The following is a 144,179-nucleotide window of genomic DNA, read 5'->3' as shown; positions in this document are numbered from 1 at the left end:
GTCAAGCTGATTTTTGGAGCTAAAAAATGGGTTCGAGCCGAGTTCGAGCTGGCCCCAGCTCGACGCTAGCTCGAACTTGGCTCGGATCGAACCCAACTTGAATCAAACTCGGATCGAACCAATTCGATGACTCGATTACTTTGATATTGATGTTGCTCACCAAGTGTTTGATGAAATGACTCAAAGAAGTGTGGCCGGTGGCAAGGAATGTATGTATATGAAACCAACACCCCTTTTTTTCTTGATTTTTATGTTGCTTAGAAGGTGTTTGATAAAAATACCTGTAAAACAATTGCTGCTATCTCAAATATAGTGAGATTTGGAAGGTGCAGTCCAGGTGTTTGTGAAAATGCCTCAATGGCGAACTTGGCTCGATCTAGGCTCGAACTCGGCCCAAGCTGGCTTGAGCTGCTGACCGAACCGAGCCGAGCTGGCTAGTCAAGCTCGAGGACCGAGCTGAGCTGAGGTCAACTAGTGGTCGAGCCGAGTCAAGCTGAGGCCAGCTCGATTCGGTTCGACTCGATGTACACCCCTAATCACAAGTAATGGTGTGCTCTCATTTCAATCATCATACGCAATAGAGAATTCTAACCTTTCATCCAAACCATTTAAAGGTCGAGATCATCCCAAATTATCCTTTAGCAAGTTAGAAATCAAAGTTGAAGAAGTCTCATATGGTCATTCTTACTCATATTGTCAATCTGATTGTTCAACATAGACCAAGGATCATACCGGATCAAGTCATGTGTTATATGAATATTTCAGTGATGATCTCACCTTAAAACAACTAATTAAATCATTGGAAGGTCAAGATCAACTTTGAGCGAGCAGTTCAATTCGTTGTTGAGATCCACAAATTATTTTTTTTAACAACCCTTGTATGTATTAGCATTGAAAGACTTATAAAAACATTTTCAGTCAAAAATTATTTGAAAGAACCAATCACATCCGTTGAATTACACCACCTGTCAGCAACCATTGCACCTAGGCAAAATCACACAAACTTCCTCTCTTACATAAATTTAGTGATTTTGAACTCATTGGAAAGCTAATTCAATAAGCTTTTATATGGTACCGAATTATTTTATTTGAACATCAATTGATATTAAGCTTCCTCCTTGCATGACTATAAAATTCTTGGGAACACCTTATATTTACACGTGAACTATATGTGGAATTGCAAAGGACCGTGCTATGCATTGAATATTGCATATTATGATGGGAGAAGCCATAGTCATAGGAGAAGCATTATGATGGGATGAAAAGCTTCAATCGTAAGTAGGCTTGGTTTTGAGACTTAAATATTGCATATTATCTCCCATTTATTACTTGGTTTTATGAACATGATAATGTTTAATATTATATTTTAATCATGTTTGTGTTGTAAGTTCTATTTTAATCATATTTGTGTTGCAAGGTGAATTGAAGAGCTTGGATTGAAAAGGATGTTAAAAGCATGAATTTAATACTCAAGAATCACCAAAGCTAAGGATGGATCTTATGAGACCAAGAATGAAGAATTCACATGCCAAAGATCCAAGAAAACCAAGTGAGGAATGGAGAGCATTGAAGACTTGAAATAAAGAAAAGAAACTCTAAAAATCTACATCCTTCGACTAGTCTAAGCCCATCTTCGACCAGTTGAAGGATCTTGCTCGACTAGTCGAAGATTCCTCGACTCAAACTCCAGCGACAACACATGAACTGTGTAAATTTGAGGCGATTTTCAGATTTTTCCAACTCGATGCGAAAGTTGGAGTTGCAAAACTATAAATGGGGGTCCCTAAGATGTTCTTAGGCATCTTCTAGGGTTTGAGGAGTGGAGCAAAAGGGTGGAGCCGCCGATTGGGAGTTTTTCTTCTTCTTCCTTAGTTGATGTTTTGTTTAAGAGTTTTTAATTCAATAATGTCTATGGTTGGCTAAAACTCTTAGCTAGGGCTAAGAGGTGAAGCTTATAGAATGATTGGGATGTTTGCTTTGTTTTGATTCATGTTTTTATGGAACCTTATAGATTCTAGTTATTTATTAAGGAATATTTTTAGTTTTTAATGGTTTGTTGTGACAAATTACAATAGATCTGTGATAGCTTGAAATATCTTCTTTTCCTGCATTGAGATTGTGAAATTAGGAAATCTTGTTGTTCACCATCGCCCCTTGGGCATGGTAAGATGATGGAATCCTTCCTAACCTTCACAATTCTCTTATGATTGGTTGTGAGATTGGAAAATCCTATTGTTTTCCTTGTCTCCTGGGCATGGTTAGGTGATGGAATCACTTCCAAAACCTCACAACTCTCATCCATTGGTAATTAGAGTCATGAGAAGTTCAGATATCTGACAAATCTCTTCTTACTAATTGGATAAGATAGGACTCTGATTCCAGTTGTGTCCTTGAATCAAGCAAGGTAACCTCCCAATTGCTATAAGTGGATCCTTGGCACCCTAGTTACCACCTTATTCAAAATCACTCTCTCAACTATTTCAGATTTAGGTTTACATCTTCTTCTAGTTCTAGTTCTAGTTACTTTCAAAAGACACACAAGTTCAGTCCCTGTGGATTTGACCTCGGTCTCACCGAGATTATTATTGCATCGTGACCCTACACTTGGGGTTGTGAGCACTTGGGGACCTATCCCTTCATAATAGAGTTGTACACGAACCGAGTTAGCCCAGTCAACTCGCTCGATTCAACTCAGTTCGAAATTGAGTTCGAGCCGAGTCGAGCTAATTTTTTTAGCTCAAAAAAATTTCGAGCTAAGTTCGAGCTTGACAAAGCTCGACTCGACTCGAATCGAACCCCAACTCGAATCAAACTCAGATCGAACCAGTTCGGTGACTCGGTTATTTTGATATTGATGTTGCTCAGCAAGTGTTTGATGAAATGACTTAACGAAGTGTCGGCTGGTAGCGAGGAAGGTATGGATATGAAACAAATACCCTTATATCTTGATTTTTTTATATCGCCTACTTAGTGTTTAATGAAATACCTGTAAACCGATGCTACTGCTTTAGATTTCGTGAGAAATTGAAGGCGCGCTTCATGTGTTTGAGAAAATATCGCAGAGGCTCAATCTTGGCTTGAACTGGCTCCAGTTGCTGACCGAATCAAGCCGAGTGGGCCAGTCAAGCTCAAGGACCGAGCCAAGCCGAGTTCTAGCTGGGGTCAGCTAGTGGTCGAGCCGAGTCAAGTTGTGTCAAGCTTAATTTGTTCCACCAGTGTACACTTCTACTTTGGAATCCATCGAAACTCCTCCCCTTAAGGCTTTACACGAATTTAAGTACCCCCATGCAATATGCATGCCCAATTAAGATAAGCACATTTTACAAGGACGTGTATAATAATTAGCCTTTTTTTTATTTTTATTTTTCTGGGAGATGCTAGCTTGATTAGTGGGAGCATACAAGGGCACGCCCGCCACTTTTATGTGCGAACTGTTTCATTTGCATGAGATCTGCACTGTCCATCAGGTGTGCCTCCTAGTGTTTGACCTTGACCCAAAACATCACACCAATCAAAAACTCAAGTGGGCCTCACCGTAGGGAAGAATGTAAAACCGTGACTAAAATTTCTAAATTCACGTGGCATGGCCTACTTAGATTTTTATTACGACTTGATGTTTAGAACTTCCATTCATAGTGATTTGTCGTTAGATTAACAGATTGGATGGCATATATAAACTACCACGAGCCCAATATTCAATCATTGGTGGGGAGTCCCATCTCAACTCTTCCCCAAGGTGTGGCCTACTTAAGTTTTGGACGGACCTAATTTTTCAATTCCAGAGTAACCATGAGGCAACACAACTGATGAACGGAGTGGATCACATGCATGTTGTCTCCCACATGCCACTTTGTGAGTAAATGCAGTTGGCGCCGGAAACATGTTTTGGTGGTATTTGGTCTATCCCTAAAAAATGGCTACGTAAAAAATAACAATGATTCACAATCAACAAAAAATTACCAATGTTTGATGAATAAAAGGACTGACATTAGAATAAAAAGTGTGCCTACACATCAGGTGTCATACATTGCCAGAGTATCAAATTACACACCTTTCTCACCTTTCCAAGTATTTTTTTCTGTTATGAAAAACACCAAAACACATGCGGTAATAAATGTATGTGCGAAGGAAATTGGCATCGTGATACATGACGCAAGATCTGAATCGTCCATCATGCAGGTCCTATTGCTAGCTTCTAATATTGTCATGTGTAAGCCCATGGTTCCTTTGGCAAAGAATATATAAATTGTGGGCCACCTGATGTGTGGATTAGTCACCTCTCAGATGTGACTTTCTTACGTGTGTGGTTCAATAGACATGCAAACACATTGAGGGAAAGTGCACTCAATAAGCCATCAATGATAGTTTTCATTACCCCGTGCCGCATGTACATTTGAGGTGGATACGTTGGGACGGACACCGATCTCCATGGCACGAAAGCGCTGACTGGAGGACGGACGCCGATCTCCATGGCATGAAAACGTTGACTGGAGGACGGACGCCGATCTCCATTTGAGAGAGAGAAACGCGAGAAAGAAGAAAGGGGGGAGCAAAGAGCCCTAGTAACGTGGAAGAATGATTTATTCCTACACCTAAAAACGATTTAGAACCGTGTACAATCGGGAACAGCTCAAAATTGTTTCCGAACCAAAGCACTAGCCGTTCCTAATAAAGGATTTTGGTGTAGTGTGTGTTGCAAAGAGATGGCTATCCTGGCTATATGCTACCATCCCTTTTCTTTTTCTTTTTCTTTTTCTTCATTTTTTTTTTTTACACATGCACCTGCCACACACCCACACACGCCACAGTGGGATATGCTACTGTCCTACCTTTTGGTATAAACCATAAACTCTATTTGGGGCCACGACTATCAACATGATCAAACTGTGGTCAGATTTGGATGGTTGGAAAAGCTCGAAAGGATTACTTGGTTAAAAAAGTTTTGATGGTTTGGATCTATGTTGTGAGGAACTAGTGATATGGATTTAGCATATTGGTGTTGGAATATTTGGTTGAATTAAATAGACTATTAGAAAATCAAGAACAAAAAATAAAATAAAATTTAAGAATGAAGACTTGTTGAATTGAGTTGAGGCATGACGTGTGTCTCTCGGCTTGAAATCGCATGTGCTCCCCTTAGCGTCCCAAGTGCAACAGGTTTTCAGATCAATCGACCTCCAAGATACAATGACTATGACCCAGTCCCAATGGTGTACTTACTGTAAGCGGGCTCAAACCACTTCCAGTTTAACCCGAAAGTGCTAAGTTAACTTAGCGACAAACTCAGCAACAACATAACTTATAAACCATAATGGAGAGAGTTTTATAAGAGGAGAAAGGAATTTCCGCATTTGTGAAACTGAAAACGGAAGTCCTTATACAGACTCCGAAGTGGTGCATTAAGCACCCTTTTGAAAGGGTTTGGTCTATTGGGTTTAAACCTAACATGTGTGTTGAGACTCAAATAATGCATAATTTCTCCCATTTATATCTTGGTTTTATGAACATGGATCATCTTAATATTCTATTTTACTCATATATGTGTTGCAAAGTGATTTTAAGAGCTTGGATTGAAAAAGGGCGCTAAAAGCATGGATTTGATGCTCAAGAATCATCAACGTAAGGGATGAATCTTAGGAAACCAAGATTAAAGAATTTATATGTCAAAGATCCAAGAAAACCAAGTAAGGAATGAAGAGAATCGAAGATTTGAAGTAAAGAATCCTTAAATCGTCCTGAAAAAGTGTATTTTGAAACTCTAAAGTCTATTTTAGGACACTGCACAGCGTGAAGTCTATTTTAACAAACTGCTCAGCGTAAAGTCTATTCTAAAAAACTGCGTAAATATGAAGCGGTTTCTAGAGTTTTTCAACTTTATACGAAAGTTGGAGTTCCCCACTTATAAATAGGGCTTCCTAGGGCATTTCTAGGCAACATTCAAAGCATTCAAGAGTCAGATTTAGAATTTTTAGAGGGTTTTCAAGTTTATTTAAGTTTTATAAATTATTTTTTTTCTTTTAGATCTTATCTATTTACATTTATTTCTTTCTTGTTGCTCTCCTTTTCTATTCTAATTATGTTTTTATAAGTTCCCTCCAGCCCAAGCTAGAAGGGAAGCACATTGGTTTGATGTTTTCATGGTTACAATGATTGATTATTTTAATGATGAGAAGAATGGTGTATGCATGTTATCTATTGTTCAAGTTTAGTTTTGATCCTATTGTGAGATCCATATGTTTCCATTATATCAGATCCACATTGATGGATAGGCTTACCCTGGATCAATCAAATTTCCTAGATAGGAGAGGTTCTCAACCTGCTACATTTCTTTGATTCATTATCTCATTGATATTAAATTCTTAAAATCACTAACGCTTAAGAATATATATCAATGGTGCAAATTCATGATTTTCTAATCCTTTATATCATTTATTAAAATATTTAAACTATTTTATTTTTCGATTAGGCTGACCATAATGCTCAGATCCTAATTGTGTTATCCAAGTCATCATGATTTTGGAACATTAACCTGTGTGTAGAACTTTGAAGCTTGGGTGTTGTTTTAATTCAGTTGAATTACATCCATTCAAAACTCCTAAAATCAAATCATCAGTTTAGTTTTTTTTATTACTTAGTTTGTTTTACATTTGATTTTCTCATTCTCACAATTCATCTCCCTGTGGGATCGACCCTTTATTCACAGGATATTACTTACGAACCTATGCACTTGGAGGCAAGCAATCAAGTTTTTGGCACCGTTGCCGGGGAAAGACTGAGATAGATTAGATCTATGCAAGATAGGTAATGTAAGTTCTTTTTTAAGGTAAGTTCTCTTCTAAACCCTCCAAAATTTATATAGATTTTCTGTTTTTCTTCAAAAGTAAATTCAGTTAGGTCGTTCAAGCACTAATTATGGCATAAGGTTGCCCTGCTTGGGATTTTATCACACAAATGCTATGGTTGTCCTACAGTTACTATTTGATCATAAAGATCATCCGCTGAATCTATTTTTCAGATTAACATAATTTAATTTGTGCATCAATTTTACTTTTGTTGATTTATTTTTTATTTTTTCTTTGTGGTTTGAACCCTCATGGTCGGCCCTGTCGCCTGGGTTGTTAATTTATTTTTGCTTTATAGATTGAACCCTCATGGTCGGCCCTGCCGCCTGGGTTGTTGATTTATTTTTGCTTTATGGATTGAACCCTCATGGTCGGCCCTGCCGCCTGGGTTGTTGATTTATTTTGCTTTGTGGATTGAACCCTTATGGGCGGCCCTGCCGCTGGGTTGTTGGTTAAGTTTTTATTTTTATTTTAAGTATCATACTTGCTATTTGAATTAGTGGTATTTGTTGTATGGTCTGAATAGTTTGTCCCATTGGAGTAGGGATCAAAATAATCAACTCTCCTCTGAAGGCGGACTAGTTTCAGGCCTTGATCATTCACTTAGAAGAGGCATTCAACTAGTTGATAATCCAAATCCAAATCCGCCAGATCCAATTATAAATCAAAACAGAGAAAATCAACCTAATCCTCCTCTTAAGGATGAAAATGAAGTTCATAAGAATGTGTTAAACCAACCATGAACTTTACGTGAACGTCTATACCCTGAGAGATCAACCTTACCATCTTGCATAGTGTTCCCTGCTCACACAGGGAACATTGATTTTAAACCAGGTATGATTCAATTGATTCCTAAATTTCATGGCTTGGATTTTGAAAGCCCCTACTTGCACCTCAAGGACTTTGAGGAAGTAATTAGAACATTACAAGTAAACAATGGCAATAGGGATGCACTTAAGCTTAAGTTATTCTCATTTTCTCTAAAGGATTAGGCCAAAGCATGGCTCAACTCTCTAAGATCTAATACCATCACTACATGGCAAGCCTTAAGTAGAGAGTTTTTGAAAAAATTCTTTCCCGGGCACAAAACAAATGCATTTAAACAGGAAATCATGTCGTTCTCCCAAAAAGGGAATGAATTATTTTTTCAAGCTTAGGAGCGCTTCAAAGACCTTCTACTTACTTGTCCACATCATGGCTATAAACCATGGCACGTGATTGATGTGTTTCGAAAGGAGCTCACCATGGATACCCGTCGGTTCATAGAGATGATTTGTGGTGGAACCTTTCCTGACAAGGATCACAATGAGGGTTGGGATTTTTTAAACATGTTAGTAGAGAATATGTAGACATGGGATGTATCTGCTAAACCAAACTAAACTAGACTCATTCCTAGAGAGAAAGCGGGGATGTATCTCCTAAGAGAGGAAGACGACCTTAATGCAAAATTCGTTGTATTGGCTAAAAATGTCGAAGCCTTGGAAATTAGGAAGGTTGATATGGTTAAGGTAAACACTTCCTTAGGTAATTTTTGTAGCATTTGTGGTGGCGCAAACCATGACACAAAGGATTGTCCAATAATCCCAGTTGTATAAAACATCACGCATGAGCATGAGCAAGTAAATGCTAGAAATAATTATCAAATGTCAGTTATGCAACCAATGGGAAACACATATAATCCAAATTGGCGTAACCATCCTAATCTTAGTTGGAGGAATAGACCACAAATTAATGCGCCCAATGCACTTCAAATGCCTCCACAAAACAACTTCTTTGGGGCACCTAACAATGCACCATATGTGCCCCCACCAAAGTGATTTGTGGAGGATGCATTAACTGCATTCATGAACTCTTAAGCTCAAATGAATCGGTCTCTAATCCAATCAAATCAGGAATTAAAGACAGTCATGGCTAGGATTGAGACTCAACTAAATGTTAGGGAAAAAGGCACCCTTCCTTCTCAACATGTGTCAAATCCTAAAAACACATATTTCATTGAAGACTCAAATGTAAGTAAGCTACATTATGAACAAGTTAAGGCCATCATTACCTTGAGAAGTGGAAAAGAGGTCGATAACAAGATAATGCAACCGGTAGAAATACCGGAGGATGAGCCACTGTCTCAAGAGAATGATGAATCAGCTATGGTTCAAGAACTACAACAATAAAAGAATAAAGAGACTAAGTCATATGAGCCTCCAGTTCCGTTCCCATCTAGTCTTCGAAATTCGATTGTCCCCATGAAATATCAAGAGGTGTTGGATGTACTCCAAAAGGTTACTGTCAATATTCCTTTGCTTGATACCATTAGACAAATTCCATCATATGCTAAATATCTCAAGGACTTGTACACTGTAAAGAGGAAATTAAATGTGCACAAAAGGCCTTCCTTACTGAGAAAGTGAGGGCTATTATTCAACAAAGGGCCGTACCCAAATACAAAGACCCGAGAAGTCTCACTATTCCTTGTATTATTGAAAATTTCCAAATTAAGCAATCATTGCTAGATTTGGGTGCAAGTGTCAATTTAGTACCTTATTCAGTTTACAAACAAATGGGGTTAGGCGAGCTTAAACCAACCACGATTACACTCCAACTCACTGACTGTTCCATTAAGGTACCAAGAGGAATTTTAGAGAACGTGCTAGTCCAAGTGGAGAAACTCTACTTCTCCATGGATTTTATTGTACTAGATACTGAACCTTGTGTAAACGTTAGTGCTCAAATTCCCATCATTTTAGGCTGCCCATTCCTAGCAACTTCAAATGCAATCATAAATTACATGAATGGAATGATGAACTTGTCTTTTGGTAACATGACTCTAGAACTAAATATTTTCAATCTATATAAGCAACCCATTGACAATAATGAGATCCATGAGTTGAATTTCGTGGACTACTTGATAGAAGAAAAGGAATTGGAACCCAGTCTGACTAAAGAATTGATTCAAGTCTTTTGGGGACTTGAAAAATTCTGATTTAGAAAAATTGTTTATTGAAATTTGTGATGATAATGAGAGCACTACCACCCATGACATTGGTATGTACCAATAGAGACCGCGCACGCACTCAAATCCTATCTATCGAGGACTCGAGACCTCTGCCACCACCAACTAATGTTCAAAAGCTTGATTTAAAATCACTACCAAATGAGCTTAAGTATGTATACTTAGGTGAAAATAAAACTTATCCTATGCTGATCTCTTCATTTTTAGACAGGGATCAAGAGATTAAATTGTTGAATGTTCTAAGGGACCACCAAAAAGCCTTGGGCTGGACCATTTCTGACATTAACGGTATAAGCCTTTCCATATGCTCTCATCGGATCCACCTCGATGAGGACACCAAACCAATTAGACAACCTCAAAGGCGTCTCAATCCAAACATGATAGAAGTTGCAAAAATTGAGGTAATCAAATTGTTGGATGTGGGAATCATCTACCCAATATCCGATAGTGTTTGAGTGAGTCCAACTCAAGTAGTCCCAAAGAAATCTAAAATAACTATCGTGCAAAATTCTAATAATGAACTCATACCAACACGTGTCACCATAGGTTAGCATGTTTACATTGACTATAGAAAATTGAACCAGGTCACAAAGAAGGACCATTTCCCTTTACCATTTATTGATCAAGTTTTAGAGAAGATAGCAGGTCACTCCTTCTATAGTTTTCTTAATGGATATTCCGGATATAACCAAATAGAGATATGTTGAGGGTCAAATATTGCATATTATCTCCCATTTATTACTTAGTTTTATGAACATGATAATGCTTAATGTTCTATTTTACTCATGTTTGTATTGCAAGGTGAATTTAAGAGCTTGGATTGAAAAGGGTGCTAAAAGCATGGATTTGATGCTCAAGAATCACTAAGGCAAGGAATGGATCTTAGAAGGCCAAGATTGAAGAATTCACATGCTAAAGATCTAAGAAAATCAAGTGAGGAATGAAGAGAATCAAATATTTGAAGTGAAGAAAATGAATCCTGAAAACAAACATATTCTTGAAAGTGTCCTAAAGAAGCATATTCTGAAACTCTGGGTCATTCTGTGAAATTGCGCAGAGTGAAGCCTATTTTGAAAAACTGCATAAATTTGAGGCGATTTTTAGAGTTTTCCAACTAGGTGTGAAAGTTGAAGTTTCACAACTATAAATAGGACTCCATAGGATGTTCTTAGGCATTATCTAGGGTTTGAGGAGTGGAGCAAAAGCGTGGAAAAGTCGTCGCCAAGAGTTTTTCTTCTCTTTCCTTAGTTGTTTTTATATTTTTCTTAAGAGATTGTTTTTATGCTTTTCTGAAGAGATTGTTTTTATGCTTTTCTTAAGAGATTCTGGTTCAATCATATCTATGGTTGGCTAAACCTCTTAGCTAAGGCTAAGAGGTGAAGCTTGTAGCGTGATGGGATGTTTTCTATTGCTTTGATTTATGTTTAAGTTAAACTATCTTTGATTCTAGTTTGATTATAAGAAATACTTTTAGTTTTTTATGGTTTGTTGTGACTCAAATTACAATAGATCTGCAATAGCTTTGAATATGTTTTTTTCCATGTATTGAGATTGTGAAATTAGATAATTCCATTATACACCATCGTCCCATGGGCATGGTTGGGTGATGGAATCCTACCTAATCTTCTTAATTCTCTTCTGATTGGCTGTGGGATTGGTAAATCATGTTGTTTGCCTTATCTCATGGGCATGGTTTTGTGATGGAATCACTTCCAATTCTCACACCTCTCATCCATTGAGAATTAGGTCAAATGAAGTTCAGATTTGGTTTTACTGAGATAACTTCCAATTGGATAAGATGGGACTTTGATTCCAGTTGCGTCATTGAATCAAGCATAAATCTCCTTGATCTTTACAAGTGGATCCGTGGAAACCTTAGTTCCCACCTTTGAATTCTTGAGTTGTAATTACTTTAATTACAATTACTTTTTCGATTACTTCAGAATTATATTCACATATGCTTCTAGTTCTAGTTCTAGTTACTTTCAGAAGACACACAAGTCAATCCCTGTGGATTCGATCTCGGTCTCACTGAGATTATTACTACATCGCGACCCTACACTTGGGGTTGTGAACAAGATAGCCCTGGAGATCAAGAGAAAACCACGTTCACTTGTCCATTTGGCACGTTTGCTTTCAATGCCCGAGCAACTTTTCAACGGTGTATGTTAAGTATTTTTTTCAAATATGGTTGAGAAGTTTTTTGAGGTTTTCATGGACGACTTTTCTGTATTTGGGAATAGTTCTAAGGAATGCCTCAACAATTTATCTCTTGTCTTATCTGGGTGTGAAGAGAAGCACCTTGTCTTAAACTAGGAGAAATGTCATATCATGATTCAAAAGGAAATTGTTTTGGGTCATGTTATCTCCAAAAATGGAATCAAGGTAGATCGTTCAAAACTGGACATTATAGCTAATCTTCATATCCCTCGAACTAGTAGAGATATTAGATCACTTCTAGGGCACGTTGGTTTATTTAGAAGATTCATCAAGGACTTTAGTGTCATTACTAGACCCTTGACTAATCTTCTTCAAAAAGATATCTCATTTAAGTGGACAAATGAGTGTGCAAGTGTCTTTAATAAAATTAAATCATCCCTTACCACTGCACCTATCATGCGTCCACCAGATTGGACACTTCGTTTTGAACTAATGTGCGATGTAAGTGATTATACTATAGGGCCTGTTTTGGGTCAAAGGAAAGATAAACGGCCTTACATTATTCACTATGTGAGTAAAACTCTAAACTCGGCTCAAGTGAATTACTCAAGAACTGAAAAGGAGTTACTTGCAGTAGTTTTTACTTCGGATAAGTTTAAGTTGTACTTGCTGGGATCCAAAGTGGTCATTTTCACGGACCACTCAGCTTTGAAATACTTGCTATCTAAGAAGGATGCAAAGCTAAGATATTTGAGATGGATCCTCCTACTCAAGAATTTGACGTAGAGATAAAAGATAAGAAAGGAGTAGAAAACGTAGTGGTCGATCACCTTTCCAGATTGGTATTAGATGATTTCACTGAGGAGATACATATCCAGGACACTTTCCCTGATGAACAATTATTTGCAATCTCTAAATTGCCTTGGTATGCGGATATAGTGAACTATCTTGTAACGAAAAAAATGTTATATCATTGGAAGTCACAAGATAGGAAGCGTTTTGAAACCGAGGTTAGAAACTTCTTCTGGGATGAGCCATATTTATGTAAATATGAGACTGATCAGATTTTTAGACTGATTTTAGGACTGATTAGATTTTTAGACGTTGTGTCCTAGAGGATGTGGTGGCCATTTTTCTGCTAAGAAAACCACTGTAAAAATCCCGCAGTGTGGTTTTTACTGGCCCACTGTGTTTAAAGACACTCATGCTTTCTGTGTTGCTTGTGATAGATGTCAAAGATTGGGAAGAGTATCCCGGTGCAAAATGATGCCTTTATCCCCAATTTTACCATTAAAGATATTTGATTGTTGGGGTATTGATTTTATAAGCCCATTTCCATCTTCTTTTGGATTTCTTTATATATTGGTTGGTGTGGAATATGTTCCAAAGTAGATTGAGGCAGTTCCAAGTATGACCAATGACAACAAAGTGGTCATACGATTTTTCAAGGAAAATATTTTTTCTAGATTTGGAACTCCAAAGGCCATCATTAGTGATGGTGGGTCTCACTTTTGCAAGAGGACATTTGAGGCTTTGATGAAAAAATATGACATCAAGCATAAAGTGAGCACCCCATACCACTCACAAACGAGTGGGCAAGCTGAGATTTTTAATCGAAAAATCAAACACATTTTAAAGAAAACTATAAGGCCAGATAGAAAGGATTGGTCCTTTAGACTATCCGATGCTTTATGGGCTTATAGGACTGCTTATAAGACCCCAATTGGAATGTCCCCATACAGATTGGTGTATAGGAAGGCTTGCCACTTGCATGTAGAATTAAAACATAAAGCCTTCTAGGCAATAAAGATATTAAACTTTGACATGGACCAAGCAACTGGACAAAGAAAATTAGAGTTGAATGAATTAGAGGAACTAAAGAGAGACTCCTATGAAAATTTTAAAATTTATAAAGAGAAGACCAAAGTTTTTCATGACAAAAACATCCCAAGAAAAAATTTTAAACCTTAGTAAAAGGTCCTATTGTATAATTCCCGTCTCCAGTTCTTTCCGGGAAAGTTAAGATCAAGATGGACAGGCCCCTTCATTGTGAAGAATGTTTATACTCGTGGGGCTGTTGAAATTGAGAATCCACGTAATGGCAATGTGTACAAGGTTAATGGTCAGATATTGAAGCTTTATGTGGAAAATTTTCATTTGGGAGAAGAATTTATCCCTCTTCATGAAGAAGAATATTTATATTGATGCTCCTAGTTTGACAGAGCATTTGTGTAGGATTTGTATCATATTCAAATTTTTTTATGTCACCTAGCGGGTGAATTCTTCATGGTAGGTATTATCCACTCTTTCTTTTATTTTTATTGTTCTCTGAATTAAATTATCATTACATTGGGAACAATGTAGATTTTAGGTTAGGGGATGTGGTAGTCATCTATGTGAGTTTTTTTATTATTTAGGTTTCAGTTTATTTTTTAGGTTTAAGTTTATTTTTTTAGGTTTATGAAAAAAAATTTCAACATTTTCAACATAATATGTTTATATACAAGAATGTGAACATGATATTATGCGAATTCCAAAGTAAAGTTAATACTTAGTCTAGGTTGATAGTAATTAGAATTTTGATGACCGAAAATTATAGACATGAGTTCAATTATCTAATCACTAGTTTAAAGTGAGTTGTAATTTGATGTACTGAATTCATAATACACCCTAGCTAACTAAGTGAGGAATATGATACGTGAACTAGAATACCAAATTTTGATTTAAACAAGGTTGAATGAACTAGTACCATTAATATATGCTTAAAAGAGAGAATATTGAAGAAAAAAAAGTGATGGAAAAAAAAATTTATTATAGAGCATGAATGCAATGACCATAATAATCGTGTTAGTAATCTGGAGTAAGGATATCTAAGTATCCATTACTGTTACTATTACAAGTACGATACATTAGGTTATGAAGCAAACTCAGTGGAAATCTTCATCTAAGGTTGGTCTATAATAATGAAGATATGATTATAAAAGAAGAAATGTCATGAAAGAAATGAGATAACTAGAGATTTCATATTCTTGGAATGATTGAAAAGAGTTAGGATAGGAAACATGCATATTTCTCAAAGTTAGACTGGTGTCACGGAGTACTTAAGTATATTGGATTATAACTATTCTAAATTTTGATTAGGTCTTTAAACTCAAAGATGTAATGGATTAGAAAATTAAGATTCTAATTAACTTCAGACTTAGGGTAAGTATTGTTTTGTTTTGGAATTCATATAATGAATGGGGGCATAATTGTATAAATTTTCGAGTGTTAAACTATTTTTCATATTTTCAATGTTTGTGGGTAATATTTCTGGAAACCCTCACGAGATTATAACTTGTCCACTAGGGGAAACCAAGGGATTTAAAGGCTTGTTGCATATGCTAAATGTAATCGAGATTACCTACGAAAGTGGTGTAGTTAAATTTTTTCATTTTAATTTTATTTCTAAAATTAATTTTTATTCTTATTTTTATTTTTCTTTGCTTATTTTGCTCGGGACTAGCAAAATACTGGTTGGGGGTGTGTTGAGACTCAAATAATGCATAATTTTCTCCATTTATATCTTGATTTTATGAACATGAATCAGCTTAATGTTCTATTTTTCTCATGTATGTGTTACAAGGCGAATTCAAGAGCTTGGATTGAAAAAGAGTGCTAAAAGTATGGATTTTATGCTCAAGAATCACCAAGGCTGGGGATGGATCTTAAGAGACCAAGATTGAAGAATTCACATGCCAAAGATCCAAGAAAACCAAGTGAGGAATGAAGAGATCGAAGATTTGAAGTGAAGAATCCTGAAATCGTCCTGAAAAAGTGTATTCTGAAACTCTAAAGTCTATTTTGTGACACTGCGCAGTGTGAAGTCTATTTTAACAAACTACAAGTGTAAAGTCTATTTTAGAAAATTGCGTAAATTTGAGGCAATTTTTAGAGTTTTTCAACTTTGTACGAAAGTTGGAGTTCCCCACTTATAAATAGAGCTTCCCAAGACATTCCTAAGCATCATTCAAAGCATTCAAGAGCAAGATTTAGAGTTTTTAAAGGGTTTTCAATTTTATTTAATTTTATAAATTTTTTTCTTTTAGATCTTTTCTATTTGCATTTATTTCTTTCTTCTTACTTTCTTTCTCTATTCTAATTATGTTTTTCTAAGTTCCCTCTAGCCCAAGTTAGAAGGGAAGCACATTGGTTTAATGTTTTCATAGTTATGATGATTGATTATTTTAATGATGAGAAGAATGGTATATGCATGTTATCTATTGTTCAAATTTAGTTTTTTGATCCTAATGTGAGATCCATATGTTTCCATCATATGAGATCCATATTGATGGATAGGCTTAACCTGGATCAATTAGATTTCCTACATAGAAAAGGTTCTTAACCTGCTACATTTCTTTGATTCATTATCTCATTGATATTGAATTCTTAAAATCACTGGTGCTTGAGAATATATATTAATGGTGCAAATCCATGATTTTATAATCTTTTATATCATTTATTAAATTACTTAAACTATTTTATTTTTTGATTAGGCTGATCATAATGCTCATATCTTAATTGTGTTTTCAAGTCATCATGATTTTGGAACATTAACCTATGCACGGAACTTTGAAGCTTGGGTGTTGTTTTAATTCAGTTGAATTACATCCATTCAAAACTCCTAAAATCAAATCATTAATTTAGTTTTTTTTATTACTTAGTTTGTTTTGCATTTGATTTTCTCATTCTCACAATTCATCTCTCTGTGGGATCGACCTTGTATTCACAGGATATTACTTACGAACCTCTACACTTGGAGGTAATTAATCAATGTGCGACCAACCAAATAGTCATCTCTCTATTTAAAACGAAAAGGTGAAAGCGCGAGTACACTCTCACATATAAAGTCTCGCGAGTACTCACACACACACACCCCATGCGAGTATACCCACACCCGTGCCCATGCCCAACCCGTCCCGCACGCGCATTGTTGTTGAATGCAATCGTATATGCGCATATGAGCATACTCTGGATCGAATCGCATATGCCACCTAACGAGTATGCCATGGCATACTTTTATATGTGACCAATATGCGATTGCATATGGGAGTATGTGATTGCATACTGCATATGCGATCGCATATTTACTAATAGCCATAGTGGAAGCAATTTTTTATTTTTTCAATTTGGAGAACTTTTGCCTATAAATAGGCACTCATATCCCCTCCATTTTCACTATTCCTTACCCCAAAGCTCTAAATCTTTTACTGTAATCTTTCTACAATTATTTCAAGTATGTTTATTTTTTTGTATTTTATAAGTTGTGCTTGCTTTTTGTAAATTAAGTTGTAAGTTATAACTTGTAAGTTGTTTCAAGTTATCCATTTATCAGTAAAATTTCTTTGTTCGAAGTTTATAATAATTAGTTCTCTTTTAATGTAGCTTGATTGTTTTTTAAAAATTTATATAATATAATATAAGTAATTAAATATATAACTTAATGAAACACTCAAACTATAATTAAATAAGTAAAATAACCCAATCCAATCATGTGTACTAATTAGGCAACTTTTCCTTCTTTTTTTTTAATTCCTTTTTTAAAAAAATATTATTTTATTAAAACAATATGTCATGGCATATGCGATTGTGTAATCGCATATGCGATTAGCATACAATCGCATATGTGATTTAACAACATTGCGCATGCGGACTTGAGCTCGGGCTTGACTCGACTCGGCTCGGCACAGCTCGGTTTGACTCGACGCACACGTGCTTTGTTAATAACATAGATTAGAGCTATTGGCATGCCTACATAACTCTTCATCTGCAAGTGATTCTGCAATTCAGTGTTTTTCGACCATACACCATTACCTGAATTTCATGAGTGCTCTAGAGAGATTCGCCTAAATTATCATAGGAAGCGGCCTCCACCTCCACACCCATATAAATGAATTCCATCATGTGTATGCAACAATATGGCGATGAATCCATTAAGAGTTCTAAAAAATTCATTCTTCTACGTTGCTGCTCGCACTGTTACACCATAGAAGGGGCTCATGTATGTCATTATAATCGTCTACCTCGTGTCTTGTTGTTTACACATTGAACCTATCTCATCAAATCTCTACTTGTATAGGTTAGGTTGTTGACACTGACAACTCATATATTAGGCTTAGTCACATTCCCTTTGATGTATCATGACTAAACCTTTAGATAATCCTTTAGTCAGAGGATCTGTCAAATTCTTTTCTTACCTCATAAAGTCAATAAATATGACTCTATCACGCAACATGTGTTTAACTATACTGAGTCTGAGTCTAATATGTCTACTCTTTCCATTATATATTTTACTCTTTCTTTTTATTATAGTTGCTTGACAATCATAATGAATAGACACGATCGATACAGGCTTTGGCCACAATGGTACATCAGCTAAGAGATTTCTAAGCCACTCGACTTCTGATCCAGCCTTTTCTAAGGCAATAAACTCATATTCTATAGTTGATCGAGAGATACATGTCTGCTTGGTACACTTCTAAGAAACTGATCCTCCACCCAAAGTGAAAACATATCCGCTAATGGATTTTGTTTCATCTGAATCAGTAATCCAGTCAGCATCACTGTATCCTTCTAATACAGGAAGATAATCATTATAATGTAAACCTTAAGCCATACTGCCTTTTAGATATCTCAAAATCATAGATAAGGCATTCCAATGTTCTTTTCCGAGGTTATGTGTATATCTACTTAACATTCCTATTAAAAAAGCTATGTCTGGTCTAGTGCAGTTCATTATATACATAAGGTTACCAATTATTCTGTAATACTCTAATTGAGACATATTATTACATGTATTCTTCATGAGAGTTACACTGAAATCATAAGGTGTACTGACAGGTAAACAGTCAAAATGGTTAAACTTTCTCAGTAACTTCTCAATGTGCAAAGATTGTGATAATACAATAATACCATTTTTTCCGGTTACTTCGATACCCAAGATTACACTAGCCTCTCCTAAGTTTTTCATGTCAAATTTAGATGACAAGAATTTCTTAGTTACAATAACTAATTTAATATTAGTTCCAAAAATAAGCATGTCATCAGCATAAATGCATATAGTAATATAATCATTTCCATGAATTTTATTATATACAGATCTATCGACATCATTTATATGATAATTATTTGATTTCAAAACACCATCAAATATTTCATGTCATTGTTTAGGAGCTTGTTTTAGACCATGTAATGATTTAATTAGTCTACATATTTTATTTTATTTACTTGATATCTTATAACATTGAGATTGCTCCATATATATTTCTTCTTCTAAATCTCAATTTAGGAAAGTCATCTTAACGTCCATCTGGTGTATCACCAATTTATATATAGATGTTATCACTATTAAAACCCTGATAGTTGTAATCCTAGTTACAAGAGAATATGTATCAAAATAATCTATTCATTCCTTTTGTTTAAAGCCTTTTGTTACCAACCTAGCCTTAAACTTATCGATAGTTTCATTTGTTTTAGTTTCTTTCTAAACACTCATCTATAACCTATTGGTTTGTTTCTAAGTGATAAATATACAAGTTCCCAAGTGTTATTTGATATAACAGTTTTCAACTTATCATTTATTGATTCCTTCCAGAATGTTACATCTGGAGAGTTAATCACTTCTGTATAGGTGTAGGATCATCTTTTACTAAGAAGGTAAAAATTAAAAAAAAACAATCTTCTAGGTTAATTTCTCTTCTAACTCTAGTACTTTTTCTTGGATGTATCTCTTCTACAACTTTCTCGTAAGTACTTTTACTAGTAGACATGATATCTAATTCATTAACTTTCTCTATTCTTATAGACTTAGATTTCATAGGGAATACATTCTCAAATAACACTACATTCTTAGCTTCTATAATTGTATTAGCATATAGAATATTATCCATAGTCTTTAAAACTAGAAATTTTTATACTGCACTATGTTGTGCGTACCCTATAAAGACACAGTTGGCTGTTTTAGGGTTTAACATTCTTTTCTTAGTTTCAGACAATCCTACTTAAGCAAGACACCCCCATACTTTAATATATTTATGATTAAGAACATGATTCTTTCAAAGTTCGTAAGGTGGTTGTTTACAAGACTTATAAGGAATCCGATTTAGGATATAACAAGCAGTTAGAATTGCTTCTCTCCACATATTTGAGGGTAATCCTGAACTGTTTAATATAGCATTAATCATTTCTTTTAGAGTTCTATTCTTACGTTCTATTGTTTCATTATGTTTTGGTGTAAAAGGAGTTGTAGTTTCGTGAACTATTTCATTTTTTCCACATAATTCTCTAAATTGAGAAATTTCATACTCACTTCCTCTATCCGTTCTAAGTCTTTTAATTTTTATATTTAACTGATTTTCAACTTCAATTTTATACTTAGAAAAAACATTTATAGCTTTATCTTTATTCTTTAACAAATAGTCTTTAGTGAACTTAGAGTAGTCAACTTAGAGTAGTCATCTACAAAAGTTATGTAAGATCTTTTTCCACATCTAGACATGTGATTTCTAAAATCACTTAAGTCACCATATATTAACTTTAATAGAACAGAGGATCGTTCTATTCATTTAAAGGGTTTTCTAATGAATTTTGATTTTACACACATTTCACATTTATCGAATTCTCCTTTAGATATATTTAGAGCTGTACACGAGCAGAGTAAGCTCGGTTACTCGCTCGACTCGACTCGGAATTACTTGACTCGACTCATCATGAGTTTGAGCCGAGCACGAGCGGTTTTTTAATACTCGTTTTGATTTCGAGTAAAGTACGAGCTGGGTGGTACGTGACTCGATACTCGACTTGTGTACTCGACTCGTACTCGAAGGTATATATAACCCGCCTAAAAAAAATAAACCCTACTTGCTCCAGTCGTTTTCAACAGCCCATCAAAACCCAAATCCCCTTTCCTTCCCTCCCAGCGCCCGTTCAAAAAACTCTCTCTCTCTCTCTCTCTCTCTCTTTATTCCCCTGTCCGGTGCTGTCCGCCGTCCGGCCCGTCCCTCTTCTTCCCTCTCTCTCTCTCTCACTCCCCTATCCGGCGGTGCTAAGACCCTGCTGCTCATCCCTGCGACCTGCACGATGCCCCTGTCTGGTGCCGCAACTCGTCCCTGCCACTTGTCCAGTGTCGTAGCTCGTCCCTGCCAACCACTCGTCCGTCATCCCTACCCTGCACGCACGATGCCGATCGTTCCTGCCGCAGCTCGCCCGGTAATGTGTGGTGTTGATTTATTTTTATTTTTTTATAAATTGTTAATATATGTCAGAAATTGATTTATTATTTTTTTGAAATATTATGTGGTGTTGATTTATTATTATTATTATTTTGTATATATTGTTAATATATGTCAGAAATTGATATCAATATCATATATTAATATTGTTAATATATGTCAGAAATTGTTAATATAGCTAATGTATCAATATCCGAATTATACTCGAAAACTTGGACTTGACTCGACTCAATTTCTGCTCGTACTCGGCTAGTACTCTGACGAGTAGAGCACGAGCAGTGAATCCATACTCGATGCCCGAGCAGAGCCAAGTACAAGTAAGACTCGGGCAGTGCAAGCCGAGCATGAGCTGGGCAATACTCAGCTCGACTCGACTCGACTCATGTACAACTCTAGATATATTAGATAACAAACCTAATCATTTAATTTTCTTCAAAGATACTACATTCACATAACCTAATCTACTATGCCATAGGTAAAAGGGTTCAACGATATAAATAGGACTGGATGTCTTCTTCTTACTATCATTGGATATATTTATAATGAATAAATCATCACTACAGTATCCCTTACCAACAAAAATTTCATTCTTAGTCATTACAAGTTTATCTGAATCAAATACTAACTTGACACCAGCCTTATTGAAGAGCAAACCAGAAACCAAATTTCTTCTAATGTCAGGCACATGTAGGACATCATTCGATAGCAAAGTCTTTTCAGAAATGAGTTTCAAAAGTACTTTCTCTTTCCTTACAATTGGAGATGTTTTAGTATTACCCATGAATACATGTTTATCATTTCCTGATACTTGGTAAGAAGTAAACATGCCTAGTTGCACCAATGTCTAACACTCACTCGAAGTTGTTTGTAAGAAAGACTTTTGACACCACAGCTACTACCATGTCAGACTCATTGCCTATTTTTATAAGATTAGCCTGCGGTTTATCTTTATTTTTCTTAAGCATACAGGTTTTAATATGATACCCAGGCTTTTCATGGTTGTAACAATTTTTCTTTTTCTTGAATTGTTTGTTTATATTTTTCTTTTTAAGCGAGCATTCATTAGCATAATGTCTAGGTTTGCCACAGTTAAGACATTTCTCCTTTTTTCTTCTTATTGTTTTTCTAACTTGATTCCACAAGATTCGCCTTTAAATCTATCTCATTTATATTTTATTTTTGGTATTTGTTTCTATTAGCATTCTCTATTCATATGTGTACAATTGTAGCTTTCAATGAAACATCGCTATTTTTATATTTCATTTTATTCTTATACTCTTTCCAGGAGAGTAGTATCTTTTTTATCAATGCTCCTAATAGAAACACTCCATCCAACTTAATTCCTTCCAATGATAGTTCATAAACTAAATTTTGAAAATCATGAATCTGATTTGTGACAAGTTTATCATTTGCCATTTCATAGTGAAGGAAATTAGCTATTGCATGTTTCTTAGTGCCTGCATCCAAAATGTACTTCTTTTCCAAAGCAGTCTATATACCTTTAGCAGACTCATAAGAAGCATACACATTATATAATTCGTTGGACAAAGAGTTCAGAATATAATTTTTACAATTATTTTCATTTGCTACTTCAGTTTGATTTGTTGGATATATAGTAAATGATTCAGATAATATGTATGAAACTTTAAGGGTGATCAATGCAAATATAAGTTTCTGTTTCCAACATTTAAAGCATTGTCCAGCGAACAGTTAAATTTTGGCTACCTCGATAAAAGCATTTATTGTTATGGCAGTCATAGTGTATTTAATTTAATAATTCAATTTCAAGATTGTTAGAATATTTGGTTGAATTAAATAGACTATTAAAAAATCGATAACTAAAAAAAAAAATTTGAGAAAAAAGACTTATTGAATTGAGTTGATGCGTGACGTGAGTTGCTCGCCTTGGAATCGAATTTGCTCCCCTTGTACAGTGTCTCAAGTGCAACAGATTTCCAGAGCAATTGACCTCCTGGACATAACGACTATGACCCGGTCCCAATGGTGCACTCATTGTACGTGGGCTTGAACCACTTCCAGTTTAAACCGAAAGTGTTGAGTTAACTTAGCGACGAACTCAGCAACAACAAAACTTATAAATCAAAACAGAGAGTTTTATAAAAGGAGAAAGGAATTTTCGTATTTTTGAAACTGGAACGGAAGTCATTATATAGACTCTAAAGTGGTGCATTAAGCACCCTTTTGAAAGGGTTTGGTCGTTGAGTTTAAACCCAATAGGCGCGACCAACCAAACAGTTGCATTTCTCTGGTTTAAAACGAAAAGGCGCAAGTGCGAGTACATTCTCGTAAATAAAGTCCCGTGAGTCTCCATACGCACATACACACACACACACACATCCACTCGAGTACACCCGCACCCGTACTCAAACCGTTCCATCACGTTTCGTCGCGCACGTGCACACACACACGGACTCGGGCTCAGCGCGCGCACATGTGTGGTTAATGGCATAGATTATAGCTATTGGCATAGCCCCCCTACAGGACCAAATTCACATACCATCTGAATGGGGTTTAAGCCCCAAGGCAAAAGGCCTATCTTATATATAAGAAGATTTTCTTTAGTAAATCTAATGTGGGACAAAACCCACAACTTAAAATATTAGAAATTTCAAATGTAGAAGGAAACCAAAATATTTGAAATTCCAATTTTAATATAAATTTTAAAATAAGATACAACATATTGGCAAGAAATTGAATCATTAATGCCTTCGTGACACAACGGGAATTTATATTTGGTATATGTCGGAAATTCATCTATGAAGTCAAGATGAAGTTGCTAGGTAATAGGTGGAATAGAATTGTCACTTGAGACTTATATTCAAAATTGGCCATTTATGGCACGTATATAAGAAGCTTCCATATCTATCTATTAAGTAAAGACACCGGGAAGGACCAAGAGTAATGTATTAAAGCAAGCATAATTCTATAATAGCTTGTATAATTGTAGAGTTGTTACTGAAATAAATCAGCTCTATATCACACCACAATGATGTAAACTTGAGCAAAAAAAAACTCATATCAAACCTTGGATGTTATAAATTTGGATATAAAAACCACCACTAATCCATGTGCTTTGCAGAAGTACGATAAAAAAAAATGAAACAATGTAATAAAGCAAAATAACCAAACCAAAATCAAACAACCACGAACACAATGATATTTTACGTGAAAAATCTTTGCGGGAAAAAACCACGGCACAAAACAACAAAGATCCACTATAATCAAAACCTTAGAATTTAAAGACTCACATTCTTCTATTGAAAATGTACATGATTTTTCCTTGCGATGTGCGCCTCTTAAAAACCCTAAATCCCTTAAGAAAATCATTTTTAAAGCCCTTACAAGTGTAGAAACCCTCTCTCCCTTAGCAAAACTCTTACCCCTTGAGAGAAAATACTCATAGTGAAAAAATCATAATATAAATCAAAGTTAAATAGCCTAATTTATGCAAAACCGTACAATCCGATAGTCACACCTTCAGTTAACAACGTTTCAACAAAGAGTCACGGTTGATAGCTCTCAGTCGACCATGAACATCGCAGTGAGTTCCAGTCGACCACAGAATTCCATGGTCAACCAAATTTCCCTGTAGCAGAATGCAAGGCATCCTGCACAAAAGTTATATAAATATTTTTAGAATGTATTAAGGTTTATATATATATATATATCTATATATATATATATATATATCTATATATATATATATATATATATATATGTATGTATGTATGTATGTATATATGTATGTATTATGGAAAATGGTACTATGAGGTTGAGCTGTGTGGGCCCCACCATGATGTGTGTCAAACATCAACACCGTGCATTTGACGGGTCCCATTTAGGTTGTGGGATATCCAAAAATCAGCCATATACGAAACTCAAGTGAGCCCATATCATCTAAAATCATGTGAAGACATGCCCAAAACATATAAAAGTACTTGGTTACACACACATGAGTTTTGGATGTAGCTGAAACTTGGTCTGACCCTTCATTTTAGTGGGATAGACAATGGATGTGCTGGATTTGTGAACCACATCTCGGTAGGCCCAATAAATGATTATGAATGTTTTAATGGGAGGATAACCCTTCTCAACTGTTGTACGTGGTGTGGCCTACCCGAGTCATGGATTGACTTCATTTTTTAGCTCGTGGCCCACTGTAGAATGATGCATCTGACTGACAGGGTAGATGTTCGACACACATAGTGGTGGGGCCCACACAACTCGACCTCATATATATATATATATATATATAACGAGAAAGTGTAGAAATTTTCAGATTTGTTTTTGGCCATTGGATGAATGCCTTGTGGCATAATCCAAGTCAATATTGTAAGATGTCTAGAAAGTTCCTTATGTCTATACATAGAGGAGTTTTCCTCATCTGGAACTTAACTTGTAAAATAATTTTTGGATCCACCAATAATTGGCTGATTTATTTTTTTTAAACAACCATTAACTCTTTTTTAACGAGGTTTGGTTAAGAAACAAAAACTGAAAAGTTTTTTTTTTATAATTAATATGTTAACCAACAAAGTATTTAATTATATTTAGAGTTTTTTTTAAAAAAAATTCTTTTAACCACTTTCCCATGTTTCTCTCCTTAAACAACACGGAAGGTGGTAATGGGTCTACCCAATGTGACGCGGCACATAAGGCCCTACCCCATGCTCAACCCAGGATGGACCTAACAAAACAGTTCCAAGCAAAAGCGGGGAAAATAATAATAATAATATATATATATATATATAGTTGGATCTAGGCCCAACAGGCCTGGCCCAAATTTAATAAAATCCCTACTTCCCATTTAAATTTTCCTAAGGTATCTGCTAATTAAGTGAGCCACACATGCATGAAAAAAAAAAAAAACTTTATAGGAATGTAATCAACAGTCTACATTCAAGATGCATAGGTTGCCTAATCGAGGATTAGAATGGCACATTTGTAGGATATTAGATGTATATATGATCATGAAGTTGAGCCAGCTCAGGGCGAGGTCGAGCTAAAATGACTAATGCTCAAGCTTAGCTCGGAAATTGATTAAGTCATGCATGTAAGGCCTAAGCATAACACGCGCTAAGTTAATAAGTCCAAGCTTGGTCCAAAGCTACGTTAGGCTTATTGGATGGCCTGCAGAAATTCTGACAACCTCCTTAGACCACTTACAAGACCTGCAAAAGAAAACAACAATAGAGACCCTGGCTTATAGCAGGGACCCTTCGATGCCAAAGTGAGTGCCACCCCCTTGGGTCTATTCAAACACAGGGTTTATGAAGTGTATTTTTAGCACACCTTTTTCCTTAGGTGGACTTTCTATTTATAGCTAATGGGTGTAGTGTCCTGTATGGAATCCTCCCCACTTGGTAGGAGCGTATTACGGAGGGAATATTATCCCGAATGTGTTGGAATAACTTCTCGAGATCTTTGCCCGAAGATCTCGGAAAGTTCCTGTTCTGACAAGCTCTCCAAATAGTCGGGATCCGAGGGAATGGCCAAGGGCGGCCTCCAGGTCAGCTGGGGCGAGGTATGGCAAACCGAGTTGATCTGTAATCTTGGTAGGGATCGTGCAGACCAAGTTCGTCCAGCCTGTTTTCAACGCTGGTGGGGTCGGCACTTATGGTCGTTGGTCGCAATAGCAAGACGCGGTTATTACCCATAACAGTTGAGATCACATAACAAAACAGTGGGCCACTCGTACAATATAAAAACACGATCATACGAAGCTCTTGGAGTAAGATGGCCACTTCTTTGAGGACGGATGGCCTTCCTAGCATCTGAATGATTGAACGGTTCAAAATATCTAAAACTGAGATTTTATCGGTTGTCCCTCATCCATGGTGGGACCCATTGCATTGACAGGCTGGGTCATTGAAAAGGAACCAGATATAGTGGATCAATTGCCGACGTATCAAGTCACAATCGGCCCGAATCTAGCAAACCTGCTGGCACCTGAAAGCCTCACACGTGTACGTGGGGAGTCAAAATAGTCAAAGTAATATAATTTGCAAGATCCAAACCGTCCATCATGTAGGTCACGCTGCAAACATTGATGTTGAAAAATAAAAGAAAATAAAATACCGCTCATTAGATGTCTACGGATTGTGAGAGGAATAGACGGACAAGAACAACTTGCTTAAATTATCAAAATGTGGGCCACCTGATGTGTGGCTTAATCCGTGCCCAGATGTAGCTTTCTTGTACTTAAGTGGCTCAAGAGGCAAGCAAACACATGGACCGAGAGTACACTCATATAGGACACGGAGAATTTCACCTAAAGGTGAAACCTGCGCCTTTTATTACTAACTAGTGGAAGCGGGTTGCGTAGTGAGTAAACTGTCTGAGGTCCGACGTGATTTATATACTTTATCCGCTCCGTCCATCTATTTTTAATAGATAATTTTATGGGTTGATCCCAAAAAATGAGGTATATAAAATCTTCAAATGGACCACACCACAAGAAAAAGTTGAATTGAACGTCTACCACCGTTGAATAATTCTTGAGGGCCACAGAAGTTTTGGATCAAGATTATATATTTTTTTTCCCTACGTCCATGTCTTTATGATCTCATGAGAAGGTTGGATGACAAATAAATATCACTGCAGGGCCTAGAAAGGTTTCAACAGTGGAAATCATTATCCCCACTGTTTCCAGTGGTATGATCCACTTGATCTTTGGATATGCTTCAATTGTGGACTCAACCCCTTAAATTGATGGAAAAAAGGATGGACGGTGTGGATAGACCACATACATTCAAGGTGGGCACAACTGAGTTTACTCAGTACAATAAGAGCGTACTGACTTACTAAGTGCACGATCCGATTTCCTAATTGGTGCGGTGTCAATGGGCCGGGCTCGGGCCTACAAAACCAGGATTTTAAATTGTATGGATGGTGTAGCTGGAAATAGTTCAAAATCTGGGCCAAGACTAGCCCTAGGCCCGGTATGTTGACAGCCGTACTAATTAGTATGGTGAATTGGTACACTTATTTTGTATTGACTTAGACCTGAAACGGTTTACAGGAATCTCTGGTGGCCCTAAACTCTGTAGGTGTCATTGTGATGTTTGCGTTTGTAGAATGTGCATAGATGTTGTTAGAATATTGTATGATCTTATTACCATACTTTGTGTGATCTTGTTATATTAGATTGTATATCTCCAGCTATGTAATATTCTTTCTAGCTATGTAATATCCTATATTTAGCACCTAAGATCTTACAACTATACATATTTACTATCAATAGGTTGTAATCATACTATAAAGAGGGTGTTCTTCCTCCAACACAATACACATTGAAATACAGAATTTCTACGACAATCTTTCTCTTTCTCTTTATTTCTTCATGGTATCAAAGCCACACTCTTGTGGCCTATAATTTTTTTTTGTTTTATATAACGGTTATTTGGAGTTCTTTTTCGCCATCTTCAATATGTCTCTATTTGCCTCAAGTCTTGATTTAATTGTCCGTCCTATTGATCTTATATTGGATGGATCCAATTATAGTTTGTGGGCTCAGAATATGGAAGTCTTTTTAAAAGGACGTCGGCTATGGCGTTATGTGATTGGAGCAGTCCCTCAACCTACGCCAGGAGACGGTGAGAAAGACGATGCCTTTGCATCTTGTCTGGAAGAGTGGGACAGTATTCACTATAAAATTCTGTCTTGGTTCATCAACACTTCTGTTCCATCCATCAATAGTCTTCTTCCACGACTTGAGAATGCTAAAGTTGCTTGAGACTTTCTAGCAAAAAGATACAACTACACCTATGATGCTTCATTGGAGTTTCAACTGGAAGCTAAACTCTATCAGATACGTCAAGACCTAGGTCAGTCTATTACTGATTTTTATTCTCAAACGAATCATCTTTGGGAACAATTATCTGCCACAGACCCTAAGTTGGAATGTTCTAAAGACATTCAAACGTTTGCCACTTGGCTTGATCGACGGAAGTTTATGCACTTTATGATGGCTCTTCAAGATGATTTTGAATCTACTCGAGCTTCTCTTTTTCACCGTCAACCACTTCCAACATTGGATGCTGCAATTGCTAAACTCATCTCTGAAGAAACTCGACGTTCCACTATGCAGATGCAATCTTCTGACATGGTTATGGCCACCGCTTCTCATGGTGCTTCTCAGTCTTCTGCTGGACGTTCTTCCTCTCAATCCACCTCCAAGCCTAGTTTTTACAAGTGGTGTAAATGAATTGGTCATACCATCGATGAATGCCACAAGTTCCAGTATTCTAAGTAGAAAAGAGCTTCTCAACAAACAACTGCGATTGCTTCATCTGATCCTCCTGTACTTGAGACTCCACCTCAGTCCACTTTTCTTACTGCAGCTGACATGAAGGACTTAATTCACCAGGTTTTGTCCCAATCCTCAACTGTCATATCCGTCACCCCAGGTAAATCCCAATGGTTTATAGACTCTGCTTGTTATAATCACATGACATCTGATTCCACCATCTTCTCCCATAAAACAATTATCTCTCCCAATCCTATCATATATACTGCCAATGGTTCTCATATGTATATTAGTCATATAGGGTCTATTTCTACCTCTAATTTATCTGTTAATGATACTTACCTTGTTCCTAAGTTATCTTTAAACCTTCTTTCCATTGGACAACTATGTGAGTTAGGTCTTGAACTGAAATTCTCTAACAAGGGTGTTGATGTATAGGATTCACAGACGGGTCAACTACTTGGGACAGGCCATAAAGTTTGACGTCTTTTTGAGCTCTCATATCTGCAGCTTTCTTCTTCAACAACCACCTCTATGGCTGTTGTCACTGTCACTTCCAGTTTATGGCATGCCCGATTGGGTCATGCGTCACTTCCACGTGTCCAGTTCTTGGCCTCTTAGGGTCATCTAGGATCAGTTAATTTTTAGTCATTTGATTGTATTTCATGTCATCTTGGAAAACAAACACATTTGTCCTTTAATAAAAGTGAATCTTTTTCTTCTGCACCTTTTGACTTAGTCCATTCTGATATTTGGGGTCCCGCCCCGATTCCGACTGAGGGGGGATCTTGGTATTTTGTTATCTTTGTAGATGATTACAGTCGTTATACTTGGATTTATCTTTTACGACATCAGTCTGAACTCACAAATGTTTACCATAATTTTCACAAAATGGTATATACTCAATTTTCTTGTACCATAAAAATTTTTCGTTCAGATAATACTATGGAATACAAATATAAATCTTTTCTTACCCTTTTACAACAAAATGGAACAGTCTCTCATCATTCTTGTTCATACACTTCTCAACAGAATGGTCGAGCAGAACATAAACATCATCATATTTTAGATACGGTTAGAGCACTTCTCATCTCTGCTTCTCTTCCAGAACGCTTTTGGGGTGAAGCTACTCTCACTGTTGTCTACACTATCAATCATGTTCCCTCACCTACCATCCACAATAAAACTCCTTTTGAGCTTCTCCATGGTATAGTCCCTAACTATTCCTTACTTCGAGTTTTTGGTTGTGTCTGTTTTGTCACTCTTCCTACACATGAACGCACAAAACTAGAACCACGATCCAGACTCTGTTGCCTTCTTGGTTATGGTCTCACTCAGAAAGGTTATCGTTGCTATGATCCCATAGCCAAACATCTTCATATTTCTCGTCATGTGGAGTTTTGGGAGCATAAGATGTTTACGAGTCTTTCTCCTTTTCCACAGTCCTCTTCCAGTTATGCTCCTATTTTTACTGATTCATCTATTGTTTTAGTACCTCACCCCTCTGCAGAGATGCTAAGCTCCTCAGACATTCATTCTATGGCTGCTCCTGATCCAACTGACACGTCTGTTGATCCTCTTACTACATCAACTGCCTCTGAATCTGTCCAGGTACCTGCACTTCGTCACTCCACTAAAGTAAGAGCCCCTCCTCCTCATCTTTAAGACTACCATTATTTTTATACCCTTGCCACTCTTCATGAACCACATACTTATCGTGAGGCTAGTACTGATCCTCTTTAGCAAAAAACTATGTCTGATGAACTAGATGCTCTTACCAAAACTCATACTTATGACCTGGTGGATTTGCCTTTCGGAAAGTCTGTAGTTGGTTGTAAGTGGGTTTACAAAATCAAGACTCAGGCAGATTGATCAGTGGAAACATACAAAGCTCGCCTTGTTGCGAAGGGTTTCTCTCAGGAGTATGGTATTGACTATGAGGAGACTTTTGCTCCTATTGCTCGACTTACCTCTGTTAGATCTTTGCTTGCAATAGCTGTTGTGCGTCATTGGGAACTTTTTTAGATGGATGTCAAAAATGCCTTCTTGAATGGCGATCTTGTTGAGGAAGTCTATATACATCCTCCAACTGGCTATGATCATCCTCCTCACAAAGTCTGCCATCTTCATCGTGCTCTTTATGGTCTCAAACAGGCCCCTCGAGCCTGGTTTGCCAAATTTAGTTTTGTTGTTGCTCAACAGGGCTTTGTCCCTAGTGCATATGACTCTGCACTATTTCTGCGGACTACTGGTGCTGGTACTATTCTTATCCTTCTTTATGTTAATGACATGATCATTACAGGGAATGATCTCTCTGGTATTCGAGATCTTCAACACTTTCTAAGTCAGAATTTTGAGATAAAGGACTTAGGATAGCTTAACTACTTCCTTGGTCTTGAGGTGACTTCTGGTTCAGATAGTTGTTATTTATCTCAGGCTAAGTATGCTTCTGACTTGCTTTTCAAAGCAGGCTTAACTGGCAGCAAAACGTGCACTTCTCCTCTTGAATATAATGTTAAGCTTCTCGTTACTGACGGTGAATCTCTTCCAGATGCTATTCTGTATAGGCAATTGGTCAATAGTCTTATCTACCTTACAGTTACTCGCCCAGACATTTCCTACGTTGTTCACTTGGTTAGCCAGTTTATGAGTGCATCATGCTCTACTCACTATGCTGTCGCTCTTCATATCTTGCGTTATGTCAAGGGGACTTTGTTTCACTATCTTCACTTTTCATCGCACTCATCTCTCATCTCTAGAGCTCCGCTCTTATTCTGATGCTGACTGGGCCGGTGATCCTACCGATCGTCGCTCCACTACAGGTTATTATTTCTTACTTGGTACTTTTCTCATTTCTTGACGCAGCAAGAAACAGACCGTTGTTGCCCGATCAGTATTGAGGCTGAGTACTGTGCACTTGCTGATACTACAATTGAACTTTTGTAGTTACGATGACTTTTGACAGACATGAGTGTTTCTCAGTCGACTAGTTCCCCTCTTTATTGTGATAATCAGAGCGCCATTCAGATTGCTCACAATGATGTTATTCATGAGCGGACCAAGTATATCGAGATTGACTGTCACTTCATTCGGCACTCCCTCCAGCAGGGTACACTGCATCTTCGACCCATCTCCTCCGAGGATCAACTTGCTGATATTTTCATGAAGTCTCATCCTCCTGGTTGACTTCGTGATCTTGTTTCCAAACTCAAGTTGACTTCATCATCTCAAGTTTGAGGGGAGATGTTAGAATATTGTGTGATCTTGTTACCATACTTTGTGTGATCTTGTTATATTAGATTGTAAATCTCCAGCTATGTAATATTCTCTCTAGTTATGTAATATCCTATATTTAGCACCTAGGATCTTACAACTATGCATATTTACTATCAATAGGTTGTAATCATACTATAAAGAGGGTGTTCTTCCTCCAATACAATACACATTGAAATACAGAATTTCTACGACAATCTCTCTCTCTCTTTATTTCTTTAGATGCGAGTGACTGTTGGAATATTGTGTGGTTGAACCGTGGATGATATGGTTTGATTCAGAGTTGCCACTAATCCGAATTTTGAAATTTATAGTCACATTATAGGCCATAATAGGTTAGAGAATTAAAAAACTCTCCAACTCGACTAATTCTTGTGATTGGTTTGCAATTGTTGATTTATAATAAGGGCTCCAGTGATAGAAAATGGAATGGAAGGGCTAGGCACTCTTCTTCACATGTACTTAAATATTGTCTCCATTTTATAGGATTCAAAATTTTCTTTTGGAAGATTTATGAGATCTTACTATTTCACTAGACCTCGGTCATATTGATGGAGACCGAGTGCTCGATATTGATTATGACCATAGAGATGATTATTGAAAAGAAAGGGAAAGAAAATGAAAATATGGTAAGAGGGTGTATAATAAAGGAGAAGTAATTGAAAGATGGAATAAAGTCCCCTTTCATGAATATCTCATTGAAATATTGAGTTGGGGCGGAGGCCTTTAGTGAGTAACACCACCCATGGAGGAGATTAAGGCGGAGGCTTTGGTTGGAGCATAGGTGTTGCCATGTGGCGGAAGATGTGATAGGAAAATGAGAGACCCAATACTCTTGATGAAAGAGATGATCAAAAATCTCAGGTCTAACCCTACTTTGCTTGATCTAAACCTTTGGGAAAGCTTGGATTAATGTGGTCTTGGGCTAGGTAGCTTTAATTGTTAGAGGGCTAAGGTTAGATGGCTTAGACCTCCCTTTCTCTCTTCTCTCTCTCCTCTTTTTTTTCTTGGTGTTTCACTCATTCTCTCTCTCTAGCCACTTTCAAAAGGGTAGGAGCTCTTTTTAAGAGGAGTATGACACATGCTTGGGTGCTGGAAGGTTGGAAGGAGAGTGTTATAATCTTTGATTGGAGGCCCCGATGATTGGTGGTAACAATAACTCATGTCTTAATGTAGCGAAGTTCCTTGTCTTTTAAGTAGCGACTTGGGCGAATGGTGCAAATTAAGACGTACTGCCCTTCTGTCTCCAACATGAACCCGGTGAAATTGAATTCTCCATGGAGATGTGGAGTATCAATGGCTAAACAGTAAGACCCCATGCATCTTGACTATAGCTTCATGATGACAACAGTTGATCAACTTCGTAGGATAGGCCGGAATTGGATTTTCGCCAACTGTTGAGTTAGCTCACCTCGAAAGCTCCCCTTTGACAAGAACATAAGAATTAAGGCTGGACATATACTGATAGAAATAGGATTCCCGCTACCATACCAAGCTCGAATCTTGAGGCATTTTCAATATCCTGTATCACAAGGTTGCGTCGCAACTCCTAATTGGCCAATGGGTACCAACAAAAATCCAATTTTCGTCGACTTCCTTTTCTATTTTTAGCCATTTTATTGGGGTAGGTGTAGGAGAGCTTACGGGGTTAATAGGATAGTACCTCCGAAGTCAGTTTCATGTGTTAGTTCAAATCAAGCGAAATAGGTTTTCATGTCTCGTATGAGGTGTCTATAGATGTCTCTCTTTAGCAGAGGTTGCACACAACTAAATGCTAAGGGCATGTTTAGGCGGTGGGATTAGAAGGGATTAGGTGGGATGGAATTCAAAAAACATAATTATTACTCATAGCAGGGATTGTCCCCCGTTGCCACGAGATAAGATTAATTCCATGCTTTGTTAGTAATACGATGGTACATTGAATGGATATACCCACCACCATTTGAAATTACTGAGAATAACACACGTGTTATATCTAAATTGTTCATTTGTTTTGTAACCTTATTATATGGCATGGGCCTAAAAATGAGGTAGATCCAAAACTTATGTGGCCCTAAAGAAGTTTTCAATGGTAAGTATTCAATCCTTGTTGCTTTCTATGGTGGGGTCCACTTGAACTTTAGATTTACGTGATTTCTTAGCCCATGCTCTAAAATAATCTCGAAAAATGGGTGGACGGTGTGGATGTAGCCCACACATCAAGGTGGGACCTACACAACTTGCTAAAATTGAGTGAAATTGGCATGGGACCCAATGCAATTCCATCTCTTCTAATTCCAAGCGTTTCCATTCTTCCCAAACATGGAGTGGAATTGGCACAGGACTAGATGAATCCCATCCCACCTAATCCCTTCTAATCCCACTGCCCAAACACGCCCTAAAAGGATAGAAACCCCACCATTCTCACAAGGCACGGGCCTAGTCGAGCCTATTTCCACCAAAGTGTCAATGTCAATAAATTGTCTGGCAAAAGAGGAACTTAGGTGCACTCAAGGGTGACAAGAATTTGGTGATCGACATTACGCTTCACAACCTTATAGAGATCTAATCACAATCTTCAAATCATAATCGATAGTAAATTTGAATTTTTAGTGAGGTAGTCGCCCATGTACTTTGTGACTCTACGGGGATCCGACTACTGCACTTGAATTGAGAAAATTAATTTCCCTTAAAACACGGTCGCCCTAAGATCACCTACAAGTCCGGTTGTTGAAATGGATAGTTGTCATGTGCTTTACGACTTTACAGGGATCTGCCTACTGTACTACAATCCTTAGGCTTTATAGGTATCCCTAATTAGGTATACCTAGGTTACCCTCTGCAATATGAACTTCCGAGTTTTTATGTTTAGCCTGTAATAGATCTTTTTACTGATATGAAAATGGTTGCCTAACCAGATTACAGTGTGAATACAATCCAAACATTCCTGCAATCAGAATGACACTGGAAGTTCATGCTAAACATACTAATATTGCATATGACTTTTTGTCAAACTAAGTGATCAAAAGAACCAAAAAGCAAGTTTGTTGTTGCTCAGTAACCATCCGAAAGACAGTGCTCTCTAGTTTTTTAATTTGATTTATTACAAAAGAAGATCCATTGGAGATGTTGTTAATGAAAGAATTTTAGAAAACTATTTTATTTGAAAATTTATTTTTACTAAATATTTTATTCGAGGTTACCCTGCCAGATTTGGCGATTTGCCAATCTTCTTGAGAGTTCCTCTATGCGGTAATCGAAATCTTGCTAGCACGTGTGACCCTGCAACACGACCTCGGCTAGCCGCTATCTGATTAATGTGATAGTGGAATGACAGTTTGACATCAACAGGAATCCAATTCCCACCAATGCTCATTTTTTTTCTCCTTATTTTCCCCTCATTTTTCCCCCTTTCATCTTCAATCCTTTTCCCATCTTCATTCTCCTTTTGTTGTTCTTCCATCATAATCTTTTGTCCTCCATTTTTCTTTCTTCTCACCATCTCTCCATTTTCTTCTCTAATCTTGTTGTAATCTCCATCTTTTCCTATTTATCCACGCCTAATCTTTCTTACCCCAAGGTATGCAAGCATTTTTTTTTTTTTACTCTTTTCTCCTTTTTATTTTCTACCAAAATGCAATACTGCAGTCCATTTTGAAAACAAGCCCTACTTATGGGGATCGTGACCTCGTTAGACAATTTGTTCCATTAAAACTATCGGGGGCTTTCTCATGCTTAGAAATCCGAGTATTCAAGTAGGCTGCTCGAAACTCGAATCCCATGCCCATGAACTAAAGTATTCAGATAAAAACATAATAAAAAACAATTATCTCAAATCCAAATATGAATGAGAATAAAATAAAGGGAACTTTTAATGAATTAAATGCAAATTGAAATAATGTTCATTAATGAAGTCTTCACGACTTTTTTCACAACAGTCTATCATAAAGTACTGAAAGAATAAATACAACTTTTTATTTATTTATTTATTACATTGATAACTTGGATTCAAACCAGCCTGATGTACATGAATGTACTCATGGTAAGGATTTGCATACTCGAAACACACCAACTCGGCACTTTAAAAGATATTTAGAATATGGTGAGCACAATAGCTCAATAATATCATATCCCTCCAATCCTTGTAATTTCCGAGTTAGTAGATTAATAATATAAATACATATAAACTTAAAATCAACATATACATCATAGTGCTCAACATTTAAATTTAAAAAAATAAAAAAAATGCGTATTATGGCTTTTAGGGAATCCAAGACAGAGCACCGTGTTCATTTCAGATCTTCCAGGGAAAAGCACCCGTGTGTATATTTTTAAAAAGTCTAGAGTAGAGCACCATGATCATTTTTGTCCTAGGGCAGTGCAATCCATGCTTTCTTTTTCTTGTGTTATAAATGCATCAAATTCAACTCAAATAAACTATCTTTCTTTTCGGCATAATGTAGTCACATAACCAATTCATCGTTATATCCATACTAAAACTTAAAAAACATTAACCACAAACACTTGGATCAATTTAAAGTCGCACACCAGGTTCGCATAAGATATCCATTACTATTGCATAACGCATAAACAATGCATATTAACATTGTATATAATTGAAGAAAAATTCAACATAATAATGTAAACAAAAAATAATAAATATCAGGAGGATCACCCATTTGAATAGGTGTAAGATGGTACGGAGTATTGCTGAAAATTGCATGCACACGATCAGGGTTCGATTCAACTCAAACTCAGTCCGACTTAGTTAGACTCAGTGCGACTTGGTGACTTTTCGACATGAATCGTGTAGATCTACACATTAAATCACACTTGATGGTCACACATATATTATAATAGGGTTCTCGATCCCCTGGGCCAAAATCCAACTAATTAACACAGTGACTCACTGAGTGAGTTAGTGAGTCGCCTAGTTTAAGCTACCGAGACTAATCTATTTTGAATCAAAAGGTTAGAAGAGAGGCTTACCAGATGAATGGAGCATACAAAACTTGATTCAACCCTGAAATAGGCTCACACGCGGAAACTTAGTAGGTCAATTCATCGAGTCGACTCAGTCGACATTTTCTTCTTGTTTATTCTCTCTCTTCTTCCTTCCTTTCCTTTTCTTCTTATTTTCTTCTTTTTTTCTCTTCTGCTTTATTCCTTATAGATCACGTCTAGTAACCGGACTCGAACTGACCTGGCTCAACTCAGCAGCGAGTCGAGTTGACTTTCTCTCTCCCTCTCGATTAAAGCTCTCTCTTTCTTTCTTCTTTTTCTTTTCTTCCCTCTCTCGTTATGATCTCTCCTTCTTCCTATCCTTCCGTTTCTCTTCTCCCATATTGTCCAACAACTGGACGTTAGGAATCGGTGACCTGGCGAGTCAGTGATTCATTGACTCTTTTCTTCCTCTCGAATACACTCTCTTCTCGATCTCTCTCATTTCCTCTATTCTCTATCTATTTATGTCAAAAGGGTTTTATAAAAACTTTCTTACTCTTTACAGTTCCTAAACCAGGTCGAAAGAGGATTCCAATGACAATCGGTCTATTGTTGGAACCTAGTTGGGGTCCATCAATATGTTTGAGAGAGATCCAACCCATCCAATTGGTTTACTACGTCAAGATAAGCTATGGGCCAGAAGATGAGACAGATTCAAAACTCAAGTGGGTTGCAAGTTAGGGAAATGGAAAGAATGTTGGTGTTGAAGATGTCCCATGGGACCCATGATTGATGAATGAATTGCATCGAGTTGGTGGGTCCATAGGTGATGGATGGTAAGAGAGGTAGGGAGAAAGGAGAGGAGCTTGAAAGAGAGGAGGTTGGGTTTCTGGTCCACAACGCACATAACGTGCATTGCATTCCAGATTTCTTGTTATAAAAGGAGATTTGTGGGTCCCACTTGAGGTGTATGGGGAGGATCCACATCTATTAGGTTTGACAGGTCACAATAGTATACAAGTCCGAAAACGAGGCAGATGTGAGGTTCAAGGATCGTGTGGTTCATATCATTAGAGCATCATGGAAGGCTAAACAGTGGGTCCAATGAATGAACAATTAAGATTGGATGGCTATGAGGTTGAATTGGATTGTTTGGACGATGGAATTTTGGGTGGATGAACGATTTGGATCCAAAGATGATTGGGTTGATTTTTACATGCAAAGGAGTGATGGTTGGCTAAGCAATGGTGTTGATAGGTGGCATTGATGTTTATGTGAAATCCACCTTGACCATGCTTCGGCCCAATTTTATGCCCACGAACCAAACTTAGCCTCATTCATCATTCAACTAGACTACTACACGTATGATTGAAAAGTGTATAGGCAAATTTCACCGTTCAAATTGTTTCCCTTAGTATGGCCCACATGAGTCATGGATGTGCCTGATTTTGCGCTCTAAGCTTAAATTTTGGTGTGAAATCTAATGGTTGGAATGGATCTCACACATCACGGTGGAGCCCGTGAAAAATCAAGAGTGGGTGTATAATAAAATTTCCTTTTCTTTTAATATGAATTTCTATATTTTTTTTATATGTGGGAGAGGGATGCCTGCCCTTTGATTTTTGGGGGGCCTACCATGATGTGTACCTAAATTCTACTCCAAATAGTAAATGCGTTATCCTACATTAGGTCGACTACTAAAAATTCAGGTTGAACTAATGATTCAATGAATCTGATGTGCCAGTTTGAGAGAGAGACATCCACCCTTAATTTTTATAGGACCCATTGTGATGATTTTAATAAATCTACTCCAATCATTAGATGCCATGAAAATTTTTTAGACATAGGGTGAAAAAATAAGTAAATCCATGATTGAAGTGGATAACACCAGGGGAAACAGTTAAGGGTGAAGGTTGCCCTCTCCGTTGTTTTCAATTGTTTGGTCCATCTTAATCTGTTGGGGCTGATTTTTCGGTCCTGGCATAACATGGGGTGAAACATCCGGTGTTCAAGTGGATTTCATATCAACATCATGGTGGGGCTACGTAAGCTGCTAACCCATTCTTTCGTGTGGCTTCATTGTGAACTCAGTATTTATTTTTTTCTAACTCCTTTTTTATAATCTAGGACTGTAGGAAATTCATATTCCACTTGAGGCTACTGGATTCCCCCTGATCCAACCTGATCATATTTTGACTCATCGTTTGAAATATGTGCTTATCGCTAGATGCCTAGATGCACATCCGCATCATCCAATGTGCTTCTCTGGAGGCTGTTAGGCTGGTTACCCTAACACCAAGCAATGAGCTGGGGTCAAAGCTCTATGAGCCCTACTATGATGTATGTGTTTTATCCACACTAATCATTCATTTTCAAGCTTATTTTAGGGCATTATCCAAAAAATGAGATCGAGATCATAGGTGAACCACACCACAAGAAACAGTGGTGATTGAACTCCCACCATTAAAAACTTCGCTGGGCTCCCTGTAATGTTCATTTGGGATCCAAGAAGTTGAAACCCTAGGGATACCCATTTCTTGCTAAAGGCTTTACCAGGAAGTTCCTTCGCTGGAAACATTGGTGGGCCACCATGATGTTTGTGAAAAATTCACTCATTCTGTGTGTTTTGTGAGCTCATTTTAAGATATAAATTAATTAGGATCCAAGGCTCAAGTCGCTGCAATAAATGAGCTCATTGATGTTTACACGCCATCCACACCGTTGAAACCTTCCTAGGGTCGACGTTGATGTTTACACGCCATCCACACCGTTCATAGCGTCATTCCTACTAAGATGAACTGAAAAAACAAATATTAGACTGATTCAAAACTTAGGTGGCCCCACAAATATTTCAACCGCGGATGTTCAAACCTGATGATTTCATCCCACTAGAGTACTCTGGATGGGGTTCATTTTTGTCCTCATGTCCTAAGATGATCTAAAAAAGAGTTAGACAGGTGGATTTCTCACAAACATCATGGTCGGCCCACCTAAGTTTACAGCAGGAACTTTCTGCAGGAGGCTTTAGCACTGTAATACCTAGTGTCTATCATGGTATGGTCTACTTAAAGCTTTGAATCAGCCTCATTTTTTGCATGAACTGGCAAATGGACAAACCACATGAATAAAATACATACATCATGGTGGGCTCACGGACGCCAGTTAGCTGGCTGTGCTGTGGTCACCGGCCAAACCGCGTCCCCATAGATGGACCCGGCTGAAAAGTAAATGGATTCAACTACTGTTGGCTTGTTGTGGATGGAAATCCAAATAAGACTTCGGTGTCTCATCTAATCAGGTCTGGTTTTAAGCATCTAGAAGAGTTTGAATCTAGAATCGAGTCTGGTTTGTTTAGTTCCATGTTTAATAATCCGTGACATTTTTTCTACATTACAAATATAATTCCACAAATAATAAAATTAAGAAATTCATATATTCGGGTACCAGCCGGGTATTGTTGCCAACTGCCGACCTTACAATCGGATTTAGACCCGATGGATGCAGAGTCGATTCAACAGGCCTAATACATCGAATATCACCAGGATCCGGCAACTTAATAACCCTAATTTTTTGACTATGATGTTACCCAAGTAAAAGATCCTGACCGTCCAATCATTTTCCTTTGTCTATGGATGGGAACCATCACTGCACGGCTGCTAACCATATATTAGCAGTCTACTAATTAAATTCTTAACAATCGCACCATCCTGGAGAAGTTTTGACGAAACACTGAAGTGGGGCCCACTAGGTCAACGGTCTAGATGAGCAGCTTGCATTTCCCAACCGACCCGTCTCAGCGCCTGAGGAGTATACGCATGTCAACCAGTGGGAAACGCTTATAAAAGTCATCTCCTCCCCAACCGAGGGGCCTCTCTCGCATGTGCTAATTGGGGGCTCTTTCTTTCCTATCCACCCTATCTCTCCTTCCCTCTTTCTATGTAACCCGAAAACCCCACCCGTTTTCGGTCGTTCTTCACGTGGTTTTGATCTAATAAAACCGGCCAAAAACCAGTCGTACGGAAACCCTAGAGTTTCCTGTTTCTCTTTTCATGGAAGAAGAAGAGGAGATTTCGGATGTTTTCATTTCTCAACAATACGAGCATTCCACCGAGGCAGAGGACCGGCCGCCTCAGGACGAGTTGGAGCCGTCTGGTGCCCAGGATGTCACCGCTCTTCTTTCCGAAACCCTAATACTTCCTGAAGTTGTAGACGACTCACAGCTCCTCGGCTCTCCTCCTGCTGTTGCAGCCCCTGCCGAGGAGCCGGCTCCGGTGGAGGCGACGGCTTCGGTAGAGGCGACGGCTCCAGTAGAGGCGACGGCTCCGGTGGAGGGGACGGCTGCGGTGGATGCGATGGCTGCGGTGGATGTGATGGCTACGGTGGATGCGACGGCTATGGTGGATGCGACGGCTACGGTGGATGTGACGGTTATGGTGGATTCGATGGCTACTGTGGATGCCACGGCTCTGATGGGGGCGACAGGAGGGATGGAGGAGGAGGTGAAGGAAGCGGGGGAGGCTGCTGTTGTGGAGACGAGCCGAGGAGGGAGGCGGAGGCGGGGCCGGCCAACAGCATCTTTACGGCACCGTCCTAGGGCCCCACCGAAGAAGAAGGAAGAAGAGGATGTTTGCTTCATATGTTTCGACGGTGGGAATCTCGTCCTCTGTGATCGGCGGTGCGTACTTCTTTTCATTTTGGAGGAATTCTAGGATCTGAAGTTGTTATTCTTCCCCCCTGTTTTATTGTTATCATGATTTTGATAAAAAAAAGGGGGTTTGTTTGGATTTTAGGGGTTGCCCGAAGGCATATCACCCTCAATGCATTAATCGTGATGAGGCTTTCTTCCGATCAAAGGGTCGATGGAACTGCGGTGCGCCATTCTTCTCTCTCCACATGCTCGCACATACATTTAACACAAGTTTTGCGTGCTCTCTCTCTCCACACACATACATATACACATGTTTTGCCTGTTCTCTCTCTCTCTCCCTCCCTCTTGTATTCTTGTGTCATCTCAACCAAAGCAATATGGCCCCACGCATATGTATGTCTATGTATTTACATATCTACATATACATAATTACATACACAAATACATCCATACATAATGTACAAATGTAAGTACTTGTTAGCAATTTGGATTTTTTAGCTATAAAACCCCATAGACATGCAATGGGAACTCTTAATTGTACTTAAGTATTATTATTTTGAGTGAATTTATTTTTGCCATTAGGTCATCTCAAGGGGAAAAGGTTGTTAGTCCTTGTAAATTGTTGTTAGTGAGGACCAAGGACTACATTGCCTCATTGATAAGAACAAAGGGTCCTGTATTTCAACAGCCAATGGGAGGCCATGGTACTTTGATGTTGACGAATTGGAAGCACCACTAAATGGGTCTTAAAAAAAGGAAGTAACCAATGTTTTAAATAGTGTCTGTAGCATAGTGAGCTGCAAAGCTACATAGCGCACCAAATAATGTAACTCCCATGTAGCGTATGCTATTTTGGTATGGTACTGTGGAAGTGCGTTTTAAAGCTTAAAGACTTGCAAAATTTCATGTTGTAAACTTTTAATATTTTATGTTAGTTAAACACAATTTGAAAAATGGGGTGACTTATTCTCCTCATACGTGGCATTGATGTATAGCTATCCAGGCTATCCAAATTGGAGTCCCTATTGTGGATGGAACATATCTCTAGAATCACACGTATCGGGCAACTGTAACAACTCTGTCAAGTGAATGGTTGAAGAGTTTCAACCAGTTTTAAATGGTGTAAAACACGCAATATGCTAATGCATAAAACCAAAGACATTTCTATTTCCCTCTTTTGAAAGCACTATTCCCTCTCTCACTGAAAGCCATATTCCCTCTTTTAAAAGCCTATCTTTTGGTTCTCTCAATCCACACAATGATTGAAGACAAAAATCGAGAGAATCAATCAGCCCCATGAGAATATCTCTTGACTAAATTTTGAGGAACATTGGAGCCCAAGCAAAGGAGAAGGTTGATTTCCCCCCTTTGAATGTTCGTATGAATGTGGAGCTCAATTTTTTGTTTCTTTATTGATTTAAATCTAAAAAGAGGTAAGTTCTTCTCCTTAATCTTCAGTAATGAATTTTATCTCATTTTGGATGTAGATGCAAGGTATTTTTGGTGTTTTTTTTTTTTTTCTTTTTTTTTGGGAGGTCAAATCCAATGCAACATCATAGATTAAGCTTGTTCTACAACCATTTGTTGTGTGGGGCCTACTTTGGTTTGTATGGAATGCCATCTAACCTGTCTAGTCCATCGTGTGGGCCACCGGGCTACATTGGTGGGTTTTGTATTGTGTTCTATGCTGTGGCCCATGTGGTGGTTGGATAGACCTAACTTTTTTTTTCCCCTCTATGGTGGCTGTCCGTTGTTATTTATTTTGTGGTCTAGTAACCAACCTATCCAATCCCACAGTTACACGACTTGCACGTGTTTCGTCATTTAGTGATACACATGCTGCAAAAAAAGATTTGTGTATATCTTTTATGTTATTTGTTCGCTTTTTAATTTGTTAATTTGATTTTTTATTTTATTTTTTGGATTCAATTTAAGCGGGTGGCTTTTGATTACTTGGTTTGAACATGAATGAATCATATTTTTTCTAAGTCTTATTTTATTTTATTTTTTGCTATTTTTATATTTTTTTACTGTTCACCATATATTTCCTATTATTTTAATTTTAAAATAGAAGTATCGTGTAGCTTATGCTACATGCAATGTAGGTTACGCTATATGCTATAGAGGGGTGATTGCTAAGCTATACGTTACATAACAACTTCCAAGTTTCGTTATCTTGTAAGATGTTGGTGGAACCTTGTGTTCCTTGTTGCTGGATTCATTACATCTTTTTCCTATCGCTTTCTCTTGACTAACTGCTCGTTAAATTCATCTCCCAACCTTTTCCAGGAGAAAAAAAAGTATAAACAATACTGTCTAATACAGACATTAGACAGTTTGGAACATTAACTGCTCAGAATTACTTACAAATCAGAAAAAAAAAAGGTTTTCTAGTTTGTTTGAAGAGGAATTTCGTAACTATCAAAGTAGCCTTGTACTTGGATATCAACTTGGGTTTTCATGAATTTATATACAAATATCAAACTTTCCAATGCTGGTATAATATGCTTGCATCCTTTTCTGCTGATCTTTTTCTCTTGGGAAACTTTGGAAGATGAATTTCATGAGCAATAAGTACTGAATAGGAAGCAATAGAAAAAGAACTAATAAAACCAAGAACGACGAATGAGAAGTTCCATCTGCATGGAACTTGGGAACTTTGAATCTCATTTACTGGTGTCACCATTGCTTCTTATGAGTGTGCTTCCTCGGGAAGTTGCCAATTGTTCTAAGGTCTCCAAATTCTTTAATAACTCCCAAGTGGTTTTGCCAAAGGAAAGTTGATATCATTTTGCGACAAAGAATTGGCAATCAGGATTCACCCATGATTCATGATGGTTCTTGTGAAATAGTGGAAAGTGTTATATATTGCTCAAGTGTGTGGACCTTGGTTGCATGATCATTCTATCTAGGTGTTGCTCCTGCTTCGAACTGCACTCTGGATTGACACACTCGCTCTTGCTCCCTAGCTGTTTATACTTGCTAACAATTTAAAATACGCACTTTCTCGCTCCCGCACCCGAATTTGTTGATGGTTTGCTTCACGATTTGTGCAACTATAATGTGAACTTCACCCCTATTTGTTGAAGCTTGTGTTTACTGAATACAAGAGATGCTATGATTGTGTTTTTGTTTGTTAAAGTTTGAAGCACCTAACATGGGGACAAGAACGATCATGTTTTTTTTTTGGTATTTGAGTAACTTAGGATAAGGCAAATGTAAAATATACTCGAAAAGGTTTCACTGAATGCTCCATCCCACTCCCACCTAGATGGGGGAGAGGGAGATATAAACAACATATATCTTGTCAACGTATCCTCCACCTACATTGGGCAACAAATATTGCAAATGTTAGCAATGATCTCGCAAGATGCTAGAAAATGAAAGGGAAGGGCTAGTGGAAACAATATTGGAACTTGGATAATGTATGGCTGGGTATTGAAGCTTTGACACTTAACAACTTTACCTAGTGTAGTCAAATGTGACCCAGACGCATGCCTTCTTGTTTTGGGCGTGTCGTGTCTCCCATGGACCTTGGGTGTGGTGTCTACCTTGAGCGTGATCCTAATGCATAGCGCCTACGTGCGCCTAGGCATGCCTGCGGTACATGTGGCTTTTCACATGAGGTATCCTTATCATCATCATCTAAGCCTTACCCCAATTAGTGGGGTTGACTACATGAATCTTGATCCACCATTTCACTCTATCAAGGGCCATACCTTTAATTAGACCTAGTTCTTTTCTTATACCTTGATCCATGTCCTTTTGGGCCTTCCCTTTAACCTTTTAGAGCCTTCAATTTGTATCAACTCCTACCTATTGGTGTTCGTTGTCTGCGTTGCACATTATCAAACCATCTAAGTCTACTTTCCCTCATCTCATTATTTATTGGTGTTACTCCTAAGTTCCCCTTGAATGCATGCATTTCTAGTTCTATCCTTCCCCATCTTTCCCTTCTATATCTCAACGTCCTAATTTTAGCTACACTCATCCCATGCTTATGTTGTTCCTTAATTGCCCAACATTTTGTCCCATAAAGCTTGGTTGGTCTTATAGCTATACTATAAAATTTCCCATTTAGCTTGAGTGGTACATGGCATAAAACGCATAGGTGCCTCCATTTCTACCATCCAACTTGAATTTTATGGGTAACATCCTTGTCAATCCCTTTACTGTCATGAATTATTGAACCAAGGTATTGAAAGCGATTATTTTGGGAAACTCCTTGGTCAACAATCTTAACTAATTCGTTGTCTTCGCTCCTATTGTTACTAAAATTGCACTCCATATATGTTGGTTTAGTCCAACTAGTTTTAAATCCTTAATATTCTAAAGCACCCCTCCATGAATCTAGCTTTGTGTTTATGCCTTCCCTCGTCTTGTAAGTCAACACTATGTCATCTACAAACAACGTACACCATGGGATCTCTTGCAAATGCCTTGTTAACTTGTCCATAACTACTGTGAAATGGTACATAGTGCCAACTCCTGGTGCAAGCCTGAAGCGATTGGGAACTCATCTCTCCTCTAGCGGTCCTTAGATTTATTACCGCTCCCTCATACATATCCCTCTTCCCTAATCATGTTGATATATACTCTTGAAACTCCTTTCTTTCTCAACACTCACTAGATTAACTTTTGAGGGACCTAATGATATGCTTTCTTTGAGTCAATAAATACAATGCAAGGATCCTTCCTCCTTTCCCTTTATTCTTCTCACCTTAGCCAATATTCTATTTCATAGGTTGATCAAGGTTAACGAGTTCTTATGGGTACCTTGTATGTTATTTATTTATTTATTTATTTTTAAATATATATATATATATATTTTGGTGTTTTACGACCCAATAAGGGTGTGAATAGATAAGAAAGGGCTTTAGGACATATTTCAATGACTTTTCTCATTTATTTTGAGATTAATCTTTAGATAGTTCCCTTTCAAATTTCAACAAATTTTCTCAGTTCTTTTTCTTCTTTCCTTCTTAATATTGAGGTAAGGTCATTGCTTTGGTCATTATATTGTAAGATCTTGCTGGTACTGTAAAAGTGATTTAAGGTGGCTTGGGGATTTTGGGGAATTGGAAAATTTAGGTTATGAGGATTTGGGAATTTGAAAAATTGGATTATAGGGTTTGGAAAATTTAGGGATTTTGGCAAGATTGTGGTTTTGAATTTGTGAATTTGGGGGATTGGGGAAAAATGGAAAATTTACAGTTAGTATTTATGGAATTTTGGAAATTAGTGTTAGAATTAGGGAATTTGAGAAAATTTAGCAGTATAGCAAATGGGTTGTAAAAGGAATTGAATGGTATTGACTTTGATTATGTAAAAAAAATCAACTTCTATCCATAAATAATTAAATGTTAATATTTAGTCTACTAAATTAAAAAATTGTGCTTGAAATCTCTAATATTATCCGATATTATAAAGACTTACTTTATAGTAATGATTGGAGGAAGCTAACTCTTGATAATCTTTAGTTCCCATCCTTCTCATTAGAAGGTCCTGAGTCTCTTGAGAAGCCTTTTACGGAAGAAGAAATCAAGCTTGTATTCGATTTGATGTGCGGTGATAAGGCTCCCGGCCCCGACGGTTTCTCCGTAATATTCTTTCAGAAATTTTGGTTGATGGTGAGCAAAGATGCGGACTTCATATCAGATTTTTTTGTAAGAAGACTTTTTTCTAGTAATCTTTGTATTACTTTCATTGCCCTAATTTCCAAGGTAGAAGGTGAAGAGTCTTTGAAAGACTTTAGGCCAATATGTCTTATCGGGAGTCCTTATAAGATTCTAGCTAAAGCTCTCTGGCTGAGGTTTAAGGGTTTCTTACCCAAATTCATCTTCAAAAATCAAGGTGCATTCATAGCAGGTGGATAAATTCTGCATACAACTCTAATAACTCACAAATGTATCGACTTAAGGCACAAGGAAGGGAAGAGTGGGTTAGTTTGCAAGCTCAGTATAGAGAAAGCCTACAACCATGTTGACTGGAAATTTTTGGACTATATGCTTTAGAGGCTTGGCTGTGGCCCAAGATGGAGAGGTTGGATTCAGGCCTGCAGTGAATCCCATTCATTCTCAATCCTTAACAATTGATCTCCGTTTAGATACTTTAAGGCCTCCCGTGGCATTAGGGAAGGCGATCCTTCATCATAGTATCTATTTGTTATCATTGGGGATGCTTTCAGTATGATGCTTCATAAAGCTGAAGATAATGATTTAATTTACAGCTTTAAAGTGGCAGATGCAGGAGTGCAAGTCACTCACCTTCAATATGTGGATGATACAATTCTTTTTTGCAATGCGGATGTGACGTCCATTGACAATCTAAAACAAATGTTTGTCTCGAGGCGGTCTCGAGCCTAAACTTGAATGTCGCTAAAAGCGAAATGCTAGGTATCCATGTTCAGTGAGAGGTCCTCACGCAATTGGCAAACAACTTTGGCTGCAAGTAAGGTTTCTTCCCCTCTTTATCTCGAGTTACCTCCTTGTATTGGAAAACCGACAAAACACTTGTGGGACATAGTGTTCGAAATATCGGTATTACATTGTATATTGCACCCTTGGGATACAGATACATATTGGTTATCGCACGGAATATATCGTTTGTATCGGGTAATTTATCACACTTTTTGGGAAACATGGGAAAATGGTTGAATTTTTTAATGAAACTTCAAGGATTGTTAAAGAAGACCTTAATATTCACTTTAAAATCATCACATCTGAAAAAAAGTGCATATAATATGTTTCTTTTATGTAGGGTCCTAAGCTATGCGCTGTCTAACTGAACTAATGCAACTATATTCAAATTGAATGCATAACATTTATAATGTATCAAGATATGTATGAAAACACAACCAATTCATTCAAAAGCAAAAGAAGTAGAAATTGAGAAATATACCTATCAATGATGTGATTGGCTGTGGCCTAGACCCACATAGTTGGTCACGAGCGTGGATTAGGTGTTACTTGGGTAACACCTTAGTCGGTGTTACCCTTACCGTAGGGCCCACCTTGATGATATATTGTGTATTCACTCCATCCATCAGTTTTTCTAGACCATTTTGGGACACAATACCAAACATTAATCATATCCAAATCTCAGGAGAACCACTCCCCAAGAAACAATGATGATTGAATGCTCACCATTAAAGCTTTCCAAGGCACACTATAAGCAGATCCATAATGTTTATTTTCCATCCAACTCATTAATAAGGTCAACTGGAACTGAATGAAGGGACAATACAAAGGTTAGCTTGATCCAAAACTTTCGTGCCTTAAAAGAGCTTTTAATGGTCATTCACCACTTTTTCTAGTGGTGTGGTCCACCAAAGATTTGGATCTACTTAAATTTTGGGATAACTTCCTTATGAGTTGAAAAACTGATGGGCAGTGTGGATATGAAATAAATTCATCAAGGTGGGCCCCCCATGGTAAGGGTAACACCCATGTGTTGCTTGGGTAACAACTAATCTACTCACCGCACCCACATCGCTAGTTCCGAGGTCGTAGCCAAGTCGCCCCCAAATCTGCAATAGATTGCGTGGCTTGCGAAGCGCCATGGACCTCCCTTGTGTGTTGATGTCACCAAGTTCTATGGGCCCTACCATAATGTATGTGTCATATCTATACCGTCCATCCATTTTATGAGACCATTATAGGGCATGGGATAGTACCAGAAACCAACACCTTAGGGACATGCTGATTTCTGTCTATTATAGGGTTGCCATAGGCACTTGCTGTTATCATGACTGTAGGCACTCGTCCAATAGCCACAAGGCCTTTTCTTTTCTTTACACGTGGATGCAAACTGTCCAAACTCGTAACACTTGAAACTAAGGCATCCAAAAGCAGTTACTTAACGGCTATTATCTAATGATAAAAATGGCCACAGTTGTGTTACAGGGCGATACAATTTTTTATTTTTATTTCCTGAAAAAAAAGGTTGTGATTGCTGTCATGGCCAGTATCGTAACGGTAACGACAGTGGCCGTTACAGACACTGTTACCATTATTCCGTACCTTGCTAAAAAAATTGGACTGTGCTAAGATCCCTGGATTTTCCATTTCCTCTCCCTCGTGGTGTAGAGAATGCTGCAACAGAATTTGTGGAAGAGACATCGATGTTAGCCTGTGCCTATAATCAATTTTCCTCATTAAGTAAATTTGACAGTACAATATCCATATCAGGTGTAGTCCCACCCTAAAGGATGTTCCCCTTTGCAGTTTCATACTCTGGGTGTAGTCTCATTAGAGACTACATGACTGTCTGCTTCTCTTGAAATTTCATCCCATCAGGAAAGGCATCAATAGGGAATCTAGAGATTAGATGCATATTCGTAGAGCATTGTTTAGTGGAAAGATTGATAAAGCCCACATAGTGGGACTGAATATCCTTAACAATAACCGCAATTTCTCGTGCAATCTGAGATCTCTCAACATCATTAGTCTATTGGTAGATTTCGCTGAGATAATTCTGCATTTCTCGTGATGTTCTGTAGGGATGTTGACTTAAAGCAATCATGGGTTCTACAGAGTTTAGAATCCATGTTTATTTTGCATTATTAGTTTCCAAACCCCAAGTTTCTTAACATCAGTGGGTATGTCAATAGTACCATCAACCACACCCCATAGATTATTTCCTTCGACAAAAATGTGATATTGGAACTCCCACAGAGCATAGCTCTTATCATCGGATTTGATGGATATGGTTTCAATCTTCTCCATACCATAAAAGCTCAAATTTTGGAGTAAGAAAAAAAATCACCAATGAAGATGGAAGCAGCTTTATGACACAAAACAGATCGGAAACTGGTAATGATGATATTGGCGGTTGATTAATGGTGTAGATCTGTTTTCGAAAACTAATCTGAAGCCAATACAGAAGGACACATGGGCCTTCATGGTAATGGCAAGACTGGTCATGAACCAGGGGGGCAAATTGTTCTAGGCAGACTGCACCTGACCGAGATTGATGTTGACCACAAGTTGACACAACTGCTGGAAATCTAGTAGGATAACAAGGAAGATCCAATTAACGTCATTGAAGACATTACAGATCTGAGACCCAAAGGGCAGCAATGAATATCTGTGATCAGAGTTGAGTAGTAAAGATCCAATATTGGAATAAGAAGGGCAGCGCATTGATGCTTGGCTGGAAAATGGAGTAAAAAATGGTGATAGCATCAGATCTAGAAGGGGTAGTGGTAGATTTTGGTTGTGGCAGTAGCAATGGTCTGTGATGGTGGTGGCAACAGTGGATGACGATGGCAGCAATGTAGGTGGATTTTGGTGGTTGTGGCAGATATGGAGAACGTGGACAATGTGGATCTGCACGGTGTCAGTGGTGGACAATGGGGGCGAAAATGGCGGGAAATGGTGTTTTGGGGGCTGCAGTGCCGGGTGATGAAGATGATCATGGATGAGAAGGTTTCGGATCTGTATGGGATTGCAACAGCAATGGTGGACAATGACATGATTGCAACAACAATGACAGACGACAGGATTGATAAAACAGATCTGGATTGAGACAGATGAGGAAGACGTAGCATCAAAAGCCCAGATTTCTCTGCTCTAATACCATAATAATTAAAAAAAGTCCATATTTTTTTCTCATTGGTATTGAAATGTATTTATACACAGTATACTGCATGTATTTTACTTGCATTCCACACCTTGTGCAGCTGTACACCTTATCCACACACATGAACCCTATGTGTGTTTACATGTTCTCTCTGTGACTTGGTCCCAAATTGGTGCTACTCATCCTGATAATGGATGAGTTGGGGCCTAGTCACCTGTTTTTAGGTGTACTGGGCGTCCGACTGAAACCGATACATTCGGATGATACCAAGTCCTATTAGACATTTTCAAACCATGATCCTAAGAGATCCTCACTAGAATTATCAAATTTACCTTGCCTTGTATGCGTGTTTAGTGGATTCTATCTTCTCCTAGAGTAAGCTGCTTTTTATTTTGATCTGTGGCTGACGACTTTTTATGTTGGAGCATCTTCAAAGCTAGGATCTCCCACTACCCAATGTGTGTTTCATGTGCAAAGCAAAGGTGGATTTGGTAGGCCACCTCTTTGTTAACTGTAGATAAGCAAGGTGTAGATTTCAACCTTTTTGGATTTTGGTGGGTGATTGAAGGATCAATGGCAGACATCCTGAGAGGAGTGGTGGACCTTTCTGGGAGAAGTGTAAAGTTCTTGCAATTTTATGGGGTCTTTGGAAGGAGATAAATAGGTGATTTTTCAAAGAACAATGAGCTCACTGCTCAAGATGTTGTGGCTAAGATTAGAAGGAATATTATGGGGTGAACTACTCTGTGCGAAGAGTGTGAAGGAATGTCAAAGGAGGACATTCTTGTTGTGGCTAGGGTTTTGGTTCAAGGTCATACATATTGTTTTCATTGCAGGTTGCTGGGGGTATTGTGGCTGCCCCTGGGCCTAGCCTTTTTTTAGGATTGTTGAGTTTTTGTTTTTGGGATCCTTTCCTTGTTTGTTGCTCTCTTTTTCCTCTTTTATTGTTATTCATAAAATAAAAAAGAACTTAAACATGTTTCGTGGATAGATTGATATTATAAGTTTCCATATCTCGTCAGTCGAAAGGTCCAAATCTGCGCCCTTTCATACTGGTCATGCAAAAAACAAAGTTGGGAGAAAACTCATCAAGCTTGGATTCCTATGGTACAAGTCAAAGCTGGAAGCCGTGGACATTCTATTGGAAAAACCATGCGTGTGATTCTGCCAATGTTTGAGCAAGTTATGATCAATTTACAAGTAAGGTATAGGTTGTGATGGGAAGGATGACAATTTGTTCTTATTGAAAGGTATCTTTGTTATCATTACAATAAAAATCATTGGTATGTTTTTGGAATGCATGGCTCCGATCATGTTGAAAATTGGGTTGAGGTCTGGGGGTTGATATTCCTTTTGGTGGTGGTTGAAGGACTATTGTAACAGGTTGTGCCGAAGTTGACCTAAATGGATGACCATATTGATAATACGATCTTCCATTTTGAAATATTTCTACAACCTAGGTGATCATTTCAGCATTGGAGCTCATTAAACTAGACACCTCAGGAGACTGTTGCCAAGGCTTGTGTTTGTAAGATGTTTGGTTTCATTTTGTTATCCTGTATAAAACGTTAACACTTCTGATTTTTAGCTTCCATTTCTTTCATAAATTTTGTTGTTTTTGATGTTTTAGAATGACCTAGTGAAGTCTGCAAAATCTGTTAAATGATGTCTTGCTTTTATTTTTATGTGCTTTCCTTACAATTTATGTTGTGACTTTCACCAAAATGATGGGCGTTTGTCTTCATTTCTTGATTGCATCTTTGTTAACAAGATATTTCTTCATCGCAGTTTGATATGCTGACTCTTGTATTGTGTTTACCATGCATTTCAGGTTGGCATATATGCAGCAAATGTGAAAGGGCTGCCCAGTATATGTGCTATACTTGTACATATTCCTTGTGCAAGGGGTGCATGAAAGAAGCTGGATTTCTATGTGTTAGAGGAAACAAAGGCCTGTGTGAAACATGCATGAGAACTGTTATGCTGATAGAGCAAAATGGGCAGACAAACAATGGAATGGTATGCCTTCCTCTGTCTCGCATAGACTTTGTTGCTTTTATCAGGACATTGCCTTAATTTGTCTGGATGTGTAATAGAAACAAGTTGCTCATTATAGGGGTTCATGTATTTGCATATCAAGAATTAATTTGTTCATGTTCTAGTTGTTGACTTGTAGGTCTCACAAATTACAACTTCCTATTTTTCCAACGGTTTAAAAATGATTCAAGCAGCAGTCTCTCTCCATACGTTGATAACGGATCCTATTTAGTGAGACTCCTAACAGATGCTAAAGTTTTATATAAATCCTAGCGGTTGGAATTTGCAGTTTCTATGCATAGAATGCATGTCATTTCCAAGCATAGCCGACTCTAAAAATCAATCCAAACACTTCAGTTTACTAACCTACTATAGTTATTTGCATAAAAACCAATACTTTATTAAAAATAGTATATCCCTCAATCTACCCTCTCCTATTAGATTAGGGCAAAGCCTAAATCTACCTCTTACATTTAAGTCTTTCAAAAGTAACCTGGAGAAAATGCTAGCCATTGTACGAAGTATCGGTATCACTACAAGTTTCTTTGGTTAGGGACATGGTAAGAATATTGATATCACTGGTAATATCGTCAATAACCGGAAATGCAGGGAAACATGGAAAACATGGTTAAATTTTTCAGAGAAACTTCAGGAGATACTAAAATACACATATTTGCATATTTAGGAATAAAAAAATACAAAAAGAATGCATACACAATAAGTTTCCATTTAATGGGGGCCTAAAAGTGCTATTGTAAGAAACTAGTCGAAACTTCCCATCTATCCTTCCAACCATCCAACCTCCCATCTAAACATCCATCGACATTTTAGAATATTGACAACACATGATTCTCGAAAAATCATTGACAACTGGAGTGGAAACGAAAGACTATGGCCTCGATATCTGCCATGTTGCGATGAAGATAATATCGCAATATTATTGATATTATCGTTGACAATTTGAATAGTGCATACCACCATGCTCCCATAATGGAAAATTTTTTAATAAACAAATTCTTGGCAATATCGATACATTGACAATATTATCAAAATAATGTTGATACACTGGCGCGATAAAAGTGACACCTGGTATTTGCACACAATTGAAAATATTGGCAATACATTGGCGATACAAGCAACACCTGGAATTTATGCAGTAAAAAATATCAGTGATACATTGGTGATACTTAACACTCCATCATTGATACCTGGAATTTTTGATATTACCATTGTTATCGGTATCGCCGAGTTGGAGATACAGATAATATTGGGGTTACTCCGAACAATGGTTTTAGTATTGTTTAGTCTGCCAAAGTGGGCCACAAGCTAAGGGACAAGATCTTAGATAGATGGTTCGGCTGTGGGCCCATCAGTTGATATGGGCTACTTAAGGGCTGAAATTTGATCCTAAAGTGCTTGGGATTTTTTTTTTTTTTTGGAGAGATAACAGAACTTATATTAAAATATAAAGGATTACCAAAAAGGGAATCGACCCGCTGAGCTAGCGGATCAATTGCCAATCAAAACGCAAACAAACTACAATCCTTAAGATGAAATACATTGGAGGCCCACTCGAAAATATAATAATGAATTCTTTTCACCAAGTACTCGACCGAGTTGGATTCCACCTTGAAACATCTCCCATTTCTTTCTTCCCACATTGCCCACCAAACAGCCATAAGGGTCATTCTCCAGACCAAAGTTTTTTGCTTTCCAAAAGTGACACCATGCGAAGCTTTGAGCAAGCGCCCCGTCGAATTAGGGAGAGCCCAGGATATATTGAACCAAGAGAAAATAACTGACCAGATCTGATTGATGAAGGAGCTGTGAATGAATAAATGGTCCACTGATTTTGCATCCCCTATACAACAGAGACAAATGTTAGTGATGGACATACCTTTTTTCCTCAAGTTATCAACTGTCAGTACCTTCCTGTTACCAACTAACCAACCAAAAGCTGCAATCTTTGGAGGAAGCTTGTATGTCCACACTTTATCTGACATTATCTCTTCAGAAGCATTGAGTTTTCTGTAGATGAAGTTGTTTGGGGATTTGACCGAAAAGATGCCCGATTTGTTGAATCTTCCAACCGGTCTATCGGTTCCGAGCTAATCTGGTTTACGGCTATTGATACTATCGAGAAGGACCGCTAACTCATCGATTTCCCTATCAAGAAGATTTCTTCTACAATAGAGATTCCACACTATATTGTTACCATGGATGTTATAGCTGTCAGCTACCGAGATAAGCCGATTTGGGGCTAGACGATAAATATTTGGGAACACGTCTTTTAAAGCTTGAGCTCCCACCCAAATATCTTCCCAAAAGCGGATATTATTGCCTTTACCAACATTGAACCCAATACGTCTCCTGTTTCATTTCTAACATGCCTTTCCATAGAGCCGATGCTCTATAGGTTGTGGAATCTCTGGTCCACCACCCTCCTTCTGATTGACCATATTTGCTTTTGACCAACGAGTTCCATAGAGTTCCGGATTCAATTCCAAGTCTCCAAGTCCATTTTCCTAAGAGGGCCCGATTCATAGTCTTGAGATTTCTAATGCCTGCACCGCCATCTCGAGTATGTTGACAAACCTCCTGCCAATCAACCAGGTTAAATTTCTTCTTGTCCCCCTTTCTATATCATAGAAAGTCGCGTCTGAGTCATTCGAGCCTATCCAGAATCGCATTCAGGCATTTGAATAAGGACATGAAGTATAGAGGCAGACTCGAGCACCACTTTTATCATAGTGAGAAGACCCCCCAAAGATAGATATCTTCATTTTCATGTAGCGAGGTATTTTTGCAAATCTATCTATGACTTTATCCCATAGGAACTTGGGGGGTTTTCCCATGCATAAAGGAAGACCAACAAATGTTGTCGGAAGGGTTCCCATCGGACAATTGAAGAGCTCAACGTATTGGGATACCTCTGCTTCATCCATATTGACACCAAATAGCTTAGATTTAGAGAGGTTGACTCTGAGACCCGATACTGCCTCCAAGCATCGGATAATGGTGCATAAGTTGCTGATTTTTTCCTGATTGACTTCATAAAAAAGTAAGGTGTCATCCGCAAACTGGATGTGGGAGATGGGGGAGTCCATACCGCTGATAAGACAGCCATCGATGATTCCAACATCTTGCCCTTTTTGCAGCATTTTGGAGAGTGCCTCCCCCACTATTAAGAATAGAAAGGGAGACAAAGGATCTCCCTGACGCGGCCCCCTGGTGTTGCCGAAGAAACCTTTAGATGAGCCATTGAGGAGAATCGAGAAGAGAGCGAACCCCACACATTCCTTGATCCAACTTCGCTATTTAACCCCAAAAGCCATCTTTTGCAGCATGTACTGAAGGAAGTCCCAATCAACATGGTGGTAGGCCTTCTCTAAATCTAATTTGCATAGGAGGCTTTTGGACCCAGATTTATGAATCGAATCCAGACATTTGAATGCTATCAAAGTGTGGTCGATAATCTGTCTACTTGGGATGAAGGCGCTTTGATTGTCAGAGATGATCTTTCCCATCAACCCTCTCAGCCGAGACACTAAGACGTTTGCCAAGATCTTGTACGGGCTCCCCAGTAGGCTGATCGGTCTGAAGTCTTTCATTGACTCTGCACCCGAAGTTTTTGGAATCAAGGCTATGAAGGCCGCTCCCAGCTCCTTTTACAGACGACTCTTGTCATGGAATTCACTGATAAATGCTATAACATCTCCCTCTAAAACTTCCCAAAAAATGTTTGGAAAAAATTATAGGAAACCCATCTAGGCCTGGAGCTTTATCTCCTTCCATAGATTTCACCGCCTCCTTTACTTCAGCAATCGTGAACCGAGATTCAAGAAGCTTTGCTTCTTCTACTAGGATTTGGTCTAATTGAAGATGGTCCAGCTTCGGCCTGAGACCAAGTCTTCTTTGTGCAGGAGGTTGCTGAAGTATCCATTAGCTTCTTCAATGATGTCTTGTTGATTCCCTGTACGAACACCATTGACCACTAAGGCTTTGATTCTATTGGCTCTAGCATGCACGTTAGCAATGTTGTGGAAAATTTTTGTATTTTTATTACCTTCCGATATCCATTTGCTCTGTGATTTCTGCTTCCAGGAGATTTCATCGTCATAGATTCTGGATGAGTAGCTTTGAATTAGATGGACTCTTTTGTTCCAGGTTTCTGCCGTCATAGGATCGACTTCTGCAGCTGTATCAATTAACTGCAATTCTGCCAGTATTGTTTTAGTTTCCGGATCTCTTTTCCAAATTTGAGGAACTTGGATTTCCAGGCCACATCATGATATTCTCTGTTTACAATTTGAGGAACTCTAGTGGTCCAAAAGCTTCAAACAATCCAAATCGCTGAGATTGTCCTCCCAGTTCAAAGATGTAAATCTCATTAGAATGAGCAATTACTCTTTGTCATTTTCTACATCCGGATGATGCAAGTAGTGGTTCGCTTGGGTCAATGAGGATGCTCACTATGTAATGCGTCGAAAACACAAGCCTTCGAATGGTAAGATTGTAGGTAGTCTGAAGATCAACTATTGATATGAGATTGGCACAAATACTACCTACATAAGAAAAACCTTCACTTTCATCAAGTCGATCCAACATTCTTACCAAAGAGTGATGGACAAGGCAAATAAATATTAGATTTTTACGTTTTCCATTTTTTCCCTTTCATTTGATTTTTTCCGCATTTTTTGGGACAAGAAAGAAAGAAAGGAAAAAAAAAAAAAACTCTGATACATTTTGTTATGCTGTCTATCTTATCTTATTATTATTATTATTATTTTTTGCCCGGTAGATATACCCTCCGGTCGCAATAGTCAGAACCTTGGTGTACTAGTACTTTTTAGACACTTCAATGATTCTTTGGTTTAGTCATCCACATGTAGAGGGTGTTTCTGGGTGTGGTTTGGAGGACCATCTCAACCAATGTAAGGATACTTGAGATAATTTTTCGTCCAGTTCAATGTTGGTTTGGATACTTTGCTTTGATCTTGGGGGTTTTATTGACTTCTTCTTTTGACATTAAATTTGGGTCCTCAACATCCATGCTTAACATGCCACCTTATTTGAAGGCCTTGGTAACCATCCTCAATCCTGAGAGAAAATTCAAACTGTTCATCAACTACTAAATGCATACTGCTATCCAGTTCCCTAACTAAACATGCTGTCTAGAGCCTTATCTGAAGGCCTTGATAACCATCCTCAACCATGAGGGAAAATTCTAACTGTTCATCAACTATTAAATGCATACCGCTATCCGGTTCCCTGTCTAAACATGCTGTCTAGAGCCTTATCTGAAGGCCATGATAACCATCCTCAACCACGAGAGAAAATTCTAACTGTTCATCAACTATTAAATGCATGCTGCTATCCAGTTCCCTGTCTAAACATGCTGCCTAGAGCCTTATTTGGAGTCCTTGATAACCATCCTCAACCATGAGAGAATTTTAACTGTTCATCAACTATTAAATGCATACTGCTATCCAGTTCCCTGTCTAAACATTTGTCTAGAGCCTTATCTGAAGGACTCGATAAACATCATCAACCATGAGATAAAATTCTAACTGTTCATCAACTATTAAATGCATGCTGCGTTCCCTGTCTAAACATGCTGCCTAGAGACTTATCTGGAGTCCTTGATAGCAATGTTTTAAATATCGACGATATCAGCCGATATATTCACGATATATCTTGTATCCATCTGTGCGATACGAAACACACAAATAGTTCCAATATATCCTACATGTTCGATCCGGCGAGCATTTTCAATTTCTGATCTTTTTTTTTTTTTTTTGGTTAAAAATATGTTAAATCAGTGTCAAATGATTACAAATCCATTGGTTCTTCATGTTTTGCATGAAAAATCATAGAGTTGGAGTTTTGATTTCGATATCCATTGTTTCTTCATGTTCTCCATTTTTTTCCCCTAAATTTTCCTTCAACCAGCTGTCAATTGAGACTATTTTCGAAGTATTTAGGAGTATTTGATGAAACGATCATCACATACGCTCTAATTTTGAAATTTGAGTGTAGGTGGTCCGATTTGGGGAAAATTCAAAATTTTCCTGGTTTCTCCCAAATTGCTTGCAATGTTGCACTCCAAAAATGAAATCAAGCATGTATGAGGGCTGATATACTGATATATTAAGTCCTTGTCAATTTTAGAAAAATAAAAATTATTTTTTAAATTAAAAATTAATATTTTTTATTAAAATATTATATTTTTTTCAAAATTTCCCTTCAACCAGCTGTCATTTGAGACTAATTTCAAAGTATTTAGGAGTGTTTGATGAAATGATCATCATATATACTCTAAATGTTATGCATTCAATTTGAATATTGCATTAGTTCAGTCAAACAATGCATAGCTTAGGACCCTCTACATAGGAAACCTATTATATGCACTTCTTTTTTGAGATGTTATTATTTAAAAGTGTGTATTAAGGTCTTTTTTAGCAATCCCTAAAGTTTCATTGAAAAATTCAACCATTTCCCCAATGTTTTCCAATGTTTCCCAAAAAATGTGATAAATTACCCGATACAAACGATATATCCTGTGCGATAACCGATACATATCTGTATCCCAAGGATGCGATACGTAACGCGATATCGATATTTCAAACACTGCTTGATAACCATCCTCAACCATGAGAGAAAATTCTAACTGTTCATCAACTATTAAATGCATACTGCTATCCGGTTTCCTGTGCACTTTCAATGAAGATGAGGATACTTCTCTTAAACTTACCTTTTATGAAGTGCAATTGGTATGATTTATGGCGACTTGGAGGAGTCTGTTGGGTCAGATACCAAAGAGTTGGATGGATTCCTCGGCTTGCTACCCCCTATAATCTTGCAAAGTGGCATTTGATGGGCACCTCTGCTGGGCTAGTTGAAAATCAATATCGATTTGATGATAAGAATGCAATCCAGGACAATCTGGGTTTGGGGTTTGTCCACTAAGGATTTCAAGTTGTGCTTGTGTTTTTGTGTAGTTTAATTCTTGGAAGTAATCAATGTAATCTAAGCTTTCAATGGAATAAGTTGTTGGAGTCTCACTTGTTCACTCCATATTTTAATGGTTGATATCCTCTTTTAGCACACCATGGTTTTGTTGTGCTAGTATTGTACTATTTCACTTTCGTAATCTTACTGGTGATACATACTTTCTGGTATGATGTATTTCTGGAACTCACACACAGGATCAAGGTATAAAGCTTCAACTAAAACAGTTAAACATTCTACCCATGCAGGTAATAATGCACATGGATAGCAAAAATAGTGAGCTAGTATTGCTCTTTCAAATATTTCCTCCCTAAGGATTCTCTCTATAAATCACTCCCCTCTCCACAAATCCCTTCTACCCTCAGTTCTATAAATGGATGACGACAGATAGTCTGTGTTTATGTCATCCTCAAATGACTTAATGCCATTACTCTTGTTCTTTTTCTTTGAAACAAGGTTTTTTTCCCCTCTTGGAATGGAATTTAACTGGGTTAACACCCCCCCACCCACCCACCCACAACACGTGCACACAAAATGGCTTCTTCGATGATTTTTTTTTTTTTTTTTTTTTTTTTTTGTTTTTGTTTTTTTTTGTTTTTTGGTTTTTTTAATGAGTTGTACATGTTAATGCAATCATTTGTTTGTTTGTTTTTCCCGTTACTTTTCAACGACAATTAAAGAAAAAGAGTTTTAAGATGGAGTTATGCTGACTATTTTTTAGATATACATGTGCAGCCTGCAGTAGATTTTGATGACAAGACCAGCTGGGAGTATCTCTTCAAGGAATACTGGCTTGATTTGAAACGGAAGCTATCATTAGCTCCAGACGAGCTCACTAGAGCGAGAAATCCATTGAAGGGTTCTGGTGTTTTGGCTCGCAACGGCGAATCTTCTGATGAATTGTATGACGCTAATGCTGATATAGGTTCTAGTTCAGACAGTTCTTCCGGACACCTTGAAGCGAGTACTACAAAGAAAGGGAAGAAACGGTCAAGGTCCTCTGCCAGTAAGGAAGGTTCTTCTATTGTGAAACATGAAGTTGGTAGCGAACGGCCATCTGTTCCAGAGGGCACAGAATGGGCTTCAAAAGAGCTCTTGGAGTTTGTTTCACACATGAAGGATGGAGATAAATCAATCTTATCCCAGTTTGATGTTCAGGCTCTTTTGCTAGAATATATTAAACGAAATAATCTTCGTGATCCACGCAAGAAAAGTCAAATCATATGTGATTCAAGGCTGGAAAGTCTGTTTGGAAAAGCACGCGTGGGACATTTTGAAATGTTAAAGCTTCTTGAATCACACTTTCTCATTAAAGAAAATCCTCTACCATTAGAAGATGACGGTCAAGGGGGAATGTTAGATAGTGAGGCTATTCAAATGGAGGCTGAAGGTAACAGTGATTCTGCAAAGGCAGTTTTAGATAAGAGAAGGAAAATACGCAAAAGGATTGATGACAGAGGGCCGCAGGCTAATCTTGATGATTATGCAGCCATTGATGTTCATAATATTAATTTAATTTACTTGCGACGTAACTTGATGGAGGATTTGATTGATGATGTGGAAAAGTTCCAAGATATGGTTGTTGGCTCTTTTGTTAGAATAAGGATTTCTGGCACAGGTCAAAAGCAAGATATGTACAGGCTAGTTCAAGTTGTAGGTATATCTTTTTCTTATCTCATTTAATTCACTCTGTATGAATTGGCTGCAGGGCGTACAATATGAAAGGCTGATGATTTTATGCACAGGTACTGGCAAGGCGGCAGAGATGTATAAAACTGGGAAAAAGACAACAGATTTTACGGTTGAGATATTGAATTTAAACAAGACAGAGGTTATATCTATCGATATAATTTCAAATCAGGAGTTTACTGAGGTAATTGAACATAGAGTTCTTCTGCGTGGTACTTTTTTCACCCTTTAGAAAACTGTATGGCATTCATTTAGTTTATGCTTTATTATAATAATAATAATATTATAGTACTTTGGAACTTATTTTGTTTTGTTGAAATCCAAACAACCAAAACTGCTTTTATCTTTGTAAGTTGTTTTACATACAATATTATGCCCAAACACATGTCGTTACTTTATCATACCATATGCTTATTGCTTATGCCTCCCATAATGAGGCTGTTGAGGGTAAGATGGAGGGGATGACATTTTAATATTTTTTCATGCATGCGGTAACAATAAAAATTGTTTGATAGCATTATAGACAAATGCAACAAAACACAACCCTGCACATTGCACTTGTATGACATGTATAGGCTTCACTTGATTAAGTATTTGAAGAAAAAGCTTGGGAGTGAGTAACATCTTTATTTTTCCTTTGCATGTTTGTTGTAATAATGTAAAGTTGTATCGGTGGCCAATGGTATTTAAAAGGATGATTTGATGTGCTTCAATTACTAAATCTTACTATCAGGCTGCTTCTGCTGTTTTACTCTTGTCATTTGCCTTGGTGCTATGTGTCGTTCATACCTATAAGGCTTGCACTAGGGGTGTACCCATTCATAGAAACTCTCTCTCTTTCTCAAGATCAAGAATGAATGCAGAAAGACCATAATGTGCCAGATTTCATCCTGTTAAATATTTCTTCAGTGTATTATTACTTACCATTCCCTTTATTTTTGTTCCTTAACACTATTTTAACAAGAATCTAGTTGCTAATAAAACCTTGCAACCAATCAAGCTATAGGGTATGCATGCATGTGATTTTGGGTCATCCATGTTGTGGGCCCCATTGTGGATAAATCGTTGCTTGGGAATTAAACTTATAATATGATCTTAACATGATGGGGACATCACGCGCACACGTACGCCCCCCCTACGCACATATGCAAGGAGGAGGAGAGCCCCACCATTGATCTGGATCGATGATGACGTCCAGAGAGAGCCACCTAGTTAGAGGACTGCGTTATGGTCCGTTGGAGTGGACCTGATAGTTATGAGAATCCCACCATGAGTTCTCATGATCGTGGTCCACTATTCTAAATAATCTAGTACTTTGGGTTTTGCTTATTATTGTTGTGAGGAATATCATGGATAGTTTAGATTGCTTTGATTAGTTGTTATTTTTTATTATTTCATTTCCAAGTAATAGGTTGCACACATGGCGTGAGTTTTGGAGTATAGGGTTTTATTATAAATAGGCACCCATTGTAATTTTTTTTTTTAAAAAAAAATGGAAGATTGAATAAAATTTTTGCGTTTTCCTTCTCCTTTCTGAGTTGTGAAAGCCTAATTAGGTGCGAAGCCCTCCCTTCTTCGAAGGGCTAACTACTGTGGTGCGAAGCCACACCCATCCCAATTCGCCCCCATCTCCTACCATCAATATCTATTATCTCCTATGACCAACCAATCATCAAATCCATCATCCTTTCGTTTTGATTCTTCCCCTACAGTAGAATTTCAGAATCTGGCCCTGTAGGGGGTTGAAACTTCGGCGGAACACTGTGTTTAAACCGATCATCCGTTTGGCTTGAAACTTGGAGGAAAGGTGGCCCACCCCTGACCGACCAGGGCCAAGCTGGCCTTTATCTGATTCGGGGGCCCCACACACATGTGGGCCACCACCAGCGCATTGCGTCAAGCGGGTTTGCTGTCCACACATGCGGAATCGGTTCCAGGTTCTATCTTTCCTCTCATTCACTCCTCTCTCACCTAATTTCCCTAACCCTAACCCTAGATTGTCCTAAATCCCTATTTTCATGCCTTTTTTAAACCCTAGGGTTCCCCGAATTGAAATTCGTGAATTCCTTGGATTGGGGAAATATTTTTTGAGCATGCGTGGATGAATTTACTCTCCTGAGTATTGTTTAGTCTATAATTTTTATTGATCCAGCCCTAACATGTGTAGGCTTGGACCCGCATAGATTCCCTTTGATTGAGTGCTTGACTTTTTGTGGGATGTGGAATTTTGTGTGATTGTTTCTAATTTAGTATGATCTTAAGCCTGAATTTTTTTTTTTGCATATCATGTTTAATTTCCATGTCTTGCATTAAATTTGATATCAGAGCACAAGGTTTTTATAGGGGAATGCATTGCATGTTTAGGGTTTAGTTTTTTGTCCATTATGCATCAAGTATCATCATATAGATCTGCTTAGAGGTCCATAATTCCTGATATAAGCTGCTAAATTTTCTGCTATCAGAAAATCTCCATCTCTTTGCTGGATTTTCTGTCGACAGATTCTTTGGGTAGATAAGTTGCTGGAAATTGAGTGGTATTGTGTCGTTTTCTCCATATAGAGTCCTATAAGAGCATTTAGTCTCATTTAGGCGCATATTGTTGTATTAGAAGGTCCTTGAGTTAGTAGTTGTATACCCACACGTACGGGTTGTGGTTTTGGCTTGCATCCTACACTAAACATGGAGCAATTGCAAGAGTCAATGAACAAACTGACCCGACAGTTTGAGTCTTTGGGTAAGTGCTTGGAACAACGTATGGACCAACGCTTCGAGGAGCTTGATGTGCGCATTACCCAACTAGAGACCTTCGCCAGGGCGAACCCCACCATTGGGGAAGATGCCCAATCTCAGGCAGGTGGTTAGGAGGATAGACCAAGGAATGGAGGTGGCCAAGGAATCGGTTATGGGCGTGCACCCATGCACCCACCCCGTGAGGGACATCAAGACCGCTATGACCTCGATGCGCAACTTCTCAAAGGAGTTAGAGTAGATGCCCCTACGTTTGATGGCCACTTGGACCCTAAAGCTTTTCTAGATTGGTTGGCAGACATGGACCACTGTTTTGAGTGATACAACATATACGGCCTTGTGGCTAGAGAGTGCACCAGAGGCTAGTGTAGAGTTACCTACTGAGGCCATTCCGGTAGTGGATGGGTTTCATGATGTCTTTCCTGATGATCTACCGGATGAGTTCCCCCCTATGAGGGATATACAACACACTAGGACGTGGGACACCGTACTACCTATAGCCGAGTTTTCGTTTAATAGTTCTGTCAATAGGTCCACGTATTACTAAATTTAGAGGTCCATGTTTATTAACATCTAATTTCACCCATCAAATTTGGATAATTGGTCATTCCCTTTTAACTGTCCGTATTTCTTGAGTGTATTATTATTAACCATTCCCTTTGTTTTTGTTCCTTAACAGTATTTTAACAAGATTCTAGTTTGCTAATCAAATAGGTTGCAACCATCAAGCTGTAGGGCATGCATGCACGTGAATTTTGGATAATCCAAGTTGTAGGCCCCATTGTGGATAAATCATTGCTTGATAGTCAAACTTACTATATGGTCTTAACATCTGATTTAACCCATCAAATTTGGATAATTGGCTGTTCTCTTTTAACTGTCCATTTGATGGTCAATTGTTGGATGCTTAGGATCATCTGATTGGTATGATTGTCACAATGTGCTCCTTCCATATTGTAGCCCATGATTTGGATGGTTAGGATTGACAATCATGTATGCCACATGTATGGTGGAGAAGTTTCCACACTTGAATCAGGTGCAGATGGCCTGATGTTGCTTTTACCCATTTAACAAAACTAACAACAATGGTTTTTATTTTTATTTTTTTATTTTTTAAATCTCTTTTTATTTTTAAATGTACGGATAATGCACAATATATTGCACCCACGGATACGGAAACACTGTGGGAAACATTGGGAAATATAACATGTATTGTGTAATGTTGTTAAACAAATGTCTTTAATCTTGGTGGTTCGAGGTGCTCGACTAGTCGAGGGACTGCCTCGACTAGTCGAAGGTCCCTTCGATTGGTCGAAGCCCTCCTTCGACTAGTCGAGGGTTATGCAGACGGTGCGCGGTTTGTGCGCGGACTGCATAAATTCGAGGTGGTTTCAGGAAGGTGCGTAAGTGAGGTTTCCTAAACTATATATAGGAGTCCTTAGGGCCATTCTAAGGTATTCTAAGGCTTCCTAAAGGTATTCTAAGGGTTTCTAAAAGGGTTCTGGGGTTATCAAAGGTTGTAGCAAGGGTGCAATTCAAGCTTGTTTGAATCGGGTAAGTCTTTTTCTCTTTGTAATTTCTTCTTTCATAGTGAAGATCTGTCGCTTTTTGTGCCGTGGTTTTTTCCTGATAGGGTTTTCCACGTTAAATCTTTGTGTTCTCTTGTGATTGCTTGGTGCTCTTGGATTGCTATCCTAGATCCAAATCTGTGTGATCCGCAGTACAAATCCCAACAAGTGGTATCAAAGCTATCGTTGGGGCACAGATCTGAATCTGTAGGATTAGCAATAATGGGAAGTACTATGTATGATATTGAGAAGTACTCAGGCAATGGAAGATTAAGATGATCGGTTCCTTAACCAAGTAAGGCGAGGATGGTGCTCTCGAGGCGAAAAAGTCTACCGTGACCGATGATGAATGGAATACCCTTGATAAGAAGGCCTTATCCTCAATCCGTTTATGTCTCACGAATGAGGTTTTCTATAATGTTTTGAGGGAGAAAACTGCAACTAGTTTATGGGCGAAGTTAGAGGATATCTATGGGGAAAAATCCTTTGAAAATCGCTTACACTTGAAGCGGTAATGGTATGACTTAAAGATGGCAGAGGGTGGATTTGGAGGCCTGCATCAGCAACTTCAATGAATTAGTTTACAAATTGCTGGATATGGAGGAAGTGATCAACGATGAGGAATAAGCATGTATGTTGCTGAATTCTCTTCCGGCATCGTATGAGTCATTCAAGGACATAATGTGTATCATAAATAAAACCTTGAGTGTTGACACCGTTATCTCAGCCCTTCAAGGGAAGGCCATAAGAAAGCTAAACGGCGACATAGGAACATCTTCCGATGCACTGATTACTAGAGGCATGAATTCTGATCGAGATACAGGATCTTCAAGACCTAGATCCAAATCCTAGGGCAAGGGCAAAGGAAAACTAAAGTGCTGGAACTGTGGGATGTCTCGACACATGAAGAAGGATTGTACCAATCCTAAAGCGAAGATAGAAAATTCAGTGACTTCTTCCAAGGAGGCCAATGTTGTTACATCTAATGAAGAGAAGTGGTGGTGATGTACTGTCTGTGTCCATGATTGGACACTTGTACGACAATCATGGAGATGAGTGGATCCTTGACATAGGAGCGTCATATCACATGACTCCTCATCGGAGTTGGTTCGCCAGTTACAGAGAATGCAATGTTGGACAGGTTTTTATGGGCAATGACAATGCCTGTAATGTTGTGGCTATTGGTACGGTGAGCATTAAGGTATTCCGTATCGGTATCGGTTGGCGTAACGGTGCCCATCGATACGGATACGGGGGTGTAACGGCGATACGAGGGCATAACGGGCCGTAATGGTGCAATTTTTTTTCCCAAAAAAATATGAAAAAATATGGATTAAATCCGGAATATTCTAAGCATTTCAAATATGTATTCATTTATAAATTGGAACATGTTTATGGTGGTGTAACGGTCCACTCTTTGGTGAGAAGCTGTATCGGACTGTCTGATGAATTTATGAACCAAACAACCTGGAATTAATTGCAAACCTTTTATATTTAGTTTTCTAACTATATAATATTTATATAAATTTTTTATAACGAATGTAATACCAAAACATCTTATATTTTCAAGTTTTCCTTTTATTTATAGTACTAGTGCATTGCATACTTCGTGACTCACATGCATTTTATTTCAATATATAGAGTTTAGGGACTTTTGTATCTTGTTATGTAATTCATATACCTAACAATTTGATATCCATTTTCCCCACAAATCTTTAAAAAAATTAAAATTAAATTGAGGTAAATAGTATTGTCGATTCGGGGACCATTTGATGCCCCAAACTAACCTCAAATTAATGCAATCTATTGGCACTTATCCCACTAATGGATTGGTGGACATTTATTCGACAGTGAAAAATGAAAAATATCAAAAGGTCTTATTTCAAAAAACAATTGGAAAGAAAAGGTAAATCCAGGTCTCAGGTGGACCACTAGTGGGCCAGGCGGGCCACCTCGATGTATTTGTATATCAATGCCATCAATCTGTTTTGCCAACTCATTTTAAGGCATGGTCCAAAAATTCAGGTAGATCTAAATCTTCGGTGGACCACTAGTGAGTATTCCTTTAAAAGTGGGGCCCACCTCAATGCATTTGTTGTATATCCATGTGGGCCTTCCTTTTTGCCAACTTATTTTAGGCCTAGTCCAAAAAATGCGGCTGATCCAAATCTTAGGTGAACCACAAAATAATGATTTAATTCCCACCATTAAAAATTTCTTAAGACTTTTTTTTTTTTAAAAATTTTTAATCAAGCTACTATTTCTGTTATCCCTTCATTGAGGTCAAAGTTTATGTGACCTAATCAATATGTTCGATGGAAAATAAACATTATAGTGGATGGCATGGATATACTGCACATAAATTAAGGCGGGCCCATGTAACAAAATAGTGCAAGTGCATTGTTCAGCGTGCACCGCAGAGCACGTTAAAAAACAAATTTAAAGTGCGTGGCTGTTTCACGCAGTCCATTCCGTTTTCGATATCGAAATGAAAAAAGAAGAGATGGAAACCGAAAAGAAAAGAGAGAGAGAGAGAGAGAAGAAGAAGAAGAAGAAGAAGAAGAAGAAGAAGAAGAAGAATGGCCGTAGCCGTAGCAATCCGAGGAGGAGAATGAAAGTAAGAAAAACGAGGTTTTATTATTTATTTATTTTTAAGGCTCGTAACAGCCGTTACGTTACGGTCACAGAATCCGGGGGGGGGGGGGGGGGTTGGGTTTCGGCCTTGTATCGTGTAACGGTGTCGGCCGTTACTGTTACGTATTGGCCATATCGTAATGGATACGGGACACCCTGGTGAGCATCAAGATGTTAGATGGGATGAAGCGTACCTTGATTGACGTCAGACTCATTCCTGATATGAAGAAAAGTTTGATTTCTCTCGGTGCACTCGAGGCTATAGTGTGCAAGTTCATTGGTATTGATGGTGTCCTTAAAGTTTCAAAAGGGGCACTCGTGGTTATGAGAGCGCAACGGCACGGTGACCTTTGCAGGTTGATCGGGAGCAATTTAGCAGGTGGAGCGGCAACAACTATTGTAGATTTCACGTCTCTACGTATGTGGCTCTCGGTGCACTCGAGGCTATAGCGTGCAAGTTCATTGGTATTGATGGTGTCCGTAAAGTTTCAAAAGGGGCACTCGTGGTTATGAGAGCGCAACGGCACGGTAACCTTTGCAGGTTGATCGGGAGCACTTTAGCAGGTGGAGCGGCAACAACTATTGTAGATTTCACGTCTCTACGTATGTGGCATGCTCGTCTGGGCCATATGAGCGAGTGGGGCATGAAGGTACTATCTGATTGTTATTTAATTCCAGCTTTTAAAAATTCTGATTTAGATATATGCGAGCATTGTATATATGGTAAACAATCTAGATTATCTTTTAACACTGGAAAACATGTATGTGAGGGAGTGCTTGATTATGTGCACTCACGTATGGGGGCCATCGCTAGAGATTTCCATTGGAGGGTCGTCATGGTTTGTTTCATTTATCGATGACTGCTCCAGGAAAGTTTGAGTTTACTTCATGAAACGTAAATCTGAAGTTTTCACCATATTCAAACAATGGAAGGCAATGATGGAAAAACAGTTGGGGCGAAAAATAATGGTTTTAAGGACTGACAATAGTGGAGAATTTACATTTACTGAATTTAAAGGGATCATTAAGCACAACACTGTGCGCCACACGCCCGAACAAAACGATGTGGTTGAGCGAATGAATTGGATTCTTTTAGAGAGGGCTTGATGCATGTTAAGTAATATTGCGTTGGGCAAGAACTTATGGACTGGGGCCGTTGATACGGCTCGCTATTTGGTGAACCGGCCTTATTCTACGACAATTGAATGTTAAATTCCAGAGGAAGTATGAAGTGGCCAAAAGGTTGACTACGTAGATTTGCGCATATTTGGTTGTTAAGCTAACTCTCATGTACCGTCAATTGAGGGAGATATGCTAGACGATAGAGCCAAAAAGTATATTTTTGTTGGCTATGGCGTTAGTGTGTAAGGTTACAGGTTATTCGACAAGGTCATCGTTAGCCATGACGTTAGATTCGATGAAAACTCTCTATTCCGCAAGAATGATCAAGAGGAGCAAGAGGGATCAGAAAGGTTGATCGTATACGTCCAGATTGATACAGATGATACTTAGGCAGAAATAGATGCGTGGACAGAGGTACAGGATCAGGTGGAGCAGCCACCTGTGTGGAGGAACCCACCGCGTGATCGCAGGTTACCGGCAAGATATAGGCACGATTCTAATATTGCATATACCCTTGTTACAGATGAGGGGGACCCGTCTACTATTCAGGAGGCTCTTAGTGAGCCTGATGCAGAAAAGTGGAAGACGACTATGAACGATGAGATGGACTCGTTGCACAAAAAATCACATATGGGAGCTAGCGGAGCTTCTAGTCGGCCAAAAAGCGATCAGATGCAAATGGTTATTCAAAAGAAAACAGGATAGATACAAAACTGGATTGAAAGCGAAGGGTTATGTTCAAAGAGAAGGAATCGACTTCACAAAGATATTCACGCCGGTGGTTAAACAGGTGTCTATCAGATTTGTGTTGGCGCTGGTTGCCCAATATGATCTCGAGCTGAAACAATTGGATGTCAAGACTGCATTCTTACATGGGGAGTTGGAAGAGTAGATCTACATGAAGCAAGCAGAGGGCTATGAAATTAAAGGGGCAGAGAATAAAGTTTGTAGGTTAATGAGGTCGTTGTACGGCTTGAAACAATCGCCTAGGCAGTAGTATAAAAAATTTGATTCTTTCATGTTGAGTCTGAAATTTACTCGGAGCGAATACGATCACTGTGTCTATTACAAGACACTGAGTAATGGCAGATTCATTATCCTAGTACTGTATATTAATGATATGTTGATCGCCAGTCATTATATGTCTGAAATCAACGTACTGAAAACTCAATTATCAGAGACATTTGAAATGAAAGATCTGGGGGATGCAAAGAGGGTTCTCGGCATAGATATTCATAGAGACAGGAAGAGGAGCAGGCTTTGGTTATCACAGGCAGAATACCTTGAAAAGGTGTTAATCAAATATGGGATGGACCAAGTAAAGCCAGTGAGCGTTCCCCATACAGCTCACTTCAAGCTTTCCTAAGAAAAATGTCCTAAATCAAATGAGAAAAAACAGGTTATGTCTCATTTACCTTATTTGAATGCGGCTGACAGTTTAATGTATGCCATGGTCTGTACGAGACCAAATATTTCACAGGCAGTCAGTATTGTGAGCAGATGCATGTCAAACCCGGACAAGCAACATTGGGAAGCGGTGAAATGGCTACTTCTATACATTCGAGATACAAAAGACTATGTCTTAACTTTTGAGAAGACAGGAACAAAGTTGGTAGGGTATGTGGATTTAGACTATGCAGGAAGTGTGAATTCTAGAAAGTTGACTTCAGATTACACGTTTGTACTAGCGGGTGGAGCAATTAGTTGGATGTCGAAGCTTCAGTCCGCGGTGGCTCTTTCCACGACCGAGGCAGAGTATATGGCAGTGACAGAAGCGTTTAAGGAAGGTGTTTGGTTAAGATGCATGATAAATTAGTTGAGACTTCAGCTGGAGGCCGTGTCGGTTAATTGTGATAACGAGAGTGCTATCAATTTAGCTAAAAATTCTGTTTATCACTCTCGTACTAAACACATTGATATTCGTCATCATTTTATTCGATAGGTGCTTGAGGAAGGAGGCGTAACACTGGAGAAGATTCACACTAGCGTGAATTCAGCAGGCATGCTCACCAAGGTTGTTCCTACAGAGAAGTTCAGGTTATGTGCAACTTCTCTGGGCTTGGCGATGATGTAAAAGAAGGATGGAGTGTGCACGAGAAACGTTGATTGAAGCTATGATGTGATGCAGAAATAAAAGAAGAGGACAAGAAGATACACGTTTGAAGATTGAAGACATGGTGAAGATTGTTGTTAAACAGATGTCTTTAATCTTGGTGGTCCAAGGTGCTCGACCAGTCGAGGGACTGCCTCGACTAGTCGAAGGTCCCTTCGACTGGTCGAAGCCCTCCTTTGACTAGTCGAGGGTTACGCAGACGGTGCGCGGTTTGTGCGCGGACTGCGTAAATTTGAAGCGGTTTCAAGGAGGTGCGTAGGTGAGGTTTCCTAAACTATAAATAGGAGTCCCTAGGGCCATTCTAAGGTATCCTAAGGCTTCCTAAAGGTATTCCAAGGGTTTTTAAAAGGGTTCTAGGGTTATCAAAGGGTGTAGCAAGGGTGTGATTCAAGCTTGTTTGAATCGGGTAAGTCTTTTTCTCTTTGTAATTTCTTCTTTCATAGTGAAGATCTGTCGCTTTGTGTTGTGGTTTCTTCTCGAAAGCGTTTTCCACGTTGAATCTTTGTGTTCTCTTGTGATTGCTTGGTGCTCTTGGATTGCTATCCTAGATCCAAATCTGTGTGATTCCGCAGCACAAATCCCAACACGTAATGTATTATAATCTGACGAAAACATTGAGGAAACTTTAGGAAAATGGTGGAATTTTTCAATGATACTTAAGGAGATTTTAAAGGACACATGATTACTCATTTATAACTCAAAACATTATAAAAGTATGAATGCATAATAGTTTGCCATGGTGTTGTATAGGACGAAACCATGGGCTAACGGCTATAAGGGGTCATTTGGCAGTGTGGATTGGGGGTATTGGAGGGGATTTGGAATCCAAGGGTCATTTGGTAGCGTGGATTGGGAGGTTTTGGAATCTATGTGGATTTCAAATACTCAGTTTTGCAATCCCTTCCTTTTGTTGAGATTGCCAATCCTCTCCCTTTTTTGCTCATTTTTAAAGGCAGGAGAGTTGCATTTGTGACATCGGTGTCGCTAGGCTACTAATTCATTATACACGTGGCTCACTGATGATATCCCAAAACAATGGGATTATCGGCTGCATCACTAAAATTACATCAATAGAATGATTTGAGCAGTCCAAACATTGGTTTTGTAAATTTAAAAAAATGTTGGTTAGTCGTTCGGTTGTGATCCTACGCTTGTGGCCCATTTGAGGTTTGGAATTTCATCATTTTTGGCCAAAGTATATATTTTAATGGGCTTATTATAATCATTGTGTCAAATATCGCACATGTACACTAATTAGGGATATTAAAGTTGATTTATTAATCAAATTTCTATAAATATACTACATAATTTCAATGCATCGCTATTTTTGGATTCCAGTGCATTCCGAATACAAGCTGTCAAACACAACTGAAGGATTTGGAATCACCTTGATTCAGAACTAGGTATTTGAAATACAAGCTCCCAAGCGGGCCCTAAGTAATGCAATTATATCCAAAATGAGTTCATATCATTCAAATCTCGGATGTTTCAAGTGATAAAACCCAAACAATTCAACAGAAAGCTAAAATGAACCAACAATTTGCCTTGGACTAGGATTGGCATTGAGTTACGAGGCAACTGGAAGTCATCGCTCTTATCTCTACTGCGGTAGCCAAAATACTATTGCTCCACATAACTGCAACATTGTGTTTAAATCATGAGATGATGATACCAGGCCGTGTACTCTCTAACGTGTATCTAGCCGTGTACTCTCTAACGTGTATCTAGCACTCGTCCTCTCCAAATTGTAGCAGTCTGCCTATTGCTAGACACTGAGTGCACATTATAGTTGTCATTACTCCCTGTGGCATTGGTTGTGGACCTTCTTACTTATATCCATATCCTGGATAAATAGTCATATCCCTATTGAATCCATGTGTGTACTCTAATATCCACCGACAAATGTTTGTGAGTTTATCGTAGCCACTGGATTCACTCATTTCCATACGAGCCATATCTGTAATGTAACATGGAAGTGGAGTCTCCTATCCATCACTAGCATCTATGGACTCAATGCTCCATGCAATAGCCTTCTCATCACGCATTGGTTGTCTCCTATAATGAGAGAATTGCTGACACGGATTAGAAGCCAATGTTGGGGCTATAAGAGCACCATGTTCTGGGTGATTCCTGTCTTCACTTTTGTCATTGCCATCATAATCTCAGTTGCATCTAGTGATTTAAGTATTGATAGTATCATACTATACTCTCAATTTCTCACCTGGGTGATACAAAACTATGCTGTAGTTCATGGACTCCCCAATATTGTGTGATATTTCTCAGAATATTGTAATGTATCGGCAATATATCAATACATTGCAATATTTTGTGAATATCGCTGTTATATATTACATTGTTTTGGCAATACTTTCAATATGTATCGACAATACCTCATCAATGTCCACCCCCTTTGCGGAAATTTTAAAAAACATTGCTTTTTTCCCTAATTTTTTTGGGGCTTTCATTACCTTCCGAAGGGGATTTCAACCACACCTTCTCGATTGTTTGGTGAGAAAAGAGGATTTGGGTACAAAGATCAATATCAGAGGGCACGCGGTGCTAAAATCCAAATCGGTGAGTTTTTTTTTTTTAAATTGATTTTTTTTTTTTTTTTGTTGGAATCAGTGGGATGAAGTTTATAATCTATGATTTTGCATGTTTTGCATACTCAATCATGGATTTCTGTGTTTGATTTTCAAATTTGGTAAAAATGGGTGAATTGGGGAAAATATGAAATTTCTCCCATGCCATCCATTTAACCTGCAATCAGAGTGTGAAAAAAAATCACATTAGAGTGGCTGGGGGCCTGGTCTACAAATTGATAGAACTTGGAATTTCTGAAAAAAATATTTTTAATTAAAAATATCGAAGATTAATTTAAGGAAAAAAATATTTCTTAAAGGTTAGGTTGATTAGTTGTTATTTAGGCTTAATATTTATGTATTTACCAGCAGTGTTTGAAAAATCAGTATCGCGCTATGCATCGCACACTTGGGATCATGGTGTGCCGTAAAGGCCGTTACATAAGGTAACGGAGGCAACCGGTATACGTTACGAGGTCGTAATGGCCGTAATAGCCGTTATGGAAAAAATAACCTATAATTGCTGTTAATGGCACGTTACATCCCCTATAAAGGCCATAATAGCCCCATAATGGTCTATTATGGGACATATATAGATTTTTCATACTTTTTAATCAACATTAAAGGGCATATACAGGTTTTTTGGGGGGGTTTTTTAATAAATAAAAAAAAGAAAAAAAAGAGAGACCATAACGGCCGTTACGGGGCCGTAACAGCCGTTATGCCCCGTATCGTAAAGGTAATGGTGGTGGCCGTTACGGCCATCATTACCGTTATGGAACACCTTGCTTGGGATACATATACGTATCAATTATTGCATGGGATATATCGTTTGTATTGGGTAATTTATCCCAGTTTTTGGGAAACATTGGGAAAATGATTGAATTTTTCAATGGAACTTTAGGGATTGTTAAAAAAGATATTAATACACTTTTAAAGCATAACATCTAAAAAAAATACACATAATAGGTTTCCTTTGTATAGAATCCTAAGTTATGTGTTGTCCGACTGAACTAATGCAACTATATTCTAATTGTATGCATAACATTTATGAATGTATCAATATTTGTATGGAAATACAACTAATTCATCCAAAAGCAAAAGCAGTAGAAATTGAGAAATATACCTATCAATGATGTGACTGGCTATGGCCTAGACCCACAGTTGTGTTGTGGCTTGTAATCATCATCTCCATCTCGACGGGGCTGGGAATAGTACTGTTGCTCCACAAATCGACAGTACTGTGCCCATGTAATAGTAGAATGGTACTCGTTAAGATATTCCCTAACATAACACCGGTACTCATCCTTTCTGCATTAGACCAGTACACCCATCCGTGGGTATTGCGTAATCGTCAGACTGTGGTTGATATGGATCTGTGAAGGGCATAGATGGAGCTCACGGGTATCCATACTACTGGCAATATCTATACTGTTGCTCATGTCCTTGCCCTTATGCAGAAGTGAACTCTTGACCGTAGTTAAAGAACGATTTGCCATAACTGCGAGAGTTGCTCGCTGCATATCCACTAGGTCCATATCGATACCCATACCATGGCACAAATTTGAGTTACTCTCCTGTGTTTGTGATCCATATCCATGTTGTGCTATGTAACTCGAGCTCCCCTCCATCGTTCGTGATCCAGATCCAGAGCTGCATCACTTCTCACGAAAGCCTCTCTCATGCATTTTGCTGGTAGCTCCTCAAAATCTGAATTCTTTTGGGGTCTACTTTTTCTTCTGTAGCCTCTGATGCTCGTATGCCTTATTATAGATAAGTTGGGTCAGGGTCTGGTGTGGCATGATCAAAATTTCCCTCTCTAGTGAAAGGGCTAAGAGACCTCTGAGACTCACACCCTCACCGCCATCATCACCACCATCATCGCTACTGTCATCAGAGTCACCATCACCCCCATTGCTTCATCACCATCACTGGACTCTCCCAGCACATTACTCTTTGTCTTGGTCTCAGTGTCGGACAATGTCTCCCCGCCACGTGTCCCGTGTGATAACGACTTCTGCGGGCTACCGAGTCACCATCACCCCCATTGCTTCATCACCATCACTGGACTCTCCCAGCACATTACTCTTTGTCTTGGTCTCAGTGTCGGACAATGTCTCCCCACCACGTGTCCCGTGTGATAACGACTTCTGCGGGCTACCCTCAGGACTCCTTGTCAATGGTTCGAATGCCTCATCAGGAGATCTTTGCTGCTTCACATGTGCGTCAACATTAATCCCTTGTTCCGCTGCCTCTGTTGGAACATGTGGCTCTGGTTGCCCATCTAAAGTATTCAAGTTATTTGACCTAAACCATTGGTAAACTGGATCCTCCTCCCCTTCAATATATGCATGTTGTTCGACCGTCATCAGTTCCAGTGGGTCCTGTGCTTTTCTTCTTCAGTGCGGAGCAGCCTCTTCCGTAGCTTCATATTGTAATGACAATACACTAGCTTCTGAAGCCTCTTGTATCCATCTATTGCGCTTATTTGTGTGGATTAGAGAGAATAAGTGCTCCATTTTTTTTCACAGGGTGACGGGGGCATCGTCTGTTTAAGATTGTAAGTAGATGGACAACTATCCGCTGTAAAACCTCGTAGTCAGTCCCGTACATGGGTCAACATTCGTTTGCATATTATAAAATTCTCTAAGTAGTTTCAAATTTGCTAAAATAGTTTGAAAATTAACTTTGCCGCGACAACTCACATGCCATCATGACGCTCCTCGACCTCACCATGGCATATAGCAACATGGGTAAGTATGGAATGGTTGAGATGAATATAGGGAGAATGTAAGTGTGGAACATATTTACCTCACTACTGAAAGTGCCTTTCCCAGAACAGTCGGGGAATGAGTGATCGTACACCTCATGTACAACCCTCTTCAATGCACGTAGGTTTTCCGGCTGTAGTGGTATTTGAGATTCAGGAAATACTCTGAAAACCAACATGATTCAAAGTATTGAAGTAGCAGCAAAGTATTGAAGCATATTGATGAAAAAAATAAATCATATAAATACTTACCTACCTGATGTAGTGGGTGAAAAATGCATCCTTTCCCAACGATCGTCTATTATTGCACGCACTCACTTATGACTTGAAGGCTTTAGCCTTGATGGCCTCTTTCATCAGGTGTATGGATGCATACAATGACCCCATCGATGAATCTGTCTCATTGTCCACCATCCTTAACACAACATAAATGGGCTCTAAAATAGCCACTATCCTGCGCACGCGCTCCTAAAATGCGTTGCTCAACATAAGCTCCTCGTTTCTCTAGGCTATTCTTTTCCCCCTCCCATTCCAATCTGTGTATTCTTGAGAGGTGAAAAGCTCACGTAGCGCCTGCTTGCGTTTGAGAAGCCTATTTAAGGCAATATAATTTGTGGAGAACCATATCACCCCGGGGCGCACTATATCCCCATCGCACCTCTCACGCATCACGGCTAATAATTATGTGTGGTTTTATTTGAAGGTCGTGATGAGTCATGTGTCAGTAATAACGACCTTCACTGACAGTCTATCCCTGATCGCCTCTAGCGTGAGATCAATGCAATGAGCTGCGCAGGGAGTCCAGTACATGTGATACTTGTCCATTATATCCTTCCCCACCTTGACAAGTGCACTACGATTGTTTGCAACAAATTGTACAATGTTCATCCTCCCAACATCTTGCATGACATTATGCATTAGATTATAAATGTAGTCCCCATTTTTAATCTTATTACTGTCATCTTCGAACTTTAGGAACACCACCTGTCCCCTGCAATAGACCATAAAATTTATGACCGACATCCTTGTCGGTCCGGTCCAGTCCAACCATCACAGATGACGGTGCAGTCGTACATTTCCCATGATTGCTTGTATGAATCCACGTATGTCTTCATTTCTGTATATTCATCATCCAAATACTTTCCCATGATCTCAAAGGGTGTGAGCGGCTACATACCCTCACCCCCACACTGCACTTCACTTATCATATTCTTGAAGTGCGGGTTTGTTGTGGCATTCACAAGGATTTAATCATAGATAAAAAACTTCGCTATAAACTTTGAACTTCTTTTTTCACATTCCCTTCACTAAACATATCCTTTAATTTCTTTTGTATCTCTCCTGCCTCTTTATACATCTTCGGATCTCAAAGTAGATCCGACACTCGCATGGTCCTGCTCTTGCCCATACCCCATAATCCTCCCCGCCTACTACCCTCCCCTCCATCACCCCTATAACTCTTGCCTACTCCACTACCCTCTGCCCCACTCCCTCCACCATGCTTATGGGTAGACCTATCAAATTTAGGCCTACTCGCATTCCATATCCTCCCCTGAACCCTGTCCCACTGATCCTGTAGGGATTCCTGAACTGCGCATTTATATTCAGGATCATCATCGTCACCGAGATCCACTACATCTCGTCACCCAGATATGGTGGTCGCCCCAACTCCTTCCTAATCTGCCTTTCCTGTGCATGTCATTCATCTCTTATTTTCATATTCTTTTTCAATACATCCCTCATCTTTTCTCGCACATCTCGTGGGCACTTAGGGTAGTTCACAACATTGCGATGCCCTTTCGTTAAATGCTCCTTCAAGCGGGTTACCTTCCCACTCTTTGACACATGGCCACATAAATTACATATACTCTCGAATTGATTATTAGGAGTGGGCTGGCCATATCTCCATCTTATATTAGGTTGTCTCCCTCCTTTTCCTTTTGACATATTTTATCTGTAAAACAATATTCTGTTAACAAAAGCAAGATGCTACATCCAAAATAAAATTCGATACTTTAGGACATGCCTAAATGCACATATTTGCACACCAAGACCGTCTGTCTCTAGTTGTTACCCGGGTAACACCTTAGGTGTTACCCTAATCGTGTGTGGCCCACCTTAATGCATTTGTTGTATATCCATACCGTCCATCTGTTTTTCCATCTCATTTCAGGACATGATCCCAAACCTTAAGAAGATCCAAATCTCAGGTGGACCATACCACTAGAAACAGTGATGAATGACCATTAAAAGCTTTTTGTGGGCCACAAGTATTTTCCCTTCATCCAGATCTTCTTGACATTATCAACAGGTTGGATTGCAAATAAACATTACCAAAACCTAGCGATTGGTCCTTTGGAATTTTAATGGTGAGGCACTCGATCACCACTGTTTCCGGTTGTGGCCCACCTGATATTTGGATCTGCATAATTTTTGGGATCCCTTCCTAAAATGGGCTGGTGAGATGGATGGACAACTTGGATATACAATAAAAATCATCAAGGTGGGCCCCACGGTAAGGGTAACACTCGCTAAGGTGTTACCGGGTAAAAGCTAATCCGCTCCCATCTGCGCCTGGCCTGGCTGCATGTGACATGGAACCAGTGATGTGGGTGGGCCCTGACAGTAGGGCCCGCCTATATGTATCCATGGTATATCCATCCTGTCCATTTATTTTGCCACCTGATTTTAGGGGATGGTCCCAAAAATGACGTAGATACAAATTTCAGGTGGATGTGGACCACTCCACATGAAACAGTGGTTATTGACCATTAAAAACCTTTTGTGGGCCTCAAAATTTTTGGATCAAGCTGATATTTGTTTTCCTAACAACACTTCTCCTTTATTTTTCTCTATTTCCTACAATGAGAGCATGCCAACTTGTCACAATCTGATGCTGATGTACAAGATCCACCTTATCCTTCCTGACAATTGATATGGAGAATGGCTGATTTGCCACAAGACCTGATCTCTCGTGGCTTTAAGAACCATTTTAACTGAAGGTTGTTGCTATCCTACTTGCTTCTCCAATAGTAGTTATATAGAAATTGGAGAGATGGGATGTTGTCCTTCCCAAGAATCTAAACCCTCTGCAACTCAAGATCCAAATGAAGGTCATAAAATAAAATAGAAAATCATACGTTGTTTGGTTTGTTTCTGCATTTCTGCAGTTGTGAGAGCCAGAGGTTGAGAATGATCAAGTGCTTCCCACTTCTATCGCATGGCCGCAAGTACTCCTCAATAGTAATATTTCATTACTGCATAGTTCGCCATCTTATAGCTGCGAAATACTCCCCAAAAGTCACATCTCCTTACTACATATTCGTAATCTCACGATGCAGCTAACAAAAGTGAGTGACATTTTCCTGTTGGGTATACTTCTTCCCAACTGTATCCATGTAGTATTCTTGAACATGAGACCATGGCAAATACGTGTTGCACGAAATGGAGCCAAGACCATGGCTAATGCTTGGTTGCATAAAATACTCAATAGTTTAATCTCCTTGATACATATTCGTAATCTCCTTTCACATTTACTGTCAGGTATACACCTTCCCAACTGTATGCCATATCTCTTATGCAGTCTTTGAACATGAGACCATAGCTAATACTTGGTTGCATGAAATGAAGGAGCCAAGAGATCACTTTCACGTTGTCACTTTCTCATTCTTCATGGAATGGGCCATTAGATGAGGTCTCCTTCTTACTTCCCATTATGCAGTTCTCTTCCCTCTAATATGTAGTTTGATGGAATGAGATCATTCGAAGTAATTTCTGCAGTCCAACTTGGTGATAGTTATCCTCATCCTAGAAGGATCTCTCAGATTGTGCCCAATTGACCCTTGAGTCTTTATAACCTCCGCTTGTTCTACTATTTGCCATAATTTAGTTGGATGCTCAATCTCAAATAATAAAAAGTGGGAATAACTAAGATTGTCATATGGAAAAAGAACCTGAAGAAGGCTAGACATCGACAACAAAGTAAGAATGAAAAGCCGGAAGATGCTAATCTACATTAAGAGCAATGTTGTCAAAATCGTTTTCGTATTGCAAATCATAGTAGGGGTTGAATTGTATCGAATCGCAAATCGTAAGATTTTTTTTATAATGTTCATCAATGTGCACCCAGTAATACCATGTCATGATAGTGTTAAAGGATTCTTATTCCTTTATTATTATTATTATTACTACTACTATTATTATTGTCTTTCTAGAGATTTCCCTTAAAAAAATACAAGGTTCGGTTAATAATTTATCTTCTTGTTACCTTTCTTGAATGTAGAATCACGGTGGAAAAGTGGCCTTTGATATTGTAGACCGATGAAAAAAGATAATTTGATTTCTAATCATCATTCCATAATACATATAAGTCAGTATGATCGTAATCATCCATAAAATACCATTACAGGTAAGTCATACATCAAATTTGTGTTTCAACCCGTTAAGAAGTAAGAAATTACAAAAAAGCTACTTGATTTAATGTTGAAGAGAATATATACCATTTAATCTCTTATAAAGAACAAACATTTTTTTTTTTTTTTCTAAATGATTCTTAAAGCCCCTACTAATTTAAAAACATAAAATGATATCCAAGTGAAGCTTAAAATAGAAGAGACCAAGTACAATTTGAATCGTAAATCGTAGGATTCAAATCATAGAATCATAGGATTCATATAAAAAGGGATTCAAGGTTGGGATTCAAATCATTTTGCTTAAGATTCAACTAAAATTGTATATTGTAAATTGTAAATCGCAGGATTTTGACAACACTGATTAAGAGTATAGAGCCATAATTTTGGATCCATAAAAAAGCAATATGGATCGCAGTTGACCTATATTGTGGGATTCATAATAGAAAATGTTGGGAGGTTGGTGATGTAGGTATCATAGCTTTAAACCACTTGTAGAATGAAAGAAGACAATAAGAGCATTAGAAATTGCAATAAATATTCTTTTTTAATTTCTAAAATTATACATTAATTAAATATTGTCAAATAAAAAATTTTTGACATAAAATTGTATTGATTTTTATTAAAATTTTAACCCTAAAAAGAAAATTTGGTAGTGGTCTCCCCATTGCATATTTATTATATACTGAATCTTGATTTCACTCTTATATTGTTATTTCCCCACTAAAGTTGTTCTGATGTGAAACAACTTGAGTGGGCTTGTCAAAGTTCACCTAGGAACAATGATAATTTTTTTTTTCTCGCTTTTTTTTTTCCTCGAATAGCCCGGTCATATATGTATGTAACAGCTGATCAATATTTAGGACTTTCAGTGAAAAAAGTCCATGCCTTCTCCAGTTTCCATTTCCAATAGTCACTTTCTGCAGTTACCAAATTCTGCCCAAGTGATCCAGGAGACGGCCTTCTAACCCGTATCCTTTTTTTTTTTTTTGGTAAATGCCCAAGTTGTTTCATGTCCACATTTGTGCCTCTAGTATCTGCAATCAGTCCATTCTAGATTTTTGATATGAAAGGGTCTGAGTCGAGGTTTTTAGTAGAAAGAATATTATTCACAATTTTAATTATGGAATTTTTTTTTGGACCCACACTCACCCTCTCCATTTGCAGCATGCAACCCATAATGTGTGGAACATCCGAGTGGTATACAAGTTGGGCCCAACTATGAAGATGATTACATGTAAAAATCAGGCCAGTCTACCAATCGCTTATGCCCCTCCTATACAAGAGGAACCGATGGTTATCAACAGTACACGTTTAACTTGTGTTACCTGCCTTATGAGCAGACCAGATCTTTGTATATGGTATCATCATGATGGTTGGGGCCACCTTGTCTGCCGCTCAGTTATTCCACCAACTTTCCAAGATGGCAGTGTACTGTGCAAAGGTGCATGTTGGTGCTGGTATACTTTTTAATTATGGATGAATAATAGGATACTTTTCCCAACTAAGAAATGTAACAAATGGCAGTCACCTCCAGTTGGTTGCCAGAGGCTTAGTTTTGATGGTTTTCATTTTCAAGTTGCATCATCATTTGTGCCTTAAACTGTCTGACTGGATAGACAACTTCTGCAATCTACTGTCCAATAGAAGTTTTCTGAGCCTTTGTTCTGTTGCAATGTAGTTTGACTTATATCTGTTCTATTACAAAGGCACCATTTCTATCTTTTGCAATCAACTTATTTGAAAAGGTAACTCACCTTTGCGATAGTGAGAGAATGCATTTTTGTTAGGGTACCATTCTGAGGCAGCTTGCAAGTCAGTGTTAGTATAAGTGCATTGTTGTGTCAAATGACTACTACGTTTCCTCATATAACGCTTTAAAACTCTGTTCAGTTTGCTGACAATTCGTTCTTAATTTCCAGGAAGAATGCAAGCGTTTGCGTCAAAGCATAAAATGTGGATTGATTCCTCGCCTAACAGTGGTAATATTATGCATTCCTTCCATTTCTTGTTGTTATCTTATAAGGAGATTGTTTTTATCTTAAAAGGAGATCCTGTTTATCTTAAAAAGAGATTCTGGTTGTTGCTTATTGTAGGGAGAGGTTCAGGGAAAAGCAAGGGCCCTCCAGGCAGTGAGAGTCAATGATGTGAGCATCTTAGTAATAAACCTCTTTTGATATTTATTTCTTTGGAAGGGTGTAAGCTACCCTTGTGTGTAATTGATCATTATTCCACTCATATCCAAGATTGAGTTTCCGTACATGGCAATTCCTACTCATGATTATTTTTCTCCTGATCAACAGTGGTTGGAAACGGAGCTGTTGCGGCTTAGTCATCTTCGTGACAGGGCAAGTGAAAAAGGCCGTAAAAAGGAATATCCTTGGATGCTTAGTTGGTTGATTGATATTTTAAATGATAGGGGTGCAGGTTGTATAATCATTTGTCGGCAGAGTGCTTCATTGGTCGTGTATGCATTAGACATGCTAGTCTGTTAATACATTGGCCATCCTGCTTGATCCTCCTTAATATGAGTTATCATGATTAGTCTCACCTTATAAAAAGGGGCGGGGAGGGGACACCCTGTCGTCATCAAAAAAAGTAAAAGAAAAAAGATAAAGAAAAATTGCTTTGTAATATAAATATACACATAATTATTGTACATAAAACTGCTATCACTGACAATTTATATATCATATATTTATGCATAAACTGTTGTACTATCTGGTGTATGTGAAATTTTAAGCATTTGACAACAAGTTAACCACCTGTAAAATGATATCTACATTGTCCAACTAGAGTTGTTCAATACATTATGTACACGAATTGCGGCTTAATCTGAAAAGTATTTTTGTTGGAGACGAGTTCTTGTTTATAGGAAATGATGGCTTGTTTTATTTAATTTGTTCGTCAATGGAGTTGGTTCAGCTTTGACAACTCTCTTATCTTTTATTTATCCGGTTAGCCATTCACTTATGTTGAGATCAGTTCCTTCTGAAAGTAGGCCTGTTCTAATGGTCCAGACTGCCTATGATTTAAGAGGTGGTTGTTTCTTGGCATATGCGAATTACTTCCAGATTCTATATTTGCATGGATGTTCTACTGAAATTCAGCCCATTGACAACCAATTGCGTTGTTGTGTAAGAATTAGCATTAAGAACTGTCTACTGAAATAGATGGGATTTTGTTCTGCCACTGAAAAAATGTTTCTCCTAATTGTCTATTTGGTTGAGAAGTTGAGACAAATTTTGCATAGGAAACTTTGTCGTGTCTTTGTTAAGATTTGGAGAGTGGAATTAAGTACCTTAAGGAGCCCATCATGCAAAGTGTTAGGTACTGAGAGGAGAAGTGGCGCCAGTTTAGATTTTTGGCCATGCTTAAATAAAACACTTGCACTTGGCTTTTTACCTAAGGTCTATACAAGCTTTGCCATTGGGGGTGTTATCACTAAGGTACTTGACATCTCTGTTTGAAAATGCATCATATTTGCTCGAAAATGATACATGCTGGTGATATGTCGTAGATCCAAGAATATATATATATATATATATATATATATATATATATATATATATATATATATATATATATATATATATATATATATATATATATATAAAGACATTAACAATGATAAAAAATAAGGAAAAAAAATAAAATCAGAAATAGAGACGTGGAAAAAATATATTTGAATAATAAAATTGGAGGGCTAATGTAATAATATTGTATTCTATCTGTGTAGAGGCTAGATCATCGACATATTTGATGGAAATAATTTATTCTTTATTGTTTTGCATTGAACTATCCAGAATGATATGTAGTACGAGATAAGAATGGGATACAATGATATTTTAATATTTTGTCCCAATATTGCACAATTTCTACTCTGCAATACATATGTAGCATGCAATGCTCTGGGTGACTGTTAGAAGGTGGTAATGATATGATATGTATCATCCAGTATGTTACACCATGGTTCCTGATCTGGTTCAGGAACACTAGTTTTTTCTATCTGTTGATTGTATGCTTGTTGTGTTAGGTGGAAATATTTAATAGGTCTTGATGGTGTTCTCTTTATGTTGGGGTTCATCTAGCATTCTATGGATAACCAACACTTATTGTGGTTCTTGCTGAAAGGCATTAGCATATCGGTATCGGTGGCTGTAACGGTCACCAGCGTTACTAAAACAAGGGTGTAATGGCCTTTATGACCCCATAATGGTTCAATTTTTTTTTTTTTTTTGGTCCAAAAAAATATGAAAAAATATCTAGAAAATCTAGAATAATGTAAATATTCCAAATATGTATTCATTTTTTGTTTTGAACATGTTTATGGTAGGTAACGGTCCACTTTTTGTGAGTGTTGTATTGGGTTGTCTGGTGAATTTATGAACATGGTCATGTCTCCAAATGTTCACACATGACAATTAGAAATCGGGAAAAAAAATGCATATATAGTATGAACATGGACGGTCCACTTTATTATTATTATTATTATTATTATTATTATTTGAAAAAATGGCTCTTAAAGCTTCTATTCGCCCAAATTGCTTCAATCTACTATTTTAATCCTAAAAACTATAGTACGAATGATCGATATTTGCTGTAGAACGATGTAGGAAAGTTTTGGAATGAGAAAAGTGAAAAAGGATTTACATAGAAAAAAGAAGTGGCTTTTTTCAATTGCTATGGGGTTAGTGGTTGTTATGCCCCGTAATGGTTGTTATGCTCCCTGTAACGGCCGATACGATCCCAAAAAAATCAACTGCCTTGTTTCACCCCCGTATTGCGTAATGGCCATGGCCGTTACCTATACGTATCGGCCTTTACGGCTGTATTGTAACATAGGTCATTTAACCTTCATTACGTTGCATCCTCCTTGAGTTTTTAGCGAATGTGGTCAAGTTTGATGGGCAAGAAGTAGATTCTGTTATTTGCACTAGAAATGCATCTGGGAAGTTTTCCGTGAAGTCGCGCTTTGGGTTGGTCTTGGATCTAAGGCATCACCTCCCTCTTCATCAGTTCCATCATTGGTTTTATGGTGCCCCTCCTCAGGTGGCGGTTTTTGTGTGGTTGGTGTGTCACAAGGGAATCCTTTGTATTGATAATTTGCAGAGGAGGGCTATGATCCTCCCTAATATTTGTTTGTTGTGCATGGGTAGTGAGGAGACGATAACCACCTATTCATCCGTTGCCCCTTCGCTGGGAAAGTGTGGAACTATTTCTTCTCTTTATTCCGGACAGAGTAGGTAATGCCGGCGACGGTAGAAGATCTCCTTTGAGCTTTGGCATAGAGGAGTGGGAAAGTCAGGAAAAGTGGAGTGGAGGCTGCTAATTATTGCAATGTTTTAGGCTATTTGGGGGGCAAGAAATGGGTGTCATTTTAGAAATGTATAGGTGGGGCTGAAGAGGTAATTAGAAAAAAGTCACTCTTCTTATGGAGGGTTGGGCTTATAATGTTAAGACCATTTTGGTCGTTCCCCCTGCTTGATTTTTGATTGGAGTTGTGTTCTTTGCTCGCTCTTCGCGAGTTTTTTTTATATGAAAGTTTTGTTTATCTATCTAAAAAAAAGTTGTATCCTTCTTGAGAAATGAGGTTGAAAAGAAAAATTGTCTTCATTCAAGCTTCCTCCCTTGGTGTTTTTTTTTTTTTTTGGGGGGGGGGAGGGTTGTTTCTTTGTGAGATTTACATCTCACCACATGGTATCAGAGCGAGATATTGTTCCTAGTTTCACAAATTTTAAACCATCTGCTTCATCAGGACCATATGATTGACTACATCAAGTGGGGCCTACTTCCACCGATCAAATGTGAAGATCAAGAGCAGATTTGAATATAGGTGGATTTATTGTGATTTGCGACAGTTTTTTGGGCATTTGTCGGATTTCCATTTTTCTTCTATTTTAAGAAAAGCAGTCTAGAATCGATCTCAACCGTTGATCTGTCAGATCCCTTGGAGTTTGGATTTTAAACTTTACCCTCTGGCCATTTTTTTGTGTGTTGAATCTGTACATGACTGTGGACCTCTGAATGAAATTGGTTTCTTTGGGTTTTTGGTTCAATCGTGTTCATTTCCTATCATGCAACTCTGGGTTAATACTTCTTTTTTTGTTGCTCTTTAGTGATACTGTTTGGCTGTTCATTAAGGACTATTGTGTGGAATGCATCTGTTTACCTGGTTGATCTTGAAGGTGTGATCAGATCTTGACCTAATCTTTGGGTTTCTTGCCGAGTTTCATCATCATCCATTTTTTTTTTTTTCTCTTTTTCACTCTTAAACACTTGAAATAATTAGACTTGGAGTTTTTTAGCTGCAATTTGTTACTGTTATGAATATAGTCACATCTAGGTCCTTTATTATTGTAATTTCGTCTTGATGGTTCTGCCTCATTCCGACAGTACATCCGGGATATCTGAATCGGCCTCTGAGTTGTATCATTCTGAAATCAAAGTCTCCAAATAATGAATACTAAGCTGACTGAAAACAATTTCCTGCCACTGGTCATAAGCAGTGAAAATATTGATTGTTGTTTCTTTGTTCATGGTGAGGATATTATTTGGGCACCTCCTTGTAGAAGAAATTTGAATGATGAAGAGGTGGAGTTGGTCAGGTTGTTAGAGATGCTCTCAAATTGTCAGCCGTCCATTTCAGAGGTTGATCGGATGGTGTAGCTTAAAGAAAAATCTGGTAAGTTTTCAGTAAAATTCTTATTTATGATGAATGATGGAGATAAAAGAGAGTAGCTTGAGTGTCATATGACACACATTTGGCGTTATGGTGCTCTTTCAAAGGTGGCGGCTTTTGCTTGATTAGAGGGGAGGAATAAGGTTCTTACAGTTGATAACTAGCATAAGTGTCACATGATTATTACATGTGTGTTTATTATGCTTTCAAGATGCGGAATCGGTTGATTATCTCTTTATCCATTGTTCTTTTGCCACAAAGATATAGGAAGGTTTCTTCAAGCTATTCAGAATCGGATGGGTTGTTCCAAGTTTGGTTAGTCAATTTTTCTTATCTTGGCTCGAAGGGGGCAAAGGTAAAGTTGGAAAGCATGTTTGACACTTGTGTCTTCTAGCAAGTTTATGGAATATTTGATTGGAGAGGTACAATCTTTGTTTCAGAAATCAAAGGGGTTTGATTTTGCAGAAATTTTCAGTAGGGCAAAATTGAATGTGGAGGAGTGGGCACAAGCATCTAATTTATTAGTCTCTGACCAATTTCTCGCATTGTGGTCAAAGTTTTAGAGGGTCTTTGATTGCATGTTTATTTTATTTTCTTTTGTATTTTTTGGCTTCATCCTTTCTTAATAAAGTGATTATCGTTTCAGAAAAAAAATTTATTGGAGGCAAGTAAAAACTTGGATACATTGGTGGGACTTAAGTTAAACCATATGAGGAAGATCCCAAATGTCAAGATTGGCAAGCTGACACCTTGTTATGTCATTGATTATTGAATTCTATGAGTGAAGAAATTAGTATGGGGTTGTACTTTCTTTCCTCCACTAAAGAAGTCTGGGATATAATACATAAGAGTTATAATCGGATCAAAATAAGGTTGTCTGGATCTACCAGCTACATCAGGAGATGGCTTCTCTTCGCCAAGGGGAGAAATTGGTCACATAACATTACACAAAAATTTGAAGCTTCTGGTTGGGATTAGAATGTTTTAAGGATTTCAGGTTCTTTTGTTTGAAAGATGTTGAAACAGAGAAAAAATAATAGAAACACGGAGGATATTTGAGTTATTAGTAGGATTGAATCATGATTTTGAACCCATTCGTGATGAAACCCTATCCAATCTCAACAACGTGTACACTCCACTCCTCAGAGATGAGTGGCGTAGGAGTGATGGAAACACCGGTTATTACCATAGAAAAATCAACACTTATCTTCGAAGGGCCCTTGGGTCAAGATAATAATTTTAATCATGAAATAGGGGGGCGTGGTGTTTCTCATGGTGAAAGAGGATGCTTCTATATCCATTATAAGCAGAGCAATCATTTTGTTGATGCTTGTTGAAAGCTTCATGGTAAGCTGCCTTCAATGACCAAATGAAGGGCTTATTATATGTCATTGAACAGGGGAATCTTTTGTTTTCAATTGCACAATTGTTTGCAATCCCTCTGATGATATGGTTCAAAATTCAAATCCCTTGGACTGACCATGACTCCATGCTTCATAAGATGGCTAGTCTCCAAGGTAGTTTTGCATTTGAGTCCTCAAATCAAGTGCAAACAAGTTCCACAATAGTCTCCAAAACACAGTTACGTAATAGCCGCACTGGCTGTTACGCCACTGCTAAGGTATTCCGTAACAATAATAGTGGGTGCGACAACCCGGCTGAAAACTGTCACGCGTAATGGCTATGACCCTATAATGGTTGAATTTTAGGAAAAAAAAAAGAGTTGGAAAAGTCCTAAATATTATGAGGATTCCAAATATGTAAACTCTCCATCATTTTATCACTTACTAGGACTATTTTTGGGTTGCTTCAGATGCATCCTTGTCTTCCTACATCTGTTTGAATATCCTCATCTCTACAACACTCAACCTCTGTTCATGTTTCCTTCAAGCCACCCAATTACCCATCTAGCAATAATTAGTCTAATAGTTATGTTATTAAAATTCCCTTAGGTTTCATAGGCATGCAATGATGATACGTCTCTAGCTCATCCATCCATCATCATCTAAACCTTATTCCAACTAATTGGAGTGGGCTATATGATTCATTTCTTGCCATTCCACTCTATCAAGGTCGATACTTTTAGTTAGACCATAGGTCATCAAGTTTTTTCTTACTACCTCCATCTACGTCCATTTGGGCCTTCACCTAATCCCTTTGAGGCCTTCAATTTGTACCAACTCACTCCAAACTGGCGGTGTTCTTGGTCTCCATTGCACATGACATGACTAGTCGAAACTTTCAGTTAGACCATAGGTCATCAAGTTTTTTCTTACTACCTCCATCCACGTCCATTTGGGCCTTCACCTAATCCCTTTGAGGCCTTGAATTTGTACCAACTCACTCCTAACTGTCGGTGTTCTTGGTCTCCATTGCACATGACATGACTCAACCATATAAGTTTTCTTTTCCCCCATCTTATTACCTATTGGTTTGACTCTCAAGTTTCCCTCGAGTGCATTTGTTTCTAGTTCTATCCTTCCCATGAACATGTTATTCCTAAGTTGTCCAACATTCAGTCCCATAAAGCATGTCTGGTCTTATAGCTATATTATAAAATTTCCCTTTCAGTTTTGAGTGGCACACGACGATCTCATAAAACCCTAGTGGCACATCTCCATATCTTCTATCCAGCTTGAATTTATGGGCAACATCCTTCTCAATCTCTTTACTGTCATGAATTTTTGGCTCAAGGTATAAAATAAGTGCCCATTTTGGGAAACATCTTGGTTAGCAATCATAACTAATTCACCATTATCTTTCCTATTGTTACTAAAATTGCACTCCTTGTACTAATTTATACTATGCTCTAGTTTGGCTTTTTATTTTTTATTTTTTAAGGTAACGATTTTATTAAAAAGCGGGCTAAAACCCGAAAAGAATACACCAAACCCTACAAGCCTAACAAAGCAAGAAGCACGCAGGCCTCAATACAATGGAGGGAAGAAGCCCACTTGACTACTAGTCTCTTAGCTTTGCGGGTAAACCTAGGAGCTGAATCTTCCTTGTTCTCAAAACAACAACGATTACACTCACTCCAAATAGCCCACAAAATTGCCATAATTGATAGCCGCCAAACTATGTTCGCTTCTTTCCTAAGCGCGCATCTGCCAGAAGATGACATGACCCAATACACGTTGATGGAAGAATGGAAGTCGTACCAAATCTTTGCAGTAAAGTTGCCATGAAGGAAATGCGATCTACTGTCTCGGTATACTGCATACAAAGTCAACACACATTAGGTAGCACCATGCCCCTTTTGCACAGGTTATCGACTGTAAGGATCTTATTCCTTTCCACCAACCAAGCAAAGATTGCCACATTCGTTGAAGCTCCATACTTCCAAAACTGAAAAATATGACTAGAAGACGGAAGAGCAGTAGAGAGACTTGTATAGAGAGTGAACCGAAAACCCATCCGAGCCCCGAGCCTTTCGAATCAGCTCATCCTCCTCGCCTACTTCAGACTGAGCTCTATTGAGCCTCTCCAACAGGGCTAGAAAGGATTCTACTTCCTCGTCCGACATACCTCTACGAGAAGGGGGCGTCCACACCACCTCACCACCAACTAAGGAAAATCATATGTCGACGATTATATTCTTATCTGGAGCTAGTTGAGCTAGGTATGGAAATGCGTCTTTCAACGACCCCTCGTCCAACTAAGAGTCTTCCCAGAAGCGAATACGGGAGCCAATCCCAACCTTGAAAGAGGTAACTTGTTTGAGCTTTGGAACCATTGTATAGATGGCTTTGTAGATACCCAAAGCTTTATATCTAGAAGAGTCCTTGGGCCACCAACCTCCCACGTCAGTACCATACTTTGCAAACAAAATCTGCCTCTAAAGCTTTTGATCCTTTGTCGCGAACCGCCAAAGCCACTTTCCCAAGAGGGCAATATTCATCATCTCCAACACCCACAAACCAGCTCATCATCCCATTTAAGCAAATGATACTTCTTAGCCTCTGCTTTCTTGTTCCATAGAAAATCGCGTCTCAACTTTTCCGGTTTTTCCAAGCACAACTTGGGGCATTTGAAGATGGACAAGAAGTAGAGAGGCATGTTGGAGAAGGCCGCTTAATCCTTCGTAATGTAAAGCACCCCTTCATAAATCTAACTTTTGTTTACCCCCTCTCCTGACTTGTCAGTCAAAACTAACCTCCCTATTTACTTCACGTCATTATACAAACGTCCAAAATCTATATTGGATAGATTGAACAAATTGTAGAGGGACTTCTTATGGCAATGAGCTAAAGAAAACCTCAAGTTTCATCTTCTCAAGTAGGAAGAAGTCTACAAGCCACTGTCAGAAGGAAGTGTGGGTATTAGAGACATGGAATCCATAGTAAGGCATTACTTGGAAAACAACATTTGGAGGTTCGGAAATGAAGGAGGGAGCCTATGGAGGCAAGTAATTGCATCCAAGTATGGGGCAGAAGAGGGGGGGTGAGAAACTCGAAGATCTTTGTTCAACCGCGCATCAAGAATTTGGAAAGCTGGTATGTTAGTGGCCCCTTGGGAGTGGTATTAGATTAATTTTTGGGTGAATCATTGGTTCAACAATGGTCCATTGGAGTTGGATTTCCCATCATTATTGAGTCTATCACCCTCGAGGGGCGTATCAGTATTTATTTGCTTCTTTGCCATTGAGGGTGGTGGAGTGGGGGCACATTTGCTTCTTTGATGTTGAGGGTGGTGCGGTGTGGTGCCCCTCGTGTTTTAAGTCTTTATATGACGACGAGGTATATGATTTCGCAAGGCTGTTGGTGTGACTTCACAATATTTATCCTACTCCAAGCTCCCCTGATTGATTACTTAGTGCCTCTCCTTCGGGTGCATTCTACGTCAAGTCCTTCTATTAAAAGATTCGGCCTTCAGGGAATTCGAGCAGGGACGAGTATTTCCATGCCTTTTGGTTTTATGGGGCTTCCCCCAAGGTCACATCTTTCACCTGGTTAGTGGGCCATAAGTGTATTCTTACCGTCAATAATCTTCAAAAGAGGGCTATGATTCTTCCCAATGTTTGCCTTGTGTGCATGAGAGATGCCGAGTAAGTCGATCACTTATTTATTCGTTGCAGATATGTTGGTCAAGTGTGATCTCAGCTGCTCAAGGCTTATGGCCCTAGTCAGTAGGTCATTTTTTCAAGATGTAGCATGATGATCAACTTCCTAAGAAGAGTCAAATTGTTTGGCGACTGTCATTGCTAGCGGTACTTTGGAACATATGGGGGGAGCGAAACTTTAGATGTTTCTGCAACAAGGGGGGCCCGTGGGAAGAATCTATTTGGAAAATTTAGAGGGATGTTATTGAATGTGCAACTAGTTCTTGTAATGTAGATGCTTTGGTTGCGCATTCTGTGTTGGATTGTAATTAGATCATTATTGTATTGTTGTGTCTTGTGATCCTTCAAGCTACTTTGAATAAAATTTATGCATTATCCTTAAAAAAAAACTAAGCATTTACAAATAACATACACCATGAGATCTCTTCTTGCAAATGCGTCATTAACTTGTCCATAACCAATGCAAAAATGTATGGGCTCAATGCGGACCCTGGTGCAAGCCTACAGCAATTCAGAACTCACTGTCTCTACTTAGTGGTCACATTTGTTACTGCTCTCTCCTACATATCCTTAATCATGCTAATAGATCCTCTTGGAACTTTCTTTCCTAACACCCGCCCGATTAACTATCTAGGGACCCTACCATAAGCTGTCTTTAAGTCAATAAAGACCATGCGGTGACCCTTCCTCTTTTCCCTATATTTCTCCATCAGTCTGTTACTAGGAAAATAGCTTTAGGGGCAGACCTCCTTGGCATGAAATGAAATTGAATTTTTAATATCTCATGACTTGGTCTTTTACTTAATCACTCTTTTTCAAAGTTCCATAGCATGGCTCATAAGTTTTAATCCCATGATAGTTAACGCACCTTTGTATGTCTCCTTTATTCTTTTAAGTACGTACCATGACACTTTTCCTTCATTCAACTGGCATTTTTTTTTTTTTTCGATCTTACAATATTTTTGAACAACTTTGTCAACCAAAATAACCTAGTGTCTCGTCTACACTTCCAAACCTCTATTGGTATACCATCTGGTCCAAGGGACTTTCTTGTTTTCATCTTTCTCAAAGCTTCTTTCACTTCTGATATCTTAATCATATGATATAGACCCCGACATCATTTGAGTTTACGCTTCCTTCTATCCCTATGATCTCAGAGTGATTGTCATTTAAAAAGTTCTAAAAATAACTTCTCCACCTTTCAATGATCTCATTGTCCTTGACCAGTACCCTTTGATCATCACTTTTAATGCATCTAACATGATCTTGGTCTCTACTTTATCATCATAAGCCTTAAGCTTAGCCTCACTTACTACCACACAATCTTTTTGGCATTGCTATATTGTTCAGAATTTTCATTGTTTCTATTCCCTTGTCTGACTTTAAAACATGAATGTTTCTCGTAAATGTTTTTTTTGTAAACATTCATGGTCATTAACATATATTGCAGTCAAACTCTCTCTTGGTATAACATTGCAATCCTTACATATTGATCATTATGTCTTTGTATTTAGAAAGAAATTTATTTTGGAATATATTGGAAACATCTTCACTAATCTCCACATGCTTTTGAATGATTAATCGAGGTAACAAAATATTTTGCTTCGAGGGATCTCTTGACAATTGATTTTAACTAAAGCCTCACCTTTGTAGTTGATCCTACTAAAGATGCACTCCAACAACTACATATTCATTTTGCTAAAGCATTGACACTTCAAACTTAGCATTGCCCTCTCTAGTCTAGTCAACCAACACCGCACCATACACAAACAACATAGACCAGGGGGCCTCTTCTTGTTCACTAGCGGCTAATTCATCTATAAAAGTGTGAAAAGGTGAGGCTTCATGCCAAGCCTTGGATTTTGTTCTTCTTAGAGGTTGGATTTATTATTATTATTATTATTATTTTATAAATAGAATCACCTAAGAAGCGTGTCATATCTTGTCTGCTGTTAGTGTGCCTTTCACGCTTGAATGAATATGATGTTTGATTGTCATGTTATTTTTGAATTGGAGCTAGCAAAGGAGATGCCTTTGTCTTGTCTCTAAAAACAAGTTCGTAGTCATCTTAACCAAGTCTCTTATGAGGGATTGGCATCATAATCTTTCATCAAAGTTGTCAATGCACCAATCCGCATCTCAACATTGGGGGACAAGGAAAGATATATTGATGTTGTTTTTATTCTTTCATTTACCTACAAAAGAGCTAGTTTACTTTTTCATTGTTGTTAACTTAAAAGTTGGGGGGTAATTGTGCCTTTTCATAGTCGGGGTGTTGATGTGGGACGCTAGCCCCTCATAATGTTTTTCGTTCAAGGAATGAGAATACATGAAGTCTTTCATCGATTTCCGTGGGTATCTTCTATTTTTTCTGTTCAAAGTCAGTTTTGAAAAAACTAGAAAAACTTAGGTGGGATTTCTTGTGGAAAGGAGAGGAAGATAAACATATATTTCACCTCGTGAAGTGGGAGGAGGTATGTAAGTCTTGGGACCAAGGGGGGAGTAGGTTTAGGAATTTGAAAGATATGAATTTAGCTCTATTAGGGAAATGGGTTTGGAGGCTTGGATTAGAAGTGGATTCTTGTTGGAGAGAGGTGATAAGTAGGAAATATGGGGTGGAAGAAAGGGTGGTGGATTAGGTTGTCATTGTTGTACAAATCATCATATCTATGGAAATCTGTGGTGTTAGTTAAAAAAAAAAAAAAAAGGTTTGGGAAATGGTGGCTTCTTGTTTTTTTTTTTTTTTTTTTTGGGGAAGCAATATGGGCTCCACCATTTAGAAGGAATCTGGTGGATGAAGAAATTGCAGAATTTATTAGTTTGCTTGAGTTGCTATCAAAGGTGACTCTAGTAATCTCAGAATCTGTAAGTTCTTGTTGAAATCCTTCTATATGTTTGTAAGTGGCGATGCTCCTAGTGTTGGGGTTTGTTGGCGTCACGGTGCTCCTCCAAAGGTGGCAGCACTCGCGTGGCTAGTGGGGAGGAAGAAGGTGGTAACATTAGATAATCTTCGAAGAATTTTGATTCTTCCGAGTGTATGTCTTTTATGGCTTCAAGATGAGGAAACAGTGTATCACCTATTCATCCATTGCTTGTTTAAGAAAGAATTTTGGGATTTTTTTTTTTCAGAGTTGCATGGGTTTCGCCGAGAGCCATTGATAGTTTCTTTTTGATGTGGCATGGTGGGGGTATATGGAAGATTGGGAGAAAAATTTGACGATTAAGTTTGCTAGTAGGTGTCTGGGCTCTATTGTTTGAGAGGAATGATCAATGTTTTAAAAATCATAAGGTGCCAGTTTTTGGAGGTTTTTCAAAGGGTAAATCTTCTAATGGAGTGGGCTAGCATCAAAGATTATTGTTCAGTTTCCGGAATGTTGGTGGGAGTTGTAAATCTTTTTGTTTTCCAAACTTGTAAAGTTGCAGCTTCAACCTTTTAGAAAGAATAATTTCATTGTTTTTTTTTTTTTTTTTTTTTTTTTAAAAATTTTTACAAATAACCCTTGTACTTGTACTTGTGTGGAGTGTGAATAGTCGTCTTGAAAAAGAAAGGCTTACAACTCCAGTTGTCATTTTCAATCACATGACTTTAAAGTGGTTTACCATTATCCTTATGTTTACTTGAGAATGTATGCAATTGATGTTCGAATTCTACCCCAGTTAGCCTGCATGTGTAAGATGCTCTATTTGCTATGCTGTCTGAGGATTTTTATTTTATTGTATGATGTATACCCTGTTCTAGTTCTTATATCTTGTTTCTAAAATCCGTTTTCTTATTCAGTTGCAGTCACTGGACATCACATTATAATAACCCTTTTGATGTTCTTATCGGTATAAAAAGGCCTTCAAATGAGTTCTTCCAAATATTTTTCTGTTGTTTCACAGGAGAATGTGTACAATTAATTCGTTACGACATGCTTTCAACTTTCCTTGGGAAAGCATTTTAAGGCCCATTACCTATGTCTACTTTCACAATAATTCACTGGAAATGGATAATAAGTTTTCAAATGGTACTGAAGTAGTCCTTGACTTTGTTCCACGCATAGAGAATGTGTAGAAAAAATCCAGCTCTTGAACACGCCTGAGGAGCGTTCTCGTAGACTGCAGGAACTTCCTGAAGTACATGCTGACCCGAATATGGATCCAGGATATGAATCCGATGAACATGAAGAGGAACTAGATGATAAGAAACAAGGTGCTTCTGCTGTTTGGATTTGAACATAATACTTGTTGGTAAAGTATCCGTTGCTAAAAGCTAATATCTAAGTTATCAAGAACTCGATCTTTGTACATGTCGCACACTAGTACGATGTTCGGAATTCATCTGTTGGGACCTACCTTGAATGGGCCATATGCCATAAATCACACCAGTTGGCTGATCCTAACCTCGGATTGTATCAATTGAATGCCAACTGCTGGCTGGACTTTTTCTTGATCAGCCATTTGAAGTCTGGAAAGGTCCTTCATTCGGTGGCTAGGATTCCTCAACGAGTTTGATTTTTTGGAAATGCCCAATCCACAGTACAAAAAATGAACACTTGGGATTGTAAATCTCTGCCATGAGCAGCATAAAGACGAGTACTTGATAACTAATGTGGATGTTTCCGTTTAGTATCAGATACTTTTACATTATTTTGAGGATTTTATTTTTTGTTGATAGATTTGATTGCTTTCTGCACAGACAACTACATGAGGCTGAGAGATTCTGGACTTTCTAGGAAGGGAAGAGATCCGATCTCTCCAGGAAAAGTTATGGCTTCAAATGATGGTTGGAGTGCTGCATGGAATCCAGGCAGAAATGTGTCACCAAAAGGAGTTAGCTGGGATAAAGCAGACGCTGCTACTGCTGCTGGTGAGAGAACAAATGATTCATGGAATCAAGGAAGAGATGCGCACCACACAAACAGTTGGGAGGCTGCTACAAGTTTGGAGTCTGCTGCATGGAATAGCCAACCCATGACAAGATCTGGACAGCCTTCTAGTGCACCAGAAAGTGCATCAACACCTCTAGCTTCAGTGGTGGTAGTATCATCTACCATCAGTGAGACTGACAAAATATGGCACTATCAGGACCCATCTCGCAAAATCCAAGGACCCTTTTCAATGGCGCAGTTGCGTAAGTGGAGTAAGACAGGATATTTTCCAGACAATCTTAGAATATGGAAAGTACTTGAGAAGCAAGAAGACTCTATATTGTTGACAGATGCACTGATTGGGAAGTTCCAGAAAGACTCTATATCCCAACTGACAGATAAACGTCAAAATGGTAGTGCAGCACCACCTGCAGCAGTCAATTCCTCTCTCAGTTGGGATTCATCAAAGGGTTCCAATGCATGGTCCGGTCAAGCCCCAAGCCACACCCCGGGACTATCATTCTCTGGGCAGTCGTATCAAATGCCATCCCATCAAGGAAGAGACGGTCAGGGTGGAGGTAATGCTGGCAGATGGAATTCCATTCAGACACATGGAAATCTGAACATAGCCACAGGGATTAATCAGCCCAGTACTTGGGGGTCTTCTGGCCAATCTTCTGGAGAAGGTCTGAAGGTGCAACCAGAAATGCCATCAGCAGTAGCCCACAAATTTACAGCAGAAGGGTGGGGTACCAATCAGGGTAGCAGAAATGATTTTTCAGATCCACCTACACCTACACCGAAGCCAAGCAGTGGAGGGTGGACAGTGGGGCAGGTTGCTGATCACACATGGTCTCCTACTTCTGTTCAGCCTGGCTCTACCTGGCCCACCACTCCAATTTCTGGAATGAATGGCCCACAGCAACAGCCTCCAGCTGTTGCGACCGATTCTAGCATCATTGTTGGGGGATGGGACTCTAACCATTCGCCAGCTTCCACTCTTAAGCCGACTGAAACAGGTGGTTGGATTTCTGGGCAACCATCCCCGAATATACTGCCTGAAGGTGCAGAGCAAGGCAACAGAAATGGTTCGCTGAATCTGCCTGCCCCCACTCCAAAGCCAAGCAGTGCTGGTGGTTGGGCTGGCAGCCAGGGGCCTACTGTTTCAGCTGTTTCTGTTCAACCAACAAGTGCTGGATGGAGCAATGCTCGAACTCCTGGAGACACTGGAGAACAGCTGTCTTCATCTGTTGTGAATGAACCTTTCAAGGTAGCTCTTGCTTGGGACCCACCATCCCCCAATCTAGTAAAACCTTCAGTCGACAATATTCCAGAAGGTCAGCAGACAACACTTCCTGATGTTTCTAGCTCGTCGACCCATATGATGGTGGATTTTTTAAGCTCTGAAGGCAATCGGCAAGTTCCTACTCAGATTATGGTGACAGATCAGCAACATGTAGTCTCACATGGAGTTGAGCCAGAAAAGAAGTCCCAAACACTTGTTTCTACAGTTGCTGAGAGCGCAATGTTAGTAGATGATCAAGGACCTGATCCTACTACCTCAGCTACTGCTTCCAGTCTTCCACCTGCCCAGGCCTCTGAAGTGAATTGGCAAGCACTGGCTCCATTAGCATCAGCTGAATTTCTCCAGTCAAACATGCAGAACCAGGTTCATTTTGCATTTTCGGAGAGCATTCAGACACCTTCTACAGCTGCAGCAATCTTGTCACAGGACGGATGGGGACCTTCTGGTTGGAATGTTGTTGCCAATGCTGCAGTCAACAACAGCCAGCCAAACCCATCGGTCCTCTTGTCTGGTAACCCATGGAATGCTGGTCCTGTTATTGAGTCTCCTATTCCCATGATGAACACAGGTCGAGTTGCAGGGGCAACAGAAAACCGAAATACTCTTTGGATGACAGCTGAAAATTCAAACCAAAGTTGGTTGCCAGCGCAAGGAAATGCAAACACCGGGTTTGGAACAGCCCCACCACAGGGGAATACAAATGCTGGGTGGGGAATGGGAATGGCGCCACCGAATGCAAATGCGGGATGGGGAGCAGCTGTACATGGAAATACCAATATGGGTTGGGATCCATCTGCTGGAAATTCAAGCATGTGGGTTGGTAATCAACAGACTCCCATGGGGGAGAGGTTTTCTGGTCAGAGCGACCGAGGTTTCCAGGGCGGTGAATCTGGGCAAGGTGGCGGGAGGCCTTTGTGGATGAGGCAGGCATCTGGTGGGGGAGGAGGGTCTTCCAGGCAGGCCCCTCCCAGAGGTGGGGGGCAGAGAGTGTGCAAATTCCATGAGAATGGGTATTGCAAGAAGGGTTCCTCATGTGGCTATCTGCATACCTGATAAGACAAAATAGAGAGAGAGAGAGAGAGAGAGAGAGAGAGAGAGAGAGAGAGAGAGAGAAACATCTTGATTTTGTGTACAGCCATTTTCATTTTAGGAGCTTTGGCTTATTTAGCTAACGTTGGCTTTGTTACATGATGGAGAACTTGTGCAGTTAGTAGCATATGGTGTACTTTATTTCTCTGCAATTTTGTTGTGTTTTGCGTTTCTTTCCGTCGTTACAGAGTGCTGCCATTCCAGAATTCTGGGCGCATGGCTTAATAATTATATGTTGCTGTTGCGTTCTAATTATATATGTCGTGTCCCATCCCGAATTTGTTGTGGTGGATCCTTCTGTTTCTAGCACGATAGTTGTGCATTTTTTTTTTCCTTGGCCCAGCAACCATAGGGCAGGACCCCACTTTTGGTGGTTTTCCTCTTTATCTGATGGGTCCAACATGTATGAACCATGGCACAAAAAAGTCTAATAAACAAATTTTTCTACCAGATAGGTGGCGCTTGCAATTGAACGGTTTTGTTCTCTCTCCACTGGAAAAAGAATTCCAGCAATTGTTTGATGAGGCGTGAACAGATCAAGAACTTTCAATTAACGGCCAGAAATCCAGACATGGAAAATTTACGTCCCCATCTCTATATTGTAACTGCTATTGTTTGTAACAATTATCTAAGCCTTATCTCAACTAATTATTTTCAGGCCACGTGAACCCTGTTCCTCGATTCCACGTTAACCTCACACAATAGGTCATCAAATCTGCCTCAGCTTATGTTCATCTTAACATTCTCATGGTACCTATACTCATCCTAGTTATAGGTTATTCCTTGATTGTCCAGCATATTTATTTTACTATTATTAATTTTTACATGCACCCACCCACCCACACACGCACACCCCAGATGGGCACTCGAACCCAAGACATCACTGTTGAAATGCAGAGGTGTCTGCCGCTGCCCAGTGTCTTATCCTACGTAAGATGGCTGATCTAATAGCTAAACTACAAAACATCTTCAACTTGATTGTTGGTGTGATATAAGCATCTTGATTTCATCCTAGTTTAATTCTATGAACAACATCGTTATCAATCTCTATGCTTTCATGTATGATACTTTCTTCAATTATCATCCAAATTTATCGGAAATGGTCATTCTAGGTTCGAATCTCTCTTATATGAGAAATTGATTAGGACCAAATTAAAACTCTATAAAAAAATTTTCTACTTAAACAATTTACTAATTTAACTAAGTAATATAACACTAAGGTTATCAAGCTAAAGTGGGTCCAATTATGTAAACTAGAAATGATGTAACTATTAAGTGACTAGTCTATAGGGTGATAGTGAACTTGTGTGTGCTTTGCAGGTTAAGTGCCCATCATATAGTCCAATTTAAGTATACATATAATTTAACTAATCAACCTCATAAGCATGAATAAAATTGCTCTAAAATACAATCGCAAACACAAATATATGTTGGGATTTTGGCCCGCGGAATCACACAGCTCTAGATCTAGGATAGCAATCCAATGACACTAAGCACACACAAGAGAACATAAAGATTTAACGTGGAAAACCCTTGCGGGAAAAAACCATGGCACAAAGTAACAGAAATTCAGTATGAAAGCATAAATTACAAAGAGAGGACTTACCCGATTCGAACAACCTCGAATCACAGCCTTGCTACACCCTTTGATAACCGTAGAACCCTTTAGAATACCTTTAAGAAGCCTTAAAATACATTAGAATAGCCTTCGGGACCCCTATTTATAGTTTAGGAAACTCCACTTGCACACCTCCTTTGAAAAAGTTCGAAAACCGCCTCAAATTTATGTAGTCCGCGCATGGGCTGCGTAATCCTTGATTGGTCAAAGGATCCCCTCGACCGGTCGAGGCTTGGACACTAAAAAACATAGGTCACTGGACTTTGAGTCGAGCGGCCCAAAATCCAGATTTAAGGTATCTATCAACAATCTCCACCATGCCTTTAATATTCAATCGTGTATCTTGCTGCCCTCTTCTCTTATCTCTGCATCGCATCATAGCTTCAATCAACGCTTCTTGTGCACACTCTGTCCTTCTTTTAGGTTATCGCCAAGCCTAGAGAAGTTGTACATAACTTGAACTTCTCTATATGAACGACCTTGGTGAGCATGTCTGCTGGATTCATGCTGGTGTGAATCTTCTCCAGTGTTACGTCTCATTCCTCAAGCACCTGTCGGATAAAGTGGTGAGGAATATCAATGTGTTTAGTACATGAGTGATAAACAGAATTTTTAGCCAAATTGATAGCGCTCTCGCTATCACAGTTAACCGGCACGGCCTCCTGCTGAAGTCCCAACTGATTTATCATGCCTCTGAGCCAAACACCTTCTTTAAACGCTTCCGTCACTGCCATATATTCTGCTTCGGTCGTGGAAAGAGCCACCACGGACTGAAGCTTCGACATCCAACTGATTGCTCCACCCGCTAGTACAAACGAGTATCCTGAAGTAGACTTCCTGGAATCTATACTGCCTGCGTAGTCGGAATCCACATACCCTACCAACTTTGTCCCTGTCTTTTCAAAAGTTAAGATGTAGTCTTTCGTACCTCGAATGTATCGAAGTAGCCATTTCACCGCTTCCCAATGTTGCTTGCCGGGGTTTGACATGTATCTGCTCACAACACCGACTGCCTGTGAAATATTCGGTCTCGTATAGACCATTATATACATTAAACTGCCAACCGCATTCAAATAGAGCACATAAGACATAACCTGCTTTTCCTCATTGGATTTAGAACATTGTTATGAGGAAAGCTTAAAGTGAGCCGCGTGGGGAACACTCATCGACTTTGCCTAATCCATTCCATACTTGATCAATACCTTTTCAAGGTATTCTGCCTGTGATAACCAAAGCCCGCTCCTCTTCCTGTCTCTATGAATATCTATACCGAGAACCCTTTTTGTAGCCCCCGGATCTTTCATCTCGAATGTCCCTGATAACCAAGTCTTCAGTATGTTGATTTCTGACATATCATGATAGGTGATCAACATATCATCAATATACAATATTAGAATAATGAATTTGTCATAACTCGGTGTCTTGTAATAGACATAGTGATCGTATTCACTCTAAGTAAATTTTGACTCACTATGAAAGAATCAATTTTTTTATACCACTGCCTAGGCAGCTGTTTCAGGCTGTACAACAACCTCATTAACCTTCAAACATTTTTCTCTGCTCCTTTAACTTCGTAGCCCTCTAGTTGCTTTATGTATATCTGCTCTTCCAACTCCCCACGCAGGAATGTAGTCTTAGCATCCATCTGTTCCAGCTCGAGATTGTATTGGGCAACCAGCGTTAACACGAATCTGATAGACACCGGCGCGAATATCTTTGTAGAGTTGATTCATTCTCTCTGAGCATAGCCCTTCGCTAGCAATCTAGCTTTGTATCTATCTTGTTTCCTTCTGAATAACTACTTACATCTGATCGCTTTTCGGTCCACATGAAGCTCCACCAGTTCTCATGTGTGATTTTTGTGCAACGAGTCCATCTCATCGTCCATAGCCGCCTTCCACTTTTCAGCATCAAGCTCATCAAGGGCCTCTTGAATAGTTGACGGGTCCCCCTCATCTGTAATGAGAGCATATGCAATATTAGAGTCGTCTCTGTATCTTGCCGGTAACCTGCGATCACGAAGTGGATTCCTTCTCACAGATGGCTGCTCCACCTGATCCTGTACCTCTGTCTGCGCATCAGTCTCTGCCTGAGTATCATCTGTGTCAATCTGGATGTCTACGATCACCCTTTCTGGTTTCTCTTGCTCCTTCTGATCATTCTTATAGAATATGGAGCTTTCATCGAATTTGACGTCACGGCTAGTGATGACCTTGCGTGTGACCTTGTCGAATAACGTGTAACCTTTCACACCAATGCCATAGCCAACAAAGATGTACTTTTTGGCTCTATGGTCTAGCTTGTCTCTCTTAACTGACAGTACATGAGAGTAAGCCTCACAAACAAATATACGTAGATCTGAGTAGTCAATTTTCTAACAACTCCATACTTCCTCTAAAATTTTGCATTCAATTGCCGTTGAAGGAGACCGGTTCACTAAATAACACGTCGTGTTAACAGCTTCTGTTCATAGGTCCTTACCCAACGCAACATTACTTAACATGCATCTGACCCTCTCCAGGAAAGTCCGATTCATTCTCTCAGCCAAACCGTTTTGTTCGGACGTGTGACGCACTGTATTGTGCTTGATGATCCCCTCATCCTTGCAATAATCATTAAACTCAGTGGAAGTAAATTCTCCACTATTATCAGTCCTTAAAACCTTTATTTTTCGCCCTGACTGTTTTTCCATGATTGCCTTCCATTATTTGAATATGGTGAAAACTTCGGATTTACGTTTCATGAAGTAAACCCAAACTTTCCTTGAGTAGTTGTCAATGAATGAAACAAATCATGATGACCCCCCAATGGAAACCTCTGGTGATGGCCCCCATACGTCAGAGTGCACATAATCAAGCACTCCCTTACATATATGTTTTCCAGTTTTAAAAGACAATCTAGATTGTTTACCATATATATAATGCACGCATATATCTAAATCAGAAATTTTAAAAGCTGGAATTAAGCACCGATCAGATAGTACCTTCATGCCCTGCTTGCTCATGTGGCCTAGATGAGTATGCCACATACGTAGAGACGTAGAATCTGCAATAGCTGCTGCCGCTCCACCTGCCAAAGTGTTCCCGATCAACCTGTAAAGGTTTCCGTGCCTTTGTGCTTTTATAACCGCGAGTGCCCCTTTTGAAACTTTAAAGACACTATCAATGCCGGTGAACTTACATCCTATAGCCTCAAGTGCACCGAGAGAAATCAGACTTTTCTTTATATCAGGAATGTGCCTAACATCAATCAGGGTATGCTCTATCTCATCAAACATCTTGATGCTCACCATACCAATAGCCACCACAATACAGGCATTGTCATTGCCCAAAAAAACTTGTCCACCATCGTATTCCTTGTAACTGGCAAACCAATTCTGATGAGGAGTCATGTGATATGATGCTCCTGTGTTGAGGATCCACTCATCTCCATGATTGTCGTGCATGTGTCCGATCATTGACATAGATAATACATCACCACTACTTGTCTCTTCATCAGATGTGACAATATTGGCCTCCTTGGAAGAAGCCGCTGAATTTTCTTTCTTTGCTTTAGGATTGGTACAATCCTTCTTCTTGTGTCCAGACATCCTACAGTTCCAGCATTTTAGTTTTCCTTTACCCTTGCCGTTAGATTTGGATCTAGGTCTTGAAGATCTTTTATCTCGCTTAGAATTCCTGCCTCTCGTAATCAGTACATCAGAAGATGTCCCTGTGTCGCCGTTAAGCTTTCTCATAGCCTCCCCTTGAAGGGCTGAAATAATAGTGTCGATACTCAGGGTTTTATTCTTAGAGCACATTGTGTCTTTGAATGACTTATACGACACCGGAAGAGAATTCAACAACATATATGCTTGTTCCTCATCTTTCATCACTTATTCCATATCCATTAATTTACAAACCAATTTATTAAAGTTGCTGATGTGGGCCTTCAGATCTCCACCCTCTGCCATTTTGAAGTTATACCACTGCCGCCTCAAGTGTATGCGCTTTTCAAAGGATTTTTTCACATAGATATCCTCTAACTTCACCCATAAACTAGCCACAGTTTTCTCTTTCAAAAAATTATAGAGAACCTCATCCGCGAGAAATAAGCGGATTGAGGATAAGGCTTTCTTATCAAGAGTATTCCATTTATCATCAGTCATTCTAGACTTTCTCGCCTTAAGAGCACCATCCTCGCCTTGCTTGGTTAAGGAACTAATTATCTTGATCTTCCATAACTTAAAATTATTTTTCTATGAGTATTTCTTAATATCATACCTAGTACTTCCCATTATTGCTAATCCTGCAGATTCGGATCTGTGCCCCAACGATTTCTTTGATAGCACTTGTCAGGATTTTGGCCTGCGGAATCACACAGATATAGATCTAGGATAACAATCTAATGACATCAAGCACACACAAGAGAACACAAAGATTTAACGTGGAAAACACTTGCGGGAAAAAACTACGGCACAAAGCGACAAAAATTCACTATGAAAGCATAAATTACAAAGAGAGAGGACTTACTCGATTCGAACAACCTTGAATCACACCCTTATTACACCATTTGATAACCCTAGAACCCTTTAGAATACCTTTAGGAAGCCTTAAAATACATTAGAATAGCCCCAGGGACCCCTATTTATAGTTTAAGAAACTCTACTTACGCACCTCCTTTGGGAAAGTCCGGAAACCGCCTCAAATTTACGCAGTCCACGCATGGGTTGCGTAACCCTCGACGGGTAGAAGGATCCCCTCGACTGGTTGACCCATCCCCTCGACTGGTTGAGCGGCTCGAACACCAAAAAACATAGGTCGCTGGACTTTGAGTCGAGCAGGCCTTGATAAGTCGAGCAGCCCACTCGACCGGTCGAGCGGCCTGGACACCAAAAAACATAGGTTGCTGGACTTTGAGTCGGCCCACTCGACTGGTCGAATGACCCAAAATCCAGATTTAAGGCATCTGTCAACAATATATAATGGTTCAGTTTCCCTACTCCGCTCTCGACGGATGCAATCTCTTCGAGTGTACAGGTATTCACTATCAGAGGTTTTAAATTAGGTTCAGGCCAACACAAGAACTTATACACGAACACTCTCATCGGAGGCCTACACAAGGACATATCAAGTGTACACTCCTGCTGGAGGCCTACATAAGGACTAACACGTACTCACATGTGTTGGTGGCGATACAATCTTACATAAGAACCTACGTGAGTTTGGGTCACAAACTCTATACTCATTCCTACACAAGGAAAGAGTATGAATGGACTCTTCAATTGAAACCTGTATGATTGAGCCCATTTGTTTCGCCTTGCCAGAGCTGCTTCTTTAAAGCTCTCCCATGCTTGAATCCGCTCCTCAGTTGCTCCCCTAATCATTGATGCTAATGCTTCAATTCCTACGATCAACCGGCTTGCATATGATGCCCTAATGAGGTGACCAAGGTGGTGAGAGGATGGTATAATCTCCTACAATTAATGAGAAGTTGAAATCCTAAGGGATTCACCTTGATAGACACTCTAGAGGGCGGTGGACATTAAAATTTACCAACAGAATTCGTGTCTAAACTCCAGAGAAAGCTTGAGATCGTATTCTTCTTGTAGAGGAGTTTGGAATGCCTATTAAAGTGAAGAATCACTAAGAAGAGAGCATGAATCTCATTGGAATAGAGCTTAGGAGGTTCGGTTGAACTTGTGATATACCAAGGTATCTAAAATGTCAAAATTCATCATTTGTACAAAGATCCAAATGCAATATTTATAAGATAAAGGCTCCAATGGATCTCTAATGGATAGCCTCGATTGATCGACCGCAGGTTGTAGACCGATCGAGCTAGGCCGAAATAGTCCAATGAACTCATTAGACTATTTTGGCCATGTTCGATTGATAGATCAAGTCCAATCGATCAAGATCAATCAAGGAAGTGCTTGATCGTTCCATCAATCGATTGAACTCACAAAAGAGTTGAATGGTTTATGTAGTTGTTTTCCAGTAACTTAGGACCTCTATAGCCAATCTAAGCATGTTATAAATGAGCTCATAAGGCTATGTGATGATTATATGAAGGTTTACCTATTAAGGTTAGGATCATTTAGAGTTTAAGTTGTTTTGAGTTAATGTTAGGGTCACCAAGGCATCTCAATATACTTGTTCTTCACATCCTTAATGCTCCAAGTCTTTATGTGTCTTTGATCTTTAACTTCCAAAGGCTTAACCAATATACTGACACATAAACACACGTGATTGACTTAACAGGTGCACAAATAAGTGCACTAACAAAAAATGATTTGGATGGTCTGGATTCAAGATTGCCATATGACATGCTTTGGGTGGTTGTATTGATTGGTAAGATGGTAATTTTGGCTAAAGGGGAGGGTACTAGAGCAATTTCATTTCTCCACACGATTGCACCCAGAACCAAGAGAGGCCTCACATGCGTTGCACTTCCCTTGCCAAGGTAGGGGAGTTGTCACGTGGCCGGTGGCCCAAGCCACAACAACCCCTGCTTTGGCAGGTGGGTACCCCTAAGTGTGTGGGAGCTCCAGCTTCTTTGGTGTTAGTTTGTTGTGTTTCCGGATTTTTGATGGCTTTGGACTTGGGCTAGGTATTAGGTTTAACTTTGGGTTGGTTTTAGGCTTGATTTGACTAAGTGGATTTACTTAGTGAGTTGACTAGGTTGTGTAGGTTTTGAGGCTCTAAGGTTTATCCTTAGGTTTGGCCTCGGGTTTTTGACTTAGGTTTAGGGATTGGATTTAGGTTTTGGGTTTGGTAGAGTTGACTTGGTCCAACTTGATCAACTTGTCAACTTGGGGTGGTGTGTCTATAGTATATAACTTGAATGTCATGTGTAAACAACATGGAATGGATGGACGACGTGGATAAACACATGAATCAATGTGGGGCCCATGGATGTAGTGGATTTCAAAATCCACCAAAAATCCTGCAGGGGACCAAATGTAATTCCATCCCACGTCATCTCAATCTTTCCCTTCCTCTCCAAATGTCCGATGAAATTTGCACGGGACCAAATGCAATTCCATCCCACCTAATCCCACCTAAGCCCACATAAGGCCTGCATTCCACATTAAGTGTTAATCCTGAAGAAAGAACCTTTAAAAAAATTACATTTTTTTCAGTAAAAATCAAAATTAAACACTTAATTTTTTTTTTTTTTTGGATTTACCAAACAATCTGAATAGGGAGAAATCACTAAAAATAGCCCACTTCGGTGATATGTGCTGAAAATAAGTTTGAGGTCATGGTATCGATTCCCTGGTGGGGGTGGCTAACAGTGGAGTGTAGACTGACGGTGGGGTGTGTACTAACAAGAAGAAAAAAAAAAGAAAAAAGAAAAAGAAAAAAGTTTGACCAAACAGGCCCTAAAAGTGTGAATAACATCCCATCCTACCACTGAACATGAGGCGCATATCAAATCAAGACTAATCATGTAGTATACAAGCGAGAGGAACCATAGTTGGCATACACAAGCCTACGTTTCAAAAGATACACCACCAGCAATACATTATGAAGACGGACAAATTACATTTAATGCAGTGGTTCTACAGTGTCTTATGAAATAGTGGTGGATTGTCCTTGATTCTTCATCATTTAGGACCATCCTCGAAACATGGTTTAAACCATCAAGACACCTGATGCATTTAAACAAGGTAGAAAACCATGGACAGTATCAAGGATTCTAAGCATTCATCCAAAAGGAATTGGAACTCAGATTCTTCTACCAATCAATTGTCCTTATCCTTCTCACTCTTATTATTGGCCTCAAAAGCCATTAACTGAATAAACCAGTCCATTTTCGATAATTGTAGTTGGTTAAAAAACAATTGAGGCAAAGAGGTGAGAATAACAATCACAATAAAGGATTCTTCAAACTTGATTCCAACCATCTCTAGTTACTAGCGAACTCATACTACTTAAGTACATGTTCACTGACAGACATGCCTCCATCCATCTTCGAGATAGACTTATCATCAACCATACCTTTCAGACGCAACCATATGTCCCTCACATCTTTGATTTCACAAGACATCAGATAGAGAACAAAAAACATAGCACTCTGCCACATCTTTTGCTCTGACATTTTTGGTACTCTTAATAAGGAGCCAGAGCACCATCCTCTTCATTGGGAGGTTTTTTTTTTTTTTCCTTTAACAGACGCAAACGCACCGCCACACACTCATGCCGTGGTGGGATTTCACCACCTATGGGTACTCAGAACCCTTGACCAGGTGTTGAAACTCCTAAGAGTCTACCACCGGAGTAAGAGCAAGGAGCCCTCTTCATTGGGAGGTTGAAGGATAGGATTTCTGATTACATGGATCACTTCGTCCATCGTCGGTCCATCGTCGGACCGGCTTTATCTTTTGGGACCAATTGATCTTTTTATTTTATTTTTATTCCAATTAACTTATCATTTTGTAAGATCTCGGAAAGCGGATTGATCTTAGACATGTTTATTAATGTGCATGACTACATATATTTGCCAATATTAATATATGCCGGAAAACCGTGTGCGTCATGCCAAATCGTACATTTTAGTCAGTTTAGATCATCAGACCATACAAGCCATTCATCATCATATCAAATAACCACATCCATAGAATGCATTGGCTTATGTGCACCAATACACACATTAATCACATATAGTCAACATTATATGCATATCTAAAATTCTGTCTTTGGATGCATCCGTTCATTGTTATACAGTAACTATGCATACATCATCCCATCATTGATGAATTGGAAAATATACAGCAGAGTCTTTCCATTTGGACATCATGGATTGATTTGATTAAAACTCACAAATTGAATTGTCCATCGGTTGATCTGAGCAGTCATATGTGTTCAGCACATCAAGATTGTTTGAGGGATTAATTTTCAGCTTGGCATTATCTCAAACAGATGAGATTTTAATAAAATCAAAGGCTTTGATTGCACCAGAACTAGATATGACACCTAACCATCAATCCATCATCTTGTATACTTCATCATGAGGAGTTCACATGCCAATTTCAGGTCAATCTAATCTCCCATGAATGAGATATCACTCAATCAAATTTTAAGCAATCCCATCCGTTCAATATTGTCCATGATCACATGCCAATTACTTGCGCATCAATCATAGGAGATGGTCCAATGTCTAATCATACTCCCACTACCTTGGCATGGTTAGATCAACCATATATCCCGTCAAGGAGGGGCATCCAATGATCAATGGTTCAAATCAATTGAATGAGCCAAACATGTGATCGGGCCCACATCGATTTTTTTTTTTTTTTTGGGATCATTGGATGCTTCTAAAATGGCCCAAAATTGATGTAATCTATGAAATTTATTTCAATAATGCATATTCTGAACAATTTGCCACCATTTCTCTCAAGAAATTTGAAAAAAAAATTAAAATCAAAATTAAATTCGGATGAATAAAAATAATTAAAGATTAAATTCGGGTGAATAACGTTAGGTTGATTCATGATCACTTGAATGGCACCAAAATGGCCTGAAATTCAATCAAGCTTTGGAACATGTTCCATAATGTATATTCCTAACCATTTGACAACAAATTTTATTTTATTTGTTTGAAGAAATTTGAAAAAATATTGAAAACTAAATTTGGGTTAATGGTGTCAAGCCTATTTAGGACCACTTGAACAGTTCCAAAATAGTCCAAAATTCATAGAATCTATGGAAGTCATCCAACCAATGTATATCCACACCATTTTCCATAAAGAAATTCAAGGAAAAAAAAATTTAAAAAGTATATTATGATGAATAGTGTCGGGTCAATTTAGGACCAGTGGAATGCTTTAAAAATGGTTTGAAATTCATGCAATATGCGGAACACATCCTACTAATGCATATTCTTAGCCATTTGATACCATTTTTCTTAAGACATGTCAATTTTAGGACCACTCAAATGTCTCGGGAAATTCATATAATTTGTGGAACTTATCCCACTAATGCACATCCCTAACCATTTTGTTATTTTTTTTTGAAAGGTGAATACACACACACACACACACTCTTACACCCACACACACCACATGAGTTCTCAAACCCATGACCTTAGAGTAGAAACACACAGTGTCTACCGCTGAGCCATGAGTAGAGACCCATTTGGCATATTTTCCTCAAGAAATTTGAGAAAAATCTAAAATTAAATTCAGATAAATAGTGTTGGGTCAATTGTGGACCACTCGAATGCCCCCAAAACAACATGAAGTTCATGCAATATGTGAAACTCATCCCACTAATGCACATATCTAACTATTTAATACCATTTTTGTTGAGAAATTTGAGGGAAAAAAATAAAATAAAAACTACATTTGGATGAATAGTATTCGGTTGATTTAAGACTACTCGAATGGCCCAAAAAGGCCAAAATTCATGCAATTATGGGATTTATCCTACTAATCTTCATCTGAACGAGCCACAACACTTTGCTTCTTATTTCACTGTTTAACCAAGTTACCCCTCACAAAAGTACAATAGCTTGTAGTATACCATCTATCGAATGGAGAACCAACCTAGTCTACATCTGAATACCTTTCAACTTTAAGATGGTCATTGTGCTAGTACAAAATCCCATGACCGGGAGCCCGCTTCAAGTATTTGAGTATGTGAAACACAACTTTTATACGAGGAACATGATGAGCTTGTGTAAACTTACTAATACATGCATGCACACACAAAAGTTGATGTCTAGCCAAGTGATCGTTAATGAAACAATTTTCCAATGAGACGATGATATCTTCCTTGATCATCAATTAAGTCCCCATCACCCACATCAAGCTTCTAACATAGATCCTTAGGAGTTTTGATTGATTTTACTCCCAGAAAAAACTTGTCTCTGCTAATAAATAAATCATCACATACTTCTGGTGTAACAAATTCATCCCCAACTTGGATTTTGCCGTTTTAGCACAATGATGCCTATTTCACTATGCTTTATAAAAGAAATTGTGGCCAGTTTGACTCCTTTTCTTGCCGTATTTAGACACTGCTTTACTATATTTGTTGAACCATGCTGTTGGAGGCTTTCAAGGTACAAATCGACTTCTTAAGGTGATACATCTTATTTGACTCCTACTGAGCAACAAAATTAGGTAGTTGCTCTATATACACTATCTTAATAAAACCCTCATGAAGAAAAGTGATCAAGACATCCGAGCACCATACCAGAGGAGGGCTGAGTCTATCTCCCTGTAGCTAGAAGGCCATTACATGGGGCCCACTTGGCCTAAATTACATTCCTAGCCATGTTGAAGATCTCATGTGCATGTTCATGCATTTTTTAAGACCCACACTAGGAAGATGTATATGGATTGCATATAGGAGCTTGATGGACACATCGAACCGTTGGATCGAGTGGACATGATGATTGAACCATTGAATTTTGACCGTGGACCATTCTAATGGTTAAATCATCATCATCAAACATCTTGATCGTGGACCCCCACGGGCCATGAAATAGTTTAGTTTGTTTATATGTTTTGTAATTTTGATATAGCTCATATTTGTATTGAGATCAGGGAGTTAGAAACAACTTTTAATTCATTAAGTGTCTTTATGTTGAGAATCTTATCTGAGAGCGCCTTTTTGTAAAAAGTCTTTTCTAAGACTATAAAGGACTAGACGTCCCCACCATAGCCATTATGTATGTTATGAATGAAATAGATTTTTCTCATTTTGCTTTTACATTGAGAAAAAACCACGGGGAGGGATTCCCTAGTCATCTGTTGTACTTTCCTCTCTTCCCAACAAGGTATTATCTTCCTTCTTCTCATTTTCTTTTCTCTTTCTCTACTTTCCCTAATCTTGCTCTTCTTTGATCATTCTTTTGTCTCCATAAAACCCATATCCAATCAAACCTTAACCCATCCAAATCCCTACCCAACAAAATCCTAACCCATTCACCCCAACCCATACTACCCTGGACCCAAACCTATGTTTGTACGATGATACAGACATACATCTGGCGCTCTCCACTAGACTGTGACCCATGCGCCTTCCCCTTATTCCTCATTACTTTATCACCTCCATTCCTCTCTATTCATTGTCTCTTATTTTAATCATAACTCTAATACCCTAACTTAGATTCGAGAATACTGAACCCTAATCTACAAACCCTAATTTTCAAAACCCCAATTTTTCCAAACCCAAATCTCTAAAATTTGAAAATCCCTTATTCAAATCATAAATCCCTAATTCCCACTACCTGAAACCCATATTCTCAAATCTAGAAACCCTATGTCTTAAAACCCCTAACCCGAAATTTGTAATCCCAACCCAAAACCTCAACCTTAATTCCTCTAAACCTATATACCCTAAACCCATTTCTCACATTCTTTAGCCTTTAAACCGCCGTAACATGTCAAAACTTGTACAAGACACATGATTTCCATTGAATTCATATTTAACCCTATGTTAGGATGGGGGTTATATCTCTCATGGGTCCTAGTTAATCAGAAATTTATGAGATTCATAATGTGGGATTATCATAAGCTTAAATTTGGACATGCCGTGAATATGAAATTTCTGAATTTAAGATAAATTAGCTTTATTTTTTCGTTCCATTGCTCTAGTTAATCTGTCTTTTAATTTCATGACATCATTTTAGGTTAGATCATTTTGTCCTGCATCAAATTTTGGTATCATAGCCAGGTTTGACATCGATTTTAGCGTGTCCACTACTTTTAGAGCCTAGGTTAGTTTAGGGTTTTCATATTAGGTTAAGGTTTTCATATCGCATTTAGTGGATCTAGCGTTAGCAGTCTTCCATTCTCATCACCTTGCGTCTAGAGTCTTTAGTTCCTAGGTTCCCCTTTGGGTTCTCGGTTTACACCAACTCTTACTGGGCATGGTTTTGGTCTATACCTCACAATGAATTCAGAACAACTTGCTGAAGCTATCATTGACATCAATAATTGTATCGCGGCCATCGACGCCCAAAGTAGAACCACCAATCATCAACTAGTAGCCCTTAGGAATGAGACCAATATTCGCTTGACCAAGCTAGAAGCTTCCCTTCAGGAAAACCCCGACAATGGGGAAGATGGCTAATTTCAAGTGGGAAGTGAAGTTGGAGGACGTGGAAGAGGCCATGGCCATGATGGGGTACGTACGCAGCCACCCCATGGAGAGTATTTAGACCATTATGATCCTGATGATCGGGTAAAGAAGAGTAAATATTGAGGCCCCGAACTATGATGGTTGCCTAGACCCCAAGGCCTTTCTTGATTGACTTGCAGACATGGATCATTATTTCAAGTGGTACGATATGTCCGGTCGCCATTAGGTGAAATTTTTCAAGATGGAGTTGATGGGCCAAGTCAAATTGTTTTAGAAAAAATGTCGAGTGAAAGATGAGAGAGGTCTAGAGATGGCCTGATCACATCATGGGCCGAGATGAAAGAGATTTTAAGATAAAAGTATGTCCCTGTCTCGTATCGCCAGAGGCTCCTGGATCAGTGGTAATCCCTTCGCCAGGTATCAATGCCTATGACAAATTATATCACCAAGTTTGATGAATACATGATGAGATGTAACGTCAAGGAGGACCCGTTATTGATACTTTCTTGTTTCAGGATGGGCCTGCAATCTGAGCTTTAGTATGAGCTTGTCCCTTACGATGTCAACACCATAGAGCATGCCTATCAGTGGTGCAAGACATTGACCGGTATCTAAAACCGTAATTCGTGAGGGGATTCGACTCTCGTGAATCCAATGTCAGGGCTACTCCCCAAGGAGCCAAGCCTAGTATTGGAGATCTATTCAAAGTCCTTACTGATACTCGATCCAACATTAGGGATGTCAAGGATAAAAGTCTAGCTAGTACCAGTTCAAAGGGAGGTAAGCAAGTGCAGTATTACAACTGTTGATAATACGAAAATTTTACACATTAATGCCCAACAAAAGAGAAATAAGGCCCTTGTCATTCGTGAATTGGATAAAGATGCAGCTGATCACGATGATTACAAAGAAAAGTAACATCAGCTCGAAATTGGTGGCTGTGATGAAGAAGACGAAGGAGTTGAGACTGCACCACTTTCAGTTAATAGACGTGCCTTAAGTCAGACCATAGAAAGTGATGATTGGCGTATGAATTCAATTTTCCACACTTATGCCAAGTGTGGTGACAAAAACTGTAAGGAGATCATTGATAGTGGCAGTTGCACCGATGTGGTCTCTGCTAGCACTATTGATCGCTTAGGTTTGATAGTCGTTGCTCGCCCTCAGCCCTATTGAGTCTCATGGGTTGATGCGTCTTTGACTCCAGTTTCTCAACGTTGTCTCATTCCCATCAAGTTTGTTTCCTATACAAACACACTATGGTGTGATGTTGTGCCTATGGATGTAGGCCATATTATTTTGGGCAGACCCTGGTTATACGATCACGATGTGACATTATTCAGTCACTCGAATATGTATACATTAATGCATGATGGAAAAAAGATAAAGTTGAAACCTCTGCCGCCTAAAAGTACTCCGAAAAAGGAGGACATCAAGAAATGTGATCCTAAAGATGTGAGAAAATTCCAGCTTAAGTCTCTCATTGTAATAAATGCCAAAGAGTCTGAAATGGACACTAAAGTTGATTTGATGGTATATGTCCATGTGGCAAGTGAGGACACACCTAAGGTTAGTATGGAGATGACACCTAAGATTACATTTGATGGTAGTGTAGAGTTACAACCTGAGGCAAATTCGGTATTGGGGGATTCTAGTGATGTTATTCTAGAGGACATATCGGATGAGCTTTTACCCGTGAGGAACATTCAACATGCCCTAGATATTGTCTTGGGTTGACTTTACCAAACCTTCCTCACGATCAAATGAGTCCCGCAGAGGAAGTAAATCTAGAAAGACAAGAAGACAAGCTTAAGAAGCCAATAGATCTTATTCCCGCATTAGTCTCATATAGGTCATAAGAGTCCATTTACATGTCATATACATGATTCTCATGTTGAAATTAGAAAACGGAATAACATGACCAATGAAACGTACAAGTTATTTGTTGACTCTCATAACAAGTTTAGAAAGTTTCAGGTATGTGACTAAGTGATAGTTCATCTAAGGCCTGAACGGTTTCCACAAGGGACCGTTAAGAAACTACAAGCCCATAGTATAGGACCTTATAACATACTGAATAATTTGGAACAGATGTGTATGTTGTGGATCTTCTACCAGATATGGGTATTAAATCTACATTCAATGTGGAATATCTTATGTCTTTTAAGGGTTCAACATCTACACCTACTAGCCTTTATTCAGACCATCACCTTAATCCTGATGATATCCATCCTTACTTATCTTATGACTCTTGGCCTATACCCGCCTATTCTTCCCAACATCTACCTCTTTTGCCATACATACCTACTAAGAGAGAAAATATAGAGGATATATAGGATGAGCGAGTAGTTTTCACATGACATGGAGGTTACCAAGAGTACCTCGTCAAGTGGAAGGGTATACCAAAGTCATACAATACGTGGATCACAGAGGTAGAGTTTCAGCGACAAGACTCAGATCTCATTGAGTGTTACTGCAACTTTATTTCCCTAGAGGCAAATCTCCTAAGTCAAGGGAAATTAATGAGGACTTCCGAGCACCATAGCAAAGAAAGAGGGCTAATCCAATCTCCTTATGACTAGACGACCTTTACATGGGGCCCACTTGGCCCAATTCACATTCTTAGCCACATTAAAGATGCCACGTGCATGTTCGTGTATATTTGAGAACTCACACTAGGAAAATGCATGTGGATTACATATATGAGCTTGATGGATACATCAAACCATTGGATTGAGTGGACAAATAGATCAGACATCTTAAACATAGACCTCGTGGGTCACGAAATAGTTTAGTTGTTTAATTTGTTTACATGTTTCATTATTTTTTGTCCAGCTCATATTTGTGTTGAGATGAAGGAGTTAGGAACAACTTTTAATTTATTAAGCGTCTTTATGTTGACAATCTTAATTGAGATTGCTTTTTTTTTTTTAAAGATTTTTTTCTAAGACTATAAAGGGTTGGACGTCCCCACCCTAGTCATTATGCATGTTATGAATGAAATAATTTTTTCTCCTTTTGCTTTGAGATTGAGCAAAAAGAACTTCATCATGTAATTGGATTGGTGGTGTGAAACCATGGGAAGTGATTCACTAGTTATCTTTTCTACTTTTCTCTCTTTTCAACAAGGTATTATTTTCCTTCTCTTTTCTCTTTCTCTATTTTCCCCAATCTCTCTCTCTCTCTCTCTCTCTCTCTCTCTCTCTCTCTCTCTCTCCTTTGATCGTTCTTTTATCTCCTTAGAACCCACATCCAATCAAACCTTAACCCATCCAAATCCATATCCAACCAAACCCTTTACTCATCCACCCTAACCCAAACTACCTCGGACCCAAACTCGTGTTCATACAGTTGTACGGACACATGTGTGGGGCTGTCCGTACAGACGGTTCCCTTTTCCCTTGTCCCTCTTGCTTCGTCACTTCCACTCCCCTCTATTCATTGTCCCTTATTTCAATCATAACTTTAAAATCCTAATCCACAAATCCTAATTTTCAAAATCTGTAAAATTTCTAAACCCAAATCCCCAAAATATGAAAATTCCTCATTCAAATCATAAATCCCTAATTCCCACAACCAGAAACCTATATTCCCAATTCGAGACACCCTAAGTCCTAAAACCCTTGACCCAAAATTAAAAATTCAAACCTGAAACCTAACAAAATCTCAACCCTAATGTTCCAACCTTAATTCCTCTAGGTTTAGATACCCCATACCTATTTCCCATATTCCCTATTCTTTAAACCACCATAACATGTCAAAACTCGTACAAGAAACATGATTTCTATTTAATTTAGATTTAACCCTATGCTAGGATGGGGGTTCTCTCTCATAGGTCCTAATTAATCAGAAATTTATGAGATTCGCATTGCGGGACTCATATGCTTGAATTTGGACATGTCATGAAAATGAAAATTTTGAATTTATAGTAAATTAGCTTTATTTTGTTGTTCTATTGCTTTAGTTAATTTGTCTTTTAATTTCATGGTGTCATTTCAGATTAGATCATTCCATCCAGCATTAAAAAGCATTCTTCATATCAAGCTGACATAAGGGGCAACCTATATTTGCAACACCAAAATGATATCTCGAATAAAATTATGCTTCATCATAGGAGAGGTCTTACAAAAGTTGATTCCAAAGATTTCAGAGTACCATTCAGCAACCAAATAAGCCTTTAAGCATTCCATTGAACCATTAGGATTGTACTTAATAGACACCCATCAAGACCTAACCGAATGTTTTCTAGTTGGCAAATAAGTTGAAGTCCAAGTTTGATTGTAATGGAGAGCAACCATTTCTTCTTCCATAGCTCACTTTCATCTATAATAATTAAGAACCTTTGGGAAAGAACAAGGAACCAATATAGATGACAACGACAAAGAAACAAATTTGGAATGCCTGTAAACTTGCTTATGCATATAACCCAAATTGATTGAATCCCACCACTCTCCATGACCACCTTCCTTGACCATAAATCCCATGTCAGTCTAAGAGATACATCATCAAATTGTAACTACTAGATGTCCCATCAAGCATTATTAAAACACTAATGGTTTAACCAAAGAATCAATGGTCAAATTGGTTGATTAATCTTCAAAGAGATTTAAAACGTGTTGGCCCCAAACGTCCAAAGGTGGGGTAGTACACGAGGTGGGGATACCCAAGCTCCTCTCCTTACTCCTTGGGATCTTTTTACAAGGATAAGTCAGGGTTTTAGAAGGATGCACTAATTATAGTGCTCTTAACTCCTATAAGCTTCGATATAGCTTGCATTATCAAAAGTCTGTAAGCTTGTCCATGTACACAAATTGACTAAATCTTTACATTAGTAGTGAGGGTTCATCCTTGGTCCATAAATCCCTTACAAGACTAAGCGATGGACAACAAGATCTCAAATTCCATAAAATTTGATAAAAACATTTTCAATGATAAAAACAAAATATCAATAAGAAAAACATTTGAGAAACATCTTAAACCATTTGAGTGTGGGACTCTATTAAAACCAACTTGATAAATAGTCTAATCAACAAGAGCTAACCCCCTAATGTGGTAAAATAGAGGATCACATGTAGAAACATGTGGGCTTCAACTACACCCTAAGGTATGCACCCGATGACACTATATGTTAGTCAAAATTGCAACTTCTTAAGGTACACAATACAAAAAAAAAAATAGTCAAAGCTAGTACATGAGCAAGTCAACATGATCTACACATGAAGAGCCTCTCGATCAAGGACTTGATACGTTCTCCTTTGCAAGTACCCATTCGGACCTAAATACAAGAACACATAAACATGATAACACTCACACTTTTATGTGGGGTGGGACAAAGGCACAACAAGATACCTGATGGTGGAGACTATCCATTCCAACTCATCATTGATTCCCAACATATAGGATCATAAAAATGATCATAAGTTGCCCAAACCTCCGTAAGTGGTTATGGATATTTAGGGCACTTGAGAACAATGGACCACAACTCTCCCATGGCTAGGTGGCCGCTATGTTCACTCTCATATTCCCCATGGACGTACAAAGGAATCCCTCTCATTAGCCCTCTTGATAACATAAAATTTATGTTCCTAATTAAATATGGCATTTGCAATATATTCTAAATATGGGCGGTCATCTAGATCCATGATTATAGTCATTATTGGCTTTCCAAAGTACACAAAAACCAATAGTACCATATTCCTTTTATCTTTTATATAAAATATGTTCTAAACATTGGGCTCCAATGGAGGTTTAGAAGTGTATGGGAGATAATGGGTTATTTTGGTTGACAAAGTTATTAAATAGGATTGTAAAACTGAAGAAAATGCCAGACAAATGGAGGAAAAGTATTGTGATACTGATTTATAAGAATAGATGAGACATACAAAGCTACGCTAACTATCATGGGATTAAATTTATATGAGCCATGCTATGTAATTTGGGAGAGAAGATTGAACAAAGAGTAGGGCACAAGATGAATGTATTAGAAAACCAGTTTGGTATCATGCAGAGGAAGTTTACCGCTGAAGCTATTTTCCTACTTAGACAATTGATGGAGAAATTTAGAGAGAGGAGGAATGATCTCCTCATTGTCTTTATTGACTAAGAAAACGCATATGATATGGCCTTAGAGAGTTAATCTAGTGAATGTTGGGAAAGAAAAAAACTTCAAGAGGTTATATTGATGAGATTAAGGATATGTGTGAGGGAGCAGTGAGAACCACTAGTGGAGAGACAAGTGAGTTATTGTAGACTTGCACTAGGGGTCAACATTTAGCTTGTACCTTTCAACATTGGTTATGATGAGTTAACGAGGCATTTACAAGAATAGATCCTACAGTGCATGTTGTTTACAGATGACATAGTTTTGATTGAATAGATGAGTGAGGGTGTAACAAAATGGGGTTCCTCATTTAGCTATTTGCATACTTAATAAGACAAGAGAGAGAGAGAGAGAGAGAGAGAGAGAGAGAGAGAGAGAGAGAGAGCCTGCCTACATGTCCCCTCAAGTAAAGGCATAAATAACAATTATGCCAAGCTTGTAAAGAATATGTCATCCAACTTCCACAGTTAGAGCCTTGGTGAAGATATCCACCAATTGAGTTGAAAATAGAATGAATAAAGTGGAAATAACACTGGCAACAACCTTCTCATGAATAAAGTAACAATCAACTTCAATATGTTTTATCTGCTCATGAAAAAATAGGATTATAAACTACATGAATGACAACTTAATCATCGCAATACATAAGTACAAGAGTCTTCACAAGAAAGCCCAATTCAGTAAGAAAACTTTTCATCAACACAATTTTACATATATCATTCTCTATAGGATGGAACTCCAACTTAAAATTAGACAAAGCAACAACTATCTATTTTTTAGTTTTATAGATAACTAAATTACGTCCAGATAAAGTATAATAGCCTGTTATAGAGTATCGCTTATCTAGTGAACTTGATCAATCAACATAAGAGTATCCTTCAATGTCAAGATTATTATGACAACTAAATAGAATGTTACGTCTCAAAGATGTAGCTTAAATTTAACGAACTATTTCAAGATGGCCAACACAGGGAGTATGCTTGAACTGACTAACCAAACTCACCATATGAGATAGATCTGGGTGAGTAATAGTCTAATACACTAACCGCCCAACCAAGCATTGGTACATATAAGGATCATCAAGGAATTCCCCATCATTTGTCCGAAGCTTCTCATTAACTTCCAATTGATAATCAATAGGGTGAAATCGGATTGAAGAAAACAAAAAGAAACCTTGAAAAAAGATCCAAACTTGGATATCTAACAAACCCCATCTGCTTAACTAGTTTTTTGTTTTTTGTATTTTTTTTTTTTAAAAACTCATAGAAAACACTTTGAAAAGCTGTAACGTCTCGGAAAAATCCATACAAGGACCCGAGTACCACATCAGGCAGAAATTACCCAGGACCAAAACCTTTTAAAAATTAGGTTAATGCTAGCAAGTGCTAAACTAGAGTGCTTATAAAATTAGCACTAATCACTTTAAATATGATCTGCAAGACCCAAACCATGCAGAATCATTGACACTACATTACCCTGAAATCTAGAACCCATCTCAAAACCCGGTTGCTCTCGGGAGCACACCAAAACTCCGTATCGGACCTGGACTGCACGTCAAAAGTCCAATTACCCCGAAACTATACGGATATGATCACATTACTGGACTTGATAACCCCAGAAATCAAGCCTTAATTGTGTCTAGAACTACACAACTTGAGCCCGAAGTGAAGAGTGTGAGAAACGTGAAAATATTTAGAAATAAAAATTCGAATTTAAGTAATTTGAGTCGTGTCGCTTGCGGGCCAAATATAAGGATTTAGATTGTCAGAATCTAACCTAAATACACCCTCGGATCAGGAGAAATGTCCCACACATGTCGATGTACTTGTAGCCCTGATTGAGTGACCGTGACCGTTGAACTGAAACTGGTCCGCCACGGCTGATCTGTAAATCTGATCGGAACGAAAACTCAGCCTGACCTAGATCCATGGTCAGGGAGCTTCAGCTCAACTGCACGTAGAAAAGAGGCCACCAGAAGTGCTCCGTTGGACCGGAACGACCCATATTTGGATATAACCTAAGTATACCTTGGCCCTGGGGCCATTCCCATCAAACCTGGGCCTATATAAGGACCTTAAACACCCTCTCTCATATGCCACACGAATTTGATAAAACCCTGGGAGAGAGAGAAGAGAAAAGAGAAGGGAAAAGAGTGAAAGTGAGAGTAAGAGTTGGAGATTTTTCCTGGGATTCGATCCCGCTACTCCACGTGCTTAGCCACCACTCCTATGTTGCTATACGGGTGATACCAATCCCGATCTTAGGTAAGAAAATCAAACCCTAATCTATTTTAGGGTTTTAGATAGTGTTAGTTATGAAATAACTAACCTAATTTATGCTATAGGTTGCCAATCTGCCGTAGACAAAGACTTAACTTTAAAACTAAGTTCGTTACGAGTCTACCAGTGAAAGGTGCTGACTATAAACATATAGGTTATGGTTTTCAAGGCTTTCAATGTCGGTTAATGGTTTATTATTGATGTGGGTGCAATTTCACATGCCAAATGCGATATTTGTATCGCGTTTCTGATATGGATGAACTATATTGAGTCTAGTGTATTCCATGTATATGTAGAAAGTATCGTATACGTATGGAATTTGAACATGTGTTTGCCATGATTAATTGTCGTATGTTTATGCTAGTTGTATGTGTAACAACTCTTTGGCGAAAAGATTTGCCCTAATGCGTGCTATCACCAACATACGTCATGTATGTTGGAATGTGTAGTCTAAGTCTTTGTAGAAATATTTGAATGAATAAGTGTGTAATATATCGTACTTTTTATGGGCGTTGAGAAGAGATTCTCAACTACCTTAACGACGTGTATGATTTCCTCCATGTAACTTATCTTCTTTGTCTGTTTTACTTAGACACTGCTTATGTGTGAATTCATGTTTAAGTTGAAATCCATCAAATGTTCACATGCTTGTATGATTGGAATTGTTGATCCATTACTGTTCTGATTAGCTTGTATGATTATCTGTTATAATTGAATGTCTTTGGGACAATGAAATAGTCTAGGCAATCGGTAACAGGTTCTGATTTGGTGGCTGAAGTTGTTTCGCCACATAGGACGTGATCGATGAATCTGAGCCGTACTTGGGATGTCGGCAGTGGTTAGGCCACGTGGAGTGCTTACGCATTTCATGTCGATCAATTCAACGTGCGCTCGTACTAATCGAGATCGTCAAGTAACCCGATTGACCCGATGTATGTTCACCATGTATGGACGCTGCTGCTTGAATCTAAGGTACCAAACTCACCAGTGAAAACCCTTTTAAACCTTGTTACCTCATCCGCTAAGACTCATGAGCCGGGCATGGTGGTATGGGACACCGTGGTCGAGCTGTCGGCCTACGTTGGGGTGACAAGCCTCCCCGTAGTGACCAGTGAGCAACCCAGACTTGTGAGCTAAATACGGTGGTATGGGACACTGTATTCGAGCTGTCGGCCTACACTGATAAGGTGACGAGCCCTTTGTAGTGACCTCGAGCGTACACTAAGACTACGTAGAGGTGACGAGCCCTTATGTAGCAACGAGAGTACACTAGGCCTGCACTAATAAGGTGACGAGCCCTTTGCAGCGACCTAGAACCGTAACATTATATGAGATTTACTAGGATTGATGACCTTAGAATGGATCATTGTTTGGGAATTGATATAAGGGAGGTACCTTAACTTCCCAATCCTTCTGTATGAAAAGGACTAATAATAACTCGGTAACCACGCTCATGTCATCGCACTGCATGTGCCGCGGGTTGAAGAGCATAGAGGGGAGAAAGCATGCCACGACCGTAAGATGGTGTCGCACGAGGGAGTGTAGGCGAGTGCATGCATCATGCTTACATTTCATCCTTGTATTACTCAGAGTACTTAGGGATGTTTGATTGTATTGCTTTATCATTACTGCTTGATTGAATTGAGAACATGTTAACCTTTGCTTTATTGTTCCACTGAGTTGATCGCTCACTCCCACGTTCTGGGATGGTGTTCTGAACACCCACCAGACTCTGTCTTAGTTACAGATGATGATGTGACTCAGGACGCGAAGCCCGATTACTATGATGATCAGGATGAGTTCTCATATATACAGTTCTTCGGGGGTTTTGCTTAGGCCATCCGGATCGACGGGGCTATAGGGTTTATTTTTGTAGTTGAACTATTTTGAACTATTACATGTATATGATGACTCAGTGATGTATTCATACTCTGGAGACCGATCGTGATCTTTTTAGTTCATACACGTTTATATACATTTACCAGTCTTCCGCTTGCGTTATATGAATTGATCTGGAGTATGAATTACTATTTTGGTATAATCCCACTCATGATTAATGCACTAACACAGACAACATTTAATCATGATTATTTATGTTGCTTAAGTGATGCGTTGGAACTCGTGGATTGAGTTTATGCTCGACCTCCGATTTTTAGGTCGTTACAAGTTGGTATCAGAGTATGATTAGGATTAAACCGGACCTGGGTTATGGTCACACGACGTACACTGACGCTTTGCAACATATTTAGGTGCAAGAGAAATCTAGAAACAAGCCTAGGATTCCCTGATTTCGCCAATTGGCAAAGTTCATCGAAATCGATCGCCGAGATCAGGTCTGTACACATCCGTGATCGCTTGAGTCGACACCGGATCATCCCCAGACCATCAATCGATGAGTTTAGACTGTTATTTACCCAATCTCAGCCTTCAACAATCGAGAAAAGACAAGGTTACATCAGAAAGTGTTCGAAATGACCTGGAATGAGTCAAAACGGAGTTGGGGGCCAAACGACACACTTCCAGGGGGACCCAGGGTGAGACCCACATCTTTTTGGGACCCAGGGGGCAAGAGGACCTCGCCCAAAGGGCGAGGCCTCGCCGCCAAACGGGCCTACCCGGGCGGGCCGGCTCGGGCCGATCATTCCTAGGTGTTGTGGGGCCCACGCACGCAGGTGGGGTTGATTAAAAACCCTCCTACGGCACCTCCCCTTCATAAACCACTACCCCAAGCTTCCCTTTTCTCCAAAAAATTTCAAATTTTTCGCATAAACCCCTCCTTCAAGCACTCCCTTTCTCATTTTTGTGCAACCCTTGCACCAACCCTTCAAAAACCCTCTACCACCGCTGCCAACCCCTTTCCATTCTCTCATTTGAGCTCTTAAACCCTCCATTTGAGTCTCAAATTCGTGTAAGCTCACTAACCTACTTGGTTTCATCATTTTTCCTCTTTATTTCCCTTTCATTTGATCCTACACATCCCCCTTTTGTAGCTCAAGATTTCAAAACCCAACAATTCCTCTTCTAATCTTCCCTATTCCTTCAACTTTCTTCATTCCTTCTCTTTTTGGAGCACACAACTACCATTGTGTGCTTCAACAATCTTGTGAGCCCATAATCCATCTTATACCCACTTTTCCTTCTAGTTCAATGGCTCTTTTTGAGCTTGTGGCGACTATTTTCTCACTTTTCGCCCTTCTTTCTCTCATGTGACAGAAAAGAGCTCCTGTGGAAGAAGCTGGGCCTAGTCGCCCTACTTGCTTGAGGAGACCGAGAGGTGCCGCCGCAAGTACGAGTGTCACCTGGGAGTTTCAGACTAAATGGGATCTTGATCCCTAGGCTCCCGTTGGAAGGACTCTATTGGCGGAGCTGTCGCATGGAGTTTATGAGGGCCGTAGAGTCCTTTTTGAAGCTCATGTGGATGCAAGGCTATTTGGGGAATACCTCTTGCTCGAGCACCTGGAAGAGGCCGGGTGGGGTCCGCTATTTGAGGGCGAGTACTGCGTAAATGTGGGCACTGTCCGAGCTTTCTATGCCCACATTCGAGAGCCTATGCTAGAGCCCTTATAGTTCAAGATCTCTTGTGGAAGAGATCGAGAAGCCACCATCGACGTTGGTTTAGTATCTTGGCTTATGAATGTGCCTCTTGGCGAGGTACATGCAACTGAGAAGAATCTAAGGAGTGTGCATGAAAGAGATCGCCACACACGGGCCCTTTGTGGCCAACTGGTTTAGTGGCAATCCAACAATAGCCTTCTAGCGACCCATATGTCTGGCGACTTCTGTTTGCTTCACCACATCTTCATGTTCAATGTCTACCTCAGGTGGAGCAACCGCAGCGAGTGCACGCGCCTGATGGTAGATTTTTTATATCAAGTGGGGCAGTGAGAGAAGCTGTGTGTGCCTACGTATGTTCTACGAAGATAGTTCTCACCGCACGCTCTAACAGAAGGTCAGATTCGCTCCCATTCGGCCGACTCATATGCAAGATTACACATGAGTTTGGCTACAGGCTTGGGGAGGAAAAGCCGGTGCCGATCCATTACATTAATGAAACGACTCTCAATTAGATGGGAATCGGGCCGCGGCAACGACAAGCCTGACTTGAAGAGAGTGAGGATGAGACAGAGAGCGAAGAGGAAGTGAGTGAAGAAGAAGAGGGAGCTGAAATAGAAGAAGAGCAGAGCGAGGAAGAAGAGGAGGCCCAGGATACGGATGAGAACTCCACTCCTACGGTACCAGAGCATAGCACTGTTCAAGCTCGCTTAGCTCAACTTTAGGAAGGTCAGGCTGTCCTACGACAGGATATAATGGATCTTCGGGGCCTCGTGAAACATAAGTTTAAGAAGGTGACTCGCACTTTGAAGTTCATCCTGTGTTGCCTGCAGGATAAGGGTGCACCTCCTCCGGCGCCAGACTCGGATGCTTAGTCATCCAAGCCGTTGCCCCATAGCTTGTTTTGTCGCTGTGTTAGGATGTTTGCGTTTCAATGATTAAGAGCTTAGTAGCATCGTGGGTAGATAGTGATCTTTTCGGCCACTTGTACCTCGATCTAGGCCGCCTTAACGGCCTATGGTACCTCAGCCTAACCGTTTTCAACAGGCTCGAGTGCACTCACTTACAGCTGAAGCATTAGAGACAGCACCTACGCCACCTATGGCTTTTGATGTTACGAATCATATCCAAGGTACTCCCGTCTTTTTATTAGTGGACACCGGGTCCACTGTCTCTATCATATCGTGCACAACAGTCAAGCGGCTACGGTTGGAAACTAGTCCTATAGTTGGGGAGAGAATCCTTACTGCCACGGGGACTTTCTTGGATGCCACTAAGATCTGTAAGGGGTGTTCGATAGATATAGGGAGCGGGACAGCGCTCCTCGACTTGATTGTCACCCCATTACATCACTATGATGTCATTCTTGGTATGGATTGGCTCACAGAGATGAAGGCAGAGATCGACTACGATTGTAGAGTGGTGACAGTTTATGGACCAGAGGGCACGACCTTTACTTTCCCGGTGCAGGTCAGTTAGCCCTATCGCATTGATTGTTATGCTTTCATGCTGGAGGACGCTCATGGTCCAGCGCTTGAAGACACTCCTGTGGTCCAAGAGTTCTTAGACGTGTTCAGAAAAATACCTGGACTACCCCCTTAGTGTGAAATTGATTTTACCATCGACCTAGTGCCTGGTACGACACCTGTATCTCTTCCGACCTATCGCATGGATCCATGTGAGATGAAGGAGCTGAGGAAACAGATCGATGATCTGTTAGATGCTGGCTTTTTATGACCCAGCGTATCTCCATGGGGAGTGCTCGTATTGTTTGTAAAGAAGAAGGATGATTCACTGCGATTGTGTATTAATTATCGCAGGTTGAACCAAGTGACGGTGAAGAACAAGTATTCTTTGCCCAGGATAGATGATCTGTTCGATCAGTTGAAGGGGACAAGGTATTTCTCGAAGATTGACTTGTAGTCGGGGTATCACCAATTACGCATCAGGGATGAAGACGTGCAGAAGATGGCTTTCAGGACCAATTTTGGACACTGAGTTTCTTATAATGTCATTCGGCCTTACGAACGCACCAGCCGTATTCATGGACTTAATGAACAGGGTATTTCGGCAATTCCTTTTCCGATTCGTCATCGTGTTTATTGATGACATCCTTATATACTCCAAGAGTCGGGAAGAGCACGTGGAACACCTGCGAGCAGTCTTGGATACTCTGAGGAAGAACCAGTTGTTTGCACAGTACAAGAAGTGTAACTTCTGAAGAGAAGAAGTCAAGTTCTTGAGACATGTGGTGTCCAGAGAAGGGATAGCTATGGACCTTACTAAGGTAGCTGCAGTTCAGGACTGGAAGCAGCCCGGTTCGGTTACTGAGGTGAGGAGTTTCCTTGGTCTGGCAGGTTACTATTGCCGATTTATTTGGAATTTCTCGAAGATAGCTAGACCTTTGTCTCAGTTGACACGGAAGGATCTGAAGTTCGCCTAGAATGAAAAAGTGGAAGCAGCTTTTCAGGAGCTGAAGGACAAGTTGACGTCCGCCCCTGTGCTAGTATTGCCAGAACAAGGGGTCAAGTATACGATATACACGAACGTGTCTCGTGTCGGTTTGGGTAGTGTTTTGATGCAGAAGGACAGGGTTATTGCTTATCTGTTGTGACAGTTGAGAAAAGACGACGAAAACTACCCTACGCACGACCTGGAGTTAGCTGCCGTCATCTTTGCCTTGAAGATCTGGAGGCATTACCTCTACGGAGAGGAGTTCGAGCTCTTTTGTGACCACAAGAGCCTCAGATACATATTCACTCAGCGGGACCTGAATATGAGGCAGCGGCGATGGATGGAGACCATAAAGGACTTCAAGTTCGAGGTTTCTTACCATCCTGGTAAGGCCAACCTTGTGGCAGACGCACTGAGCCGCAAGAAGGCATTAGCATTTGTGGCTCTGTTGATGATAACAGAGTGGGACATGGTAGAGTTTGTGCGAGACTTTGAGCTGAAACTCAAGGTGGAGGAGCCGTATGAGGGCATCGCACATATTCAACTACAGCCCTTCATTGATGACAGGATTATCGCGGCTCAGGCAGACGATGAGCTGTTGGCGAAGATGAGAGAGCAGGCTAGCAGCGATGAGGACTCATAGTGGAGTGTTGGTACGGATGGGGGCTTACGTTATCGTGGCCACCTATGCGTCCCGAACCTCCCTGACATGAGGAAGGAAGTTCTTGAGGCTGCTCACGATTCTAGGATGGCTATGCATTCAGGCAGTATGAAGATGTATCGTGACATGAAGAGGTCATACTGGTGGGACAATATGAAGACTCACATAGCAGATTATGTATCCCGTTGTCTCACGTGCCAGTAGGTCAAGGCAGAGCATCGGCGACCTCCTGGTTTGCTTCAGCCCATGCTCATAGCAGAATGGAAGTAGGACTTCATCTCTATGGATTTCATTATCAAGCGCCGACAGCTGACAGTGCAGCGCAGACAGAAGAGCTACGCCGATACGAGGCGGCGACCGCTAGAGTTCGAGGTCGGAGACCATGTTTTCCTCAGAGTTTCTCCTATTAAGGGAGTCCTTCGGTTTGACAAAAAGGGGAAGCTTACGCCTCGATTCATTGGCCCATTTCAGATACTTGATTGAGTGAGAGCGGTAGCGTACCGCCTTGTCTTGCCCACACCACTTGCGAGCGTGCATAACGTATTTCATGTATCTATGCTGAAGAAATACGTTCCCGATCCTTCCCACATTATCAGATGGGAGCAGGTACAGTCGAGCGAGGATGCTACATATATAATGCGACCGACTCATATCCTAGACAGGAAGGAGCAGGTATTGTGTAGCAAGGTCATTCCACTTGTGAAAGTGCTGTGGACGCATCACACGGAAGAAGAGGCTACTTGGGAGACAAGCTGAGGTTCGAAAGAACTACCCTCAGATTCTCGAGGAGTACGAAAATGTACTAATTTCGAGGATGATTTTTTTTAAGGGGAGTAGATTGTAACGTCTCGAAAAAATCCATACAAGGACCCGAGTACCACCTCAGGCAGAAATTACCTAGGACCAAAATCTTTTAGAAATTAGGTTAATGCTAGCAAGTGCTAAACTAGAGTGCTTATGAAATCAGTACTAATCACTTTAAATATGATCTGTAAAACCTAAACCGTACAGAATCATTGACGCTACATTACCCTAAAATCTAGAACCCATCTCAAAACCCAATTGCTCTCTGGAGCACACCGAAACTCCATATCGGACCTGGACCGCACGTCGAAAGTCCGATTACCCCAAAACTATACGGATATGATCGCATTACTGGACTTGAAAACCTCCTCGGAAATCAAGTCTTAATTGTGTCTAGAACTACACAACTTGAGCCCGGAGCGAAAAGTGTGAGAAACGTGAAAATATTTAGAAATAAAAATCTCAATTTAAGTAATCTGAGTCGTGTCTCTTGCGCACCAAATATAAGGATTCAGACCGTCAGAATCTGACCCAAATACACCCTCGGATCAGGAGAAATGTCCCACATATGTCGATGTACTTGTGGCCCTGATCGAGTGACCGTGACCATTGAACTGAAACTGGTCTGTCACGGTAGATCTGTAAATTCGATCGGAACGAAAACTCAGCCTAGGCTTGATCCATGGTCAGGGAGCTTAAGTCCGACCGCACGTGAAAAAGGAGCCACTAGAAGTGCTCCGTTGGACCGGAACTGCCCATATTTGGATATAACCTAAGTATACCTTGGCCCTGAGGCCATTCTCATCAAACCTGGGCCTATATAAGGACCTTAAACACCCTCTCTCATATGCCATACGAATTTGATAAAACCCTAGGAGAGAGAGAAGAGAAAAGAGAAGGGAAAAGAGTGAAAGTGAGAGTGAGAGTTGGAGATTCTTCCTGGGATTCGATCCCGCTACTTCACGTGCTTAGTCACCACTCCTGTGTCGTTATACGGGTGACACCAATCCCATTCTTAGGTAAGAAAATCAAACCCTAATCTGTTTTAGGGTTTCAGATAGTGTAAGTTATGAAATAGCTAACCTAATTATGCTATAGGTTGCTAATCTGCCGTAGACAAAGACTTAGCTTTAAAACTGAGTTCGTTACGAGTCTACCGGTGAAAGGTGCGGACTATAAACGTATAGGTTATGGTTTTCAAGGCTTTCAATGTCGGTTAATGGTTTATTATTGATGTGGGTGCAATTTCACATGCCAAATGCGATATTTGTATCGCGTTTCTGATATGTATGAACTATATTGAGTTTAGTGTATTCCATGTATATGTAGAAAGTATCTTATACGGATGGAATTTGAACGTGTGTTTGCCATGATTAATTGTCATATGTTTTTGCTAGTTGTATGTATAACAACTCCTTGGCGAAAGGATTTGCCCTAATGCGTGCTTTCACCAACATACGTCATGTATGTTGGAATATGTAGTCTAAGTGTTTGTAGAAATGTCTGAATGAATAAGTGTGTAATATATTGTACTTTTTATGGGCATTGAGAAGAGATTCTCAACTACCTTAACGACGTGTATGATTTCCTCCATGTAACTTATCTTCTTTATCTGTTTTACTTAGACACTGCTTATGTGTGAATTCATGTTTAAGTTGAAATCCATCAAATGCTCACATGCTTGTATGATTGGAATTGTTGATCCATTACTGTTCTGATTAGCTTGTATGATTATCTGTTATAATTGAATGTCTTTGGGACAATGAAATAGTCTAGGCAATCGGTAACAGGTTCTGATTTGGTGGCTGAAGTTGTTTCGCCACATAGGACGTGATCGATGAATCTGAGCCGTACTTGGGATGTCGGTAGTGGTTAGGCCACGCGGAGTGCTTACGCATTTCATGTCGATCAACTCAACGTGCACTCGTATTAATCGAGCTCGTCAAGTAACCCGATTGACCCGATGTATGTTCACCATGTATGGACGCTGCTGCTTGAATCTAAGGTACCAAACTTACCAGTGAAAATCCTTTTAAGCCTTGTTACCTCATCCGCTAAGACTCATGAGCCGGGCATGGTGGTATGGGACACCGTGGTCGAGCTGTCGGCCTGCGCTAGGGTGACGAGCCTCCCTGTAGTGACCAGTGAGCAACCCAGACTCGTGAGTAGAATACGGTAGTATGGGACACTGTATTCGAGCTGTCGGCCTACACTGATAAGGTGACGAGCCCTTTGTAGTGACCTCGAGCGTACACTAAGACTATGTAGAGGCGACGAGCCTTTACGTAGCAACGAGAGTACACTAGGCTTGCATTAATAAGGTGATGAACCCTTTTCAACGACCTAGAACCATAACATCGTATGAGATTTACTAGGATTGATGACCCTAGAATGGATCATTGTTTGGGAATTGATATAAGGGAGGTACCTTAGCTTCCCAATCCTGCTGTATGAAAAGGACTAATAATAACTCGGTAACCATGCTCATGTCATCGCACTGCATGTGCCCCGGGTTGAAGAGCACAGAGGGATGAAAGCATACCGTGACCATAAGATGGTGTCGCACGAGGGTGTGTAGGCGAGGGCATGCATCATGCTTACATTTCATCCTTGCATTAATCAGAGTACTTAGGGATGTTTGATTGTATTGCTTTATCATTACTGCTTGATTGAATTGAGAACATGTTAACCTTTGCTTTATTATTCCACTGAGTTGATCACTCACTCCCACGTTCTGGGACGGTGTTCTGAACACCCACCAGACTCTGTCTTAGTTGCAGATGATGATGCGACTCAGTACACGGAGCCCGATTACTATGAAGATCAGGATGAGTTCTCATATATGTAGTTCTCCGGTGATTTCGCTTAGGCCATCCGGATCGACGGGGCTACAGGGTTTATTTTTGTAGTTGAACTATTTTGAACTATTATATGTATATGATGACTTAGTAATGTATTCATACTTTGGAGACCGATCGTGATCTTTTTGGTTCATACACGTTTATATATATTTACTAGTCTTCCGCTTGCGTTATATGAATTGATCTGGAATATGAATTACTGTGTTGGTATAATGCCACTCATGATTAATGCACTAACACAGTCAACTTTTAATCATCAATCTTTTTGTTGCATAAGTGATGCGTTGGAACTCGTGGATTGAGTTTATGCTCGACCCTCGATTTTCAGGGCGTTACAAGTTGGTATCAGAGGATGATTTAGATTAAACCGGACCTGGATTATGGTCACACGACGTACACTGACGCTTTGTAACATATTTGGGTGCGAGAGAAATCTAGGATCAAGCCTAGGATTCCCCGATTTCGCCAATTGGTAAAGTTCATTGAAATCGATCGCCGAGATCAGGTCTGTACACATCTATGATCGCTTGAGTCGACACCGGATCATCCCCAGACCATCAATCGATGAGTTTAGACCGTTATTTACTCAATTTCAGCCTTCAACAATCGAGAAAAGACAAGGTTACATCAGAAAGTGTTCGAAATGACTCGAAATGAGTCAAAACGGAGTTGGGGGCCAAACGACACACTTCCAAGGGGACCCAGGGTGGGACCCACATCATTTTGGGACCCAGGGGGCAAGAGGACCTCGCCCAAAGGGCGAGCCCTCACTGGAAAGTCCAGTAGCCGGCGAGGACCTCGCCACCAAACGGGCCTGGCCGGGCGGGCTGGCACGAGTTGATCGTTTTTGGCTGTTGTGGGGCCCACGCACGTAGGTGGGGTTGATTAGAAACCCTCCTACGGCACCTCCCCTTCATAAACCACTACCCCAAGCTTCCCTTTTCTCCAAAAAATTTCAGATTTTTCACTTAAACCCCTCCTTCAAGCACTCCCTTTCTCATTTTCGTGCAACCCTTGCACCACCCCTTCAAAAAAACTCTACCACCACTGCCAACCCCTTTCCATTCTCTCATTTGAGCTCTTAAACCCTCCATTTGAGTCTCAAATTCGTGTAAGCTCACTAACCTACTTGGTTTCATCATTTTCCCTCTTTATTTCCCTTTCATTTGAGCCTACACATCCCCCTTTTGTAGCTCAAGATTTCAAAACCCAACAATCCCTCTTTTAATCTTCCCTATTCTTTCAATTTTCTTCATTCCTTCTCTTTTTGGAGCACACAACTACCATTGTGTGCTTCAACAATCTTGTGAGCCCATAATCCATCTTATACCCACTTTTCCTTCTAGTTCAATGGCTCTTTTTGAGCTTGTGGTGACTATTTTCTCACTTTCCACCCTTCTTTCCCTCATGGGAAAGAAAAGAGCTCCTGTAGAAGAAGCTGGGCCTAGTCGCCCTACTCGCTCGAGGAGACCGAGAGGTGCCACCGCAAGTACGAGCATCACTCGGGAGTTTCAGACTAAACGGGATCTTGATCCCCAGGCTCTCGTTGGAAGGACTTTATTGGCGGAGCTGTCACATAGAGTTTATGAGGGCCATAAAGTCCTTTTTGAAGCTCATGTGGATGCAAGGCTATTTGGGGAATACCTTTTGCTTGAGCGCCTAGAAGAGGCCGGGTGGGGTCCGCTATTTGAGGGCGAGTACCGCGCAAATGTGGGCACTGTCCGAGCTTTCTATGCCCACATTCGAGAGCCTACGCTAGAGCCCTTGCAGTTCAAGATCCCTTGTGGCATAGATCGGGAAGCTACCATCGACGTTGGTTTAGTATCTCGGCTTATGAATGTGCCTCTTGGCGAGGTACATGCAACTGAGAAGAATCTGAGGAGTGTGCGTGAAAGAGATCGCCGCACACGGGCTCTTTGTGGCCAACTGGTTCAGTGGCAATCCAACAATAGCCTTCTAGCGACACATATGTCTGGCGACTTCCGTCTGCTTCACCACATCTTCACGTTCAATGTCTACCCCAGGTGGAGCAACCGCAGTGAGTGCACGCTCCTAATGGTAGATTTCCTATATCAAGTGGGGCAGGGAGAGAAGCTGTGTGTGCCTACGTATGTTCTGCGACAGATAGTTCTCACCGCACGCTCTAACAGAAGGTCGGATTCGCTCCCATTCGGCCGACTCATATGCAAGATTGCACATGAGTTTGGTTACAGGCTTGGGGCAAAAAAGCGGGTGCCGATCCATTACATCAATGAAGCGACTCTCAATCACATGGGAATCGGGCCGCGGCAACGACAAGCCCGACTTGAAGAGAGTGAGGATGAGACAAAGCGAAGAGGAAGTGAGTGAAGAAGAAGAGGGAGCTGAAATAGAAGAAAAGCAGAGCGAAGAAGAAGAGGAGGCCCAGGATACGGATGAGAACTCCACTCCTACGGTATCGGAGCATAGCACTGTTCAAGCTCGCTTAGCTCAACTTTAGGAAGGTCAGGCTGTCCTACGACAGGATATAATGGATCTTCGGGGCCTCGTGAAACATAAGTTTAAGAAGGCGACTCGCACTTTGAAGTTCATCCTGTGCTGCCTGCAGGATAAGGGTGCACCTCCTCCGGCGCCAGACTCGGATGCTTAGTCATCCAAGCCGTCGCCCCATAGCTTGTTTTGTCGCTGTGTTAGGATGTTTACGTTTATATGCATTTTCTATCGGCTCCACCCCTACAGACAGCACCAGCACATCCTTCCTTCAGACCTCCTACAACTCAATCTAAGCCACCTCAACGGCTATGACACCTCAGCCTAATCATTTTTAGCAGGCTCGGGTGCATTCACTTACAACAGAGGCATCAGAGGCAGCACCTCTGCCACCTATGGCTTTTGATGTTACAGCACATATCCAAGGTACTCCAGTCTTTTTATTAGTGGACACCGGGTCCACTGTCTCTATCATATCGTGCGCAACAGTCAAGTGGCTAGGGTTGGAAACTAGTCCTATGGTTGGGGTGAGAATCCTTACTGCCACAGGGACTTTCTCGGACGCTACCAAGATCTGTAAGGGGTGTTCGATAGATATAGGGAGCGGGACAGCGCTCCTCGACTTGATTGTCACCCCATTACATCACTATGATGTCATTCTCGGTATGGATTGGCTCATAGAGATGAAGGCAGAGATCGACTGCGATTGTAGAGTGGTGACAGTTTATGGACCAGAGGGCACGACCTTTACTTTCCTGGTGCAGGTCAGTTGGCCCTATCGCATTGATTGTTATGCTTTCATGCTGGAGGACGCTCATGTTCCAGCGCTTAAGGACACTCCTGTGGTCTAAGAGTTCTCAGATGTGTTCAGGAAGATACCTAGACTACCCCCTCAGCGCGAAATTGATTTTAGTATCGACCTAGTGCTTTGTACGACACCTGTATCTCTTCCGACCTATCGCATGGCTTCATGTGAGATGGAGGAGCTGAGGAAACAGATTGATGATTTGTAAGATGTTGGCTTTATACGACCCAGCGTGTCTCCATGGGGAGTGCCTGTATTGTTTGTAAAGAAAAAGGATAATTCACTGGGATTGTGTATTGATTATCGCAGGTTGAACCAAGTAATGGTGAAGAACAAGTATCCTTTGCCCAGGATAGATGATCTGTTCGATCAGTTGAAGGGGGCAAGGTATTTCTTGAAGATTGACTTACAGTCGGGGTATTACCAGTTGTGCATCAGGGATGAAGACGTGCAGAAGACGGCTTTCAGGACCAATTTTGGACACTATGAGTTTCTCATAATGTCATTCGGCCTTACGAACGCACCAGCCATGTTCATGGACTTAATGAAGAGGGTATTTCAGCCATTCCTTTTCCGATTCGTCATCGTGTTTATTGATGACATCCTTATATACTCCAAGAGTCGGGAAGAGCACGAGGAACACCCGCGAGCAATCTTGGATACTCTGAGGAAGAACCGGTTGTTTGCACAGTACAAGAAGTGTGACTTCTGAAAAGAAGAAATCAAGTTCCTGGGACATGTGGTGTCCAGAGAAGGGATAACTATGGACCTTGCTAAGGTAGCCGCAGTTCAGGACTGGAAGCAGCCCGGTTCGGTTACTGAGATGAGGAGTTTCCTTGGTCTGGCAGGTTACTATCGCCGATTTATTTTGGATTTCTCGAAGAAGCTAGACCTTTGTCTCAGTTGACACGGAAGGATCTGAAGTTCGCCTGGAATGAAAAGCCGGAAGCAGCTTTTCAGGAGCTGAAGGATAAGTTGACGTCCGCCCCTGTGCTAGTATTGCCAGAGCAAGGGGTCAAGTAAACGATATACACGGACGCGTCTCGCATCGGTTTGGGCAGTGTTTTGATGCAGAAGGATATGGTTATTGCTTATCTGTCGCGACAGATGAGGAAACACAAGGAAAACTACCCTACGCACAACCTGGAGTTCTGCCGTCTTCTTTGCCTTGAAGATCTGGAGGCATTACCTCTATGGAGAGGAGTTCGAGCTCTTTTGCGACCACAAGAGCCTTAGATACATATTCACTCAGCGGGACTTGAATATGAGGCAGCGGTGATGGATGGAGACCTTGAAGGACTTCAAGTTCGAGGTTTCTTACCATCCCGGTAAGGCCAACCTTATGGTAGACGCACTGAGCCGTAAGAAGGCATTAGCATTTGCGCCTCCGTGGATGATAGCAGAGTGGGACATGGTAGAGTTCATGCGAGACTTTTAGCAGAAACTCAAGGTGGAGGAGCCGTATGAGGGCATCACACATATTCAACTACAGCCCCTCATTGATGACAAGATTATCACGGCTCAGGCAAACGATGAGCTGTTGGCGAAGATGAGAGAGCAGGCTAGCAGCGATGAGGACTCATAGTAGAGCGTTGGTACGGATGGGGGCTTACGTTACCGTGGCCGCCTATGCATCCCGAACCTCCCTAACTTGAAGAAGGAAGTTCTTGAGGCTGCTCACGATTCTAGGATGACTATGCATCCAGGTAGTACGAAGATGTATCGTGACATGAAGAGGTCGTGCTGGTGGGACAATATGAAGACTCACATAGAAGATTATGTATCCCGTTGTCTCACGTGCTAGTAGGTCAAGGCAGAGCATCGCCGACCACCTAGTTTGCTTCAGCCCATGCCCATAGCAGAATGGAAGTAGGACTTCATCTCTATGGATTTCATTATCAAGCGCCGACAGCTGACAGTGCAGAGCAGACAGAAGAGCTACGTCGATACGAGGCGGCGACCGCTAGAGTTCGAGGTCGGAGACCATGTTTTCCTCAGAGTTTCTCCTATTAAGGGAGTCCTTCGGTTTGACAAAAAGGGGAAGCTTACGCCTCGATTCATTGACCCATTTCAGATACTTGATTGAGTGGGAGCGGTAGCGTACCGCCTTGTCTTGCCCACACCACTTGCGGGCGTGCATAACGTATTTCATGTATCTATGCTGAAGAAATACGTTCCCGATCCTTCCCACATTATCAGATGGGAGCAGGTACAGTTGAGCAAGGACGCTACATATCCTAGACAGGAAGGAGCAGGTATTGCGTAGCAAGGTCATTCCACTTGTGAAAGTGCTGTGGACGCATCACACGAAAGAAGAGACTACTTGGGAGACAAAAGCCGAGGTTCGAAAGAACTACCCTCAGATTCTCGAGGAGTACGAAAAGGTACTAATTTCGAGGACAATTTTTTTTAAGGGGGTTAGATTGTAACGTCTTGGAAAAATCCATACAAGGACCCGAGTACCACCTCAGGTAGAAATTACCCAGGACCAAAACCTTTTAGAAATTAGGTTAATGCTAGCAAGTGCTAAACTAAAGTGCTTATAAAATTAGCACTAATTACTTTAAATATGATCTGCAAGACCTAAACCATGCAGAATCATTAACGCTACATTACCCTGAAATTTAAAACCCATCTCAAAACCCGGTTGCTCTCGGGAGCACACCGAAACTCCATATCGGACCTGGACCGCACGTCGAAAGTCCGATTACCCCGAAACTATACAGATATAATCGCATTACTTGACTTGACAACTCCCTCAGAAATCAAGTCTTAATTATGTATAGAACTACACAACTTGAGCCCGGAGCGAAGAGTGTGAGAAACGTGAAAATATTTAGAAATAAAAATCTGAATTTACGTAATTTGAGTCGTGTCACTTGCAGGCCAAATATAAGGATTCAGACCGTTAGAATCTGACCCAAATACACCCTCGGATCAGGAGAAATGTCCCACATATGTCGATGTACTTGTGGCCCTGATCGAGTGACCGTGACCGTTGAACTGAAACTGGTCCGCCACGGCTGATCTGTAAATCCAATCAGAATGAAAACTTAGCCTAACCTAGATCCATGGTCAGGGAGCTTAAGTCTGACCGCACGTAGAAAAGGGGCCACCAGAGGTGCTCCGTTGGACCGGAACTGCCCATATTTGGATATAACTTAAGTATACCTTGGCCCTGGGGCCATTCCCATCAAACCTGGGCCTATATAAGGACCTTAAGCACCCTCTCTCATATGCAATACGAATTTGATAAAACCTTAGGAGAGAGAGAAGAGCAAAGAGAAGGGAAAAGAGTGAAAGTGAGAGTGAGAGTTGGAGATTCTTCTTGAGATTCGATCCCGCTACTCCACGTGCTTAGCCACCACTCCTGTATTGCTATACGGGCGATACCAATCCCATTCTTAGGTAAGAAAATTAAACCCTAATCTGTTTTAGGCTTTCAGATAGTGTAAGTTATGAAATAACTAACCTAATTTATGCTATAGGTTGCCAATCTGCCGTAGACAAAGACTTAGCTTTAAAATTGAGTTCGTTACGAGTCTACCGGTGAAAGGTGCGGACTATAAACGTATAGGTTATGGTTTTCAAGGCTTTCAATGTTGGTTAATGGTTTATTATTGATGTGGGTGCAATTTCACATGCCAAATGCGATATTTGTATCGTGTTTCTGATATGTATGAACTATATTGAGTTTAGTGTATTCCATGTATATGTAGAAAGTATCGTATACGTATGGAATTTGAACGTGTGTTTGCCATGATTAATTGTCGTATGTTTATGCTAGTTGTATGTGTAACAACTCTTTGGCGAAAGGATTTGCCCTAATGCGTGCTATCACCAACATACGTCATGTATGTTGGAATGTGTAGTCTAAGTGTTTGTAGAAATGTCTGAATGACTAAGTGTGTAATATATTGTACTTTTTATGGGCATTGAGAAAAGATTATCAACTACCTTAACGATGTGTATAATTTCCTCCATGTAACTTATCTTCTTTGTCTGTTTTACTTAGACACTGCTTATATGTGAATTCATGTTTAAGTTGAAATCCATCAAATATTCACATGCTTGTATGATTGGAAATGTTGATCCATTACTGTTCTGATTAGCTTGTATGATTATCTGTTATAATTGAATATGTTTGGGATTATTAAATAGTCCAGGCAATCGGTAACAGGTTCTGATTTGGTGGCTGAAGTTGTTTTGCTACAGAGCTGTACTTGAGATGTCGGCAGTGGTTAGGCCACGTGGAGTGCTTACACACTTCATGTCGATCAACTTAACGTGCACTCATACTAATCAAACTCGTCAAGTAACCCGATTGACCTGATGTATATTCACCATGTATGGACGCTACTACTTGAATTTAAGGTACCAAACTCACCAGTGAAAATCCTTTTAAACCTTGGTACCTCGATCTGCTAAGACTCATGAGCCAGGCATGGTGGTATGAGACACCGTGGTCGAGCTGTCGGACTACGCTGTGGTGACAAGCCTCCCCGTAGTGACCAGTGAGCAACCCAGACTCGTGAGTCGAATATGGTAGTATGGGAGACCGTATTCGAGCTGTCGGCCTACACTGATAAGGTGACGAGCCCTTTGTAGTGACCTCGAGCGTACACTAAGACTACGTAGAGGCGACGAGCCCTTTGTAGTGACCTCGAGCGTACACTAAGACTACGTAGAGGCGACGAGCCCTTACGTAGCAACGAGAGTACACTAGGCCTGCACTGATAAGGTGACGAGCCCTTTGCGGTAACCTAGAACCGTAACATTGTATGAGATTTACTAGGATTGACGACCCTAGAATGGATCATTATTTGGGAATTGATATAAGGGAGGTACCTTAGCTTCCCAATCCTGCTGTATGAAAATGACTAATAATAACTCGGTAACCACGCTCATGTCATCGCACTGCATGTGCCGCGGGTTGAAGAGCATAGAGGGCAGAAAGTATGCCACGACCGTAAGATGGTGTCGCACGAGGGAGTGTAGGCGAGGGCATATATCATGCTTACATTTCATCCTTGCATTAATCAGAGTACTTAGGGATGTTTGATTATATTACTTTATCATTACTGCTTGATTGAATTGAGAACATGTTAATCTTTGCTTTATTGTTTCATTGAGTTGATCACTCACTCCCACATTCTGGGACGGTGTTCTGAACACCCACCAGACTCTGTCTTAGTTGCAGATGATGATGCGACTCAGGACGCGGAGCCCGATTACTATGATGATCAGGATGAGTTCTCATATATGCAGTTCTTCGGTGGTTTCGCTTAGGCCATCCGGATCGACAGGGCTACAGGGTTTATTTTTGTATTTGAACTATTTTGAACTATTACATGTATATGATGACTCAGTGATGTATTCATACTCTGGAGACCGATCGTGATCTTTTTGGTTCATACACATTTATATACATTTACCAGTCTTCCGCTTGTGTTATATGAATTGATCTGGAGTATGAATTACTGTTTTGGTATAATCCCACTCATGATTAATGCACTAACATAGACAACATTTAATCATCATTATTTATGTTGCATAAGTGATGCGTTGGAACTCGTGGATTGAGTTTATGCTCGACCCCCGATTTTCAGGGAGTTACAAAAGCTAATAAGAAATTGAAAAAGCACTAACCCGTCACAAAATCTGAAGCAATTGTAAAATCCCTCCTAAAAAATCAATCACATTTACAAATAGGCAAAAACAACTCTGAAACCAAACTCCCAGAGAGAGAGAGAGAGAGAGAGAGAGAGAGAGAGAGAGAGAGAGAGCTTTAAAAAAAAAAACCTGATACTATGTTAGAGAAGAAAAGAATTTGAGAGAGAACAAGCACATGCGTA

At 39.5% G+C, this 144,179-nt stretch overlaps 1 protein-coding gene across 2 annotated transcripts; it reads left to right on the top strand.

The window, feature by feature from the left end:
- Window positions 1-41,602: 41,602 nt before the first annotated feature.
- LOC131243396 (zinc finger CCCH domain-containing protein 19-like) lies at window positions 41,603-101,919 on the top strand. 2 transcript variants are annotated; one of them, XM_058242734.1, is made up of 10 exons: window positions 41,603-42,418; window positions 42,534-42,613; window positions 53,805-53,992; window positions 61,757-62,678; window positions 62,767-62,894; window positions 84,579-84,638; window positions 84,753-84,803; window positions 84,960-85,030; window positions 98,438-98,592; window positions 99,079-101,919. In XM_058242734.1, exons 1-10 carry the CDS (start codon window positions 41,793-41,795, stop codon window positions 101,607-101,609), a joined length of 4,812 nt encoding a protein of 1,603 aa, XP_058098717.1. In that variant the 5' UTR covers window positions 41,603-41,792; the 3' UTR covers window positions 101,610-101,919. The 2 variants fall into 2 exon arrangements, with proteins under 2 accessions (XP_058098717.1, XP_058098718.1); XM_058242735.1 differs by lacking the exons at window positions 41,603-42,418; window positions 42,534-42,613 and having other exon boundaries at window positions 53,808-53,992; window positions 61,743-62,678.
- The last annotated feature ends 42,260 nt before the right edge of the window (window positions 101,920-144,179 follow it).

This window comes from Magnolia sinica, chromosome 4 (assembly GCF_029962835.1).
Source record: "Magnolia sinica isolate HGM2019 chromosome 4, MsV1, whole genome shotgun sequence".
Taxonomy (NCBI): domain Eukaryota; kingdom Viridiplantae; phylum Streptophyta; class Magnoliopsida; order Magnoliales; family Magnoliaceae; genus Magnolia; species Magnolia sinica.
This window is presented reverse-complemented; position numbering and strand designations above follow the sequence as displayed.

Excerpts from the sequence above, each read along its gene's own strand:
- LOC131243396 (XM_058242734.1), top strand. The coding sequence starts at position 41,793 with ATGGAAGAAGAAGAGGAGATTTCGGATGTTTTCATTTCTCAACAATAC. Across the intron at positions 53,993-61,756 it reads GGCAGACAAACAATGGAATG|CCTGCAGTAGATTTTGATGA; the intron begins GTATGCCTTCCT and ends ATACATGTGCAG. Across the intron at positions 84,804-84,959 it reads AGGCAGTGAGAGTCAATGAT|TGGTTGGAAACGGAGCTGTT; the intron begins GTGAGCATCTTA and ends CCTGATCAACAG.